The sequence below is a fragment of the Amphiprion ocellaris genome, chromosome 22 (genome assembly GCF_022539595.1).
Source record: "Amphiprion ocellaris isolate individual 3 ecotype Okinawa chromosome 22, ASM2253959v1, whole genome shotgun sequence".
Lineage (NCBI taxonomy): Eukaryota > Metazoa > Chordata > Actinopteri > Pomacentridae > Amphiprion > Amphiprion ocellaris.
The window spans coordinates 22,802,913-22,927,282 of record NC_072787.1 but is presented as its reverse complement, the minus strand read 5'-3'; the positions used below and the strand labels follow the sequence as shown (position 1 = coordinate 22,927,282).

Below are 124,370 nucleotides of genomic sequence, written 5' to 3'. Positions count from 1 at the left end.
TAGTCAGTTAAAATAGGACTAGAATAGAAAATTATTAATAAGCAAGAAGTAATACTGGCAATGATTCTAAAACTATATTACACATGATAGTGAAATATTGTATATGATATTTATGTAAAGCAATAAGGTTTTTTTATTTTCACCGGAGTCACTTGGTTTGGTGGCAGTATAAAATTAGGGCTGCAACTAACAATTACTTTCATTATGAATTAATCATTTGGCCAATAAAACATCAGAAAACTGTGAGAAATGGCCAACAGTTTCCAAAAAGATAATACAAATATTAAATTTGTTCTAGCGGAAGGGACCTGACAATGCAAATTCTTACACTTGATTTTTTTTTTTTTTTTTTTTTTTTTTTTAAAAAGAAATATTACTCAAGTCCTACTATCAATACAGAACCAGGTGGGTCCATAAAGAACCATTTGGAAAGAGTTCCTTCAAAAACATTTCCTTAAACAGTTCTTTAAAGAACCCCCAAAAAGCGTCACAAAAGACCATTAGCAAAAAGGTTCTTCAATGACATCACTGCAAAGAACCATCCTTGGTTCCAGTTAGCACCTTTATCTGTACAAAACAAATAACTGTCTAGCATCGGCTGTAAAACTGTAAGAATTAATCGATTATTTGTCAACTATTAGGCTAATCACCAAGAAAAAAGTTGTTAAAGTACATTTTTTAGAAAGAAAATGTCCAAATTCTGTGATTGCAGCTTCGTAAAGGTGAATATTTTCTGGTTTCTTTCCTCCTTAATGACAGTAAACTGAGTATTTTTGGGTTGTGGACAAAACAAGACATTGGTCATTTAAACAAAACAGCTAATTGACTGACACAATAATCAACAGATTAATCAACAATCCAATTAATCATTAGCTGCATCCCTAATCAATATTACATCAACTTTAATTGTCATTTCTTAAAGTCAGTTATTTTGACAGAAGTAATTGTATTTCCACAAACATTACAGAAATCATGAGCTGCTCCAACCGGAAGTTTTGCCAATCACATGAAGTCAAATTTTATGAATATGTGGTTGATAATTTACACACTTATCAGCAGTTTATAGCTAGCAGTAAATAACTTCACATCAGGTCAGAATCCACACCTGATACCTATTCAGACAAAGTGAAAGAGGCCACGATCCACTGAAACCTGAAGAACTTCATTCCTGACATGTTTGACTCTAAGTCATGCAGGAAGTTACTCACATTACAATGTTCAACCTTTGCTATTAAACAACGGAAGAATAACAAAAAGTGCTGACATTACCAAGAGGCTGAGCAAACAGGAATGTAACAATGAAACTAACAGTAAACACCAACATTTTAAGGTATTGATAAGTGTTACGACAATATGTGCCCTGAAGTATTTGATAAGTAGGTGGTTACCTGTCTGGTTGCTAAGTTACTCAGTGACATGACTGCACATCAAAGTGCTTAAAAGTGGTGGTCCTCTGAAAACTTTCTCATAGCTTCAATGAACAAGAATTTTACAAAAACTAAGCCAACAACATTTCAGGAGGAAAACCTGGAGGGTTTTTAAGTAGAGCTTGAATCAGTTTAGTTCTCGATGTGCCTTTGCTTCCTCACGTTACGGTGGGTTGAACTCTATCAGCTACAGAACACAGACTTTGATAAGATTCCACTCCCAGGAAAGAGCCAACTGATATGGCCTCCATGCAAGGAATATAACAAGGAAGTTCATTATAATCATGACTAAAGTGCAAATCTCACCCCACCTTCTGTGAGTCATAAAAATCATTTACCCAGCATTGTTTTCTCACCACACAACAGAGGTGAGTACACCAAAGAGCAATTTAAATGGCGTAATTGAACACTGAATGACCTCTCAACAAGTGTATAATTTTAAGATGAACAGTAACAACAAAAAAGCTGTAATCATTGACACAGAACTTAGAAAACCACCTACCAATTCCAGTCAGCTTAACTACATGAACATGGTTCTAAAATGAGCCTTAAACAGTAAAACTTTTTCAGTTTTAGGCCTATGGACTGTGTCTATCTGCATGTTTGCATCATAACTCCACATGGAAAAGAATTGATAGGGAACTATAGAATCTGTGAGACTTTACAAAGATGGAAAAGTATCCAGGAAGATTAGCTGCTGGTTAAAAATCACTGGAAACACAGTCGCAGTAATAATCCGGAGGTACAGAAGAAGCTGTGGTACCACTAATCAGAGCTGCAGTCGTCCTACTAAAATGACAGCACAGACGGTGAACTATTTTCACAGTCTAGCTCTAAAAAAACACAGACGTGCTTCAGACTTAGCACAAGAGTTATCAATGGAAGTTTCTGTGAAACTTCAACAGAGTGAAGAACAGTTTAAACCATCAAGCTTGATTCTTTTTAGCACTAAACAACAAGATGAAACTTTGCTAAAGAACATGAAACGAGTCGTGATGTAGGCACCTTTTTTGGTCAGATGAGACCAAAATAAAGTTGTTCAGCACAGATGAAGTCCAGTATGTTTACCTGATCAGGAATACCATGGTGAATGCACAGTCCTTACAGTGAAGCACGGAGGTGGGAGTGTGAGGGTAAGAAGCAGCATGATAGCAAAAGGCGTTGAGGAGATGACATTTATAGATGCACAATGAACATCTGTAGATAAACCAAAATACTGGCTGACAAATGGCCTTCAGCCTGCAGAAGATTGGCAGAAAAGAAATATTCCAGCATGATAACCATGTGAGAACTAAGTCAAAACTGTGACCTGGAAAAGTACATTGATTTCTTGTGGTATTATAAAGGAAGGTAGAGCAACACCACCACTCCAGCAAAGAGTGACTATAAAACAATCCACTCACTCCATATTTATGATCCTGCATGACGAAGAGGACTGACTGTGCTAATTTAAAAATCAATTATTTGAGTGTCAGTAATGAAAGGTGTTCTGATCTCTGTTGCATTGAGTTCCAAGTGTGGAACCTGTTGTAAGTATAGTAGATATATACTGATAGCTTTACCGATCAACGTGGAGCTAAAACACTTACTGTAAGGTGATGCAGTGTTGAATAATTCCTAAGTATCAAAGATGCAACCATGTTTGTCTACATTACTGCATCAAAAAACAATGTTCTTACAATTTCTTTATTTTTTAAAGCTCCAGTCCGTAAAGTCAACATTCAGCTGGCAGGAAACAACATCACCTGCAGCTCAGAGGGGATCTACCCTGAACCTAAGCTCACCTGGTCCACCACACCTCCATCCAACATGAACCCCGACAACACACCCACAGTCCAGCAGAATGAAATGCAGCTTTACAGCATCAGTAGTTCTCTGGTCCTCTCAGATAGTGATGCTGATGTGGTCTACAGCTGCACTGTCAGCACCTCAACGAACAGGAGGATAGCCACTCTGTCTAAAACAAGTACGTATTTTAAGATGACCTATACTACAGATTTTTTTCCCTATATTTTTGAAACACACAACAATGTCTGTAAAATTACAAAAACAAACTGTGAATATCAGTATCTGATGGAAAAAAAAACATTAATCTAACTGAAATCTCCATTTCTTTCAATAACTTTCTATATAAAGGGTAATTAAACAAATATTTACTTTTTATTTGATAGATGATGAATTCAAACCCAATTAAATATTGTGAAATTCAAGCGTAATACTGAGAAAATTAAAAATGTAGGCAGCTTTTTGGTTGCAAATTCGGGCCAGACTACCACAGTGATTGCATAGCCCCGACAGTGGAGCACAGAATTGGCAATGGGATGATATGGGGCTGCATGGGTATAAAAGGTTTCTTTCTCCCGTTTCAATACATGATCTGCATGACAGCGTACAGTAAGGAACATTTTTCTGTCTTACAGCAGACTCAGCAGTTAATATGCGGCAGCCAGTTAATAATTGTTGCAAATAATGTCAGTAAATTTGCCTATTCCATGTGACTGTGCCTCATAAACATTAAGGGGACACTTTTTACATTACATAAGATCTGTGTAATATTAGTCCCATGTGAGTTGTTTAATATTGTAACAAATTTCTAAAATTAGTTACCATTAGTGAGAATTAACAGAAAAATAAGGAACTTTATATTGATTTCTTTGTGAAATGAGAGATACCTGAACAAATGTGATTTCATCAGTGTATATCTATAACCAAGGACAATCTACTTAACATGAAATATCCTTCGGTAACATTAAAAAGCCAAGAAATTCACATGATCTCAATTAGAATTAAGGACAGAAAACTGATTTTAAATACAGAAAACGATGTCATGTAATTTTATAAAATGGTGACTTTCATTTATTTGACAGTTTGTTTTTGGTGCCAGAAATTGCAGGCACTATGAAACCTACAAAATCCTTTAATCATTATAGGAGACGATTTTCACATTTGTTTGAGTCTGGCAACAGGTCTGTATCAAAATATTCTTCATTTTCATATGTGCTTATAATTTCAGCATCTTCTAGTGGATCAAGCTCTGAAACAAAACTCACCTGCGGTACCTCAAAAACTCCTCAGATGGACCTCATCTGGAGATTCAACCACAGTCAGACTATCGTGGACTGGAAAAGGACTAGTAGCAGTTACACAGTCTCAGAGGGGTGGAGGCAGCAGGTGAAGGATGTCTCAGACTCAGGAGACATCACACTGAAGAACGTATCTTCAGATCAGGAGGGAATATACACCTGTGAACTCAGTGATGCTGAGGTGACATCAAGCACTATTCTTAAACTTAAAGAAGGTAAGATCAAGTCCAAGTTAGGAAAGTCTCTCTGAGTGGAAACTGCTAATATTTGGGTTTATATCACACTATTATAAGTGTTATTTCACACTTTTCAAAGTAGTTCTCAGTCAAGCGGCTGTCTAAGCTGCTGCAGAAAGTAAGTGAGTGGAGACTAGAGGCTTCTCTGTGTCCAGCTAGCATCTAGTATAGCCTGCATATAAGGCATTTAGAGAACATCTGGAAATAACAGGGTCGACCGATAAGCAGCAAGTAAGGTTTAGGTACAATTTTTTCTTCCACTCTGTTGTGCCTGTCATTTGTAGAGTCGAAACTCCACCAGAACTGATGCAACATATTTCACTGTAACAGTATTAGAGATTTTGGGACTTTCTTTTAATTCTGAAGGTTGTGTACCAATTTTGAACGAAAGTTTGGACAGGTTTTCAGTCGCAAATGCAGGTCATGACTACCACAGGGAATGCATAGTTCTGACAGTGAAGCACAGTTTAAGTAGAGTTGGGAGTGTGATGGAGCCAATATCGATATAAAATATCTAGTTGCAGTTTTCTTGCTCCTGTGTGAATAGATGATCTACACGACAGCATGTAGCAACATTTTGTTGTTTTTAAACAGACTCAACGGGTAACACGTGGCTGCTAGTTTTTGCCAGTTTGCCAGTCTTGAACTTCCCTCAGAATTAATAAAGTATCTATCTATCTATCTATCTATCTATCTATCTATCTATCTATCTATCTATCTATCTATCTATCTATCTATCGATCTATCGACTGTCACAGTGAATGCACAGTTCTGACAGTGAAGCAGAGAGTTGGTTTTGTGATGACATGAGTGTAAAAGGTTTTTTTCTCCTTTTTGAATAGATGACAGCATAGAGTGGGTAACATTTTGCTGTCTTTCAACAGTTAATATGTGGCAGCCAGTTGTTATTATTATGTGATATTCTCAAAGTCCTTTATTTTCATTATCAAACACACTGACTATGAAACAACCATAAGATCAATCGGCTCTCAGTAAAGGTAATGAGTTTGTTATTTGACAGAAATCTTGGCTTTTTCCTGTTATTTCCAACCATTTATTAAACAGAAATGTGTATTATCCTTGAGAAAATGGAACCACAATAGTCGCTTAAAATGAAAATGTGTGTTTTATCTCAATTTTTATAATTTTGCCACTGTTGATTTCTTATTAGGAATGCCACAAATTTCTGTTGCTGCTCTAGTCAGACTTCACGCTCCATAATCTCTACCAGCATCATAAATGTGTATGAAGCAAAAGCAGGCTGTAAAATGCAATATTACTCAGAAGTTTAATTCACTGACTCTTTTTCTGTTGCAGAGACAAAACCTCATGCCGTAGGCATTGTTGTAGGAGTGTTAGTGATGGCTGGAGTAATTGTGACTGCAGTTTCAATATTTGTGTTCTGCTGTAAACGACCCAAGGTAAAAATAACCAGATAACTGTAAAAATTACTATTTTTGCTTTATCGTGTGTTATGATGGTTGATTATTATAAATATGCTTCAATGTTTTAGTTTATATTCATTTAATTTTATTTGAACTACAATTTTTGGTCACCTGAGTGGAAATAAACCAATAAATCACAATTAATCCAGCACTTAAAGGCAGTCATAGTTCTCTAAAGATGTTGAAAACACTGAACTGACTACAAATTTTTCTTTGCCCCAACAGCATAAACATGTCCCCCAACAGGAGTCTGCGTGACCGTGTAGCAGGGACATAGAGTGATTCTACAAGATGCACTCTGAGGTAAACATATCTTATATCATGAGCACATCTGTTCAATTCAAATTTGTTTTGTGCGTGAGCAATGCTAAAATGTTAAAATTAATTAATTTACCAGCTAAAAATGCACAAGCAGTCCCTCAAGAGTCTACTGTGGGACCCATTTCATTTAGCATATGTATTAATGGCGCTTTGTGGCGTTAAAACCAGCCACAAGGTTTTCACCCAGCACAAAACTGTCACAACCAATGATAAGTGTTTATGTATTATATTTATTTTGTTTTATTATTATTATCTCAAACAAATGAACTTTTAAGTTTTGTATTGTTTCATGTATTCATTGTTCTGTGGTTGTTCTCTCCCATACCTGCACAGGGACAACAAAACAATAAAATATAGTAAAGAAGGGAAATCAGATATTTACGTAGAAATAGTATCAAATTTTATCATTGCGTTTGCAATCAATTTCCTTTCCTTGTGTGTTTTTATGTCCTCCCTTTTTGTGTTTTCCCTCGTTTTTTATTGTCTGCGCCTAAACTAAAACAAAGGTGATATTTGTTGTGACTTTAAAGTTTGTAAAGCAATGTGCATTTCAGACAATATTTGCACGTGTCTGTTTTGAGTGCTTTCAGGACTGAATAGTGTTTTCTTTTTGCAGAGTTGAAGACAATTTTCAAATATGAAAAAATAATGACAGCATTACAGCCCACAGCTCTGGTGACACCAAACATGAGGGCATGTTTACGCATAAACAGAACTGGAGACAAATGAACTGTTTCACTGGGAACTGAAGCATTAATGACACCAAACCTGAAAGTGTGACGATCAGCTGGACTTCAGCTGGATGGGACTGTGAGTAGAGAGGACCGTCGGTTCTGTGTATTGGAGCCATTTGACAGATATTCTTATCCAGACCGATTAATGAAGGACATGCACGCTTTGCACTCGACAGTGAAGTTCTGTGGCATATGAAGTGCAGAATGTGGTTCCTCCTCTACCTCATCTCCTTGGAGAAAATGATAAAGAACCATTTAGCAAAAAAACAGACAAAGTCATGCAACATGCATTACACAAAAAAATATTTTTCTATTGTCGTTTTACTGTTAAAAAACACACTATTTTGAATGGAAACACCTAAATGCGTGAAATTTTTGGTACAGATATTTAAGGTGCGTTAACGGATAAAACTCTATGATGCTGTTAATCCTTGAAATTTAAGGAGACCATGATTTTATGCACTACGGTGAAAATGAAGGTACTTTTGTTCTTTGCTGTCTTGAATTACAGTGTATATTTGTATGGAGTTTATATGTGATTTTGACTGTTATGTCTCTTTTAAAGAAGGCCTTGGTGTGTCTTATACCTCGTTTCCACATAGCTCTGTACACAGTTAGATAAACTTCATTCATTCCTATGAGAACCTCCTTTATTTACGCTTTTTTTACTGTCCAGAATTTAACTAATTTAAAAATTTGAACTTCAGCAGTGAATTTCGGAGAGAGACTCCACCAAAGGTCCTGGAGCTTGGAAATACTAGCTAGCTAACAGGCTAACAGGCTATTCAGCAGCTTTTCTATATTGACAGTAAGCTAGTTAACTTGTTTAACACATGCTAGCCGCGTAGTGATTAGTGGTTCATACGTCCTGATACTAAACATTTCACAGATCTGTTTCCCACCACTGGTCCTGGTTTTATGGCTGTAATATTTTATGCACATAATCAACGAAACTGGATGATAAAACTGATTAGTTTGTATTTTTAATGGCTGCAGTGAACCAACAAACACAAACAAAGCTGTGTGGAAACGAAGTGTTAAGTCTTGACTTTACTCCCTTGATACAAATTTCGAGTTGCAAGCAAACATCTACGGAGGGGGTCTGTACAAATTTTGTGGCTGTCAAAACTGCAAAGTGACACAAAAACTGACTTAAAAATGCTGCATTTGTTGAGATAACACTACTAGGGGTCCTGAAGGGAGCAAAGTGAAAGGTTCAGTTCCCCTTCTAATGGTACGGTAAAGCCAGAAAAATATTCTAAATACTGCATACACTTGCACTTTTTAAAATCAGACTAAAAACAGTTCTTTGCTTAGCTTCTCTGCTGGTCTCTGATCTAAGAGTACCATCATGTACTGAAGGCAACACAATCACTGATTTATTACCTGTCAAACCCTCCCTTTATGCTGTATTTTTGATCTACTGCATGAAAACTGAGCCATGCAATAAAACTGCACATGCTGGCAGTCTAAACATGAAACTACTGACACTCAGAAATACATCTTGCATTGTTTCACTGACCTGTTGCAACATCCAGCAGAAACATTAACAAAAAAAAAGAAACAATATTTGGAGCAGCTTAAGACTATACAGGCCCAGAACACTAATCTTTCTGTTAGATATATCTGTTATCTATACAGGGATTTTCTTCTTGCAGAATGAACCTTTACAAGGTGACTACAGGCACTTACCTGATAGAATTTGTGCTTTTTTTGTTATTTATGATCATTTGATGAACAAAAATGTCTGTTATGTTTGATTAGATTAAAAAACAAATTAACTGCTATTTTTATTCTCAGTTCTTTGCATTTTGGCAATGGTGAATTGTCTTTGGTGCTGTATAAATACCCAAAAATATATCAAATAATAAAACAAACGAACAAAAACACATGAATAAAATCATATTTATTAAAACTTGTTGATGTGTAGCCATAATTTGTACAACATATTTTGAATTTATTCACAAGGGTATGAAAAGGTTTTGTGTTTAAAAGGTTGACACAGTTCCTCAGAAGGAACAAACTTATCAGCAGCTGAAGCAGGAATGAAAGAATGTGGTCAGTGTTTACTTACAGTAAATATTTACATAAAAACTGTTAGAACGAGTCCAAAAGGCCATATTCAGGTTTGATATGATGGAAAAAAAAAAATAATATATTCCAGTATGTGGAAGTTGCTTTTAATATAACTTTTAAGCACTATAGATGTTTAGACTTCTATGGTGTAGATTTCAGGGAGGATGCAGGAGATATGTCCTCTAAATAAATAGACATTACCACTATGAGTTAACATGGAAAAGGCATGAATTAATGCAGAAAATTAAGTGCTTAGTGCTTAGACGAAACCTGCATCAATGCAAAAAAATCATCTGTATGAGTAAAATATACAGTAAATGACAGTCATTAATTGTTTTATACTTTTAAACTGTATTAAGTGCTTGGATAAAGTTGTCTAGCTAATACTGTTTCGTTCTGCTGTCTTAGTGCCATGTTGCTGGCAATATTCTGATGTCTTTGACTGGTTTTTACATAAAAAATATTGTTTCTATTTCACAGGAAAAACTATGAAATAATTGGTTAATTGGTTAAAGATATTTATCCGATTTGACTCTAATAGGAGGACATTTAAAAAGGCTATAAAGACTTTAAAGGACATTTTAATTACGAACTTTGGACTCCTCTGTTCTGTATACTGTAGATTTTCATTGCATAAGACAAATATTATTTCTATGTAGATTCTCAGTCATCCAGGTAGTGGTAATCGTAGGAGCTTCAGTAGAAATCAACTGGATTTCTCTTGTAGGTTCTTGAAGACATTTCTCATCCAAGAAGAGTGAGTGGTATGGTGATAAACTCTCTCCCCAGAAAGTTTGGCCATCATCAACTGAGTCACACCTGATTTGCTAGATTCATGGCTTTTGTTGTGTAAACTGGCAGCTCCACCAGCATGATCACTTGTTGTGTAACCACTTGGGTTTTGCAACATTTCACACCGTGAGGAATGTAAGTCCTGATCTGAATGGGTCATTCACGATAAAACTCTGAAACTCTCCATCAGTCAGTTAGGACTGAAGAAGCCTCTTGGATGAAGGTCTTCAAGAATGTACAAGAGACAAATGAACTGTCCGTTGATTTCAAATGAAGCTCAAAGCTCAATTGATATTCTACCTCTTTATATAAATAAAGAATATCTAGGCAAAAAAAGAAAGTGGGACCTTTGCATGAGACAGACCTGTTGTTTTTCTGAGCTTCTTGTTGTAGCACCATCCAGCTGTGGTTTCACTTCCAGTCAGGTGAGAACTTCGACCACTGCAGGTAAGAGCAAAAACAAACAGTATTTAGAGTTGAAGTCAGTCTTTTTGTCATTTTTGTGGAAAGATAAACGTGGCCACTGTGACAGCATTCACTGTTTTGTGAAATTTAGCTGTGACCTTGTATTTTGAAACCAGCTGTAGGCAGTGAGTGGTGGATCTGACTGACAAAACAGATCCAAACTACAACATACACCTGCTTTATGTTCTATCTAATGGTATGTGTGCACTAGATGCATTTTTCCCGCACGTAAACGTGGCGCATCTGAAAATCGCATGCATGGTGGGCGGTCACTAGCGGGCCTCAACATGGTCACATGATAGCGCTTGAGCTTCAACTGTCAGCTTGAAAAGTCCGGCAGATGCGTCAGACAAACATAGCAGCTTGGCCGCAAACTTTCTCTTTTATTTCAAAAACACTTCAGCGAAAAGTATTTCTGAAAGCATTCAAGGCGTGAAATAAGCTGTGCTGTAGCGAGTCACAGCTCATTTGCATTAAGTAGACTCGATTTCTACTTTATGCAAATTCGATGCGGTGTGCGGAGATCCGACGCATCGCGAAACTTTTGTCAAACCTATAATTAAAAATATGAAAGAACCTAATTCGTTTATGTAATGTTCATCCATTGTACCATAATTTAGTATTTTCCTTGTATCTGACTGCTACCTAACTGCTTTTACTTGCACTTATAGTAACTTGAATTTGATTAAAAATATTTTTTTCTTCTGTAACTTTATTTTATGTGTACAAAATTTGTCAGAGACATGAAGCAGCTGTGACAACATGCGTTTCCAGTTTCTGTCCTGCAGGGGCGCTCAAAGAGTTAAAGGGAGAAAAAGATCAGTGTTGTCAGTGTGTGGAACTGAAGGAAAATAAATTATAGAGCTCATATTCTCTGGAATGAACAAACACTGTGGATTAATTCTGTGTTTTTAATAGTCTTTTACAGCAGTGGAGGAATAACTGGTTTGTTGGATCAGAATTTGTTTGTTGATTTTCATTTATCAGCTGCAAGAAAAACAGGAGTTTTCATTTAGAGATCTGTCTTTTAAACATACATGAACTGTTTTATTTCTTCTTCAAAATCTACTGAAAGCCTCGGAGTTTAATATTATTTGAGATCTTTAAAAAAAAAATTCACGTCTTTCACCTTTAAAAATCTGATTTCTGCTGTTCTTCTGTGTTTCATAAAGATAACATCAACTGAGATGGTTCAGTCCCAAACTTCTGCACTTGGATTATAAAAAACTGTCTGAATTTGTGTTTTTCTCTGTGAACTTTAGATGTTGGTGAAAAGCCAGAAATCTCTCATCTGCTCTCAGATTTCAGTTTTTATCCTTTTTAGTGTCTCCAGTGCACGTTGTGATTTCAGAATGTATAAAACTGTACTAAACTTAATACTGATGCATTAACATGTACATCACTTTTATGCAGATGTGGAGCAACTTTTACCTCCTTCAAACAATGTTGGAAAGTCTGAAACTTATAAGCTTTACAGCACATTAAATGTCAGAAAGGATGCAGTCTGTTGATATAAAAGGAATTTAAAACACTAGTTTAAGCATGATTTCATGTCAGTGTCAGTTTATCACAAATAACCACAAAGATGTCACTTGATGTGGAGGTTAACATCATTTTTATAAAAAGTAGACACCACCTCCTCTGAAATCAGCAGACTTGAACTTCCGTTTTTTCAATTCATTCCACACGTGTTGTAGCACGACTGAGCTATTAGGTTTCCTCGCTACAGACTACAAAGAAATTCAGTTGTTACTGTCCAGATACAATACAATTACAATACAATCAAGAGTATCTATTTTCATGATTACCAGTATTAATACTGCATTATCAGACTTCATTTGATTTCACAATATTCTGAAGTCCTGCTTTATATCATATTTTCATGCTGACAAAACACAATGATTCTAAGAGTCCATGACCTCTACTATTTGTATTATCACTTCATTATTATAAATAAAAACATTCTTGGAAAAACTACTACAAGTTATTTCAGTTTGTGTCCCGCAGAGGACGCTGCAATTCCATCACTCATTTATTCAGTCAAACACTTCACTGTTGACTCTACGAACTTCATCAGCTTTTTTTTAAAGTGTTGACTTAGCTGGAAAAGTTCTGAAAAATTACCACAAAGAGACACAAAATGATCACAAAACCTCAAAATGGCCCACAAGTCAACCACAAAAAACACAAATCAACTGTAAAGAGACACAAAATGACAACGAAGTGACACAAAACAACTAGAATGGGACAACAAATGATCAAAACTAGATGCAAAACAAATGCAAGAGACACAAAACGCCTACAAAGAGGCATGGAGAGAACACAAACAGACACAAAATGACGGCTGGATTCTCTTCAATGTCCAAAACAAAATTCTCCTCAGGGAGACAGTCAAAGATAATCTCACCTAAATATTTTTACATTATCATCTTAAAGGCAGGACTTTAAAGTGCTGTTGGCATTCATTATGCCATTAGTCTGATTTAGAGTTTGAATGTCTCATTGTGTTTTAACTGGAATTTCAGAGACTTTGACACCATGAAATGATTAAAATTGAAATTAAGATCAATAACTATGAAAAGAAAAATACAGTTTAGCTTCTGTCAGTGTTTAAATTGTATTTGTGCATCTGGGAGGAACAGGTCTACTCAGCTGATTTCTATGCAGCAGTAAGCTGATCTGATGAACCTGAGAGTTCACGTAAAACGGACGTTGGACCCTGAACACAGATCACAGATGGTCTGTTCCCTATTTTAATATCAGTTTCTCTAACGTGCTGAACACACTGAAGGCTAAAGGAAATCCCCCCAACAGCACCCCCTGCTGCTGGCCTCTTCTTAAATCAGCAGCTCCTGAAGCTTTAACAACCACTTCGCTGTCAAACCAACATGACTGAACTCCTGTGTTTTTCTCTGTGAACTTTGAATGTTGGTGAAAAGCCAGAAATCCTTTATCTGCTGTCATTTTTTTTAAAGCTTTTTGATCCTCTCAAGTGCACTTTATGTAAAATATCAGATTTCAGAATGTGGAGGGTGAAGCAGAGGAAGAAGCCCAGCACCATAAATCCTGAACTCTACACACAGTCAGTTTTCATTTCAGGTCTGTTCTCGGTTGATGGTGATTTTTGTAATATTTAAACAGAACTGAAAGAATTTTAGGAAGATGGAGGATGATTCATTAGTCCGAACAAAAGATAAAAACTTTTTCTGTAATATGTGGAAGTGTCAGAGCAGGACTTCAGAGACGTCCCTCATGGATATCAAGGATTTTCAAAAAGATGAAAAAGTAAAACAGCATTTTCATTATGAGGAAATAATCACTATTTCATACTGGTCAAATAAAATCTTACTTTGAGATTAATTTTCAGAGCCTCACACTTCACAATATTATGTAAATACCTATTTATCGGCTAAACTAAATATAAAGACCCTACAACATTACCAATCCTGCAAAAGACCATATAATGCTGTCTAAATATACAATATATATAACATGACCAACTTAAATATTAAGGTTAAGGTTACAATAATCATAATAAAACTGCTTATGTAGCTGATTGTGGAGAGTTTCTCATTATTTTAGCAGTGTCAGACTTACGTAAGTCCCACTTCTTACCTTTCCAGCCGGATATGGTTTTATTCATTTATTTCAAGTGTATTTTAACCAGCGTTGACAAAAGAAGCTTTCACTGGTGATTCAGCAGCACAAGGTTTATCCTGAGTCCTCCTGGTTATAAACCTGCTGACTAACTAAGTTTACTGTGAGTTCAGTTAACTAACAGCTACAATGACTAAAACACATGTTGACTCTGTGTCCTAAAATTCAACGTTCAGCTCCACAAACAGCTGCACAGTCCAGTTCACTGAAAACACCTTAGCTAGCAGGATGCTAACCTAGCTAACGGAGCTAACGCTTATTTCCGGCCGTTAGCTAGCTAGCTCGTCATAAATCCTCCTCAATGAGTCCAGGTTGTCTCAGTCAAACTTTACTGAACCTTCCTGGAATAAAAAACCATCTTCCTCACCTCAGCCTCCTTAATTTCTCCTCCAAAAAGCGGCCCCATGTTCTAGTCCTCCTTCTTTTCCTCCCGCCGTCTCTCCGTAGAAGCTTCCAGACGCCGCCGTTAGCTGAGCTCAGTGCGCCTGCGCAGACGTCACGTTTCTCCACTGGGTTGCCAGATTTGACAACATTCTCTCAATTTTAATGTTAATTTAGGAGGCGGTTTTTGTCTGTCCACACATCTGAGCTTCACATCACTTTATGGCAAACACTAAATATTTCCAGTCTGTGAAACTTTTCCAAGAAACAAAGTCTAATTTTAACTTTGAAACTCTGTTCTCAGTTCAAGTCCTACATTCAAAACATGAGTTGAGCTCAAGTGCAGAAGGATGCCAGTGATTCAGAGTGCTGATGCAGAACGGATCCTGTCAGTTTCTCCTTCTGCTCTTATTGATTATTACAATGTAGGATGGACTTTAATGTTGGAGTTAATGGAGGTGGAGCTCATTTTAACTGCTCCTTAATAATGTTGGCTGCTTTTATTCACATTTTAGAAGCTGAAACACGTGAAAACCAACGAAAGCTGTTGAATAAATGCAGTAATCAGTTATCAGCTCCCAGTTTGGTTTCAGGAAGCAAATCCCATCTCTACTTTAAGATCAAACTTCAAACTTTCCTCTTTGATGAATCTCATAGTTGGAGCTGCTCAGGTGACCCTGAACATCTCAGTGATGCTGCTGAATGCTCAGACTGCTGGGCGACATGGTGCATTAAAGTACAAAAAAAAACCTCACAGGTGGGTTGAAGCAGCAGGAGACAGAAACAGGCTCGTCTTCCCAAGAAAACACACGAATGTGGAAGTAAAGAAATCCTCAGCAGCTGATTGGTTGTTGATCACAGGTGACTGAAGACCTGGAGGAAGGAGGGAGTCCTGCTGAAGGCTCAGACTGCTGGGAGATTTCCCATCATGCACTGAGCTCCTTGACTCTCTTCTGTCTCCCAAACATTTTACTGGCTGTCTTCATCATCATCAGTGTCTCTGACTGGAGGTTGAGGTTTTGTGAAAGCAGCTAAAACAAAGAAAGTCTGGTGATGTTGAACTTGTTCCTCAGAACAAACCTTTGATCACATTCAGCAGCACTCAGAGAGTAGAGAAACATGATGGAATTTGTGTGTTTTTCTCTCTGTGAACTTTGGATGTTGGTGAAAAGCCAGAAATGTTTCCAGTCTCCTTTTTTTTTAATGTGCACGTTATGCAGCAGGTAAATTATATCATCGCATCAAACTCACTGATGCATAATAATGTGAATATTACATTGATGCTGAAGTGAAGAAACTTTTTACTACTTTGATTTTAACCTTGACAGTACAGAAAATGTCAAAAAGTCTTAATAAAAAAGAAACATCAATCACTAAAGGTCTGATTGTCATTTTAGTGTCAGTTTCTCTGTTGACAAATAAAAAGAAGTCGGCTCAGATCTCATGTCACAGCAGATAACAAATCAGGATTATTAAAATAGACACCACCTCCTCTGAAGATTTCCCCTCCTCCTTCTGGAGCCTTGAACTTCCCGATGCATCCACTTCTCTCCCCACGTGCTGCAGGACGGCACCGGGCTGAAAAGATTCCTGCCTACCGAACACCTTGATGGCTGAAAGAACTTCAGTCTTTTCCATCCAGATCTGGTCTGCAGCATGAAAATGTGCAGAAATATGATCAAGATGAAGGTTTCTGTGTTTCTGGTGAAGTTTCTGTGGATTCTGACTGTTTGCACAGGAGGTGAGTGAAAACTGACAACATTATTAATTTAAAATTTGATCTACAGGACACAGTTTGTTTCGTGCTGACATGCAAACAAACAGAATTGATTGAATTAACTGATGTTTCCTTGCTACAGTCTCAGTTTTAAACAGTTGGTCTCATTAGCAGTTTGTCTGTTCGTGTCTGAACTCGTAGAAAGGGAGCAGTAGGGAACAGATTGGGGATGGTTCATTCATACAATATCAAAACCAGTTTCTAGAAGGTATGAATGTGGGAGTAATTTCTGGCAGAGAAAGTGTATTTATAAATTTACAGGTTATGAGACTGAACAGAGTAGTTGAGGACATACAGAGGTGGGACAGAAACAAATGGCAGAAATCAATCTGGGACAGTTTCTCCTCATAAAGAAAAACAAATGATGACATTAGATTATTATTTTAACAGGAATTAGGGCTGTTTGATTCCATTTCTGCTAACAGATCCTTAAATCCAACACAGTGGACCATGACAAGATGAATCTGACTATATTTTGTATGTTTCCTGCCGTCAACAAATCAAAGGAAAAACCAACATTTAGCAAATCACATAAAAACCCTGATCATGTTGATTTACATACTGGTTGCTATTTATCTTTACATTCAAGAGAACTTATTAAATGATAAAATAAGAGTAATACTGAAATTCTACTCATGTATATCTAACAAAGCATTACAAATATTCCACCAGTTAAACACTTATTGGTTACTGATTTTATTGTCTCTTGACAGCCTCAGGTCCCAGAAATATTTATGAATCTAAACTTCTTGAAGTTTCAGGAATCAGAAAATGGAGATTGAAAGACCTGAAAACATGAAACTCATGTTTACAGAATTGTTGGTTTTATTGTCTTGTCATTTTCATTTACTGTGTATTGTTTAGTTGTAATTATTATTTCTCAGTAACAGGCGGGACAAAAGCTGCACAACTCAATCTAAGTGTGTTTCTGATGCAGGTCTGAGTCTCTCACTAACATGGTCTTTACCTGATGTTGCAGATACTGAGGTGTCCTGCGTTTTTACGGAGAGATGCATCTTACCGTGCAGCTTCCAGATCGCTCCTCAAGTCGTCATCCACTGGACTCATTTGGAAGCAGGACTTGGTGTCCACTCGTACTACGACAACCAAGACCAGCTTCAAAATCAGCACCATATCTACAGAAACAGGACGTCACTGTTCAAGGCCCAGATCCCCAGAGGAAACGCCTCACTGCAGCTGACAGGAGTGAAGGTTCAGGATGAAGGCAGATATCAGTGCTTCATCAGCACCATCAATGGAAACAAGGATTCTTTTATCAATGTAAAAGTGGACGGTATGAGAACCATCAACTAACACAGCAAACACCTGAGTTCTTTGTAATTATTGTGTAACATACACCACCAGTCAAAAGTTTGGACACACCTTCTCATTCAAACACTTTTTTGTTTACAACATAATTCCATATGTATTCTTTTATCATTTTGATGTCTTCAGTATTAATCTACAATGCATAAAATAACGAAATAAAAACATTGAATGAGAAGGTGTGTCCAAACTTTTGACTGGTCGTGTATTTCCCAAAGAAAAGCATCAAATATATTGTTGAATGAACATCAAAGATCTTACTTTTTCCTCTTTTGCAGCTCCAGTCCATAAAATCAACATCCAGCAGGTAGAAAACAGGATCACCTGCAGCTCAGAGGGGATCTACCCTGAACCTGAGCTCACCTGGTCTACCACACCTCCATCCAACATGGACCCCCACAACACACCCACAGTCCAGCAGAATGAAATGCAGCTTTACAGCATCAGTAGTTCTCTGATCCTCTCACACAGTGATACTGATCTGGTCCACATCTGCACCGTCAGCACTCCAACAAACAGGAAGAGAGCTGCTTGGAGGAAACTCGGTGAGGAAAACATCTCAACAATCCACTCAGATATCATTTACTTTCTTCATTCTTGTGTTTTTGTCTTCTATCATTTCAGCTCCTATCAATGGATCAACAACTGAAACAATCATCAGCTGCGCTGCCTCAAACTTTTCCTCCTCAGACCTCGTTTGGAGATTCAACCACCTTCAGATGATCCTGAACCAGAGCAGGACTGATGGCAGATCCACAGTCTCAGAGGAGTGGAGGCAGCAGGTGAAGGATGTGTCAAAGTCAGGAGACATCACACTGCAGGACTTATCTTCAGAGCAGGAGGGAATCTACACCTGTGAACTCAGTAATGCTGAGGAGATGCTGATAACTGACACCTCTGTGAAGATAAGTGGAGGTAAAACAGCAAAAGTTACTCCGATTATCTGGAATATGTGTTTGACCTGCAAACATCAAAGGTCACAAAACTCCACCATGAAGCTTCCAGGGACAGAATGTTAACTGGATCTTCTTATATTTCAGGGAATTCAGTCAATGTTGGAGGAATCATAGGTGGAGTGATCGGAGCTGTTTTGGTTTTAACAGCAGCAGCAGTCGGTCTGTTACTGTACTATAAAAAGAAAAAAGGTAAGAATATGTTCTTCCTTCACTTTGGTATTGATTTGTTGTAAGTAGTTTGTTCTGATGATGATTTCTGGACTCTTAACACTTCTCAGGTCAACAAGAAAACGGCACAAGAAGATCAAGCGGTGCAGAAACCATGTAAGTAGATGTTTCGCATTAAACTTGTCTGCTGCTCTGTATGAACTACAGTATATGAGGCAACATGTTAAAGGAGAAAACCGCTGTCGTGAAGGTAGTTTTCTGGGATGTTTCAGTCTCATTTCCATCAGTTATGTCCAACAACATGGTTTGTTGTATCAGCTACGATGATGATCTCAGTTCAACATCCATGAAATGAAAATATTAAAGTCAGTGAAGTAAAGACAAAATAGAAAATCAGATGGAGGAATCATGGTTGATGTCAAGATTCATGTTGTTCTTCACACTGAAGAAGAAGAATTAAGGGAACTGTTTTGGTTGCTATCTTTATATGTTTGTGGTGTTAAATTTTATTTAATTCTATTTGCAGGTCTACTAACTTTGAAGACACCTGAACAACAGTTAAACGTCCATCAGATGAATTTCACTCCAGTTTGGAACTATGAGGTTTGTCTGTACTGATGTGAGCTTGAACAAATTCTGGAGAAGAACTATAAACAAAAGGGGTTCAAGAAAAATGAACCTTTGCACAAATAACCGAAGGACTAAATTTGAAGGGTTTGTGAGTTTGAACAGAAATATTGAAGCAGAGCTTTAAGACTGTGAATTGTATGTATGTTGCTGCCCTCTGGTGGCGCAATTGTGAAAAAAGATGTATATAATAAAAAACGATGTGAAACGACAGGTTATGGGCCCAGAGGTCGCTGGAAACAGGCTGCTAAACACGGATTTTGTGCGTCTAAAACAGTGTTGTGGGATTCACAATGGAAGATAAACTGTTTATTGACAAGCTGAGCGGACCTGAGAACTGGGCAACTTGGAAATTTATTTTATTTTATTTTATTTTTTTATTTTATTATCCCTTATTAATCCCACGAGGGGAAATTCTGATTTTCGCATGTCTCCCCAGTTGGGGGAGTCAGAGCGCAGGGTCAGCAACAGTACAGCACCCCTGGAGCAGGAAGGGTTAAGGGCCTTGCTCAAGGGCCCAACAGTGGCCACATCGGGGTTTGAACTTCTGATCAGTAGTCCAGACACTTAACCGTTGCGCCACCACTGCCCCCAGTTGGAACATCTACTGAAAGCAGAAGGACTGTGGGATATGGTACAAGAGACGGAACAGCTAGCTGCAGATGCTAATGCTAACACTCGAGCAGAGTTTGAAAGAAAGAAGGAAAAAGCATTTTCAGTGTTGGTGCTAAATGTGAGTACACCCCAGTTATACTTGATTACAAGCTGTTAGACCACCAAGGAAGCATGGGAGACATTAAAAGCGCAATTTGAAAGAGACACTGTTGCTAACAAGCTGTTTCTGAAAAAAAAGTACTTCCGATGTGAAATGAAAGAAGGAGAAAATCTTAATGATCATTTGAAAAGAATGAAAGAGCTTACTGATCAGCTAAGTGCAATAGGTTCTGTGATTAAGGAAGAGGACCAGATTGTCACTCTCCTAGGGAGCCTACCACCCAACTATGCAACAGTTGTTACAGCTTTGGAGACAAAAATGGACAACTTAACACTAAAGTTTGTCCAACAGGCACTGATAAATGAAGAACAAAAGCAAGAGCATGCTGACAAAGCACAGTGACCAGTGGTGCATCAGCCATGTCATCTCAGGTGTGTGGAAATGTTCAGGATAAGTCAAAAGCAGTGGGAGTAGATAGCCCCAGCTCATGGAGATGTTACAAATGTGGGAAGGAGGGACATATCAAGCGTGACTGTCCAAGCACAAAAAGAAAGTACAAAACCCTCAAAGCTAAAAGCATGATGTGTGAGGATGCAGAGGACTCATATGAGGGTGCCTTTGTTGTAAGTGAGTCAAGTAAAATTGAGCTACAACAAGGAGACTGGTTGATTGACTCCGGAGCATCAAAACACATGACATGGAACAAAGATGGACTTCAGCACTACCAGCAGTTTTCAGAGCCACAATCTGTAAAACTTGGTGACGGCAGAGTGGTTGAGGCTCTTAGACTGGGAAACATAAAACGGAAAATGTCATTCAGAGTTAGTGATGCAAAAAATGTCACTATGTATGATGTGTTGTATGTTCCCAAACTGTCTATGAATCTTTTCTCAGTGGGAGCTGCTGCCAAGAAAGGCAATACAGTGAAGTTTAAAAAATCTCGCTGTTACATATGAGGAAAGGATGGAACTCTTCATGGAAAGAGTCAACAGAGAGCATGAACAAGCTGAAAAACACTCTGAAGAAGCACTACAAGATGAAGAACATGGGTGAGCTGTCCTACATTCTGGGCATCTCAGTGATTCAAGACAAGGCAAGAAACCATGTTATACTTCATCAGAGACAGTACATTGAGAACATCTTGCAAAAGTATGGAATGGACAGTGCCAATCCTGTTTCAACCCCAGCTGACACAAACGTAAAGTTGAAAAAGAAACTTGAAGCCTGTATTGCACAAAGGAGACTCTCAAATGCTTGAGAAGAACATTTGCATATCAGCAGATTTTGAATGTTTCAGTCAGGAAAGAGGCCTCATTTAGCAAATTTCCAACCAGGTAAATGAAACATTTCTGTATCTGTTACTTTTAAAGCAAATAAGTGCTGCATGCAACATTATAGTACTTTAATAATGGAATAACTGCACTTTTTCACAGGTTTTCTTTGAGTTAATTGTTGATTGAGTTAATTTTTGATGAATCAATTAAAAGTGATATGACATGACTCCGAGGCGTTTGGTGTCCCTGGGGTGACACAATAAACACATTCGCTATTTATCTGTAATGTCAGGAATCTCCAGGTCAACAGGAGAGGCGTGTGTGTGGGTTGAATTTGCATCTGAAATGTATAACAACCTGCAGCTTGAGGCTCTTCATTTCACTACCTGGTCACAAAGCAGCTCAGTGTAACAGGTGAGAGTGACGAGGATCGCAGTGGTCGTGGACAGCTTCATTTAAAGCCCTACGAGGAAAAACCAGGTAGACTCCAACATGCAGACTTAAAACACACACACGCACGCACGCACGCACGCACGCACGCACGCACGCACGCACGCACGCACACACACACACACAAGGAGGCTGAAAACTCATTTTACTTTACTCTGATGCTGGGTCGGGTTCCATTCAGGGAGGAGTTTCGCGTCTCTCCGAGCCAATCAGGACGAGCGGAAACAGGTCAGGTAGATGAAGAGGACCTTAGAGGGAGCAGGCAGGGCAGAGCAGCCACCAAGCCAGCAGGTAAGAGAGCGCACACACACACACACACACACACACACACACACGTTCACACACACCTTTAACCCTGTGAGATCACACCTTGTGGTTATGCATCGGCGTGTAAATGTAGATATACCAGCATGACTACTTCTGTGTGCACGCTCGTGTGTGTGTGTGTGTGTGCGTGTGTGTGTGTGTATGTGTGTGTGTGTGTGTGTGTGTGTGTGTGTGTGTGTGTGTGAGTGTGAGCAGAAATAGGCCAGTGCCATTTTAGTCACTGAGATTAGTGTTTGATGAAGATGAGGCTAAAAATGACCGTACATGTCAGCAGAGACATCTGTTATTGTCATATAAGCGGACAGTTTAGTGTTTTATGCTTACATTTTTTAGTTTTTTGAATGAAGTTTGGTCTTGCAGGACATTTACTTGAACATGTTACAGCAATTATAGCTTAAAAACTTTAAAAACAAGCTGAAATCATGATAAACATTAATGAATATCACAGCAGACTAATGTGTTTTAATGGTTCAGCGCTAAAATGCTTCTTTTTTTTGAATGAAATTTGGTGATTCTATGAAGTTACTTCAGCCTTCCTTGAAATCAGGGCTACTATTTGTCTTTATAAACATTTCTGAGTATATTATAAGGAGTAAAATCTGTATTCGAGTAGCTAACACTTAAAAGCTATTTTATTTAAATGAACATTGGTTCTGCAGGGACAACATTGAGGTTTAAAGTGACCATATATGTCAGTGGAGACATCTGTTATTATCATATAAGTGGACAGTTTTGTGTTTTATTCTTAAATTTTTGATTTTTTTGAATGAACACTTGGCTGCGTAGCTCAACTTAATAGCTTAAAAACTTTAAAAACAAGTTGAAACCTGTGATACTACTTATCTTTATAAACATTTTTGAGTATATTTTAAGGAGAAACTTCTGTATTAGAGTAGCTAATGCTTAAATGCTCAGTTTTTTAAATGAACCCTGGTTCTGCAGGGACAACATGTACTTTAATTATAGGTTAACATTTAAAATAAAGGTGTTGGAATCAGGGATCATACTTGCCCTTATAAATGTTTAAGAACATAATTTAAGCAGACATTTTTATGTTTGACTATTTCGTGCTTAAATGGTCAAGTTTATAAAGTTTACTCTTTTCAGGACCATCTTTTACTTCACTGGAACATTTCATTGCTTTTTTAAGTTCACAAGGTCTAAACATTTGTGAATTTCATATAAGCAAACTGTGCTGTGTTTGAGCGCTCTGTACTTAAGTCCTGCATTTTTTAAATACAGTTTGGTCCTGCAGAGAGAAACGTCTTCACTCTTTAGAACATTTTACTGTAAATGCAGCTTAAAACTCTTACAATAATGTTCAAATCAAAGACTACACCTGTCTCTGTGAACATCATATATGCACAGAATTGTATTTTTCATGCTTAAAAGTTTCATTTTTGTGTGCTATTGGTTCTTGCAGGTCCATTTATTGAAGTCACTAAACACTTTGTTGCAACTGTAGCTAGAAAATCTTAGAAAGATCCAGGCTGAAATGTGTCATTTTAAACATTTGTGAACATCATTTGAACATTTCTTGCTTGAATGTTGCATTTTTTGACTAAAATTTAGTGAAAATATTTCACTCATTTGCATGAAAACCTTTACAAGAAGGGATACTTGTCACTATAAACACCTTTGAATACTATACAAGCAGACATTTGTGTTTTGTTTGAGTATTTTATGCTTAAATATTATACCTTTTGAGTGAAGTTTGGTCTTGGAGCTTAATGAATTCCCTTAATTACAGCGTTTCTAGAGCTCGCTGCTGCTGTTTAACGATGTTTTGGTCTGTGCGTCCACGTACGTGCGTGCATGTGGATAGAAAGCAGGTCCCTTCGGTGTATCACGCGTCTATTTATAGTGAGAACAAATCCCAGATATGAGAGGAATCCTTCCACCACTTATGAGGCGGCAGAGAGAGGAAGAGAGAGGGTGGAGAGAAGACGAAAAGAGAAAGGGAAAGAAAGAGATGGAGAGGAGAGGCGAAAAGTGTGTGAGGGATAGAAACAAGTGAGAGAAGTTGGTGTAGAAATCAACTATTAGACGATACAGTTCTGTGTGATCAGCTGGTAAGTTACATCATCTTTATGTTATGTTTGGATCATGTGCTGTGCTTTTAATAGTGGACTATTACTGTCATATTCATTCAGTGTTTTGGAGCTTTGAAAGGAATATTGTGGAAGTTTTCATGGACCAGTCAGAGGTTAGTTTTCCAGAAATTAAGCTGAAGTCATTATTTGGTTGTTATGCCAAAACATAAAAAATAAGTAAACTATTTTGTTCCATTGTGCAAATATATAATGTTATTCTGAAGTGATTTATTCTTAATTTCAACAAATACCAAAACCAACTTTTCTTTTTGTGCCTTTGGTGCTCTAAAGGTTTAACATAAGTTGTGTTTCTATAACATACTTTTATGCACATTTTAGTATATTCAGTCATATTTTGTCATTCAAGTATTTTGAAGTACAGAAAAACTTAATGGAAACAATTTTTCTTTAGGTTTTTACACTCCCCCAAATAGTTTTTTGTTGCTTTGTCCTCCCTCCTCCCCCCAAAAAGAGAGATAACGTGTACACTGAGAGATGGAAACTCACTTGACTGATCAGCTTTCTCAGCTTCTTTTATTATCTTTGCCTCAGAACAGCATGAAACATGAAAGAAAAATTACAGCTTTCCTGACTGAAAACTATTCCTAAAGAATTCCCTCCATTTTTGCCATGTAGATAGCCAAATTTTTGTGTTTTTTTTATCGGTTGGAAAGCGTTTTTTTTCCCCTGGATTCTCTTTAATACAGTTGTGTGTGATGTAGCTTCACTGCCACCTTCTGACAAACTGGGCAGCCTAGTTTATTCAATCCAACAGTTAGCAAACTCAATTAGCCTTTTTTAAAACAAAATGTCAGGAGTTTGCTACAATATGCTTGATAATTATATATAAACAGCTATATTTTACTTTATTTTCAAACATTGAATGAGAGTACTCTCATGTCTGCATCTTAAATGTGACACTAAAGCCAAGAGGCGAGGCCAAGGTAATTGCTGGTTTGGGACTTGACAAACAGCTAAGTTTGATAGTATTTGATTAACAAAGTGACAAAAGTTGTCTTTGTAGTCATTTGTATATGGAGCTGCAGCTGTTTGAACTGTTCCTGGAAGTACAGTAATAACATGCATGGAGACGTTATGATTCTGCAAGATAGCAAGCAGGACTAGTGAGCATTCAGAAATCTATGTATTTTCCTTTTATTTCTGGACTTTTTATAAGCTAAATTGTTTATTATGCTTAAATGAAAGAAATTCCAATTTACAATACTGGTCAAAGAATGTAGTTGGTACTTTAATTCTCGTTTTTTTAGGCTAAAAAACATTCCTTTACACATACTGATGCACTTTAAACTACAATTTATTTATTTAAATTACACAAATTGCACCTGCTTTTCTGTGAGACATTAGTGAACACGTACAGTAAAAGTGAAAGGGCTAGTCAGGCTCTGCAGTGTGGCGTCAGCAGGGCAGCTGCTGCTCATAGCCAACATAAATATCATCACGTTGTGTAAGCATGTGTGTGTGTGTTGTGTATTCTGGGGTCCGCGCTTTTGCACTCACGTCAAGGACAGCAGAGCTTTTACTGTGTGTTGTTGCCCAAACAGCACCCTGGAAACCGATGGGGATCTGCTCCTCTGCACCTCTGCGCTACTCGCAGATAAGATAAATAGGCCATGGAAACTTCTACGATTAGGAGCCACTTGGGCCACTGTTGATCTGTGAAATAGCTGAGGGGAGGGAGGAAGTAGAAAATAACCGAAAACGGCCCGAGAGAAATTGAGGAAGAGATGAGGTCTCCAAATTTTGCTTCTGTGAATGCAGTGTGCTCCTGTAAGACGCCTGTCTGCTGCAGCGAGGTGGAAATATCTGCATACATCCTGCCAGTTTTGAATAAATCGTTCTTTAAATTAGCTGCAAGGCTCCAGTGTGGCCATGCTGTTGAAACAAAAATAGTTTAGTTAAAAAGATACTGATGCACTTTTTCTAAGTTGGAATACACTACTGTTCAAAAGTTTGGAGTCACTTAGAAATGTCCTTATTTTTAGAAGAAAAGAAGTTTTTTTTTCAATGAAGATAACATTAAATTAATCAGAAATCCAGTCTAGACATTGTTAATGTGGTAAATGACTATTGTAGCTGGAAACAGCTGATTTTTAATGGAATATCTCCATAGAGGTACAGAGGAACATTTCCAGCAACCATCACTCCTGTGTTCTAATGCTACATTGTGTTAGTTAATGGTGTTGAAAGGCTCATTGATGATTAGAAAACCCTTATGCAGTTATGTTAGCACATGAATAAAAGTGTGAGTTTTCATGGAAAACATAAAACTTTATGAATGACTCCCCTCTCGATTCCTTTAGTGCCTTTGAGTAAGTGTGGCATTTGAGTAAAATGAGGTCAGTTAAATAATAAATTGATTTGTTGGGGTGTATGTTGTGGTGTGTTTGTTTCTTTGTTTGTTGGAGTGTTTGGTTTACGGTTGTGGTGCTGAGCAGTTCACCTGTGAACAAGAGTAGCAGGTGATGCAGTAGAAGGTGTGGTGGAAAGAAGCAGGGTGAACTAGTTAAGCAAACTGTGCAAATGCACTGTTAGTTTATTGGTGTAATGTTAGCAGAAACTTACCTCTACCTGTCCTCTTCCTCTGAAGGTGTCCGGGCAAAAGTATTCCCCAGGGGTTCCGATGCTTTTTATTAGTTCCAGGAGGAAGGTGCCATGTGGGAAGTAGTTAGAGGGGAGTTTGGGTTTTCAGTTATGTAAATAATTATTTAAAGTATTTAAGGGGGGTATTTATTAAATGAGGTTTAGGTTGGTTATACTTATTGAGTGATATTTGCAGTTGGTAATGGGTTTTATGATAATATTTATTATCTATTTATGTGGGTCTGTATTGGTATTTAAGTCAGTGGAGGAAGTTCCATGGTGGTTCTTTTTGTTTGGTTGGAGAAACATTTCTGGTGTATTGTCTGGCATTATAGTGTACAAATGACAATATAAAGAAAATACAGATTAAATCTCCTGGTTTCTTTATTGGTTGCCTCCACCACTTTGGTGAGTTGACACCATTAAACGTGGCACGGATTCATGACCCCCTGAGGATTAACCTTAACTGTAACTGTGGTGATCCAATGATTTTTCATCTGGCACCATTAGAAGTCATCAAAACACTGACTATATTAACCCTTTGATGCACAACATGGGTCAAGAGATAGCCATTTTCCATTGAATATGGGTCACTTTTGACCCAAGTTGTGCATCAAAGGGTTAAACTTATACAATCATATATATAAGATATGTGGGATGTTTAAATTCCTAAAGTTTGCACCGTCGGCTACAAAACTCCAAAGGGAAATCAAATATGTGCGAAATGAGAGACTAAGACCTCATAAAACTTGTGTTACTTCTGGTTGTATAGCAACTAAAAAGTATTTACATAGTGTTCCAGATGACAAACATTTTGAAAACAATCCTCAAGCTACTGGAAAAAAATGGTACTGTGACCAGCCAGTTGTATAATTCCTCTTTCTGTTGAATTTTATTTCATTTTTGTCTCATTTATTTTAGTTGTGTAGCTTCTACAGCCATTGCTGCCATAGCAAAAGAATTTCCCTCAGCCAGTTATTGAAGCTCAAGTATGTGGGATTGTAGAAACAGCGAGAGCAAACTGGATTTTACAGGTGTGCAACCAAAAAAGTGTCCTCCCTTCACAGCCACTCCTCCGACACACATGAGCGAGCAGCTGGGAGGACTAATCTGTGAGATAGAGCTCTGGTAGGGAGTGGAGCAGACAGCACGTCTCATTCACTGTAACCTATAACCTTCACCACACAAAACAAAACAGAACAGATAATTACAAACAGAAAACGGAACCACAGCATCATTTTTCACGCCCGTTGACTCCCGTAGCTGCCGCCAGTGTGGAGGAGCGACTCATGTGACCTTTTGCTTTATCAAAACTTGTTTTTGTGGTGGCTTTTTCTACTGCTATCTTTGTGTAGCAGTGCACAGTGTTGCAGGTTTAGGTGGCAATAAAACGTGGCTGCTCTTTGGGTGCTATGCTAGCTTTAGCTAACCATTCAGTCATCTCATGCAGACTCAGTGCAATGACTGGACTTTTTAAAGGTCTGAGGGCTTCGCAAAACAAGTTTTTTTTTATTTGTTTAAGTGCTGACACCATGTAAAGTGTGTCCTGGAATACTTTGCATATTTAAGCTCAAACATCCTTAAACATCATGCTGGAGTTTATCTCGGTTCTTCCCCTTCGTTCAGGATCAGACTCTGGTTCATTCACAACTATATATGGTCTGAAGACACGTCTGCACAGGAAGTCATATAACTTTTAGTTCTTTCTATCTCAGACATGTCAGATGGGAACAATGCCATGCTCCTGAGAAGGGTATCTTTACGACTTTAAATCTATTTCTGCTGTTTTACACATCGCCCAAGTTATGGAAGTGCTCAGAACCCAACACATAGTCACAGTTAAAGATATGAAATGAAGGAAAGTAGACTAAAACTATGACCTAAACCATGTGTAGAAATACAGATTGGGGATGTGGGCACTGATTTCAGGTTTGGCCTATTTTTTTTTTCTCTCTGTAATCTTACCAGATATTGTCTGTAATTTAAGAAAACGGGGGAAATATAGCAGAACAAAAAAAGAAAGAAAGAAAAAATTATTTTCCTTTAAAATACATATATTTTCTTTCAAAATTATTCAAATACAGTAAAAAAATAATAGTATCATGTTCTGATAAAAATGTTTTAAAAGAATTAATTACTATTTGTGAAAATGCAGGTTTTTGACACAGGCATCAGTCACATTTTCTGCCTCTATTTGTTTGTTTGTTTGTTACAGCTAACATGTCACATTAATATCATTTTTTCCTATGATTTTACTACTTATTATCTGTATTTTGACACAACAGGGAAAATCTGTGGAATTCTAGTTTTTTCTACCTTTTTTAATCCTTAATATACACAATATTTTTTTAAAACAAAACAGAAAATATCTTCAAAATGAGGATATTCATTGCCAATTTCAAAACAGTTAAAAAAAAAAAAAAAAAAGAAATTCTGCATTCAGATGTTGCAAAAGAATGAATTACTTTTGGTGAAAATACAGCTTTTTGATGTGGACGTTATTTCCAGTTTAAGCCAACATGTGAATCAATACCTATTTTTCTGTACTTTTAATTGTTAATATCTGTAATTTGACTAAACAGGTCAATTGTTTAAAAAAATAGTTAAAAGCTATAAAAATGTTTGTTTTTATACTATAGGATTTGAGTATATGATTCCATGAAATAACATATAACCATTAGTATAAAAATGAAGGTAACATCATTGCATTAATAATAATAGTCATGATTATACTGATTTAAACTGAGACCAATGTAATAAATAATCTACATAAATAATCTACAGTCAGTTCCTGTTGTTTCTGAGGTACACTAATAGAGGACGTCCTCTCTACAGAACACCTGTACCTCAATACAAAGGTGTCCCCAAAGGTGAAATCCAGGCAGTTTTATTTTGACAGTCTCTCTGTCTCCCTCTCATGAATGATTCAGAGAACAGTTCCTCTACCTGCTTCTCTCTGTAAAGAGTCGCTAAGCAACTGAAATGGTATCCCAGGCCTCCAAAAGCACAGGAAGCGAGTCCCAGTGCCCCCAACGTGCACACACACACACACACACACTCCCACAAACACACACAAGGACACACAGCTGAATGTGTGTGATCTGTGCTTCCTGCAGGTCAGCGGACTCACCGGGGGGATTATGTCCAAACCTTCGTCCAACGTTAAGGCCCTTCAGGTAAAACATTTTTCATCTGACGTGATCTGCAACTGTGTGTGCGCATGAAAACTTCCGGCAAGAATTCAGATGACGCTCGCTTCCACATCAAAGTCTTTATTCGGGAGTACAGAGTTCAGACTGTGCATATGCAGTATCAAGGCTTTATTAGTGCAGAGTTTCAGCGAGGCGAACATATGCAGAGCGGTCTGTTTGTGGCGATGGCTTTGTGTGTGCATGTCAGAGAAGGCTTCCTCCGTCATCCCTCTTCTCATTGTGCTCGTTTTCATGTCTAACCATGGGATAGGCATCAGGACAGTGCAGTACAAACATGAGGTTCGTAGTTCAGTCTCCAGCAGAGAGTCCATCGTTAGTTTATCACAAACGACAACAGCGGAACAGCTTCACATTATAAACACCTGAATCATAAAAACTCTCTTACATATAGAGTGCTTTGCACATTTCATGTCATAAATAACAACTCTTTTACTTATTTCAGCGTTAAACATCTTCAAAAGCATATCTTACATGTGATAGATATTTTTCAGACAGCTATTGCTTTACATTTAATCACCACAGTCTGAAAATCCAGAAACCATCCTTTTAGTTCAATATAACTCAACAGATTGAAAATTCAAAATTCACATGATGCCTCTTACAATGTCAGCGTGTTCTACTTGTATTGGGGCTTTTATTTTCTGATGACAGCACATTACAGTTTTTTACAGATTATCACAACTTTTTTACAGTATTTTTTAAGCAGGAAACTCTAATTTTACGCATCAAAGTGTTGGGAATACCAACGCATGTGTGGATAAAAGTCATATAAAGCTTCTTAGGGTTGCACAAGGTCACTTCAGTTGGATTTGCTTTAAAATGTAATATAATTTCTGTTGTGGCTAGCAGCTTGAGGCTACCATAGACTGTAAACATGGACGTAGCGACCATGACGTCACCCAGTGGTTTGCTGACTACCCTTCTGAACCCTTAAATTTGACATTTTGTCATCGCCATATTGATCTGTTGAAGCCCGAAATGATGAGCAAGGGTTGGATCTTACTCAAGGGCACAACATAATAGTGGCCTGTCAATCTGAAAGTAGCCCAGCCCTAGAACATTTTCAGCTTCATCATCTATTTTACTCTGAATGGGACCATAACTTACCAAACTGAACATCATCTTGTATTCAAGATGTCTTGAAACAAGCAACCGAAACCAAAAACACATGAGGAAAATGTTTACTGAGGTAACAAATGAAGGCTATTTTCTCATAGATTTCAATCAATTGGATTCCCTTTTTCAACCAGTGGAGTCGCCCCCTGCTGGCTGTTACAAAGAATGCAGGTTTAAGGCACTTCCATGTTGGTTTCGCTTTCCAGACCTGGAGGCTACGTCCATTTTTTATGTACAGTCTATGGTTGCTACTCACATAATGAATGAGCATAAGACGAGCTATAATAATCCCACAGGGGGACATTTGCATTATTACAGCAGCTGGTTGTAGATGAAAAAAAGATACGTATCAAGTATAGTTAAAAAGAAAGAATCTCCAAACAGAACTGGTGGATTGTGGGTAACGTAGGCAACAAGACAGGAATGAGAAGGGCGATATCTCGGGTTTTACAGCATCAAAACTGTCCATTGTGTGTCTGACAATAACAAATAAGTCGCTCTTTTACACCAACAAAAGCAGTTTTTTACAATGATCTCAGCAACAGTGTGACCATGAAAGCAGCAAAAACCAAAAAATTCCATCGACAATTCAATTTTCATCACTGTACTGATATAAATGGAAACCAGTGGCTGTCTGGAACCAAGAAAATCAATTTTTAAACCTGTAGTTAAGGGGTAAAACTTGCACAAACAGCAGCAAGGTCCTTTAATGAACAGCAGAATCAAACTTACTCCTGACTGTTAGAGACATTATGGATATTTTCTGCAAATGTCCACCACCAGAAACTTAAGTGTGAACATTTACGCCCAAGAGTAAAATCAAGTCTGTTTGATGTTTCTCACCCAGCTATGCAGATTTAAGGATTACACCTTGTTCAAAGATAGTCTGGGAGTGTTTCTTTATCCAACATATACCCTGTTGCCCCTAAAAGTCTAGGGTCTCCCTTTTTATCACAGTATTCCCTTCATGTTCACGTAATGCCTTCAGCAAGTTTAGTCAGCACAGGAGCTTAAGGGATTAGCTCACCTTCAAAAAAAAACGTTCAAAGAATTGATCGAAATGCAGCAGGTTACACTCTGTAGTTCAATATCAGCCTCCTCACAGAAACTACCTTTAAATGACTCCACAAACCAAGCCATGAAATTCCCCCTAATGCTTTATGTGATGAAGTTTGGGTCCAGTATTTACTTCTGTCGCACCTATTCTTCACTGCCAGTGCTTGGCTGCACAAATCCCCTAAAGCAGTCTAATCAGCTGTGGATGTTATTAGTGAGAAGATTAAAGATGATGAATAAGTAGATATTTCGAGCTTCAGTGCAGTTGTTTGGTTATAAACACCTGGAATGTGCTGCTTATGCTGTTTAATGAAGGTTTACGAGACTATAAATTGCATATATTTTACAGAGCAGCTGTGTTCTAGAAATTTGTCTCTTTAAGCATCAAGTCTGAAACATTTTCATTGAAGTATGTTCAATATTGTTGGGACTTTTTAACTCAATGTAACAATGGTGTGATGGATCAATCAACTCCAGCTACTTTAACAAGTCCAATTTTTATGGTTTAAAAATGGTGAAGCATTGAACTGTATGTGTAAAAACAAACACTGCTGCATTCAAAAATGGGTTTTAAAGCTAAATGGCTCGCAGCTAAAGGTCTTAGACTTCAGAAGTAGGGGTGTAATTAAACGACATTTCATTTATACAGCATCAATTCACAACACAAGTCATCTAAGGACACTTCACATTGGAGGGAAACCCAACAAATCCAATTATTCACTTTGAACAGAAGTTGGTATCAGTGGGAAGAAAAGATTCTCTTTTAGAAAAGAAACCTCCGGCAGAACCAGGCTCAGGGAGGGCAGCCATCTGCCTCAACCAGTTTGGGTTGGGATGGGACTATATATGCATTTAACCTGTTTGGTTCATGAAGTTTCGTTTTGTATAATATTGGGTTTCTGATCCACAAAGTTACTAGCATAAGTCCACTTTTGTCTATGTATTTGTCTTTCTGGAATAAGAATTGTGGAGCAGTCTTTCAGATATTACATACATGAAGGATTATTCTTTAAACCATTATCATAACAAGCATTTGCCTATTCTAAAGGTATTGGTACCTTTGAAAGTTAAATTGTCCAAAAGTGAGTGTACCCAAACTGTTACCAATACTCAACAATGGATTACCAACTAGGCAAAGCTGGAAAAAGCCATTTTTGCTTTATATTGTTTGGGTTGATATCATTTGATTAATCCCTAACTTAGTTTTGTAGCAGAACCTTGTGTCAAAATCTAGCTTTAAAAGCTTGTAGCTGCTTACAGTTAGTTTAACTGAAAAATCGACTGCTCAGGATACAAACTGGCAGAAAATGGCTATTATTCTGATATTTTTTGAATCTCCTTTGGCCATTGATCAAAAATATATTGAGTTTACCATGACAGAAAACTGGAAAACGATCGGTTACCATTGACTTGTTGGTGGACACTCTTTAATTAATAAAGCAGGCATTTTGGCTGCTGTGATTGGTAGTAAATGTCCTGCATAATGGGGGTCAACAGAGGCATTTTCTTTTCCAAATTAATCAGACAGTTGTTGGTTTCGTTTCCATTTTAACATCATCTGACTGTTTGTGCTAACAAATAGCAACAAAAGCCCTTCACTGTCACAGCTTTCCTTTAATAACGTGGAGGCTGACATGGAATTACAGCATGTGAGTTTTTGCTTCCTTCTAAATGGATTTTGAAGCATAATGGCTGAATTTTCAATCTGGGTTGAATTGTTTCTGTAATCTTTGGTTGCGCCGGGGGGAAGTGGGGGGGAATGTCAGAAGATGATTGCTGACGCTAAGCATAAAAACAGCAAACGATTCCAGCCAAAGCAACATTACAGCAATACGAACCTCCCCAAACATGCTGTGAAGGAGCCGATTTTTACCTCCCAGGAACTTCCCTTTTCCGACCTTAAAACCTTAATGTCTATAAAATATGCAACTCTTTCTTTGTAGAACAACATCCACTGACATCGGTGACACACAGCACACTCCCACTCTGTACAGCTGTACAATATGAGCTTATATACATTACAGTACAGTACAAAACAACACACATCAAATCCAAGTGACAGGACGCCAGGGCAGGCAGCAGTAGAACATCGAGTTAGCAGGCAGATCGCTGAGCTCTGCCGGCGTGTGAGAGTGTGTGTGTCCCAATTTTCATAAAGACATAAGTCCCTTTTAGGGACATGATACGAACCAGGAAATAGTGGTCACAACCAAAACAGGGGGTTTTGAGGAACAAGGACGAGCACACACACACTCACACACAAACAGGCCCAGACAGGTAACTTTATTTACTTAAGGGATGAAAGGCTCTCACTGGCTGTTCTTACTGTCCGTCAGGCTAATTTGAACATCCCGATGGGAGCTCTGCGTCCAGGGGCGGGACATCCTGTGAAGAGGAGAGAGGAGACGGTAGACACAGAAGAGGTGAGACATTTACACCCGTTGTTCACTTGACATGAAGATATCCGACAACATGGACTTTGCTTTTACAGCTGGTGTTAAAATGCGTCCATCTTATTCTCATTCTGCACATAGTTTGATCTCAGATTGAGACAGACATCAGTTATAACATCTAAATGTGTGGGATTGGTGTTTTTTTTCTTCATAGTCTGGTTACACTGATCATTATGCCAGTCTGACCACTTCCAAACATACCCTGACTGATCTGACATGTTTCCCTTATCCAAATGAGTCCAATCTGAATACATGTTGCACGCTAAGCCAGATGTAAATGTTGTGCAGTAGACAAACACTCTGGACTGTGAAAGCAAAACTCTATGTTTCGGTAACTAATAAAGACTTGCTTTGACAGACAGCGCAAGAGCAGGATGTCCAGGAGGCACCACAAAAACAATTAAAATAAAAGATAAAACAACAAGGCTACAGCTGCAAAAAGGCAAAACGCATTACGTCAATAATAATTACCAGTAAAATAATAACCTTAATAGTCATGTCATCGGTTGCATGGTTGGATTTAGCACCTTTCCCTTTTATCTAGCATGATGAATGTAACAAATGATATGTTGACTGATGCCGAATAAGATGATGGTGTTTATTTTTGAAATGTATTTTTCAGTTACAGAAAACAGGTTAAAGAGTTGGTAAATCTAGCTTTAGCTAAAGATAGCTGCAGCTAACTGGCTATGACTGGGCCTGCTTTTTATATGTGATGACAGTCCAGCAAACTTAACATGATATTTCATCTATATTGGTAAATTTCTATCACATAAAAATGTTTTATAATGGATAACAAATGAAAAACTGTGCATTTAAACCAATTCTTACAAAATATGACAACTGCATTTTATTTTTTTTATAGAAAAATAGTGTAAACTAGTATTAGCAGCTTGTAAGACTAAACAAACTGCTGAAAAAATACATTTTTCATGCATTAAAAGCAGAAATATTGCACACACATACAACATATAATACAATATTCATAGTATATTAAATGGTATGAGGCCAGAGCAACTTTCTGAAGTCTAACTTTAATCTGGACTCAAGAATAAACAAATAAATAATATGGTGATTCCCACTCATAGTTTCTGCTAGTGTTGGTATTATTTTCTCCTCAGGCTCATTCACCAGAGCAGCCCAGCGCTGCCGCCCAGACGCCGGAGGAGAAGAAAGCCTTGCCGGGTGCCGTGAAGCTACCTGGTCCTGCTGTTAACCTGTCAGAGCTGCAGAACGTCAAGAGTGAACTACGATGGGTCACCAAGGATTAACATGTAGGTTTCCCCACTGATCTATGTTTAAATGTAATAATAATGGTCATAACTAAAACCCAACATGAAGTAAAGTATTGAAGCAGCAACCTAAATAATACAATAAAGCATTTTTATTACTTCAAATAAGAAAATATTTCATTTTTTAAATCGTATTTGGATTAGTGGTGTCCAAAATAATCCCCATAGTGTCATTTCAGCTCATCTGAAGTGCTATTTTAATGAACAATACTGACATAGTTAGCATCTATACTAAAAAAGATGGATCTATCACATGTAGAATGACTTCCTGGGAACACAAACACTCTTCATTTCCTTGTGTTTAAATTGCATGTGATTAAGAAATTAACAGACCAGTGAAAAGTGATGGAAAATATTTGGTGGTCATCAATAAGTAGCTGATTAATAATGGATTCACCTCATAAAACATGATATGTTTCTCTTGTATGAGGTAATAGGAAAGTATGGCATCCTACAGATTGCAGATGTTTTACAGGGGTTGGTTTAAAATAATGTTTACCGCCAATTATCTTTATAGAATAAGAGAGAAGTCATAGATAATCAAGTATTTTTATCTGAAATATGAAGAGTTTTAGTTTTAAATGGGATTTATTTGGGGAAAAAGTGTCATATTGTAGTTTAAAAGCATATTTTAAAGTGTGCTACAGCATCAAAACCAGTATCTCTATTTGGGTGAAGCAAATTTTCTGTGGAAATATTTGACATTTCTTTTGATGGTTACCCAGCACAGACAAGTCCAGCTTCATGACATGTCAAAAAAAATGGAAATTGAAACTTTTGCAGGTAACATTTCACTGTTTAACCAAACAAAACATGAACACTGGTGTCACTATGTCTCTGTGATGCTGTGATAAACGCTGAAGAACAGGTCTGGTGTGCTTTCAGTGCAGCTCGTCTCCACTATAATGACTTGCAGTGGCCGCTGCTCGCCACAAGGAGTCAGTGTGGGCCGTTCAAGCCTTTGTTTTGGTCAAGCAGTGTGTGTGTTGAGGCCTGTGTGTGTGTGTGTGTGTGTGTGTGTGTGTGTGTGTGTGGGCTGGACAGGTTGAGTCAGGCGCTATATTTATACTTTACAGGAGTGTGTGTGTATGTTTTATGAAATGAGTGTGAGCACTGAGGGGCAGTCTGTTCTGTGACTTTCTCAGCAGGACACCGAAAAAACCCACAATATCCAAACACTGGTGCTGCTCTGCCCTGCCCAAAGCATGTGGGCGAGCTGCGTGGGAGACAAATGAGAGAGGGAAAAGAGATGGAAAAATAAAAGCTGGTTCACGTTTTAAGCTATAAACACTTTGCACTGGGAAAATTACTTGAAACAGCAGCAGCAGAAGCAGCAACCACCAACTGATTTCTGCATGTGAGCTCCATGTACAGTATTTATCTCATAACACGAGCCAGGAAAGAAGAGCTGCAAGACAAACACACAAAAAACTGCTCAGAAAATAGCTCAGAAAGCACAACAAACAAAGGATAAAGTTCTTTTTTTTAAAAGCAACATTTTGGTTAGACTTTTGGATGATGATTTTATCAAGTTGAACCTCAACAGATGCTACATCTTGTGCAGTATGAAGCCAAAAGTATGTGGACGGCAGAAAATTACATTTTTTATACTTGTTTTTTTTAAATCACTGTTACTTATGGTTGAATTTTTTTTTATTTATCTGCTATTTTTATTAGTTTATTCTTGTATTTTTTTGAATATCTTTTTAATTTTTATTTATTACTTTTATTTTATTAGTTCCTTTCTATTTATTTTTTTTTCTCACTTGCCAGTTGTTCATACATCTTTCATCTCTCTGAGGACCAAATTTTTTGAACTTGCACTTTTAACACTGTTTTTATTGTTTAATTCCTTTTTAAAATTGCCTTACTATTTTTATTTTATAAAACAAAATATATTAATATATAATATAAAATATATTTTTATATTTATTTTTATCATTAGATTTTTCGTATTTTCTTAATTTGTATTTATTATTTTATTTCATTACTTATTATTGTTTTCTTTCTTTGTGTCAACTGCTAGTCATTCACACCTTTTTTAAAACTCCTTTTTTATTTATTCACTATATTTATCATTTTAAAAAATGTGTTAATTATTTTTACTATTTTATTAATTTTTATTCATTGTTCTAGCTGAGAATTCATTTTTAAAACTTTTTTTATGACTCTTACTTATTGCTTAATTCATTGTATTATTTATTTGCTATTTTATTTTTTGACTATTTTTGGATTCTTATTTTATATTTTATCACTTTTTCCTCTTTTTTGTGACATGCCAAATGTTCTCACATCTCTCATCTTCAATGAGTACCTTTTAAAAAATATTGAACTGTTAACACTTGTATTTATTGTTTCATTACCTCTTAATTAATTTTTTAAACATTTTTTTGGACTAATTTCTTAATTTTTATTAATCATTTTCTTTTATTACTAATGAATTATTTCTTTCTTTTTGACACATTTGTCCGCTTCGGTCGTCAACCAGTTATTCCCTAAATTGATCCCCTGAGCAAGAGACCCATTGTTTTAGTTAATAAATACATCACATGACATTTGAAAATACCATTTGCACTGAAAAACTGCCTGAAGAAGACATAATTGGTTAAAAACGTTGCACAACAGTGTGTAAACTCTGCCAAGATTTATCTCTTTTGCTCCAGCATTTGCAAAAAAAAAAAACAAATCAAAAAATGATCTTTAATGCATGTACCTGTTTTTTCTTCTAGCATTCACCTGAAATGACACCCACCTGTGATTGCCAGCCATCTTATTTTATAACTGCAGGTGTTAATCTGCTGCAATAACAGCCTCAGGTTTCTGACAGACAATTTTACACCTGATTTTTGGACGCTTGCTGCTTCCTGATTAGCGAAGTTGGCCGCAGATGTTGGCCGATGAGATAAAGTCTGGCTTGCAGCTCGTGTTGTTGTTCATCTCTAAATGTGCTGGATGGGGTTGTGAACTTTAAGGTTTAACTTCACTGCAACAAAGGAGCAAAACTGCAGACAGGAACTGTGCAAAAGTATAAGAGCAAGGCTGTCTACATACCTTTGACCATTTGTTTTTTTACAGAAAGTTTTTCATTCAAAACGTGTATTTTTTTGGCAATTTTTTTTCAAATGAGACTGAGAATAAAATGATTTTCATGAAATATTTGGATTTTTAGCTCAGAAAAGGTGAATATCCAATGATTTTTTTCTGTTTTTACAGTTTCTGGCTAATAGAATGTGTAATTTTGGCAATTTTAAAAATAACATGCCTTGTTGGCTCTTTCAACTGTAGAGTTCCTGATTTTTGTTGTGTGAAAGTTGGTCACAGCTGAGTTACTTTTGGCTGCTTGTTGGTGTTGAGGAGCTCAGAATTTTTTCTTTTTTTGCAGAATTTGGTTTATTTTTGTCAAATTTTTAAAATTGAGACATGTGGAGGATCCCCTGTATACTTTATTTACTAGTGCAGGAAAACAAAGCTAGAATATAAGCTAAGAATCAGGTTGAATGTTTAGTGGATTCTTTGTTTTTTAATTCACGAGCACAATGATTTTATAAAGTCTATATTCCGGCTGCAGGCTAATCTAGCAACTTCAAACAGGAGTAGCACAAAATTTAGCACAATCCTGTGTTTCACCTGCTGCCAGTAACATTTGTTGAAATATCAGCCTCTTTTCTGCACCACTGATGCTTAACTTGAAGCTTAAGAAGCGTCTGCATGACACAAACTCGACCCTTTGAGGTGGAAATAAACAGAAAATGTGGCAAACGGCGAGCAAGATCGAGCCTCAGCGAGAAACAGAAATGGGAAAGAAGTCAAGAGAGAGATAAGTACAGACAGATGTCATATTTCTGCACGGTGTGAATAAACCTCCTCCATGTCGTCCAGACCGTCACAGTCCTGCTGTCTGTCAGGGGCCACGAGAAAATCCCTCACAGTGTCTTTATCTGGCTTCTTCTTTTTTTCCCCTCCAGGACGCTCCAGCCAGGCGGAGAGGAAGACAGATAATCTTCATAGACACAGACTTGCTCACTGCTGCTGAAGACTGGAGCAAAAAAGACCCAACCGACATGTTTGGAAACACTAACTGCCCTCTGAAGCTAAGCTCATATTAGCTCTCCTCCGATCAGTAATCTAACAATAAAATCGGCTAATCTTGCAATGCAAGCTGATGCTGTTTTGTCACAAAATTTGTACAGAGAGAATATTCTGACTCTTTTCTGCTCTACTCTAGTGATATGTGTTACAGTCACAGCATAATTTTCTTAGATTTTTAAGTCAATGCTTTGGGAGGACAACTGCTGACAATCAATGTAAATTAAAGGAATCCTCGTCTAACTCTGTGGTGACCAACTTGAAAGACACTTCAGCCATTCAGCACTGATTTAGACTGATGCTTTCTAATTAATGGTTCCTTTCTGAATGTTGTTCATAATAACTGCTGGGGTTTAAGATCAATTGTACTGCTTTTTTTTTGGGTGGGGGGAATGGCAATGTGTTTGTTGTTTACTGTTATGATTCCCAGAAAATGATTATCATCAGAAAAACACTGCAATAAATCAGGATGGTTGTAAAAATCACGGAATCTGAAGTCGTTTTTATTCGTAGCTGCACCGTTACAGTAAAGGTGAAAACTGGTGTCATACAGAGTTAAATATTATGGTCTGATGTGGTTATTTTCCTCGAATGTACTCAACATTTAGCCACGCTGCTAGCTTTAGGGAACCTGATATTGGTTGGTTGATCAGTCCACAACTTTGGTTCCAACATTTCGGACGTTCCTGCTAACTTCGATGAACCCCTGACTTTTCCTCTACTGCCAGAGTTTGATATTTATGGATTGGATTCATCATTGGTCTAAAGTTTGGTAAAGATATTTATAGTCCCCAGAGGATGATTCATAATGACTTTGCCGTCCTCTTGGTTTTCCTGTAGCGCAACCAGCAACCATACGGGAACATAAACATTTTGTACATACTATCATTGTTTCCAGATGATGAACCCTAATAAATTCTAGAACATGAGGTTGAAATTTTAGGTTTGTCACCAACACATGGTGGATTGTCATGGTCCTGAGAGGTCGAATCCGAATGACTTTTGTGATCTTAATTTTTCTTTTGGCACCTACATTAGATAAAAATTTGGGGATTTTAGTAAAATGTCTCAACAACTATTGAATGTATTGTCATGAAATTTGGTGCCGACTTTTATGATCCCCAGAGGTTGACTCATCATAACTTTTGAGATCCTCCGGCCTTCCCTCAAGTGCCACTAGCTAAACATTTTTGCTTCTCCAGTATGAAATCTGAACCAAAATTTTACGACTTTTATGATCTGATCCTAACAACTTTCCTTCTACCATGAGCATAAGGTTGTTTTTTTTTTTTTTGAGAAATACATCTCAGCCTCGATGGGATGGATTACCAAAACATTTCTGAAGATTCATGCTGTGTCACCAGAGGCTGAATCCAACTGACCATGTGACTTCTCATACAGTAAAATACTATATCATTCAGTTCCAGATACCTGTGACTAAATGTTTTGTGTCTGTAGAAACTCTGACCTGTAAGTTGTAATGTGTAAATGATAAACTGAGGCATAATGTTGTTGAAATTGAACTGGTTTTTCTGAAGAAATTTCAGGTTGTTCATGATGTTTTGTAAAAAGGTAATTCCTTAAATTTGAACATTTTCAGAATGTACCTTTTTGCACTAGAACAAAGGAAAAATTAGGAGTTGTGATTATTTATAGGTTATTATGCTCTGATTTAACTGGTCCGGCCCACTGGAGATCAAATTGGGCTGAATATTGCCCCTGAATTAAAATGAGTTTGACCCCCCCCCCGGGTTAGAGTTTTCATTTATCCCTTGAAACATCTGAAGGTAGAGATTCTCATGGTTCCTAGAGGATGAATAATAATGACTTTTTTCTCGGCCTCAAAAAAGGTTGAAATTATTTGGTTTGTCGTAAAGCCAGTGGATCACATTTGATAAAGACAGTCATGTCTCTTTCTGGTTGAACTGTGCATGTATATAACATTTTATTCATAATTACAGACTTGTCCTTGAAACTTCAGTTCATTCTGAAAAATGTTTCATCCAAAAGGGTTCTTCTGTTCAGAACTGAAGAAGCTAATTGGCTATAGAAAATAACAGCAAGTACAAGGGAAGCTCAGTTGTATTTTACTGAATGCTTCTAGGACAACCTTGACCTGGATGACTGAAAAGCTACATACATAATTCTATACTTGCAAAACTGGTGCTAATTAGCAAATGTTAGTGTGGTAACTTGCTACATTAAGATAGCAAACACGGTAAGAAATCAGCATGTCAACCATGTCACTGTGAGAACTCTAGCGCTGCATGCTGACGTTACATTTAGCATTAATCTTGTTTTCTTGTCCTCTTAAAGGGGAATATCATCTTGCCGGTACAGCTGACAGCTGTATCCTCCAACAAAGACGTCCCGAATAAGACGACATTATGTGACAGTAAAGATTTTAAGGGGACATGTTTAAAATGGATTATTTCCTGGCTGAGACTTCCAGTCTTTTCATGTGGGTGTCAGGAGACTGACAGTAAACAGAGCGTGACATTGATTTAAAAAAAAAAAAAAAAAAGTACTACATTCAGGCAAAATTAAATAACTTGAAACTCTGACAAAACCAAATTAAAAATTCCTGTTTACTATGATGGAAACTGTAGCTTGGAGGATTCTTTTCACATTATTCACAGCGCCTGAAGAGGAAAACATGAGCCCTGATATCTCCAGCTGTAATTACTCTTGTATTGTGTGCATATTTAATGGGTATTCTGGAGCTTTTTAGGCAGAAGTAAGTGGGATCTTTGTGCATGAAGTCACTCTGATCATGACCTAAACCTCCAAATGCATCTGTTTCAGAGAGGAATGCTGCATTAAGAGACCCACATACCTCCCATTACAGCTCGGATCCATCATCACATCACATGTCCTCTTACACACCGATAAAAACACACACTCACACGGCAGCTGTAGCTAAGTTTAGCCTCCATCAGGTCACTGTGGAATATTCAGCCGAGAGAGAAACACTGCTGGCGTTTTAACGACCATACGGGAGGATCTGACACCGAGTGGGAAAGATTAAAAAACACTTTTGCGGCTTCAAAAAGACGCGAGGGCCGTTTTTCTCTTTCGCGAGTAGCTTGAATTTTGAACCGGCGTAACCCTCCCGTGAAACAAACACACCCACACACGCCAAACACACACTGGTCTCTGAGTGCGAGCCAGCAATCTATTCAGAGACGATGATCAGAACTCGGAGCAAAATGTGCTCGGCAAGAAGAGCGCAATAAAGTGATGCTATTTGCATATCGATGTGTTTGTGCAGCGCGCAGACGGCGGCACGACACAGTAGCTCCGCATTAATCAGACTACTGTAAACACTTGTAGCCTGATACCGTTCCTTCCTTGTTCCCCCCTCTCCCATCATCCCCTCCTATCTATCGCTGCATAAAAATAATAGCATGACATCCACGTGTGTGAGCTCGCCGGTCATAAAAAGGTTAAATGCCTCCCCGGAAAGGCCACGGCTTAGTCTAACACCAAAAGCAACGCGCTACTCTTGACACTTGTAAAATCTTTGACGGCTTGGCAAAACTTCCTCGGGTTTTGATTCGCACCTCGTGCCGAACCCGCCGAGTTGTGTCTGTGTTTCTACTCCTGTCACCATGGCGACGAGGGCGCAGATAGGTGGCCGTTGCCCTGGAATCTTGGGTGCAGACTCTAGCAGCTGTATTTACCGATGAGTTCATCCGCCGGGATAGACACTAAAACCCTGCCAGGCTCTGCCCATGTGTGTGTGTGTGTGTGTGTGTGTGCGTGTGATCGGTGTGTTTATCCATGCATCTGCTCATTGGCGGTCGCATGTGTGTGTATGTCCGATGCATGCATTTGGATGATACTCCCTCCCGGACGAGGAGGAAAGGGCAGCGGACAAGCACAAAGCCAACAGAGCCGGGGTATCACAGGAGAGGAGACAGCAGGGCTTTGGGACGGACCACGTTTTCGGGTCGAAGGGGGGCAGGACGCAGGATTGGGGCAGTTATTAACCTCCCTATCATGGTGTCACATGCTCGCTGCTGCAGACAGAGCAGGACGAAAACACAGATGCAGAGAGCTCGACTAAGGACTCTTTTCCACTCTTTCTTTTCCTCCTTCTTGCACTAACATCTCATTCCCTTCATGTTCTCCGTGCAGCTTGTCAGCAACATCTTCTCTAACTTCACTCTGCTGCTTTCCCACTGCTTTTAAAGTTTCCTCACCGCTGCTTCCTGACAGAGATTTTCCCTTAACTTGCTACTCTCTTGCCTTCTCTCTAACAAGCTTCCTCTCCTCCCTTCCTTCCTCCTTTTCCTCTCTTCTTGCCTCCTCTCTTCTGGATGGATAACTACTCCCTCCTCTACAGTTCCTCTCACAGAACCGGACTTCTCTCTGGTTTCCAGCGCCTGCGCTCCGAGAGGAAGATGTGCGATGTCGTCCTGGAGGCCGGCGGCGTAGCCTTCCCGTGCCATCGTGCCCTTTTGGCGGGCTCCAGCGACTATTTTTGGGCCCTTTTCGGAGAGACTACCGCAGAGAGATTAGCGGGCTCCGTTAGCCTCCCGGCGCTAACGCCTGAGGGCTTAGACGCCATGCTGGACTTCCTGTATTCAGGCTGGCTCAGCGTTTCGCTCACCACGCTTCCTGCTGTCCTGGAAGCAGCCAGGTACCTGCAGGTGGAGACGGCGGTGTCAATATGCGAGCAGTTCATGACTGATGGTTTAAACGCTGGGAACTGCTGCGGCTATGCTAATCTGGCTGAGCGCCACGCGCTCTCCAACGCACTGGAGGCTGCCAATCAAACCATCGCCATGGAGATGGGGAGGTTGCTACGGGAGAACAGGGACGATCTCCTCGGGTTGAACATCCAATCACTGCTGGCGGTGCTGGACGCAGACGAGATACCTGGTGCCAAGGAGGTGGAGCTCATAAGGCTGGCTCTGGATTGGCTGGATGAGAACGGGCCCCTCCCACTACTAAAGTCAAACCTGCTGTTGAGTCGCCTCCGCTTCGGATTGGTCGCCCCCGCCGACCTCACAAATCTCAGCCACGCCCACAAAGCCATGACCACGCCTTTAATCAGGAGCCAGCTGACTCGAGCGTTGGAGTACCACAGGCTGGGTGCAGCTCAGCCAATCAGACAGAGCAGACAATCGACTCTCAGAGCGTCGCCCAATCGCGTGCTGCTCGTTGGGGGCGGGTCCAGCGCCGATTGGCCAGAACAGCACGTGTTGGCGTTTGATCCCAGAAGCAGGAAGTTTTCATCTCTGGGTTTCGTTCTCCCACTGCGACTGAGGAACCCCTGCGTGTGCTCAGTGGGAGGCTTCCTGTTCGTGATCGGAGGAGAAGAAGTCAAAGAGGGAGATGATGATGGGAAGAAGTCCGTCACCGTGGCAACATCCAACCAGATGTGGAGGTACGACCCTCGCTTCGACTGCTGGGAGCAGGTGGAGTCGATGCTGGAGAGGCGGGCGCAGTTCACCTGCTGCGTGGTGGAGGATGTAATTTATGCCGTCGGGGGTCGACACACACATCCGGACGCCGACACACACTCCTCCGTAGCTTCTGTCGAGTTTTATGACATGTCCACAGGAGCGTGGAGGAGGGGAGCGCCGCTGCCTCAACCCCTTTACGGCCATGCCTCCGCCGTGCTCCACAACAGCATCTACGTGTCAGGTGGTCTCCCGGGCAACCAGGGAAGCAGCATCCATGGCGGTTACCATGGCGAGAACAGGGAGAGCAGCAGAGAAGTCCTGTTGTGGGACCTCAGAGGCAAAGTCTGGGAAAAGAGAGCGTCCATGTCCATCGCCAGGTTCGGCCATCGCTTGGCAACCGCCCACGGCTACATCTACGCCCTGCTGGGGATGTACGAGCCTTTCTGTGACATCGAACGCTACGATTCAAAGTCGGACCACTGGACGCGACTTAAACCTCTTCTAACCGGATCCTTCGACTACGGGATGGTGTCCACGGCGTCCGGGAATCTTTTTGTGTTCGGGGGGAGGAGGTGGAGCGACGGACAGGAAGTGATCGTGAAGAGCGTGCTGGAGTACGATACTAAGAGAGATCGCTGGAGGGAGATCTGCCAGCTTCCCAGACCTCTCACCGGGACTGAGTGCACTCTGCTGCCTCTGCCAGACTGAAGGGCACGAAAATGTGAGAAAAGTATGAACAAGTGATGAGCTGGTGCCTGGAATAAGACCGTTTGATGTAGTAGGTGCTACATAGCCATGAATCAAACCCTCAGTTTTCCACGTTGCTCAACATTTAAGCTTAGGTGTCTAAAACATAGAAAGGAGGAAAGTTTTGTGGCCTGCTTTTATATATTTTTTAGCAGATCTGAAAGTGAATTCCATGGTGTAGAGGAGAAAAATAAGCTTAAAGACCACCGAATATGTCAAACAATCACTAGTGTGAGGCTGAATTACCCAATGGCCGAATCTAACAGTGTGCTAAGAAAAGCCATAAACAGGGAGCTAAGAGGAGCAATAAAAGAGATTTTTAAGAATAAATAGAAGAGGAGGTGAAGAGATTTAGTGGGAAGAAGGCAATTCAGGAAATGGAAGGAGTCAAAACAGGAGATAAGGCGATGAAGATGGAGGAGGACGTCATTGAAACAGCAAATCTAAGCTGAATATGTTTAAAAAGTTGCAGATAAAAGTTCCGGTGTGTGGACATTCCTGTTTATTCAGCAGCGGTGCATAAATTAAGTTTTCTAGATAGAGAAGTAGAAGCAAAGCAAGGACACCGAGTGGCCCTTTTTCCTGGTTTGTTGTCTTGTTTCACCCACTTCTTCTGCACTGACAGTCAACTGGAGGAAGCAGGTTGAAGCTGCAGAGTAGAAAAAGCTTCAGGGGGGAATCTTACGCATGATTGGTGAGTAATAGCTCAGTAACCTGCTGGAGTTCATTATTCATGCGCTGTTATCCATTTCCACTTCATCCTCAATACACACTGAGCTGTCCACACAAACATTAATTATTCAACATATTTCATAGTACATTATAAATTAATTGGACGCCTCAGTATCTCCTCTGGTAATTATTGTCAGTGAATACATATATGTGCATACAGAAATGTTTAGATGCATATTTATGTTGAAACATTATTGGAATTTAATGTGTTGTTTTTTTTTTTTTGGCAAAGTTGAACAATTGAACATTCCAATTGGTAAAACTATGAATTCAGATTTTTTTAAAAAACACATCATTCAGTATTAAGAACCAATAAAACAGAACTCCAAATGTGATTAGCTCTGCTGTGTCTGTTTGAATAACTTTTAAATAAGGCAGAATTTTATGTTAATTCTTAGCAAACAATACAAATATTTGCATATTATGTGATTTAAGCAATATAATGACAGTGGGGACTTATTTTTTTCCTTTACACCATGTTTTTTTAATTACACAGACATATTACTGTGCATATAAATATTCTATCTCATATTCTTAATAAAGGATATATTAAAAAAGGAAAACGTTGCGTTTTATTCATATATCAGCCACTGCAGACCAACAAAGCAAAAATGAGCAGGTTTGTAGAAACTGATTAAATCACTCAATATTTAGTTATTGTTTTACAAAATAACCTTTTTTTTTTTAAAATTAAAAGTAAAAGACACAAGCTTTAGTTCATTAAATTTTGGGAAGTAAATGTAACTAAGACTCCCATGGTGCGTTTTTGCCTGAAACTTCTAATCACTGAGTTTCAAATAGTGCAAGTAAAGGTGCTGAGGGATGTTATTTAAAACTTAATGACAGTTTGTATTGATTCACTTTTGAATTCTGAGTCGCTATTGATAGAATTCAGCAGCTGTGGTGCAGATCGGTAATTCGTTGTACTGTAATTTGAGCAGTGAACCGAGAGTGGAGTAGAGTTTCCAAAACAAAGGATCTGTTGACAGTGATGGAAAGTAACCAAGTACATTTATCCATCCATCCATCCATTATCTATACACCGCTTAATCCTCACTAGGGTCGCGGGGGGGGCTGGAGCCTATCCCAGCTGACTCGGGCGAAGGCAGGGGACACCCTAGACAGGTCACCAGTCTGTCGCAGGGCTACATATATAGACAAACAAACACTCACACATTCACACCTACGGGCAATTTAGAGTAATCAATTAACCTCAGCATATTTTTGGACTGTGGGAGGAAGCCGGAGTACCCGGAGAAAACCCACGCATGCACAGGGAGAACATGCAAACTCCATGCAGAAAGATCCCGGGAAAGCCGGGACGTGAACCAGGGACCTTCTTGCTGCAAGGCGAAAGTGCTAACCACTACGCCACTGTGCAGCCCCCAAGTACATTTAGTCAAGTACAATTTTTGCTTATTTTACTTTAGTATTTCCATTTTATGCTTTTCACTACATATTTTTAACTGCATTTATCTGACAGCGTTAACTATGGAACTACTTTTTCTATTTAGACAGGTTAGCATTTAGATTTTCAAGATTTTACACGTTAAAAAGTAAGATAATAAAATAAAACTGTACACTTCATATAAAAGATGGATGTGAGACAATGTGGAAGCGCTTTAAACCTGCATTCTTTATAAGAGCCAGCAGGGGGCCACTCCTTTGGCAGAAAAAAGGTCAAATTGTATAGAAATCTATGAGAAAACCGCCAGATTTTCACTTGATTTATTGGCTCAGGAATCGTTTTCCTGATGAGTTTATGGTCTCAGCTGCTAGTTTCATGACTTTTTGAATACAGCACGATGTTTATTTTGTAAATTATGGTCACATTTAAAGTAAAACAGACGATAAAGCAGCGTGTGTATTAGGGCGGGGCTACTTTGTGATTGACAAGTCACAAAGATAACAAATGCCAAAATCAAGGTAATCCACAAAGCGTCATGGTCACTGCCTCCGTTTTGTATAAACAGTTTCTGAATACAGCTCATGGGTAAAGATTACATCAATGGTTTCCGACAAACTTGAACCCACTAACCATCTCTGATGCCCTCAGATTTATCTGGTGACACTTTGGCACAACCCAACCCTCAGCTTGTAAACCACTAAAATTAACCACAGAGCTTCAAATTAATCATTTAAAACAGGTTCCATCTTTGCACAGTAAACTGCTGCTTACACTTTCATCAAATAATATCATCGGGGCGTTTACTGCAGAATGAGTACTTTTATTTTGTTGACACTTCTGTACTTTTACCTTTCAATGCAGAACATTTAGATGTAAAATAATATTTTAAAGGTGTGATACTGGTACTTTAACTGAAGAATTTTTTGTCTCCCTTGTTGACAGAAAGTTTAGCAGTTGTTAGCGGTTACCAAATCAAAAAAAAAAAAAAAAAAACACCACAAAAACACTTTCATCTAAATGACCAAAACTTTATTGATCCACCCTCGTCTTCCAACAGAACACGTAAATAAATACTGTATTTTTAACCATAATTTATAGGTTGAACAATAAACAATCTTTACTCGATATGACAGTCTGTCCAACAAAAAGAGAAAAAAAATAAAAAGATAGAATTAGAGAACATCATCCAAGACACTTAGTTTGCACTCTATAAATAGAGATCTACTGTATCTAAAGATTTCAAACACAAAAACAGAAAAGGAATACTGGTTTTATCTACAACAAAGACATGCTACTACAACCAACCACGGGCAGCAGCATAAAGAGCATTCAAACCGAGTGTATTGTGTGCTTATTGGTGCGTCACCGTGTGTGTTTGTGAGTACGATTGCTTTCATAGTTTTTAATGCGGTGTCTCTGAGTCTTTTGGCAGCAGCGAAATACAAATAACAAACTAATATATTTTCATTAGCTCCATAGTTCAGTTTCTATGCAAATAATTCTTCATATTCTCTACGTGACATGCAGAATGCAGAGAGCCAAACGGCCTCCGAGGAAAAATCCACCCTTGGAAACTTTTTCACCGTAATATAAAATATAATGAATCTGGGGGTGATTTTATGATCTAAGATTCCATTTTATGTGCTTTTTGGCTTTAATTAGATTTTTTTTTGTGCTTCTTGGAAAGCTTTACTTTAATAAACGTTCCACTTTTATACACTTGACCATCTCTCAGCTGTAATAGTGAAGATGAGGCTGTGCATTGAAGGCACTGGAAGCTAAGGAAAGAGATTCCACGTGGTTAAATATTATGCAGTCTGTTTGCAGAGCAGCTGCTTCCACCATCATCAATTACTTTGGCCACTGTGGAGATCTGAGCTGCAAACATAAAAATCAACCACTCTTAATATTTTCAATGCCCCTTGGCAAAGAAATGGCCCCATAAAGTGTCAATATCTTTTAAATTAAACTACCAAATGCACAGAATGACCATTTTGCAACAACTATGACTTCCACTCTTGGGTCTTCTTCATCCACTTGGCGTTTGTTTAGCCCACAGTTGCTTTGTAATTTTATTCCTTGCAGACTTTGCTGTAGTCTAAGGATGTTATTTAGACAAACTGAGTTTTGCTGCAACAGTACACTATATGTGCACTACAGTAAAACAATAAATTCTGCAACACATTCAATCTGCAAACAGTTTATGTACACTATCGTTCAAAAGTTTGGGGTCACCCAGACAATTTCATGTTTTCCATGAAAACTCACACTTTTATTCATGTGCTAACATAACTGCTACAAGGGTTTTCTAATCATCAATTAGCCTTTCAGCACCATTAGCTAACACAATGTAGCATTAGAAAACAGGAGTGATGGTTGCTGGAAATGTTCCTCTGTACCTCTATGGAGATATTCCATTAAAAATCAGCTGTTTCCAGCTAGAATAGTCATTTACCACATTAACAATGTATACACTGGACTTCTGATTAATGTTATCTTCATTGAAAAAAGCTGCTTTTCTTTCAAAAATACATTTCTAAGTGACTCCAAACGTTTGAATGGTATGTTACGCAGAACAGAAGGGCAAAAGCTTACTTGATCTTGTTTTTCAGATTGAATACAGACCGTGAAAGCAGGGCCTCACGATCCGTCTGACTTTTTGGGTTTTAAGCAGGAGGTGTCAGAAAAGTTACCCCAGGGATAACTGGCTTGGGGCGGCCAAGCGTTCATAGCGACGTCCCTTTTTGATCCTTCGATGTCGGCTCTTCCTATCATTGTGAAGCAGAATTCACCAAGCGTTGGATTGTTCAGCCGTTAATGGGGAACGTGAGACAGGTTAGTTTTACCCTACTGATGATGTCTCGTTGCAACAGTAATGCTGCTTTAGCAGCGCTGTGGCTAAAGTGTAAGTTTGATTGATTTTAAGAAGATGCTCTCAAGCTGGATACAAGCTGTAGGGGATGAACTAATCAGGGCCTCTCCTCATGCTGTACTTTTCTCAGTCTTATGCAGTCATTAGTATCTTGTACTGCTTTATGTTATACAGAAGCAGCTTAGGGGTAAATTCAGTAAAGCAGATCTATTCACTCGCGTTCTGTCACCAGTCCTCTCGATGAGTATGATCTATTCCTGCTGGTCTACTTTCTCCGTCACACTGTCAGAGTCATTTCATTCTCAATTTCACTACTCTCATTTGATGTTTCCATTCTCTAACCCTCTGTTCTTTAAATTCATTGTAAGTCTGTCACTCTGCCTTCCATACTGTTGATTGTACATCCATCCTTCTTCACATCTCCACCTCATCTTGGTTGTCCAAGTCTTCTCAGCCAGTTTCCATCAACAAACTGCTAAAATACCATGATTTAGCGTTCGTATTGTTACTAAATACCCAAATGATCTCTCCATATTGAAGTATCTTCTCGAATATTGCCCATTTAAGACCTCTTTTGGGTGAAAATCAAGCTTTTTACCTTGTTAACCTGTCCATGTGGTGCGTTTTTATATGCTAGAAGACATGTTGTAGGTCAAATAAGCAGTAATCTGACGACAGACTTCAACAGAATCATAAAACCAAACCTGAGATATTAACATTGCCAATTAGCAGGGTGGCACTTTCTTTGTTTCCGGTTTGAACATGTATTGCTAAATTATTTTGATATTATAACTAACCATTGTGTAGCGTGAAGTTGTTTAACAGTGTTTGAGCAAAGTCATCATTTTAAGGCAGAAAGGGATTATTTTAACGTGAAAAACTTCTAAATGTGTAACTTTGGTGCACAAAGATGGCTGTTTAGGGGTTAAATCAACAACCGGAGACTGACTTTTACCATAATTGTGTGATATTCATATGGGAAGTCTTCAACAGAGGTTTGGAAATCAAAGAGCAACACGTCTCCGAGGTGTTTTAGAGCTTGGCCGTCCCTGCAGGAATCACATATGTGACTTCTTAAATGCACTGTAAAACCGTGTTAAAGCATTTTAGGGTGGATTTTTCCTTTAAACAGGTCCTATCCAGGAGGAGTGTGCATGCTTCAGGTCCAGCCCAGCACAGTACGGAATTCTACCAAACCAGCACGAAGGAAGGAAAGTCTCTAAAACTAGATAGAAAGTGAGACTATTGAATTTTAAAAAAAGAACCCTTTGCTTATTGTTGTCTGCTGCAACACTCACTGTACAGTAAATATCATCATAGACGTCAAGTATAAGGCTTGATAGAATACAACGGGCGTCACTCAGTGGCTATTATGGGCTGTCTATGAGACACTGTGCAGTCAGTAGGAACATGGCACAACAAGCTGGATGAAGAAACTACTCTGTAATACCACTCTGATGATGAAAAGTCGTCCACAGCTTCTTTATATGGCGTTTCCATGGTGAGTATTTGAGATACAGAGCACAAAAGCTAACATGTAATACTAAGGAATCGGCGTATCGTCCGCCTCCGAGTCAGCTGGAGTGGCTCGACCAATCAGCTCGTAGATTTATGTGACGTGAGGGTCGTCCTCCGACTTTGTTACCCCGCTGAAACCCTACTCCGGCCTCGACGCAGTCCGTCACCATCCGCGCCGATGCTAATCTTTTTTATCTACGACTGCGACGCCGACGCATGGAAACGTCGGCTGCAGTTTTGTTCAACTCGATCCAGATTTTAAGAGCGTTTTTTGAAATTTTTTTCGCGTCAGACGTGCGTCTCGATGTAGGAGTGCGTGTGGGAGAGCGAAGGCGTGAGCGGCGGCGGCGGCCCGGGGTCGGATTCGGCCGGAGAGTTGGGCTCCTGATTGAACAGCTCCTGATAGGCTCTCTTCCACTCCTGGAACTCTGCCGACGACAGCTGGGGATTGGCCAGCAGCCTGTCAATCAGCGCGAGCTCCCCCTCCCTGTCCTATGGGGATGCAGAAACACAGGAGGGGCGGGTCACTTTTTGATCACGACTCCTTAAAACGCAGACAGACGGAAAGCAAGACACACACTGAGGAGGAAACACTAAGGTTTGGGGAGATTTGACAGTTGATCATTTTATTCGTTTAGAGATATGGACACGAAACATCTATTTGTGTGTTTTATTTTAATTTTTGCAAATATTCTATGCATTTAATTTCAGTATATGGACTTTTCTTCCATGTGTACACACGATTACTGTATATAAAGTATGTTATTTGTCACATAAAGTAATGTAATGTGTGCATATAATAATCACTTAATGTGTACTATTTGGCAACACCATTAAATTACTATGAAGTACATCATTTTTATTGCCAATATACAAAATATATTTTAACTCACTTCTAGGATTATTATTCATACCTATTAAAATATTTATACTATTGCAGCATATACCATTATATAAATACACTGCAAAACACAGTGTGAATTTAAGTCTTATGTAGCGTATTCAATGTAAATTTACTAATTTCTAGTTAATTTCAGCTTAAAAAGTCAAATCTGTGTTTTTCTAACGTGAGCCATTTTAACTGAAAATGAGTTGAATGAACGAAAATCTGAGAATTCATTCAACTCATTAATTAAGTTTTTAAGAAGCAAAACAAACATAAACAAGCATTTTTTTCATTTGAAGCCTGAGAAAACAGTTTGCAGTTTGTTTTTAACGCAGGCTGAATTCATCCTTCATCATAATTCCACTTTTTTTTGCATTTGAGTGTTAAATTCAGTCTCTGCCCTTATAGACTAATAATAATTCATGTCACCATCACTGGCAGTAGCTCATCTTTACTCTGACTCTGGTACAAAACAGCTGAGACTGTAGCGCCTCCACGTTAACATAAGAACAAACTCTTCAAACTGAAAAGAAGTCTGTCAGTAACAGCTGTCAATGCGACTAAACAGCTGATTCATCTTAATGTTTTAAGTTTGTTTAACTAATTTAATCAAGTCCAGTACACTTAACTGAGCCTTTTCTACAATTTCAAAACACATACGTTGATTTTAAACCAATTAATTCACCTAAACTGTTGCTATTTCTCATTTTTAAAGCAGAAAGGGATGATTTACTGTGCCAACTAAACTGCAGTTCCAGTATTATTGTCCTTACTGTAAACACACTAAGGTAGTATTACAAATGTACCCTTATTTAGCAGCTTGTAATGTATTTTTTGCTGATCTTACACACTAAAACAATAAAATACTATAAATGTACTCTTGTAGCATGACAAAATGTTCAACATTGTCTGGGATTACAAGTAAAAATGTCCTGCGTAAAAATACATAAGTATCAAAAGCATTAAAATACCCTTAAAGTACCAAATGTAAGAGTACTCATTGTGACGAATGACTCGTTTCATAATATAAACAGTATAATATTGTTGGATTGAGCTGCAGTAATGTAATCATTGTTAATCACACATCATAAAGTACTACTTAATTATATTTTAGATTTCTAATTTGTTTCTGACAAGTGGCTAAAATTGTCAGAAAATGCACTGAAAAATGCAATGTAAGTGTATAGTGTGTATTAAAATACCATAATATGGTGAAATCAAGTCAAGTACAAAATGTGCTAAAGAAGCCCCTATTTATAAAAACATGTTTCTAAAGTAGCAACAAATGGATCTTTTTGCATTTATTATCCCTTTTAAGTATACACTAGTGTTAATAACATATTCATGGGTTGCCAGGTTGTGAAAAATGTCCTTTTTCCTCCACAATGATGACTGTTTTGTCTTTTTAGCTTCTTAATCAGGAATTTAAACAATGAAACCATTTGTTCAGTTCCTTTCTTCAATGAGAGACATTGGTCGGCTAATTGCAGACGACTCTGGCTTCATGACTGATTACTTTATCGACGATGGCTAATTAGAAAGTGATTTCAAAGTTTTCTAGCTAAACCAAATGATTAAATGTTTGCCTGTGAGTTATCAAAAGCTAAATAAACCATTTAAAAACCAATTATCTGACAAATGTTTGCTGAACGCCAGGATATTTTCCTCTACTTAATTGCACTTTTCACAGAGCTGGGATGTTTGCAACAGCAGTTATTAGTTTATATTTACAGCAAATATATGAAGTGTTAGTTCACAATAAAGCCATAACTTTAATGAGTAAATACACATTTATAAAAGGAGCTACTTTCCTTATTTACAAGGGAAATAAATTGATGATTGGACATTTTGTACAACTAAAAATCAGTGAAAAGTACTGATTAGATTCTCCACAATTCAACCGTTCAATTGATTTATTGAAAAGTCTCTGGCTCCCACAATATTAGGTGTAGAGGTCTGAAATTTCAAACAGATGTGGTTGATAAGATGCAGAATATACACTGACATTTGCATGATTCTGGCATAAAGTGTTGCCTAATTACTGATGTTCAAATATGACTCATTGTACGTGACAAGGAAAAGTTTTTTGAGTCACGTTTGAGGTCATGTAGATTAGCTTGTATTTTAGCCACATGCTAATCAAGCACATTTTGAGAATCTACAAGAAGCTACCTTTCAAATGAAGTATCATACATGCATTTTGATCTTACAGTTCTACTATTATCAGCTTTTCTATCTTTGTGTGCCATATAGGTGAAAAATACATAAACATGGGAAAATAATATATAAAACAGGCCAAAAATAAAACTAAGTGACATTTTAATTACAAAATGTGTGAAATAACATTATTGCTGATACATTTTCTAACTTTATAAGCTCAGGCTGAACCAAATAAAAACATTAGGAGCTACTTTCCTTATTTACAAGGGAATTAAATTGAAAATTGGACATTTTGTACAACTAAAATCAGTGATGAGTTGGTCTTACAGTTCTACAATAATGAGCTTTTTCATTTTTGTGTGCCATATATGTGAAAAATGCATAAAAAGTGGAGAATGATACACAAAAAAGGCCAAAAAAATAAAACTAAGTGACATTTTAATTACAAAATGTGTTAAAATATACATTATTGCTGGTACATTGTCTAACCTTATAAGCTCAGACTGAACCAAATCCAAATATTAGGACACTGCACATCCAGAAAACAGATTTCAGCCCTTCACAAGTTCTAGTTGTGTTGACGCCAGATGGTGATATTATATCAACATGTATGAACCTCCTCTGTCATTATTTTCATCTGCTGCAACAGAGAAATTCTGCATGGCTGTCCAGAGACTGTAAGCATGTTGTTTTGGTCTAATTTTAAGACAAAAAAAAAGCATGACTTTGTTGTTTCCACAGCAACCACCTGAACGCACAAATCCAACCGGATCACGTGTAAAATATCAAGTTTCATCTAACCAGAGTCACTCGTGGTGTGTTAAAACTCCCCCCAAAGCTTGGTATGTTCCTTTCAGAGACGCCAGACAGGGAACAGACATGGAAGCTCCTCCACCCAACCAGCCAAAGACGAGAAAACGAAGCTACTGGAGCCACAAGCGACAAAACCCCTTCGCCCTCGCCAGCCACCCCCGCCCACGGAGGAAGCAACAAAGATACACAACTTCAGAGACACAACAACAACAGCGAAAAACAGCATCCCAGCCTGAGAACAAAACCACAGACGGCTGCTTGACATCTGTAAAAACCAAACCGAGGAGACAGACTGGGACAGATGACGGCACTGAGACCAACAACACAGACATTTTCCAGCATGTGTGGGGTCAGAAATCACCATAATGACTGTACATATCTTTTAATAAAATAATTAGGAGTGCCGTTTTATCCACTGTGAAGTGCATCCATGTGTGAATGTGATTATGGGAGGCCTGTGGAGCAGCAGTAATAACCTAATGATAAGGTTCATTCTTTTAGTGCAGCCGAGATAACAAAAAAAATGAAAACAAAAAAGGAATATTATCAGCTTTAAGAAGCAGCAAAATGACCCCATCCGAACTGCAAAAGTAAATCTCTCATTATTAAAAGAAACCTCACAGTTGAGGGTGTTTGTGAGCAAAGGGTGGGAAAAACAGGCAAAGTTTCTTGCAGACTCTGACCAGTCTGATAAGATGAGATACGGTGCTGCGTTTATTACAGTTTAATATAAAAAGGAAGCTGACCTTTCGCTAAGCCCCTCTCTCAATAGTGGCTGTTTCTATAAAAACAGTTTATTATTATTTGTTTGGATCCCCATTGGCTGCAACTCCTCTTCCAGGGACCATTTTAGCCGTTTACTGCTAATTATTTTTGGCTATAAAGATAACTGTGGCTGGTGGAATTTAGCATCTGCAACTAGTTAGCTAATGAGGTTAACATTAGCTCTGAGGGCTGGTTGAAAATTTTGACTCATTGTGGTTAATATGCATGATATCATGCTAAAATGTCCAAGGAAGTCTTTATCGGTAACAATAACATTTTAGCAATATAGAGCTAGCATAACGTATGTTTGATTAACACTGAACTGTTTTCAAATAGCGTATTTTCACATTTACCATTTCAAGAGTAAAACATCACAGGGTTTTTATAACAAAGATCCCAAAAAACCTTTTTTGACCATTGCAGCGATGTGTTAACATGGCCACGGTACAGGGAAGCTGTGCCTTTAAATGAAGGGAAAAAAAACAAAAATAAAACAGGCCAAAAATGTACATAAAAATCTAAAATGTGCATTTTTACAAAAAGTAATTTGCACTTTTACAACGTGTGACCTCAGAATTAGACTGTTTAATTGTATTTTAATGAGCTGAAATATCCTCATTTTTCAGATATTTGCTGTAACTTTCACAGTTTTTATCGTTATTGTAGCTTGGTGTCACTTCCATGTGTGGGTAAACATCTTGACAGACTTGTTGTGCCTAGTTGTGGTTCCTAAACTCTGATTGGACAGCCACAGTCTGAGGGAGGAGTTTAGCGAAGTCTTCAGGGTCATTCCAGAATTCCCACCCATCAAGTTTCACAAAGTACAGAATGCTAAAACATGCAGCTGTTGTGTAAATGTACTTGTCCTGAGACCAAATCTTAAAAAAAAAGTAGGAGAAAAGAATGTTTGAAAATATTTCAGTCTTTTTGCTGTTTTTTTTTGTCTCATTTGTCATTTTCAAACATTTTGTTGTTGCTTCTTTGTCTAATTTTTTGTCATTTTCAATCACTTGTTGTTTTTTTGTCAAATTTTTGATTGAAAATCACTAAAAATGAGACAAAACACAATGTTTTGTTTCATTTTTAGTGATTTTCAGTCTGTTTTTGTTGTTTTTGTCTCATTTTTGTAATTTTCAATCTTTTTTGTTGTTTTGTCTCGGTTTTTTTTTGGTTATTTTCAATTTCTTTCTGTGTAGCCAGAGCCACTCAAGCCTTTTAGAATTTATTACCTATCAGTGAGGAATATGTAGCAGAAAATTGTAAAAGAGAAGGTTTGTTTTTCAAAAATTTTGGAGCCCAAATGTCCTCCAATTCTGGAATGCCCCTTCAATGCTTTCACCAGCTTCCGTGTTAAGCGTGCACGTGTGGACGTCCTGCAACAGGCGAGTCTTTGTGTGAACCAACCTTCAGCGTGGACGTCAGGATGCGGAGGCGGTGCAGCCGTTCGTTGAGCTGAGGGTCCGCGGCCCGTCGGAGGAACGACTGCCTGAACTCGGACTGATCCTTGGCCTCCGAGCCCCGGCCCAGAGGACAGACCCCGCCCTGCTCGCATGCACGAAACAGGTCGCCCAGGGACGCACCTTCACTTCCACCTGCAGCACAAAGCACAGAACCCAGCGTTTAATTGAAACTCTTCCAATCAGGGATGAGTTATATCTCCACTCAGCCACTGGAGGACAGCAGCACACCTCGACAGCCTAATGACCGGCATTAGTGAGATTATTAATGATGATAAAATCTCTCTCCCATCAGCCTCGGGGACTTTCTTTCCACTCTGACAGCTCCACTTCATTATTCATTGTTCAAGCTATTCTCTTGCAAATCTTAAAAAAAAACCACCTGATGAGGAAAATCAGTCTTATTTACTATTTTAGTCCTTCCTTCTCGTACACCGGTGGCCTCACCTTGGCAACCGGAGCGCCGTGCTCTCATTAGCCTCATTAGATCAGTTTGTGACTGCAGAGTGTGTTGCTGGATACTGATTTAAATGGATATGTGTCTGCCTGAGAGCGCTTTTAAATCTAGCACATGTACTGACGTCAACCGGCGTCCTCACCTTAAAACAGTTCTTTTTTTTGCAGTCTCTGGTGGCTATAATTCAGCGTGAGACACATTCTTTCCTCTCTACAGCTGCAACACACTGACTTGTTCCAGCTTCTTTCATACAATTAATCTGCAAAATAAAATCTTTTATGTCCTCCTGTGCCACCGAGAAGGTCAGACAAGGCTTTTATTTTTGCCAGACTTGATTATTGCAGGATTCAGATGTCAGGCTTTTAAAACCTGTAACATCCACCCCCCTGTTTTTCACAAAAAAAAAAAAAGACTAAAAGCTTGGAAGAATTTTGTTTGTTTGACTCTTAGAGCGAAAACAGTGCAGCTCAGAGTGATTCAACACATACAAAGGTAGGAAATGACTGTTTGCTTTGCACAAAGATTCATAAAAAAGTAAGAAACTATTGTTGCTGTGGTGTTGGCATCTTACACTATTTGAATTGTGAGGCTCTGGATTGGGCTTTCAAACAATACAGGGTGTTCCTAAAGTCTGGACACTTAGGAAATCTCATTAACTATAATTTTTTGCCTCGACAGATTAAATATGGCTTTGTCGAAAGAAGAAAGAGTTGAACTGGTACTTCTCAGTTTTACCATCTTCGCCACCGTGGAAAATCCAAGTGGAATCCTCCTCGGATGACGTGCATTAAATTCATCTGCTATCTTTCCATATGTCCATCCTTCACGTCCACTGAGAAGTACCAGTTCAACTCTTTCTTCTTTCAACAAAGTCATATTTAATCTGTGGAGGCAAAAAAAATTATAGTTAATGAGATTTCCTATGTGTCCAGACTTTAGGGACACCCTGTATATATAATCAGGGCCAATTAAAATCCAACACAGAAGCAGAAGAGGGTAACAGGAATTTACAAACTATACTACATACTGCCTGCTCTAGTATAACTGCGCTGGCTGCCTTTGAATTTTTAAATAGATTTTTACTTTCATTTAGTGTACAACTCACAATAATAATGGATCTCAACATCTTTTCCACCTGAACTTGTTTTCTTGCCATTTTCTTATTACATTTTTTGATTAATAGCACACATAACACAATAGAGGACAAAACACTGCAGTAAATTACAGACCAAACGGGAACAAAACAAATCTGGGCACAACTAGAAGCAAATAAATCATCGATCCTCATAAATAAAGATTCAAAGGAGGCGACGCCAAAACAGGCTTCGTCTGACTTCCAGAGTTGGAGAACAGTCCTAGAAGCGCCAAAAAAAGCAGCCAGAGAAAGTCCAAATGATTGATTAAATACGTCTTTCTCCTTGTGAGCACAGCTGGAGAGATTCAGGTTTATACACCGATGAGCCACAACATTAAAACCATCAGACTTTGTCCCATCCAGACCTGGATTCTACAAGATCTCTTAAGGTGTCCTGTTCTATCAGGCACCAAGACTTTAGCAGCAAATCCTTAAAGCCCTGGAAGTTGTGAGGTGGTGTCTCCTTGGATCAGACTTGTTTGATTGCAATCTGGAGGTCAAGTCAACACCTTGAACTCTTTATCATGTTCCTCAACTCATTCCTTGGACTGCTTTTGGTAGGAACTAACCAGGAACACTCAAGAAGTCCTGTAGCTTTGGAGATGTTCTGACCCCGTTGTTTTGAAGTCACAGCTTGTCCAGGTCATCTAGATCCTCATGCTGCCCATTCAAACACATCAACTACAAGAACTCACTGTTCTCTAGTTGTCTAACCAATGTCATTAACTTCACCTGCCAGTGGTTTTAAAGCTGTGACTGATTCCTACATGGAGAAACATGAGAACAACCCCACACTAAACAGAGAAAAGCTCTCCCTTTCTTCAATTCTTATCTATTAGAGATCAACTTTAATATAATAACACCTGTGTGCCTAATTTTCCTTTAGCAATTAGATTATTAGCATCTGTCTGTGTTAAAATGAGATTATATAAAGAGGTAGAAGACAGTGAGACACCTGAAATCCACAAAAGAAAAGCAGCAAGTTCTTCAAGATGTTGGAAACAACCAACCTGCCAAACAGTTTGAAATAACCTCTTTTGTAAGATGTACAACATAATCCTTTCAACTGGATGGTGGTAATAAACACTGTGGATTATATAAAAGTGGATTTAATGGACAGTTTTTCATCGGTTACAGTGACAGAAGCTGGACATTTCCATTTTAAACCCATCATATTTAGCCGTCTCAACCATTTATTCACTAATTTGAGATGTTTCATTCATCCCAGATTTGTTGGTATTCAACAGCTTCAATTCTGAGATAACTAATTCCACAGTTTAGTGATTAATTTTACCTAATTATTGGAATTTTCTATTTCTTTTCACTTGACTCTTCTTCTCAAAGCTGGAGGGGATTATTTGTTATGGCTGATTTAGTATGAGGACACCACATCCTGAAACCAAATCATAACTTTATACTCTATAATCTTTCTAATTTCCTTCTTGCGATGGCAAAAGTAACCCTGAAAAACTGTTTTAAAGACAAATATTTAGATTTTTTCTCTCTATTTCACAAATAAATTGATAAATTACCAACATTAATGGCATTATTTTTTAATATAGTCGCGTTCAGTGCCCATAACTTCTGCACATCACTGTATATGTGGATATTTTTTTCCCTCCTGCCCTCATTTTGTTCTCCAGCCTGCTGACTGGATGAAGAGTGGCCGGATTAGCTGTAAGCTCTCCGTGTTCTCGTACGTGTTTCGCACAACATGACTAAACTCACCGTTGTGTGTTTGCTGTTCTTCTTTCGCAGGCGGCGTGAGGAGTGTGTGTAGGTTGCTGTCTCGTGGCAGTGTGAAGCTGCGGGGTTTCCCTCCCTGGGTTGCCATAGGAATCAGCCTCTGCATCGCCATGGGCAACGGGACATTCCTCTGAGCGGGAAGCGTGTAAACGGCTCCGGCCATCATCGACCCGCCCGGGCCAGGCTCAGCGAAGACAGCGTCCTCTGGAAGACAGAGTACAGAGAATATAAGCAACAAAAACACCTCTACAATACATTAAATTTAGGTTTATTTTACCGATATGGCATAAGAAAAGCCCTCTTACGCTATTGCTATTAGAATATATAGCAATATTTTGATTGAAGAAATCTCCCCTTTAGCTTTAACTTTATTGCCATGGAGAGAAAATATAAATTGCAGCTTTAGAAAACACTAAACACACATTGATATGACCACAAAACAGAATAAAATGCATAAAACATACATACATACAGCCTCCCATGAACATCAGTAACAGCATCACATGTTCTGCTATCATTACAATGAGGCGCTAAATAGGATTTATAAAGCAGAAGAGCATTTATCCAGTGATTAAATCAAAACAACAATCAATCAGTATAAGTGAGTGGGAGCCCTATTAAGATGTAACCAGAAGTTACAAAGAGAGTCGCAATCCCATTCGTTAAGTTGTAGGTAATATTCGATTTAAGTATAAACTCACGCTTTTGCTGAAAAAGCAAGATTAGTTACAAATAAATGGATGCTTTCGTGATGTTTTATGGTTAATCGGGGCATTACCAAGTGGTCCAGTCTGCAGGTAGTGCAGTCCAGCCTCGGTCAGCGGCGTCTCGATCAGGTCCTGCCAAGAACGTCTCTGAGAGGACGAAGAGCGACCAGGGGACCCTGTCTCACTGCTGCCCCCTGCAGGACTCGAGCGGTACTACAAGAAACAAGAAACGTGTTTTTTTCTCATTTTCTCACTGCAGCACATTAGTATTTAAATTATTTGACAAAAAGTTATATTTGACATGGTAATGGTGATTTTTTTTCCATCTTCTTATTTCCCAAGACAGAAAACTTTGCATAAACAAACTATTTGGGAAAGTTAATTTAAAGAAGCATGAATAAATAAAATTAAAAGCCCCATGAGAATGAAATACTCAGAATACCCAACAACATAAAAGTGTAAGTATTGAGACTTTTACCTATTCCAGAACTTTGGAATAAAATCCATAAAAATAATTAATACAATAATTAAAAATCAAGATTCCATTATATTGAGAGAAAATCTGATAATTTAGTCCAAAAGTGCCTCAAAAGCAGAACCTCAAGAAAACAGATTTATTCTCAGAGAAGTACAAATATGGAGGAACATCAGCTATATTTTAATATTTCTTGTAAATATCTCTCAATTTTAGCTTCATGTCAATCATGCCAAATTCTAACACCAATTTTTGCAACTGTGAACTGTTTTTGGCAATATTATTTGAAATTACACCATTTGTTCTTGAGACAGACTGTTTAATGACACATCTATCATCATCATCACTGACTATTTAGCTTTTAAAAATAGTCAGTACATCGGTCTAGATTGGTATTTTTCACCAAGAAATACACTAAATTCACACAATTCAAGGTGCAGGTTTGGACCTGGGGGCAGGTTTGGCTCCATTTTAAACACAAAGGATCAGATCCATCGAGTGAGAAGTAAATCAGCTGTCCATTTAATTTCCTCTGCTCATATGTTTCACTTTTGTTCAACTTATTCTGCTTCTCATCCCTTCTGTGCCGTCTTCACTCGGATTTTCAGCTGTGAATTAAAATCGATCCTTTTTTTAGTGAAATCCTGGAATAGTTTCACTTATAATTCAAGTGAACTGTTTGACTTGATTAATGGCAGTTTCCTCCTCTTCAGGACTTTAGAAGAAGTCAAAATAATCCTTAAAAAGTTTTTACAGTGCAGTGAAAATGATCCAACACTAATATCACTTTATTTCTCCAGTGGAATCACCTCCACCAATCACCTTTGACCATTGGTGGTCCAGTATCTGATGTGGAAGTCGTCCTGTTTGTTTTTAGTTGTTTCATTCATTCCTTTGTTATACAGTATCACAAACACGTTGTTTGCTTTTGGAATCAGTTGTCTTTGAATTCACGGTGTGATTCTAAGTCAGAAAAGAGAGGTAATGGAGGATGTAGCAGGTACATGAAACCAGTAGTCATCATATGTTTTTGAATAACCATCATAGTGCAGCTGCTTAAACCTTCTGGCCCCAAAATGTGCTGGGCTGAACTGCAGGCTTTGTGTACACGAAAAACAAAAACATATTTTTTTCTCTACTTCTAGCCAGGGCTGTGCTGTTTCCATAGAGGTGCAAGACTTTATATTGCAGTGAAAAATTATCGCACAGTGAGTACATACGTCACACAACTACAAAAGACCCAGAAGCTGCTTGGGTTTAGATGACTAATGTGCACTGATGCTGGTTTTAATAGTTTTTTCTGCATTGCGATGCAGTTTTGCTTCAACTTGCGTTTCTTCAGCTAGCTAGCTTCTTCTTTGTTTGCAGTTTGTGGTTATGCAAGAAGTAGCAAATTCACAAAAACAAGTTTAAGTACAAACGATGCTCACGGGATACAGTTAACAGATGTACACTACCGTTCAAAAGTTTGTGGTCACTCAGACAATTTCATGTTTTCCATGAAAACTCACACTTTTATTCATGTGCTAACATAACTGCACAAGGGTTTTCTAATCATCAATGAGCCTTTCAACACCATTAACTAACACAATGTAGCATTAGAACACAGGAGTGATGGTTGCTGGAAATGTTCCTCTGTATCCCTATGTAGATATTCCATTAAAAATCAGCTGTTTCCAGCTAGAATAGTCTTTTAACACATTAACAATGTCTCGACTGTATTTCTGATTAATTAAATGTTATCTTCACTGAAAAAACTGCTTTTCTTTCAAAAATAAGAACATTTCTAAGTGACCCCGAAGTTTTGAACAGTTGTGTAGATCTGATAAAGTTTTCTGTCGTGTTAACTCTAAATCTAAGATCTTTCATGGGTAGAAATAAGACTTTTCAAGGTTTGAGCTCATGTTGACATGCTCACACACCTCCACAGGATCACATCTGTAGGGCACGTCGCTGCTGTTGCTGCCCCCTGGTTTCCTCCCGCTGTGTGTGGTGCCTCCCCCTAGAGGACCGGGATGGTACTGCGGCTCGGCGGCCACCCCTGGAGGCTCACCGCACAGGAAATCCTCCTGGGAAGAACGAGACCTAGACGTCTCCGTGGAAGACAGTCGAGTGGTCCGGCCTTCCAAGTAGGCACTCATCTGATGGGGAGAAGAGTGGAAATGTGGCAGATGTCAATTTAATCGGCCGGTCTCGTTCAACGGTAATGACACACTTGAAAGAAGAGGGAGCCAGATGACTGCCAAGGAGGCAGTTTGGTGATTGAATAAGGGGGAGAGGGTAAGTAAGAGACAGGGAGACAAAGAAGAGCATCTGAGTGTTTACAGAAACACCAAAAACTCCTTGTAATTATCATTTTAGCAGCTTGTGTCTCTGCTGACCCTGATTATCCCGACTAACAAGGTGCTGTTGTTGTTTCAGTTTTTCATTTCATCCTAGAATTAAAAAATACGCCCCAAGACAAAGATAATGTAGAGCAACCAGTTCCAGGTTCAATTATAGCAACAATTATACCAAATGTATCCTCACCACTCCCTGTAGGCTTAATTTGCAATAAATTTAACTGTTAAAATGGACTGCGGAGGAGCACTGAGCGTGATTTTTGCCTCTAAGCGCAGCATGTATTTTATATGAGCGTGAATACAGTGTGGATGTGTACGTGACTCACTGATGGAGGCCGTGGGTAGGTATCATATGGAGGTGGGGGACTGTCCTGTTTGGGGCTGGAGGTGGCGTCATCCTCGTGTTCGCTCTCACTCCAGTAATCTGCTGGAAGCCCACACATATACTGTCAGAAACCCAAGATACCCATCCTTCCACCATCCATACATACAGCCATTAAAATATATGTTAATCTATTACACTGCCATCAACTACAACTACTGTTAGACTCCACAACAGGCCTTTAACAGAGATAACTTAGCTTGAATTGCATCCTAATGGCTAAATAATTAAATTATCTTTTGAAATACATGACAAAAGTCACAATAATTCTATAAATGCAAAGAATTATATCAAAACTTTCACACTATCAGCATATCATATATGCTAATAGTGTGAAAGTTTTGAAATTAACACTAAATGGCCAAAAACATTATTTATTTTCATTAAATAATCAATCAGAAGACAGCCATTTCATTTTCCAAACAAAGCAAGAAGATTCTTTGGTCTGATGATACCAAAATTTAGCTTTTTAGCCACCAGATTAGTTGCTGTGCTTGGTGGGGAAAGCATGGTGGTGGCAGCATCATAACATGGGGATGCTTCTTGGTATTGGGGAATATTGGAGGGCAACCTGATGTAATCTGCAGGAGAAGTACGACTTGGGTGAAGATTTGTTTTCCGGCATGACAGCGACCCGAAGCACACAACAAAAAGTTACACAGAAATGATTTCAAGATAACAAGGTTTATGTCCTGGAGAGGCCGAGCAAGAGCCCAAACGTCAATCCGATTTAGACTTTGTGGCTGGATTTGAAGGGCTGTCCACTCACTGTTGTATAACCTGACAGAGCTTGAGCAGTTTAACAGAAAACAACGGGCCAAACACTGTCGCACTGTCTGTAATTATGTATGATTGCGGTCAAAGGTGCATCTGCTAAATATTGACTTGAAAGGGGTGAAGACTTATGCAATCACCTATTTTACCTTTCATATTTGTAATTAATTCACATAAAGGAGTCTGTTTTTGTAAATTACTGTCAAAAAAGCCAAAAAAAATCCCATATTTATCTAATCACTTATATATCTGAATCATCCACTCATCCATCCATCCAACTATGTATCCATCCATCTATTAATCCCTTCAACACTGCAAAAACTGTATAAACCATATTAATGCCACAGAATGTAGAAAACAAGGCTGGATCACAAATTTAGCAAATCTGAAACACCTCGGGAGCCCTAAGCCTCAGGTTTACTCCATATCATTTAGGCTTACAAAGTTTGATTTATTGCCAGTTTAAGGAAAATTTAAGCACAATATAAACTATATTAGGTCCTCTACCTTCCATCTTGTAGAACAGCTCAACATTTATCTGTTTAAAGTACTTAACATATAGAAAACCTTGGGCAAGGCAGTATTAATCCATCTCAGAAGCACTGTAAGGCTACAACCAACAACTGATGCTAAAAACAAATTATTAGCTGAAACCCAAATGTGCATGCTGTATTGTCTTTTCTCACAGTCAGAAATCCTGAGTTTACTATGATTCTAGTTGGTGTCTGGGTTGTGTAATGGGGGGTCTTTCGAGGCACCATCGCCAATATCTTTCATGCTGGAAAACCAATCTAAGTTGAACAGGAACAGGACTATCAGTGTGTTTGGTGACTAAAAGGCACCATCAGGCAGCAGCCATCTGCTGAACTGCCCTTCAGCAAGTGACTGAATGAACCCTCACCCTGCTCCTGGCGTATCCTCTCCCGCTCTGCATAGCCCACGGCGGCCATGTTGAGACGACTCAGCCACCTAACAGAAGGAAGGAACACCGGCGTTTACTGTAATATATACACAAGCTGGTAATTAAATGTGAAAGAGAAAGAGCCATAAAGTGTAACAGCTGGTTTGGGGCCCGACAGACCACATTACACCACAAAAAACTTCAAATTAACATGTTTTGGGAGTTTTTTTTGGACAAATTTGACACCCAATACGGAAACAGGTGTAGAAGCTGAGCCCTTTTTGATGATACAACAGAGTTAATGCACTAAATAAGAAAAAATATCATGCTTTATGTGTCATTTGAGCTACACAAGATACAGTATATCACAAGAAGAACCAAAAATTAACCACATAATGCTGCTGGAAGAAAAAGCAGAGAATCACATCACTGATTGAAAGATGATTTATCCTCTAGGAACCATGAAGGTAAGGGAAACTATTTTATAATAAATTTCAATTCAAAATAACCAATAGTTACTGAAATATTTCACTAAAATTAAATAAATGTTAATCTCATGGTAGTATAAGAGGAAAAAGTTAGGGGGAATCACCAAGATCTATCCCCTGGGAACCTTGAATGTTTGTGTTAAGTTTCACAATAGCTCTACAAATACTTGCTGAGATACAGCATATTACTTACAAAATACAAATCAGAATCACCAAATTACATGTGATTTGTCCTCTGGAAACCATGAATAGTCATTGTGTTTTAAAATAAATCCGATGTTGTATAGGTAACGCTTAGTCTACCGTGGTCACCAGTTTAGCATGCTAGCATGGTATTTTTGGCTAATTAGCGCTAGAAAATAAAGTCCAACTAAAGAAAAGTCAGGGAATCATCAATTAAATTCAGATTTGTCCTCTGGGAACCTTGAATGTTTGTCTTACTTTGTTAACGAAAAGTCACTCAAAGACAAAAAATGGACAGTGTGTTGTTCTACTCAATAACAATATTTCTGATTGGGGTCAAGTTATGCAACAAACTTTTTTTTCTAATTTGGGGCGGGTAGTGCTACATCTTAAGGGCTGTCAATTCACATAGAAATCTGTAGATTTGACAGCTGAAAATCCAAGAACTCCATAAAAAAGTAATTTGTCATCAGTTCAAACTCATTTTTATAATCAATTCTCCAAAAATGAAGATAACTTGTGATATATCGAACTGACAGACTGGATGTTCACAAACACAATATCAAGGTGAAAATGAAAAATATAAATTATATACGAGACTGAAATGGTGAGAAAGAGGACTGGGGATGTAATTGTTAAGGTAAATTACATAATTACATAACAATTGCTCTATTCCAAAGGCATGAAAGGTAACAAAAGTTCACTTTGGAAAAAAAAGGTAAATATTAAGTCAGATATTGTCTGTCTGTCCTTAAACGGAACTTGAAATGATCTCTATTAGATGTTCTAACAAAATCTCTCAGGTCAAAACTGGAATCTCTATGGGAATATCTTACAAATTGTTTCTGATTGCATATTACTTTTCTAAATAAAAACAGTCCCTTTTTAAATCATCGAAATAAAAACATATTTGGTTTGTTTCATGGCGGACAAACAGGAAGTTCGACTTCTAGCAGCCAGCTGAGATGTTGCCCGGCTGCATAACCTTCATCCATGTTCGCCTCACGCTGCTTTACCTGTTCATGTCATCCACTCCATCTGCTGCAAAGTAGAAACTCTTGACCTTGGGGTGGCAGGCTTTGAAAGCACTAGAGAGACAGAGGGAGATATTTTTTGCAGCCACACATTCACACATTGGTGAGCATGTGAACTGCACACGACGTAAGCACACATAAATATGCAACAGACCTGCTTCCATCGAGCACTTACTATTTCTTGCGACACTCGCTGGCACGGTCAATCTTGAACTCTGGAAGACTGACAAAACCCTCCGCTTTCTCATCCTGAACAGATGGAGAGAAGAAAGACATCAAGAATAACCAGGAAAGGGCTGAAGGAAAGCATTAAAGGAATAATACAGTTTTACTCAGTGTGGCTATTGGGGTTTGTCTCCTCTTAGCTGTCACGACTTTTATTATTCATTACTAACCCTTTCTGCTGTGGTCATATATCTGGGTCAACAAGCACTTCACTTTGTTTATATGTGAAGATGTACATAGATGTAGTGTGTTTTTGTGTTGACTTGAAGACAACAATGCTAGTTTCTGTGATTTTAGCCATTGTGATGCTTTAAACTAAGTCAGATGTATAGCAAGTAAATCTACCAAAGGAGGTTAGCATGTTAGCATCAAAAAACTAAAGATGACGCCGAAGAAATTCTGCTGTCAAGTTCTGCATGTTTGTCACAAACTAAAGAATTAGGCAAATTCTGAAGTAATGATGGCTTTTAATTCTACTTCCTGCTGGGACCGTGAACAGCAATTTTACGACAATTTGAACAATAGTTGAGATATTTCACTGATATCACAAATGTTAATCCCACGGTGGTGTAAGAAGAAATGTCATGAAATCACAAATTTAAGTAAGATTTATCCTCTGGGAACCGTGAATGTTCATGCTAAAGTTCACAGCAATTCCACCAATAGTTACTGAGATACAATAGTATCACTAAAAAACACAAATGTTAATCCTGTGGTGGTGCTGGAGGGAAAGTCAGAGGATTCCCAAATTGAATAAGATTTATCCTCTGGGAACCATGACTGTTAGTATAAAATGTGGGGATGTTATTTTTAAATACATTTCATGACAAAATGACCAATAATTGTGGACACATTTCACCAAAAATCCCTCATTTTAACATGGCCGTGGTATGAGACAAAAAGGCACTGATTCAAGTAAAATTTAGGAACCATGAATGTTCATAGTGAGTTTCACAGCAATTTCACCAATAAGTGGTGAGATACTGTAGCATCACTAAAAAAAAAACAAAAAAAACCCATAAATGATAATCTCATGGTGGTGTGAGAAGAAAAGTCAGGGCATTTAATTAAGATTTGTCCTCTGGAAACCCTGAATATGTGAACAATTTTTAACGACTCCACCAATAGATTCCTAAAAATCACAAACTTTATTCTCATGCTGGTAGTTGAGAGGAAGTCACAGAATCACCAATTTAACTATGATTTATCCTCTGGAAAGCATGAATGTTGCTGCTAAATTTCAGTCTGAACCAACTCAACAACAGGTTCTTGAAGGTTCACAAAGTTCACAAAGTCAAATTTAAACAAACGTGAGCTGAAATCAGGCTGAAATCCTTCCACCTCACGTACTGTAAAAGGGAAACTTCTTTTGTTTTTGTCACACAGCGGCAACAGAGTAATTTCGAAACCTTGCGTTAAGCTACAGCAAGCTCAGGTTTGAACAAATTTCATCACTGCCTCTTAGTTTTCAGACTCCTTCCTCTTTAACACATGCTGCAATATCTGACAAACCCTGAGAAACTGAGGAACTGTGACTTTCCGCTGCCAGAGATTCCTGCTGCAGACGTACCTCCTCGTTGATGTACCAGTACAGGCAGTTGTCCTTCAGAACGAACCAGTACTTCTTCCATTTCTGAGAGAAGTAACCCTTGGCGTCCCTCTTTCTCCAAAGCCAGCCCTCGCAGTCTCCTCGGCCCAGAGCCTTGCAGGAAACACGCCTCCGACTCAGGGAGGCCAAAGCTCGTCCTGGAAGAACACGGAGGAAACATGAGGGCGGAAAGAAACAACAGAATTCGCCAAAACTTGGAGGAAAACGTGTCACTCAAAGGGTAGAGCATAGTACTAATACTGCCTCTAAAGTGCTCACTCTTTCATGGCAGTGTGAATAAAAGCTTTCACCAAATGCCACATGCTAATGTAGCAGTAATTCTTGGCGAGAGTTTGCTCTGTGGATTTGAGCGTTTGACAGAATGCCGCGGCACTGCAGTAAGATAAGAGGTGTTTAATAAAAAGTGCATTTTTCTCCTGGCATAAAGAGCCCGGTAACGTTTTGCACGGCGGGCACTTTGTTAAAGATCACCAGGGTAAACTTGGCTCCCAGTCGAGGGCCGCCGAGAAACTTTTATTGCTCTGTATGAAAAGTCTTTTAACGAGGACAGAGATTCAAGATTCCATTTCCCTCCATGGTGCTGCATCTCTGAAGGAAACAGAGCTGGATGACTAAAAAAAAAAATGTAAAAAAGCTCAAATGTGCAATATGAAAAGGCTGTGAGATCATTAATAAGTTATATACCCTGATAAAGAGGACACTATAGATCCTCAGAAAGCACAAAAGTGCTCCAGAATTGTGATTATTCTCATTTTTCCATGCAGCACCTCCAGGCTATAAACCAATACCATCACCAGTTTGGTGTATTCAGTTTAGAAAATGAAGATCTCTCTTGCGCCCGGGCTGAAAAAGTAACTAATATTTCATTACGTGCTTCGATAGGGGCGGTCACACGAAGCGTTGGTTAATCAGCGTTATCGCCTTCATTTAGAAACTTTGCTTTAATTGCTGTAAACAAACAAAGCCGCGGACAGAGACGGTGCAGATGGAGCTAAAGCTTTCAGAACTTCTCACACTGGCAGATGGTGAGACGAGTCAAAGGCCTGTGGAAAAAACACTAAATATCACTTCCAGCATGTTTGGTCAAAGAGGCGAAGAAACTGATAGCAGGGAGTAAAATCATCCAAAAAAAAAGGAGAAGAATCATTGGAACTGTGCTCATTTATTAGAAGAAAGAACTGAGCTAAAACAAAGCGTCATCTCTACAGCAGTATAAGGAGTCTAGTGGTGTAGCGCACTCATGGAAATATGTAAAATAAGCACAGAATGTTAAAATGCAAATTCACAGCTCTCTGCACAGACTGTAAGAGCGTGAAATGACTACACGGTGGAAAAAGAACCTCATAAGCAAATCTAGCATAACCTTTTAGTCCGTGTTATCGTAGAATAACGGTTCAAAAACAGAATGTTAGCTTAAAAAAAGATCAAAAACATGATGAGGATACACTAATACTGAGGAGAGCTCAAATGAATGGACAACTAATCATTAATTATATTATGACTAAAAGACACAAATGTTAATCCCATGGTGGTGCTGGAGGGAAAGTCAGAGGATCCCCAATTTAATAAGATTCATCCTCTGGGAACTATGACTGTTTGTACTAAATGCGGGGGTGTTATTTTTATATAAATTTCATCACAAAATCACCAATAATTGTGGTAACATTTCACCAAAAATCCAAAATTTTAATATGGCGACAGAAAGGCACTGATTCCAGTAAGATTTATCCTCTAGGAACCATGAATGTTCATGGTAAGTTTCACAGCAATTCCACCAATAAGTGGTGAGATACTGTAGCATCACAATAAAACACAAGGATAATCTCCTGGTGGTGTGAGAAAAAAAGTCAGGGCATTTAATTAAGATTCATCCTCTGGAAACCCTGAATATCTGCACAGTTTTTTTAACCACAATAGCACTAATAGATTTCAAGATACCATCTCTTAAACTATACATGTTCCATTTAAAAAAAAATCACCATAAATTAACTGTTTGCCCTAAACTAATTCTATAAAATACAAATAATTTTCCACTCCTTTACACGACCATAAAGTTACTCAAGACTCAGTTGCGATCAACAGTCACATGACAAAAATTCTGAGACTTTTCAGCTGCACTAGGCTGAGCTGCAGGCAGTGCGTACACAGACGAGTATGGAAACCCATTAAAAATGTGACTGGTAAAATATCTACAATAGCTATATTTTTTTCCCGGTATTAGTAACATATATGGCTACCTGGAAATATGTCCTATGTGTTTTTTTTTTGCATAATAAATAATCCAATTCATTCCATTTTCTCTTTGTAGAAAACTACACGTGACAAATTGGCATTTTCCCAAGACTTGTGTTGTTACTACAAAATGCATAACACATTTGGAACTTGAAAACATCCAATCAACGCCTTTTAAAGATTACATATAAAACAAGGTGTCTAACGAATTCAGCCACCGAAAGTCAAAGAACGAAATACGATACAAGTTTAGGAATATCCTCATTCAAAAACATCAATTTCAACAGAGGAGTTTTCTTTTTACAATCTTGTGTTAACAAGGCAGAAAACATCTGCAACCCAGTGGGTGTGAGGTGGGGATCACTAACATTTGCTCAAAGCATCTTTAGAAATTATTTAGTGGGAAAAAAGTAAGCTACAAATGTTTGTTAAAAAGGAAAACTTTTCCAGGACAATATGTCTAGGTGTGTGCATGTAAATTCTAAACAGGTTTTTATCAAGAATAACAAAACAAAAAATACATAATATAGCAGAGCTCGGAAGAGTACACCTGGCTCATGATTTATAGCATTTTAACTTTGTCATACTAAACACCAGACATTTCTGAGTTATCTCTACTTCTAACCGTGTTATTTCTGTTTCCATAGAGGTGCAGGACTTAATATTGGAGTGAAAAATGAGCCCACAGTGAGCTAAAATGTGACAGGAGCAAAGAAACACCCAGAAATCTAGTCAGGTTCAGAAGTGACTCTGTAAAGTTAACCCGTTATTGCCTCCATGCTCTACTGTGGCAAACAGGTCCTTATTGCCTTCATAATTAAACCAAATTATTTCCCCAAGCAGATCATTAGCAAACTGCAGAGGCATAAAATAAAGTGCTACTAAGATAACTGGTTCATCTGAAGCTGCAGCTGCTCCCAGTTCTCTCCAGCATCCATTAGCTCCAGTAAATGACTGAGTGACCACAACTGGAAACATCTGGCCATGAACAGGTGGCTTCACTGCTTACCTTTATTCTTCTTCCTGCTCTTGGACTGCAGAGATGAGGACGACTGCTGGTATGTCTGAGAGAGAGAAAGAGAGGAAGAGGCTGTCAGGATGAATCAGTGGCCTTTTGTTTGCCGCAATGAATCCTGGGATATAAAAGATGACAGATCTTGGGGAGAGCAGATGAGGCCACAAAAGGACGGGGGAAAGTCTCTCCTCCCTCATTATCTCTTCCTCACATGTGTGGACAGGAAGCTGGCGGAGGACACTAGCAGCTTTCACACCTCTAAACTTAGAAAGGGAGGGTTCAGGTGGGGCGCCAGGACACTCAGGTAATGAAAAGAAGTGTGAAAATAGAACAGGGGGACCTCGGGGATTAAACAGAAACTGCACTAAGCAAAATATGAAGGGCAAACATCTAAAACAGGGGTGTTAAACATGCGGCCCGCGGGCCAAAACCGGCCTGCCAGAGGGTCCAATCCGGCCCGCTGGATAACTTTGTAAAGTGTAAAAATTACAAAGGAGACATTAACTGCAATTTGTAAATTTGTAAAACTATAAATTGAAAATAATTTCTAGACCATGACAAGTTGTTTTGATCATAAAGTAAAATATTATCTTGCTCATTGTTCTTTTGTCATTTTGTGTCTCATTTTTGTAATATTTTGCCTCGTTTTTTGTAGTTTTGTTTTTCCTTTGTGTCTCGCTGGAGTTTTTTGTCTTATTTTTGACATTTTGTGTTTTGCTTTATTCATTGTTTTGTGTATCATTTTTGTCGTTTTCTTTCATACTTTTGTCATTTTTTGTCTCATTTGTTCACTTTTTGTCTAATTGTTGGCTGGAATAAATCTGATTTGCATCATCAGTGTTGTCTTTTTTAGGCAACAACAACAAGAAGATCAAGATTGGATAGATTTGGTGTTGCTAAAATTTTGAGAAAATCTACACTACCGTTCAAAAGTTTGGGGTCATCCAGGCAATTTTATGCTTTCCATGAAAACTCACACATATCTGCACAAGGGTTTTCTAATCATCAATGAGCCTTTCAACACCATTAGCTAACACAATGTAGCATTAGAACACAGGAGTGATGGTTGCTGGAAATGTTCCTCTGTACCCCTATGGAGATATTCCATTAAAAATCAGCTGTTTCCAGCTACAATAGTCATTTACCACATTAACTATGTCTAGACTGCAAGTCTGATTAATTTAATGTTATCTTTATTGGAAAAAAAAAGTTTTTCTTTCAAAATTAACGACATTTCTAAGTGACCCCAAACTTTTAAACGGCAGTGTATAAATATGACACATAAAATGATATAACTTGATATAACTGGAAACACAAGAAGTGATCTTTTATGTGCTAAGTGAACAGTTTCAGATGACATTAGCTCCATAACTAAGGATATTGTTTGGATTGATTGGGTGATTGGACTTTTATCTGCGACAGACATCTGAGGTAATGCTTGGAAATTCCAAGTCACAGTGACTCTAAGAAGATCACATTTTGCTGAAAAATCAGTGTGAAATCAGCGAGTGTGCAGCTTTCTACGCTTCATGCCACCTCTGATCAGCACTTTTAAGATGTGACCTCTCTGGACAGGTCAGATGGGGCGACACAACCAGCTCTGATGTCACGATATTACACGTCAGACCCTGGAGCTCGGCCAGTCGCGGCCCAACGCTCGGCAGGACGGATGACATGGTCCCGCCCACCCCCACTGACACGCCATCTGCCATCGCAGCACCCGTGCGCACTGTAAACACACACCGAGGCCCGGGCATGCGGGTGCACACATGCAAACGCTTTTAATTTCCACAGAGATGCTGTCAAGACGTATAAGGTCACCGCCGGCCAAACGGACTCGCCTGGACCGGAGAGCGGCGAGCTCAGACGGACAGCCAGGGTGGACAGATGTCATGGAAGTGACGGGGTAATAACCAGTCAGCATTTGCTCAGCTCACACTCCGCTGCAGCACTGTGGAAGCCTAAACGTTTTCCTCTCTCCCAAATCCCTAATCTCTGACTGTTAGATCAGTATCTAAACGAATTAGAAAGAGGCGGCACCTCAGGGGAAGTCGAGGGAGTTTCATAACCTGATTCTCCTGTCGGGTTTTTGATCTGCAGCATGCAGCTGTATCATGCAATCTTCAAGTCGGGAACTGCAACCTGAGCTGGGATCAGTTGATTTTTTCTGTTTGCAACACTTCAAACGGTCCTTTTCTGTCAATTCTGGTGGCATGTTTGATGGTAACAGCTCATTGTTGCGTTTTTTCTGCTCTCAGAGCCTCTGTCAGTCATAATCGTTCTTTCTCCAAGTGTTTGTATGAAAGCATTACTCGGACAGTTTGGCTCTTTTGCCAAGACGAGTAGATCGATGGCGCATTTGTGGGTTTAATACAGTGGTGGAAAAAAGTTGTCAGACAACCTTAAAATTTATCACGAAATATTTGAGGAAAAATCTTTTTTTGCGTTTCAAAAGGTGTGGCTACGTTAGACAGACTCAAACAAATACGTATCCACATTAGCAGGAAGAAGATAAAGCTGGAAATTGGACTCATCTGACCACAGAATCTTTTTTCAATCTTTGCTGTCCAGTTCTTGTGTGTTTGGGCCCAATGATGCCGAGAAAACCTCTGTCTCTCACTGATCAGGGGCTTCTTGACAGCCTTGTAGGACCTAAAGCCATGATCTAGAAGTCGGCCACTGGACACCAGTTTGCTTTGACCACTGCTATCAAAGCTCCTGTGATGCTTTTCCTGCACATGCAGATCAGGATGTAGTCATCTCTTGCTGAAGAAACCCTTGAACGCCCAGATCTTGGTTTGTCTTCCAAGCTGTTGGTTTGTCTGTATTTCTGCAGAGTATCCAACTGCTGAAGGACTGCATCTGCACTTCCTGGCTATGTGGCGCCAGCTGTACTCTTCCTGGTTGAAAATCTGTATCTTCAGGTGTGTTTCCTGCGTTAGCTTCCTTGTTTTAGCCATTTTTTTCTCTGAGGAACTTTCGCATGTGCTGCCTTTATATAGACATGAAGCACTGCAACAAATATTGGATCACTGGTACCAAAATGAGCCAATACTCAAAATTTCTTCTGTATTTTAATGAAACCAATCAATTTTAAGTTTTTAATGGCTTTTTTTTAGGATTTCTTTAGTATTTTGGCTGTGACTGTCCTAAAAGAAATTGTACATGAAGACCTAAGAGTGATTCTTAACCCTTGTGTTGTCCTGCAGGTCAAATTGACCCGTTTCACAGTTTGAAAACGTGATTAAAAAAAATTGTTTTCTCAGTGAAACTTCTGATGTCCACATTTTCAACATTTTTGAAAATTTTTTGGTAGGAAAAAAGTTTCATGAGAACATTCACAAAAAAAAAAATCAACCAATTTTGGTTGATTTTTTTGTGAATGTTTTTAATGAAAATATTAGAAGTTTTGCTGGTATTTTTAGATATTTTTAGGATTTTTTTAAAAAAGATTTTTACTCATTTTTTGAAAATATTCAAAAGAATTTTCTTGCAAAATTTGGGGGATTTTTTTTTCTGTAAAACTTTTAACGGAAACTTTCAAGGAATTATTGGAATTTTTTTTCCTGACGGTTTTGCGAATTTTCAGAAATTTGGGGAATTTTTTGCTGAATTTTTGGATTTTTTTCAGGCAGGGCAACAATGTTTTTTTGGTGGCCATAAATGAGGACAACAGGAGGGTTAATGCAATATTTCACAAATGCATGGGGTGTCCAACTTTTTTCCACCACTGTATGTAACTGGAGCGATCGCCCTTGGTTCGGTGACATTTGACAGCTCCTACATGGATGATTTGTGGCTTGTATTCCACCATAACACCTCCACCCTCGATATCATGGGTCACTCTTGTCACATCAGGGTGCAGGTTTGATGCACATGACCCAACAAGTGCTGCAGTCAGTGTACATATAGCATATATTAACCCTTAGACCCCAAATCTAGACCTTTTGTCACATCTGACAGCAGCTCTATTCTTTTATTCCAGTTTTTCATGTCAATCAGTCCATTCCCAATAACTTCACATCACTGTTTTCCGTTTTAGTTGCTCCTTTAAAAACATACCAATTTACTGACCCCAATTCCATCCGATTCCATGTTTGCTGTTGCTCCTAATTAAAAGTATCACAAACCATCTGAGGCACAGTTGATGTTTATGTTCGATTAAACAAGATGAATAGCGGGTAATGCATATGATTGACGTGCAGCCGGAGTGTGGGAAAAAGCACAAAGGAGGAGGAGGTTTGTGCGAGGAGAGAGATTTAAGGAGCTCCAAGACGAGTTTGGATGTAATAAATCTGGATTACATCACTGGTGTTGCTTTTTAGGCTCCAGCAGCAGCAAGCAGATCAAGATTGGCCACATTTAGTGTTGCTAAGATTTGGAGAAATTACATAAATATAACAGAATTACTTGCTATTACTGGAAAGGCAATGATTAATGGATGGTAAATGATCTTTAAGCTACTTATACAGTTCATACTTAGTATTAAATCAATATAACTTTTGTTGGACACAATTAAAGAGTAATTTTATGATTGTTAAAGCAGCAAATGCTGGTATTAGAGACATGCTAACACTAGTCACTAAAGTCAAGATTATCAAGCAGAATCACTAGAATTTATGCTCAGAGGATCATATATCATGTACAGTGATGGGAAATGCATAATTTAATATACACTTGGAGCTTTTCTAATGAGATTGTAATTAGTCAGGTTGCATGCAGTTCCCAGCGCTATCATAACACGCTATATGTCCAATGTTGTCCAAAAATACAACAGGTGGAATTGTTTCTGATCTTCTTATTAAGCTAAGCTAGCAGTCTCCTTGTCAAGTAACATACAAGTATGAGAAAGGCATTAATTCTCTCTAACTTTTTGCAAATTTATTAAAACAAACTATTTTTTTGCAGTTGAAGAGAAATTTACAGCCAAAACATGGACTGAAAGACCAAGCTGCTGGGGAAATTTGAGGGATTTGACAATCGATTCGAGGGCTCTGTCATTAAAGAAAATGTATACATTTTCAGACATGACATGACTAGACATTTACTACAGTTTAAAACAGTGTTATTTTGACGTTATATACATATAAATTGAAAATAGTGACCCAAACAAACAGAAAGACTAACTTCCTTACATGGTACATGGAGGCGGGGTCTCTGGGAGGTGAATCCCTCTGATTTGTTTGCATCACGTAGTGGGAGGGGCTTTGGCTGTGGTGGCTCCGCCTCTTGGCCCGTTTGGCCGTGTCATTGGCCCGTTTGCCCGGTCGAGCCGTGTGGGAGGAGTAATCGTCAGAACTGGTCCGTTCGTCTCCACCTGACAGTCCAACGTAACGCATCAGCGACGCCTCTGCAAAACAAAAACCACAGAAAACCTTTTATCTACTGATTAAACAATCGCCACTGATCTCCTCTTTGTACCGTTTTCTGTCGTCATCAGCGCTGCAGGTAGCGAGGTTTTCTGGGTTAATTAGAGACTAAATTTAAAAAAAACTCAGCCCCAAAAGGTCACATCACTCAGACTGAACACAATATTTGGGCGGCAGCAGATTTTGACCTTTAATCAGACAATCATTGCTGCTTTAATCAGTTATTGTAAAAACATCTGAACACAGTGTGAAAACTTCACATGCTGATTTTGTTGCCCTTTTGTTTGAGCACCACTAATAGGTTTATTAGGGCATCAGTGGCAAAACGTGCGTCACATGTGATCACCAGAACAACAACATATTATGTTTGTCGTGTGAAGATTTTCTATCTTTGCTCTTTTGGTTGAATTCAAGCAACTAAAAATAAAGTTTAGGAAAAAGATCACAGTCATTGTTGTTTACAAAGTCAGCACGTTCTGTACAGTGAGGGCAAATAGAGACAAATTCCCTGCAGGAAGCATCCAGTGACTCAAAGACATTTATTCCATTTATCCTGAAGCTGCACGACTTCACATCCCTACAGATACCACGTGGAGTTTTTGTGTTTTTGTGTCTTCTAGAAAGCAATGTACCAATAAAGGCAGTAAAGAAGAAGACAGAAAGATGCCACAACTAAATTAATCATACAAACGCAGCACAATGATTGTATTTTCAGGAAAACGATAGTACATTCCAAATCCAGCATCAAAAATATAGCTTTAGCTTATGTATGTCCTTTAGTTGACAAGTTAATGGGCTCCTGTTATTCAAGCTACACAACACATTGTGCATCTGAGTGTGAAAACAAAGAGATAAGTAACTATTTTTGTGCCGTACATCAGCGTTCCCCAACCCCTGGGCTGTGGACTGGTACCGGTCTGCACAGAAAGAACGAACAACTTACATTATTTTCATTTAATTAATTATCTGAGTCTGAACGATGTTTTATTTTGAAAAATGACTGGATTCTCTCCGGTACATCCATCTATGACTCACTCTTGACCCATGTTAACCCTCCTGTTGTCCTCATTTACAGGCACTAAAAAATATTGCTTTCTTGTCTGAAAAAAAATCCAAAAATTCTGCAAAAAAATTCCTCAAATTTCTGAAAATTTGCAAAACCTTCAGGAAGAAAATTCCAATAATTCCTTAAAAGTTTCTCTTAAAAGTTTTATTTTTAAAAAATTCACCAAATTTGACAAGGAACATGTCTTTTGTCACACAGTGTTGCTTTTCAGAAAGAACCCGGGTTGTTTCAGGTGATGGGATAATCAATACTGTACTTTAAAGTTGAACAGAGTCTAGTTTTTTGGTTTCTATCAACACTAGACCTCTAGTTTTTCCAGTATTCTTTAAGGACTGATGTATTCCCTCAGACCGCAGCGCTGTTTTCTGCACAGCTGTGTTTGTCTAATAGTCGTTTCCACCATTTTTCTTTCTTTTGTTCTTCTTCTTCTTTAAACTTCATCCCACCTCTTCACCAGGGAGGAAACTCAGGTCCTCTCTACCTCGTTTTCTTTCTCCCCATCGGTTCCCACCCTCATGTCCTCCCCTGGTTGCTAGGCAGCGGCCAGAGGAAAGCGAGACACCGAGAAGAGCTGCTGTCAGCGTCGCCATGGCAACTGTGTGAGTGATTCAGGTGGAGGTCAGGGAGAATAGTCTTTATTTTCCTGTTTCTGCCTCCTCTCATCCCTCCTTTCCTCCATCCTCCTCTCTTCTATTCTCCCTCCCTTCACGGCTGCCTTTCATTTTCTCTCCGCCTTTGTTGCCCACTGTCTACCTGTTTTTTTTCTTTTCCCTTCCCTCCTTCCCATCTCATCCCTTCTTATTCGGTACCTCTATGATGCTAATCACAGGGAGAATTAGCGAGCGGGATGGAGGCGCATTGATCTGGAAACGCTCGTCTCTTTATAATTCAAAGAGACGGGGGGAACGTTTAGCAAATATCTAACGGGCTCTTCAGGAGACACATCTGCACTCCACAAGCCGGCGCTCACCTCTGCGGCTTTCTCGGTTGAGCTTGGCTGGATCCTCGTAGTCGCCCACCCAGTTGCACTCCACCGGCATGGAGATGGGCCTCAGCCTGCCTGCAAGTGCACACAATTACAAAACTTAATATTAGCGCCGCAGATGGCAAACTTATGCCGTGCATCCAAAAAGGTTCGAGCTGTGGTGCGGATCGCAGAGTTTCCGAAGAAATATGTCGAGCTCCTTTGAGTATTTCCCATCATGTACATTTAACCCTCCTGTTGTCCTCATTTACGGGCACCAAAATATATTGTTTCCTTGTCTGAAAAAAAGCCAAAAATTTAGCAAAAAAGTTCCCCAAATTTACGAAAATTTGCAAAACCTCAGGAAGAAAATTACAATAATTCCTTAAAAGTTTCCCTTGAAAATTTTATTTAAAAAAAAATCGCCCAAATTTGGCAAGAAAATTCTTGTAAATATTTTCAAAAAATTAGTAAAAATCTTCCCAAAGAAATCCTACAAATATCTAAAATGATTACATATATATCAGTAAAACTACGAATATTTTCCTTAAGAACATTCACAAAAAAGACTTTTTCAAAGACTTCAAAGACTTCTCAAAAATGTTGAAAATATGGACATCAGAAGTTTCACTGTGAAAATATTTTTTTCCCCCACATTTTCAAACTTTAAAACGGGTCAATTTTGACACGAGGGTTAAAGCAGGATTCTTGGATGTATTTCGCCTGCTCCATCACCTTTAACCTTAACACACCTCTAAAAACACCTTTAAAAACACCTTAACTGGTGTTTTTAAGGGACTCGACCTCACAGAACAAGACTGGACTCACACACCGACACTCAGTCGTCATAACAACGAACCGTATGTAGGCGTGGTGCAGTACACAGGCTCCTCCTCTTCTCGCCGGCGAGACTCTTGATCCAGGAAGGAGTTCGGTGACTCAGAGCGCTTAGCAACGCTGACGCCACCATGGTTACGAGATGCCTCATCCCCAGACAAGGCTCCTGTCTCATCTCTATGGCAACAACAGAGGCAGATTTTTTTTTTCCTCCTTCCTTACCAGTAAACAAATGTACATCAAAGTCAGGGCTTATCTCAGCTGCAGTTTTAGACTGAAGGAGCTACCTGGGTGTGTAGGGCTCAGTGGGTGGAGGGGGGATGTAGAGGTCCTGGAGGGCCGAGTTCTTGGTGGGAGTTCCTGAAGGGGTGGCCGAACTGCTGCCTGGGCTTCTGGTTGGCTGCAGAAAGTGAACACAGTTAGGATTATCCATTTTTGTTTCATTTATTTTTATTTTCAGGTCTCTTGTATTTTGAATACTTTTCATGGAGCTTATTTTTGCAGCTTTAGGCAAAAGTTCAACATCTGGAGATGCTAACTGAGATCCATGTGGAGTTACTCACAGTTACAGCAAATTAGGAACTCAAGATAAAACTTTAGTTGAAATAACTTCTGTGTTCCACTAGTTACAAGTCATTGTATGGCTTCCTACAAGGGATGGACCGATCACTGGCCTGACACTACGCTGTGGCCGATATTTGGCATTTTTCCGATTATCGGTAGCCCATATTGTTATTTTTGTTGCCCAATTATTGATTGATTAAATGTGTTATTTCAGGTCTGATGCAGCCTCATTTCTCTGTGGTCTCTGAAGTCAACAAGAAACACAAGCCGTTGCCACAAACCAGGAAGTTAGCTTCTCTCACAGTGGCGAAGGCTACACTAACGGCTAGCGGTTAAGTTAGAAGGCAGCCACAGATGAACCTGAAAGAGACATCTGGACCTGAGTGGGCTATAAAAGCCATAGAACAGTGAAAAATTAAGAAAATAGAGAAGAATAGCACACGTAACTGCAGGAGACAAACTGATCAATCTCAGTTGATCCCTCATAAACAGAGGAGAACGTCCTCATTCAATCACTAATAATTCTATTTAACATATTCAGTTACAGTCACTCTTATTAATAAAGAAGAAATAACAGGTTTTCTGCTGTCACATGCTGTTAAAACTTTACATTTAATGTATATTGGCTCCAAATATCTGATATCTGCCTTTCTTGATTACCAATAATCAGCATCTGTATCAGTGTTTTAAAAAAAATCCATATTGGTTGATCCCTACTTCCTACTTTCATCCTCTGCTGTTTTATTATACTAACAACTGGTTAGGCCAACAGGTGGTGTTGCTTTGATTAATAAACAAGCCTAGAAGTATCCATTTATTACTGTTATTTGTATTACTAACACTGTTTCACCAAACTAGCAGAAAAACAGGAGTGGTCAGATGATCAAACAAGTTCTAAAACGGTTAAACTAACATATTTAGACAAAAACTAAGGCAAAATATAAAATTATGTCCCAAATTGTGCACAATTGAATAGAACATTATATCATAGTTTCCAGACTGAATTTCTGGCTAAACTTTGACTTATCGCACTTATTACCACTATTTGTGTTACTTTTAGCCTCTGAATTAGCATCGACAAGTTGAAATTGTTCTCACATTTAATTTGGCCACTGAATGTCACACACGGTTACTTCAAGGAGCGTCAGAAATCTGTCAATTCTGTCTGTTTTTAGAAAAAATGGCATAATCTTGGCGATTTCTTTAGGAGGACGTGCCTTTCGCTACATTGACCACTCAGAGCTTCACTGTAGAGTTAAGAATCAACATTTTCCAACAAAGCTACGTAACTACAGCCATGTAAACATCAACAGAATTTGGCACCAAGATGGACGCAGCACTAAATTTGCTGTGCTAGAAGACACCGTTTCTTTAGTGGTTGGGGATGAGCTCATATAAGCTTCCATGCCGACTGAAAAAGGCATTGGACGAAGGCATTTGGCGCTCGCTGGTTTGGACAAAATAAAACAAACTCCCAACACTAAATCCACTAATGAAAAAACAATGGGAGCCCAGTCCAACTATCAGGGTTGGTTCCTTTTTCTAACCTCCAAGTAAACTGTGCTCAGCAGTCGCTCACAGTGTAGCAACAATGGAAAAGATAATCCAGAAATAAGAGCCAAGTTGTGATAAACTGCCACTTTTCCTTTGTGTTTCCCCCTTCGACTGTGTAGATAATCAGTGATAATTAGGGAGATAAATTTCATACTCGCCGGCGCTCTGGGAATGTGGGCGGAGGGTGGCATTGGTTTTCTCTTCCCATTCTTTCCAGTGCGTTTCAGCTGGCAAAAACAAAACCACGCAAAGCCACAGCTCCCTGACCTAATTATACGCTTCGGCCGTACGGGAGAGAGAGGGAATGCTGTGGGGAATTATGTGGGCCAACGCAGTGCCTTAATAAAGTCTATAAAAGGTAGAGGCGGTCCCACCTGCAGAGCCAGGGGTTTCCAGCGCATGTTCTTCAGCAGCGCAGGGGCGGAGCTGAGCGTGCTCTGTGGACGCTTCTTCAGGGTCAGGGACACGACGCCTTTATCGGCCCTCAGCGAGCCGACCAGGTTACGTAACTGCCAGCCCACCTGTGGGACGAGAGAGGACGGCTAGTCTGAGAATAAAGCAGCCTCCAGGAAAATATCAAGACAAAACAGCCTGATTTATACTCGACTAAGTAGCATTAACATGCAGCCTGAAGTTTGAATTCTGTCCACGTCGTGATTGGATCTCGCTTGTTGAGCCTTCTGTGCGAGGCAAGTGGGTGTGGAGGTGGTGAGTCTATCTATAGAGCTTTTGTATGACATAACCTGCCCTCAATTTGAAAACAAATGCATATTATGTATTGGTTTTACATTTTTACCTACTATTTGCAGAAAAAGTCAGCCAACACTCTGTCTCTGAACGAAAACATATTGTAAACAAAAATAAAAACCGCTGCAGGGATGTGATATTTATCATCCTGAGGCCTTGTCTTATTTGCATTTATGGGGCTGACCTGAGATCTGATCACAATGCAAGAGGAGGTGCAGAGGAGGTTGGAGGATCTGATTACACTAATTGCAATGCTTGCTGCATCCATATGCACCTTGTAAATGAAGGGCACAGTCTGCAATACAGATATAAACTGGGGGCCACCCAACCACAACAACACAGAACTGGAACTAGCTTTAAGGATTAAAAAACAACAAATGGGGTTCACAAAGATGCATAATAAAGTTTAATAACACTAAATAACAATGAATCTATGAACCTTTTCTGATAATAAACCTTGTTTTTTGCCCAAAAAGTCAAATTCTCACTCTTATTTTAGCTCTGTTTTTGGTCTCCACCATCTCCTGAGACAAGTATCTGTTGCTATAAAGGCTACATGCTAACCTATGTTTACAAGTCATCAGCTAACCTTGTCTGGCTCCTGTTTGCCACCCAACAAGTAGTGTATTATTAGTTTATCAGAGCAGAAACCAGCTGCATGTCGCAACCAAAAACAACCTAAACAAAAATGGTAAAGCTGAGGGAAAAGAAAAACAACTGGCTAAAAGGCGCTAAAACGCTCCGTAGAGCTGATTATGAGATAATTATTTGTGGATTTATCATTACATATTACCTCTTTTATGCTACACATTTTCATTCGATCCACCGGCATTAAAAATACATTAATTACAGCAGCTTTAAAGGTTTGTTTATGTCTGTAAATCCACAAAAACAGGCATATTTCTATTATGATCAAGTGGGAAACGTACAAGCAGTTGTCTTCTCTTTGTGAATACAAATGATCAAAAGAGATGGAGTGGCCCTAAATCCTTAACAGAATAACACGACGAAAAAAACACTAGAATAAACACAGAAAAATATATTTAGAACATAAGAGCACACACTGAGACATTCAGAAACCCACCACTGTCTGATGATTGACTTGAATGACTTCATCTCCTGCATGGATCTTCTTACAGCGGTCAGCCGGAGACTACAGAGAAACAGAAGACGGAGACAGAGGGAGAAGGAAAACAGACGACTATGAATTGATCTGAACTTATTGATCCCTGCATGCCACAGCGAGCAAGTTTCACAACAAAGTGTGCTTAAATGGGCTTCGATATAGCAGGGAGGGAAAGCCTTGCAGACTCATCCGTACGGAATCTGATATGCCGTTATGGATACAAAAGTCAGATTTGCAGATATTGTGAGCATGAATTGGATTTCTGCACCCCTGGGTGTGGTGGGAAATCCGCCGATAAAGCAAAGTGCTTGCTGCAGCTCTGTAGGTGAATGTGTGAAAAATGGGATTTTGAGCCTCTCACCCCTTCAGTAGTTCCTGTGATCACATGGAGGCCATCGTAGGTCGACTTTATGTACATTCCCTGATAGACAGAAGGACAGAAAATACAGTATAATTGCTTAAAAGGCAGCCAGAACCAATAAAAAGCATGGATATACATACTTATTCAAGGGTTTTCACTTCTTTGTACAAAATAGCAGCTCTTGCAGAGCATGGTGGGGAGTTTTGGGTCTTTGTCCGACTTAAAAACAAAAAATGGTCCCATCAAAATTCAAATATCCACTAGTCTAATATCCTTTTGTTTCTCTGAAGTAGTTTCTTTGCAGCAGTTCCACAATGAATCTCTAATTCACACAGTCTTCTCCCAACAGTTGATGTTAAAATGTGTCTGCTTCTTAAACTCTCAGAACTCTTGGTTTTCGTTTCCTGGGGCGCTCCTCATGAGAGCCACTGTCATCACAGCGTTTGATGGTTTTTGCAACTGAACTTGAAGAAAATTTAAAAGTTCTTGAAATTTTCTGAACTGGCTGACCTTCAAGTCTTAAAAGTTATGACAGACTGTTGTTCCTCTTCTCTTAGCTCAATGGTTTTTGCCATAATGCGGATTAATACAGTAGTCGAAAAGGGCTATTTACTGTGTGTATCAACACTACCATAGAAACGGGACTAAAATGCAATACTGAATACTGCATTTTGACTGTGTGTTTGCCAAGTTTTGGTTCAGTTCCAACTAAAATCAAATTTATTTTGTTATTAGTGAATTATAAATTGCACATTTACTGCTGTTGTTCAAGTAAGACTTTTGTGTGAAAGAAAATCTTTGATGCATTCGTTCAAATAATTAATATAGTGAGCGATTTGTATTTTTTTTCCATCAAAGTCAACTAGATGCAGAAAACGGCTAACAGCCCAGTATTTTACACAGGATGTGCACTACCGGTCAACAGTTTGGACACACCTTCTCATTTAATGGTTCTTCAGCATGGTCCTACCACAACATCCTGCAGCGACATGCCATTCCATCCGGTTTGCATTTCATTGGACCATCATTTATTTCCAACAGGACAATGACCCCAAACGCACCTCCAGGCTGTGGAAGGACTATCTGACCAAGAAGGAGATGATGGAGATGACCTGGCCTCCACAGTCACCTGACCTAAACCCAGTCCAGATGGTTTAGGATGAGATGGACCACAGAGTGAAGGCAAAAGGACCAACAAGTGCTCAGCATCTCTGGAACTCCTTCAAGACTGTTGGAAAACCATTTCAGGTTCTACCTCATGAAGCTCATCAAGAGAATGGCAAGAGTGTTCAAAGCAAAGTGAAGAATCTAAAATATAAAACATGTTTTGACTTATTTCACACTTTTTTGTTTACTACATAATTCCATATGTGTTCATTCATAGTTTTGATGCCTTCAGTGAGAATCTACAATGTAAATAGTCATGAAAATAAAGAAAACCATTAAATGAGAAGGTGTGTCCAAATTTTTGACTGGTAGTTTATGTTAGTTAGTGATATTTAAAAGCATATATTGGTGTTTATTGTAGGCCACAGTGCTTGCTTTTTTTTAATCTATCTGGACTCACACATTAAACTGTAAAATTCACACATACAGACCAACAAAAGTGTGGAAAGCAGGCTTTAGCAAACCCAGTAGGACGAACAGAGTCATTACCAGGCCTTCGGAGGGTTTGATGTTGGTGAGGTGGACCAGCTCGAGGTGGGCCGACTGAGAAACCAGCGGGTCCGATGACACACAAACAATGTGCTCACACACCTCCGACAGAGTCTTACACTGTGGAGAAGGAGAGGAAGGAACGTGGACGGCAAACAGGGCTTTTATTGAGAGAACAAAGGACTAAATTAGACTGTATTTCTAAGAAACCTCTTTGGCTCCTGCTGCAAAGGCTGCAACTACTTTTTCTCTTTGGCTTCACTGAAACAAAACAAACATTTGAGTGTTTCATGCTGCAGATTTCCCTCCGAATTCTGAACAGTATTAACACAAATTCAGGTGTTTGATTCCTCGTGACGTTTGCGTTATTGAGATTTCAAAAGCGTTTTCTCTAGCTAGTTTTATTTGGGTAAAAACTGGTTAACACAATGGGTACCAGCTGGGTTTACTGCAGGAGCCAAAATCTCTTTGTTCTTTTATTTTCTTGCTTCAACGGATGAATAAATTCTAAAAAAAAACAAAACAAAAAAACAACAAAACACTTCATTTGCCCGAGTACATTAAATCCCCATGGTGCATTCAGGGACGTTTGATTTCGAGTCAGATTGAAGCTTAACTTTTGGGTCAGTTTACGTAAGATAGTTTTGCTTTTATTTTTCAGTAAATTAACTATTTCCAGCCAAACATAATGGAGGTGAATTTTAATTTCAGTGCCCACAGCAGTGAAAAATTACAAATTTACGAGTGACATTTTTTCTTGGCAGACAAAATAAGACTCCATTCAACACACGGTCAGCAGTTTCAGGGATCATTTGCCTGGTAGAAAGTAGTTGGAATAAAAAGCGCTGATTGTGTTGTTGGATCATCCACAGCTGAGGCTCCACAACTTTTTCAAGAACATTTAAAAGACACAAAAAGCATCCCGCTGCACTGACGGTGAACTTTTGCTCCAGAAGCATCTGACCTGTAAAAAGTGCATCCGTCTCGTACTTTATGTGTCATTTTTGCTGTTTATCAGAAGCCTCTCTGGCGTCAGAGCGCTCTTGTTTCTTGATTACCCTCGAATGAATCAGACTAAAGAGGCTTCTTCACAGCAGACATGTCGATTTGTCAGAACAAGGGAAGCCCGGGTGAAACTAATGGCACTAACGATGGCTCTGTTCCAGCAATTAGCGGCGCGATTCGTTACACCTGCGTTTGACAAATCAAAACGTCTGCTGTGAAAAAGGTCAATTAAAGTTTAACCGCCAACCGAGTTTGGAAGCCACTGACAAACGGAAACTCGGGCGTTTTTCTGGAAGAACATTTTATTTATGCTGTCAGCCCCACAGAGTAAATTTAATTCATTTTTACTGTACACAGCAAAACATTAAACAAGAATGTGGTGGAATTAACTCATATTTTTTGTTAAGTTAATTGAATTACATAAGTTTTCTGAGTTCATTGTAATATATCTAGTTTTTATTTTCACATAATTTAAGAACTTACAAACATTGGCTTGAACTGATCTGTACTACTGTTCAAAAGTTTGGGGTCAACCAGACAGTTTCATGTTTTACATGAAAACTCACACTTTTATCCATGTTCTAACATAACTGCACAAGCGTTTTCTAATCAGGAATTAGTCTTTCACCACCATTAGTTAACACAATGTAGCATTAGAACACAGGAGTGATGGTTGCTGGAAATGTTCCTCTGTACCCCTATGGAGATATTCCATTAAAAATCAGCTGTTTCCAACTAGAATAGTCATTTACCACATTAACAATGTCTACACTGGATTTATGATTCATTTGATGTTATCTTCATTGAAAAAGATGCTTTTCTTTCAAAAATATAGACATTTCTAAGTGACCCCAAACTTTTGAATGGTCGTGTATATGTTCCTCAAATAAAAGAAAGTTGAGCTACTTTTGTGTTTTTGTTGGATTAGATGTTTTTGAAATGTCTGATTGTCAAAGCAGCAAATGCCAGTGTTAAAGACATGCTAGCATGGTTACACTAGCCGCTAAAGTCAAGGCTATCGAGCTGAATCACTAGAATTTACATTCAGAGGATCATAGATCATAGGTACAGTGATGGGAAATGCATAATTTAATATACACTAGGAGTTTCCCTCTGCTTCCAGTCTTTATGCTAAGCTAAGCTAATCACCTCTGGCCTGCAGCTGTGCTGTTGACCCTCTTGGCAAAAAGTAAGAGAAAAGAATCTCCAAGCTTTTCCTTTAAAACATTCCTGGAAGCAGCAGTGAAACGCTGTGTAGTAGCGGAGTATTTTATCAGCAGGGAATGTGGGGGGGGGGGGGGGGGGGGGGGGGAAACAAAACAACAAACAACAGGATGCTTCACATCAACACAGAGCAAATCATGGACAGCTGGCTGAGAAAGCAGAACTCACCACATGAAGGATTTTGTTCTCCGTCTCAAACACCGTACAGTCCTGGGGGAACGAGAGAAATTTAATGTAGCGCGAGCAGAACATCCTGTCTTGCAAACACTCAGCATCTCACGCCGCTACAGTACCTCTGTACACTGTCTGGGCCTCACATTACAGAATCAGAACCACCTGCACCCCCTCGCTGATAGAAAATAAAATAATAATAACAACACGCCCACACAAACAGACACATTTATCTTTTATTTATTTATACACACATCAGTCACACATAAAGGCAGACTGTAAAGGACGTAAATAGCAAACAGGATGGAGGATGCAGAGTCTGCTGCATCACACCCACACACACTCGCTGGCTCTTAGGGGGATATGGCAACCCACAGCAGCTCCCCTCTGCCTCGCACTTCAAGTGGAGGAGAATAAGAGCTATCAGCCTTCAAAACACACACACACACACACAATTCCACACACCTGCTGTACAATGGTGGTGAGCTCCAGGCAGAGCTGAATGACATTATTTCGGGTTACTGAGTAGTCTGCCACTGCAGCAAAGGGAGACCTGGGAGGAACAGATAACACAGCAGTATGTCTTATAATGTTTCTGCCGCATTAGATGATGTGCACAGGAGATGGACAGGAGCATCATTACAAAGGAGGGGAGGGTGACACGCCACAAAACACTGGGTTTACAGACACTCACAAGCCCTTTAATCGGTGAAAGAGGTGAATCTAGGCAGAGGAGTTTGAGAACTCACTTGTAAATGAAACTGTCAGCTTGGATGTGCACTGGAAATCCACTCAAACTGCACATAGCATGGCCAGAAATACAGCTAAGTAGGACTAGCAGTGCAAAAATAACACTTGTTTGGCTCCTTAAACACCCAAAAAATAATAAAACTGGAATGTAATAATTCCCCAGAGCACATTATGATGCATTAAGACAACTTTTTGTGTTCGAAAACCGTCTAATATCCAAAAATATTCTGTTTAATCCAATGCACAATTGGTATTCCTCACTTTAGAGAAGCTAGAAAAATCTAATTATTGGCATTTTTGCTTAAAAAATGACACAATTGATAATATTTTGCCTTTATTTCCTTTTTAATTGACTAATCGATTAATATTTTCACTTCTAAGTGAAAGAAAATTGTGTTTCTTATGTGTTTTTGCTGGAATATTTCTACTAGTTTGGGGAGACAGCTTATAAGATTTCTTACGATGATAGAAAAAATACATTTTTTTAGAGTTTTTGTGGGAGAAAATTATGTTAATGTTGGTTTTTTGTTACAAGCTTGCAAATAACTTGAGAAAACAGCTATAATATTTCATACGATAATTTTTAAAAAAAATTGTGTTTTTGTGGGAGAAAATTAGGTTAATGATGTGTTTTTGCTTAAGTAATTAAAATAATTTGGGAAAATAGCTATAATATTTCTTACAGTGATACAAAAAAATACAATTTTTTGTGTTTTTGTGGTAGAAAATGATGTTAATGATGTGTTTTTTGCTGTAAGATTACAAATAACTTGAGATGACAGCTATAATATTTCTTATGATGATATAATAAATAGTATTTTTAGTGCTTTTATCCACTGGAATAAACACAAATAAAAGAAAATTTAATCAACAGCTCCATTGTGAAGTTTGAGAACTGGTGTACAGGGCTCCAACTCATGATTTTTTTTCCATTTCTTTCATTTTCTTAAAGATTAATTTATTGTTTATTCAATTAAACATCAGAAATGGTGAAAAATCCTCGTCACATTTTAGCGTTGTCACGGTTACAGGTTGCCATCTGTCACTGAGCGGTTGCCAAACGTCAATAAGGCGGCTCTCATATCCCCCGAAGCCCTTTTGGTTAAGCTTCTGTCTGTGTCTATTTGTTACTGAATGAAACGGAATCTACGCCAACTCCGTCTTGTCGCTGGCAGCCGAGGTGTTCAGTGCGAGTTGTGGCTTGTTAGTAACTGGTACAGCTGGAAGGCTTAGTGGTAATTAAATCCTCCAGACTGAAAAATAAATCCTTTTCACCAGCACTGGCAGCAGAAAAAGCAGCTAAAATTTGCAAATATTCTCCGCTCGATTAACCGATCGGCGTTGAGTTTCCTGCGAGTCGACGAACACCGGCGGCATTTCACTTTGGAGCTGCTACTTATGGAAACCCATCATCCAGCTGGATGCTGCCTCAGACTGCAGATCTGTCCCATTACCCACATTTATGGACTTGAACACTTCATGTGGAGTCTGGTTGTAAAAATGGCAACACACAGCACATTTAACCTCTATTTTGAAATCATATCCTCAGCTATTTCCCCACAGATTACTGATCCACACCAGTCCAGCTGCTGGGGATAGCGTTCCAGATGTTAGGAACAACATTAATCTACAGACAGGGAGAAGTTTTTTTCATGAACATGAGGTTTGTTGTTCAAGACAGAACATCTAGAGATGGTTAAAATCTGCTGTTACTGGACCTGGCCTAAGAAGGTACTTTGAAGTCACGTTTGGATCGTTGCACACCTCCAAATTTTTGGAATCTGGGATGTACAGCGAGTCTACTGCACATGCGAATTAGACGAAGCGTGAGATTGTAATCAGATCTACAAACGTCTCTACGATCCACCAATGTGGGACTGTACAGTCAGATTCCCAGATGATACAGAACTCTCTGTAAATTACCACTCCTATTGCTATTCCAGCAGTATTACTATAAAGGGGGTCCTAACTTACATCGGAGTTCCATTCCTATGGCCCGACGTGAGTCGATTTTCGCCGTAAGTCAGAACTCCATCAGAACAGTCTGACTTACGCTTGGGAGCCATAATGAAGGGCAAAAAGTTAGTGAATGTAGCACAATCGAAGGTGGTGTACAACTGGTCAATGTAAACAAAGCCGTCTTATAGCGCCACGTTACGACCGCTCCGCTCGCCAACTAGCTCCATGTAACCAATTCCAACGAAACGCTGTACGTCATAAACCAAGCACCCGCCCGTATCCAGTTCTGATGTTACGACCCCACCCCCACCCCCCCCCCGAATAAATTCAGGTACACAGTTCCATAAGAAGGAGGCGGTAGAGGCTACGTTACACATGACTGTAATAGGAAAAGTAGCAGAAGAAGCAAAACCAGCTGTTTGTCCACTGCCAAAAAGCTAGGAAGAAGAAACAAGCTAAATTTTGTTTATGTGAGACAAGTTGTAGTTACTTTTTTGATGGTCAGTATCGACTATGTTTCGTGACAAAGATAATGAAGGATTGAAAAAAACGCTGATCCAGCGTGCGAGTTAAATGTTCACTACCTCAGAAGATATTTGAAAATGTGTTTTCCATCATCAGTAAGCACATTAACTCTTCAAAAACCATGTCATTTTTGAGATTCCACTCTTTCCATCGACTTTTTCTTCACATAAATGTATGTTATGGAACCACGAGACATGAAGGTAGGATGTTGAGGGTTTAATATGTTGACATAGATTGTGGCGTTGCATGTGAAGCATCATATGTTGGGGAGGAGTTGAGGGGAAGGATCCAAGGGACTGAAGGGGGGAAAAGGGAAAAACCAGATGAACAGAATTCAAACAGCGTGAATCAGTAGAGATGGGCTTCAGGCAGTCATTTCTGGGTTTTAGAATTTTACGGATGCTGCCAGAGGAATCGCTCTCCATAAAAGTATAATTCATATCTGTGCTTGTTGCTAAACTCAGCGAGACTCACAGAAATCCTAATTTATGCCGACTAATTAACCACTAGAGTTAATGAAAATAACTGAGCAACACTTCTTCTGCAAAAGCACAACAACATGAGTTGGTCAGATGTTTAACTCAAGACTGAACACAGATTTGAGGGGTAATTATTTGAATTTATGATGTTGGGAGGTCAGAAATCCAAACTATTCCAGGTAAGTTCAGGGGACTGAACCGTAATGTTGTTCTTCTTTAGAGGAAAGAGGCCACAGCTCTGTGGAAGAAGCTGCATTAGTGAACCAGGTAAATAGGCCAGTGCAGCTCTGAGTGCACCAATTTACACGCCTCACACCGACTACTTGTCATTTCTATATAGGTTTTAAAAAGCAAACAAAACAAAAAACCCCGCAGTTTAAAACTGAATGTTCCTCTTAAAAAACTGCGTTTCCACTCCAACTGAAATAAATTGTGTGAACGAGGTTATTAAAGCACTTTGGATTTATTATGCCGTCCTGGCCCTGGCATCGTCGGTTCCCAGCATCTGTGTTCTCTGTCAGAGTTTCCACTGAAGTGCACACAAGTTTGTTTTCATAAAACCTGTTTTCCTGCGAGAAGAGGGTCTTTAAAGCCTTTTCTTTTGTGCAAACACAATGTTTATAAATGAAGCCCTGGGCGTAGCGGAGCATAATAGACTATTCAGGTGTGAACAAGGTGCTAAAGATAAGGAACACGCTGCAGCTAATGGGCCGCTAATGACTCCACAGTCGCACAAAAGGGACAGAAGCAACACACTGGTGCGGACATACAATGGGGAAAGCTAATGCATTTGTTCACGGCAGACATTACGATTGCAAATACAACGGAGCGGTGGAACGAGCGAGGGAAGGATGACATGTTCTAAAGACCCAGATTAGAATCCGGCCACAGCCTCTAGTGGGTGATTTATCTGTGGTGTGTGTGATTTGGGTCATCAGTATTGAGGCTGAGTGCTATATATACATGCAGGACCTAAGGCGACACAGACTGCTTGCTAACCACCAGGCTCCAGCCCTCAGACAACACTTCTTTTTTCTTTCCCAGACAACGCAACGATGTTGGCGAACTTTAAAAGCCAAAAAATCAGCCGTAACTCAGTCAGATCCAGATGCACAGTCACAATTTTGAAATGACACAAGGACCAAGTGATTAGATTTTGCCAGTGATGCGGCTTATAGTCTGGATCCACGGATTTGCTAAAGATTTCTGTATCATTGTGAGATAGTGGCACAGCGTCACTGTAACCATGACAACATGTGAATGCTACGTCGGCTGCCTGCTGACGATCACATGACTGCGATCCTGCTACAAATCAACCACTGTGGACTTATCGGGACTTACTGGAAATGATACAACAGCTGAGCAGCCTTGGTGGAGAACTGCACTCTCTAAATGCTTTTCTTGTTTATTGTTTAGGATGCTTAGAAACTGAATAAAATGTCAGATTTTGGGATTTGATCCTTGACCCCAAGAAGATTGGTCTGATTTTTAATAATTAGATTACACCATAAAAATGTGTGAACCAATGTGTCAACTAACTTCCATTGGACATTGACTTTTTTTTAGTTAAAAAGTTAAAACTGAGTAAATCTGTTGATCTAAGTCATAAATTTTCACCCATTTAATTTACTGGTTCCGCTCAGTTACACCAAATCCATTCAGATGACCCTAATAAGCTGCTTTATTTAACAAATTCACAAATAAAATGCAATTTGTACCAATTTAACATGTAGTAAAGCTCGAATGAAGCCACCAGCTACTTATTATTCTCTGTGTGATGCATTTACTGTGTGCTGCAGAGGCTCGTGACTAATGTGGTTTGCACTTAAATGCCCCCGTTTGTCCGTCCACATACTAATGACTGCTGGTAAAACGTTGCTGCTAGGATTAAATACACAAAAGCCCAAGTTTATCCCCAAAATGTCACCACATGGCTGTTTGTTTGCACAAAAAAAATCCTTAAGTCTGCTACATTTTCAAGTTTTCTTCAATCTCACAACAATCCAGTGATAGGCGTCCATACATTATAAACAGAACCACCTCATAACTAACTCTACATGCTTTTATTGGTGCTAATTTTGCTTAAATCTGAACAATTACAAGCTGAAAAGGCTGCAACATGGGATTCTTTCACTACCAACCCGGCAGTAACCCCCATATTTTAAAGTCTGCTCAGTCACTACGCTGGTTTAAAAACAGAAATACTAAAACACTCTCACTCCTACTGCATTTCGAAGCCATCAGCGAAATATATCACAGATAAACTGCGGTCTCTGTGACCGTGTTATTAATTCATAGCTAGGTGCTTTCAAATGTGCATATAAAGAGGAAATGAGGAGTTCAAAGAAACAGAAACGAGAATTTCAGCCCATAAATTCGGCCAAAAAAAAGAAGAAAACGACATCCCGGGAGAGAAATGTAAACACGTATATGGAGACATCAGTGCATCTGAGGCTGGGGAAAGATGGTATTTTATACATGAAAAGATTGCAAAATGTCCTTTCAAGTCATTTGGAGAGAAAACTAGAAGACACTGGGCTGCACTATCCCTCTCTCCCTGATGATCTGCAATCAGAGTGAGATGAAAGTTCAGTTTCAACATGCTTTATGCTAATTTGGCTCCGCTGAACACCTTTTAAGAGAGAGAGATCCTGCGGGTGCTAATTCAAGACGACTTCTAGCCCTATATGCTGACACTTCCCATGTTGTTAGGGTCCCTTAATGACTTTGGTGGAAAAATATCATGTTTTAATCATTTCATTGTTATTCCCTGGCTGCAGGAATCCAGATTTCACCAAAATAAAAGCTCTGATGGGGTCACATGCATGTTAAAATCAGCAGTGGACCCTCTCATAGCAGGAATATGCACTTTTCCCTACATTTTTTGGATAATATTCTGGATTTTGATTAAAAAAAACATCTTGTTTTACTCTCATATTTCTTCTTCCTTGGCTGCAGGAACCAGGAATTCTTCAAAATATAAGCTCTGGTGGGATCACATGCATATTAAATTAAGCAGTGGACCCTCACAGAGCTGGAATATGCCCTTTTTCCTATTTTTTGGATAACATGCTGGATTTGGATGAAAAAACATCTTGTTTTGCTTGCTTATTTCTTATTCCCTGGCTGCAGGAATCCAGATTTCACCAAAATAAAAGCTCTGGTTGAATTAAATGCATGTTCAATTTAGCAGTGAACCCTCATGAAGCTGGAACATGCTCTTTTTCCTACTTTTTTTTGGATAATATGCTGGACTTTGATGATAAAACACCTTGTTTTACTCATTTATTTCTTATTCTTTGGCTGCATGGGTCAAGATTTCATCAATATAAAAGCTCTGATTGTATCACATACATGTTAAATTTAGCAGTGGACCCTCACAGAGATGGTATATACTGTTTATCCCACATATTTTTTGGATATTATGCTGGATTTGGGTGAAAAAACATCATGTTTAATTTGATTATTTCTTATTCCCTGGCTGTAGGAATCAAGATTTCATCAAAATAAAAGCTGTGGTGGAATCACATGCATCTTAAATTCAGCAGTGGAACCCCTCATAGCTGGAATTTGCTCTTTTTTTCTACTTTTTTTTGGTGTAATATGCTGGATTTGGGTGATAAAACATCCTGATTTAATTGCTTATTTCTTATTCCTTGGCTTCTGGAATGTGGATTTCACCAAAATAAAAGCTGTTATTGAATCACAGGCATGTTCAATTTAGCAGTGGACCCTCTCATAGCTGGAATATGCTCTTTTTCCTACGTTTTGTTTTGGATCATTTGCTGGATTTGGGTGAAAAAGCATGTTGTTTTATTTGCTTATTTTTAATCCCTGGCTACTGGAATGAGAATTTCATCAAAACAAAAGCTCTGGTGGGATCACATGCATGTTGAATTTAGCAGTGGACCCGCTCATAGCTAGAATATGCTCTTTTCCGCACTATTTTTTGGTATAATATGCTGGATTTTTGACAACACCGTCTGAGGATGGAGGAACAGAGTGCTCTGCTGAGTCTATCCCTTTCTCAATGTCGCTTTGCCATTTACAGTTGTATCATGGTGCGTGGGCGGCCGTGTGTGCGCTTACATAAGTGTGTGTCAGTGCGTAGCGTTGTGGGAGTGTGTTTTTCCCTGCGTTTGTGTGTGTGTTTGCGTTCGTCTAGATGGCCCGTGGACAGGTGTGGGTGCCTGGCATTTCAAGAACCGATGTCAAAGACCTTTAGTTCTGCATCTGACGTGTGTGAAGGAGATCGTGTCGAGTCATGAATAAATGAAGCGACAGAGAGGAGAAGTGAGCGAGCAGAGAAACACGGCGAGGGAGAGCTCAGACATTATTCCTTTGGAAAAAAAAACATTTCACAAAAGATGTCAACATCTGCAGGAGCTTGTGCTCGTGCAGATTGGAGCTTTAGATGTACAGAGAAACAGAGATAAGATTTAAAACCCTTATTTACACATCAGGCATCACATACATTCATTTTTGATTAGTTGATGACTTGTTTAGTCACTAAAATATGTAAAAAAATGAAATTTTCTGTGCATTTCCAATCCAAAACCTAAAGATTTTGAGTTTTTACCATGGAAATCTTAAACATTAGCATGGATTTATATATTTTTTTCCAGTAAACATGATTGAAACATGTAATCGAGTCATAAGCTGTTACTGATTCATAGAAATCAGTTGCTAGGCCAATTATTTCAGCTGTAATATTAATGTTTTATGGATATTTGTGTCATTTATGATGCTATGTGCTGGTTGACAGACCAAAATATTGCACATCAGGCATCACATACATTCATTTTTGATTATTTGATGACTTGTTTAGCCACTAAAATATGGAAACATTTTAAATTCTCCATGCATTTTCAATTCAAAACCCAAAGTTTTGGAATTTGCGCCACAGAAATCTTAAATACTAACATGGATTTATGTCTTTTTTCCAGTAAACATGATTTAAACATGTTATCAAGAGTCATAAACTGTTGTGGAATTCTAAAAATCAGTTCTTAGAGTAATTATTTCAGCTGTAATATTAATGTTTTATGGATATATGTGTCATTTATGATGCTATGTGCTGTTTTGCCTCCTGCACCAGCTGTAGTCATGCAAAATTCAGCAGGATTCACACGTCTCGCTGCTTTCTGTGTCATTTTCAGGTAAAGTTTTTCTCCACAAACATGAGAATTTTCCATGCTTTGGATAATAATCTTTTCCATGTTTTTGCTTTGGGATGGTCGCTGGTCAGCCACAAACAAGACTTTCATCTGTGTTTGCAAAGCTCTGGTGTCTGGAGGCTCAGCTAATCTGTGTTTTATTGTATTGCATCTCCTGGCTGTTATTACCTTTAGATGGTATTAGTGCAGATACAGACAGGAAATGAGCAGGAGAAAGAGAGAAAGTATCAAAATAACATGCAAACATAGGTCCGGATGGCCAAGAGTCAAACTGTGGACTTAACCTTGAAGCTGCAGAGCATGCCTTTTCTTTATTCGCCAATATACGACTAACTGATGTCACCTTTTCAACATGCAGGCCTCAGCTGCGACTCCTCAGCCCCTGGATGCTGTTTACGGCTCTGCATTAGGATTTATTACAGGTGATGTTATAATACTCTTCTCTGAGAGCTGGAAGCTGAGGTCAGATGATGCTGCCTCCATGAAAGACACTGAGTTTTATTTATTTATGAGGCTCTGACTGGCTTTTCACCTCTTTGCATAACTTTGATTTAATGGCTTTTAATGTGGATTCTTACCAAAAGTGCTCAGAAGGTTGGATTAAGCTACAGGTTCTGACTGTTTTCAACAAACTTCTGACATCCAGTTTTACTTGCTATGGACTTGGAATAAAATGGAAAACAGTGTTAACCCTTGTGTTGTCCTGTGGGTCAAAACTGACCCGTCTTAAAGTTTGAAAATGTGGGAAAAAAATCTGTTTCCACAGTGAAACTTCTGATGTCCACATTTTCAACATTTTTGGGAAAACTTTGAATATTTTTTGGTGGAAAAAAAAGAAATGCTAAAAATGTTTCTTAAGAACATTTACAAAAAAAAATCAACCAAAATCCAGCGAATTTCGCTGGATTTTGGTTGATTTTTTGTGAATGTTCTTAAAGAAAATATCAGAAGTTTTACTGATAAATATGGAATCACTTTAGATATTTTTAGGATTTTTTGGAAGATTTTTACTAATTTTTTGAAAATATTTACAAGAATTTTCTTGCCAAATTTGGGGGATTGTTTTTTTTTTTACTTTTAAGGGAAACTTTTAAGGAATTATTGGAATTTTCTTCCTGAAGGTTTTGCAAATTTTCAGAAATTTGGGGAATTTTTTTTGCAGAATTTTTGGATTTTTTTCAGACAAGGAAACAATATTTTTTGGTGCCCATAAATGAAGACAACAGGAGGGTTAAGACATGAAGTAATAAAGGTTTAACTTCATCTTATTTTACTTTCAGCTGCTCTTGATTTAGTTTTGTCTTAACTCTCTGAACCCCAAAACCTGCTAATGGGTTCGAAAAGCAAGTTATTTTTTTAAAAATGTGGTACAAAACAGAAAATAAATTGTACTAATCATGTGTGACATGTGCTTAAGTTGGGATAATTAATCAAATCTAAGCTGATATAATAAAAATCGCTTTATTCTACATTTCATTTTTTAAAAATTACCAAAAATTAACCATCAGCAGCAACCAGAATCTATAAAAAAAAAAAATTCTGTATTTTCGGGTGCAACTGTGAAGTCATTAGTGGCTGAGCAGCGAACAACAGTCAGGTTAAAAAAATCCAGGTACTATTCGGCTGAACTGCAGGCAGTGTTTACGCAGATTTACAGTGCTGTGAAAAAGTATTTGCCTCCTTCTTGAATTCTTATTTTTTGAATATTTCCCCCACTTAAATGTTTAAGTCCATCAAAATGATTTAAATACTAGACAAAGATAACCCAAGTAAGTATTATTTTTACCGATCTGCCTTTTTAGTATTTTTATTCTTCTCTGTGAATTTCACCTCTGGTTTTTAAATACTATATATACATTGTGCTTTTGCTTGGCTGTATTTTAAATGAAGCCTAAATGTAGGTTGGTGTTTAAATAAAGGTTGATTTGGCTGCCCTCACTTTAGATGCTGAATAAAGATGAATTTATTGATTAATTGACTTAAAAAATGAAGAACGGAAACTCTTTGATTGTTACTGGAAGTTCATAAGCAGCCGTTTAGTTTAGCTTTGCTAAATAAAACGATTGGCAACAAGAAATAACATCTAGCCGGACTGTGTCACCTAATTTTATCAGGATCAAAGGCAAAAAACACATTTAATATTTACTGCAATTAGCAAAATGAATGAATAAAATAGATTCATTGCACTAAAGCATAAAGTAATACCAATTAAAACCACAATTGTTGTCCAGCATCTGATTTAAGAGAACTGTAACTGATAGAAAAGTCCTAATTATGTCTAGGAAAGTGAGAAATATACAACTGTGCACAAGTTTTAGCCACTTTATAGCTTATCTGTCACATCATGAAGAAAAATCAGCCACAAAATGGAAAAAGCAGCACGATGGAGTCAGTGTGGGTTTACATGAAGAGACAGAAGACACACAAAATAAACATCCTGCCAAGTGTACCGAGGAGAACTGTTGCTGCTTCAAAGGCAAAATATTGATTTGATTTTGTTTTTGAAAGCATCCACACTTTTTCTGACTTCGCCAAAGTCTCAAAGTAATTCATATTTTTAGCTCCCATGTGACCAATTCTACAGTCGTCCGGCGACACAAACATTCAGTCTGAAGGTAAATAATAAAACCTGTCTCTCAATCTAAAAGCTGCATTGCCTCACATTCAGATAAACACACCGGGTCTGTGCGTGAGTTACATTTAGCCGGTTAAGAGAAGGTATCACCTGTCCAGCCAGGCCAGCAGGCTCTTGGCGGCGGTGATGAGGTCGACCACGGAGGTCAGCAGATCATTGGGGAGCCGCCGTGAGCTCCTGCTCTCCGATTGGCTGCTGCGACGGCGGCCGGAAATGAAGTTCTGCAGGTTCTTGGCCGAAGCGCCGAGTTTGTGAGCCAGAGTCCTGACGCTCTCCGTCTCCAGTCCTGAGTTCTGCATGAAAACACAGAAAGAAACACAGACTAGCTGCAGACAGAAGCACAAATGCATCAGTTTAAAAAGTCTGATGGTTTACATTCTTTAAAAAAAGCACCATTTTCGTTTTAATCGTCTTTTTTACTTGTACTTATGGTGAATGATATAATAGATGCTACTAACGTTATTGATTTGAATGATTCACAGTGACTAAAATGGTTGCTAAAATTAGCCTCTTGCTTGAAAGATGCAGAGATGCAGTAGTGTGTGGGTGAGGATGATGAATACGATGACATTTATCAATTTTCCCAGAGTTTCTTTTGTTTTTTGGGCTATTTGTCAGGATTTTCTGAACAAAATGTAACCAGTTTGCTTTCTTTTTTCTGCTGATTTATGCACTTTTAAATTTGCAATATTTGAGGGATGCAGAAATCTTCAGTCAGATTTATTAGCTAGATTTCATGTACATGGAGAGCAAACAACACATACAATAAAGTAGAAACAAGACTCCGCCAAGGCTGCTCAGCTGTTGTATCATTTCCAAGGGATGAAATCTTACAAAAATTTGTGGCAGAAATCACGGCAAAATAGAATGTGGCCATTTAATATTGATTTACCCACAAACGAAATGATTTTGTGTTGAGCACAGGCGTGTGTCATGCATGTGTGCCGGATTGCGTGACCTAAATATGTAGCAGGCGGCGGGAATTGATGGGACTCAGAAACACCCCCACAATTTAATCAGTTGTTCCTTGTATCATTTCTGATAAGTCTGCAGTGATGGATTTGTAGTAGGATCACAATCATGTGATCATCAGCAGGCAGCTGATGTAGTGTTCACTTGTTGTCATGGTTACAGTGATGCTGTGCTGCTATCTGGCAATGACACAGAAATCTTTAATGAATCCATGGATCTAGACTATAAGCCGCATCACTGTAAAAATCTAATCACTAGGTCCTTGTGTCATTTCTGACCTTCCCTGAAAAATTCATCCAAATCCGCTATTGTTTTTGAGTAATGTTGCTAACAGACAGGCAGGCAGACAGATGGACAGACAAACCAACACCAGTAACAACCAACTAGTAACAAATGAATAGCACATAGATTAAGAGGATTAATTTACTTTTTCATTTTTCTGCTATTTAAGGATGTATTTTTGTTTATTTTTTTCATGTGATCAGATGATTGTCGTGAGCCTGTTTTACCTCCCTATGACTGCAATCTCAGCTTTTATGCGCTAAATAAATTTTTTTTTTAACAAGACATAGTGGCATAAACTGATATGTCGACTGAACAGATGGTTTCATTCTGCAATATTTTTGTGTAAAAATAGGAAGCAGAAGGCAAGAGAAGAAATGTGGTTTTCCTGGTGCTGAGGAACTTTAAATTTGAATAATTCTAGATGAATTCTTGACATAAAAACTGCTGTTATTTATCATTTTTCTGCTATTTAAAGTCAGTGGATAGAAGGGTGATGGAGAGGATGCTACGTGGGGACAGACAGTCGGAAGGCAACCAAGCATCTGCCTTTTGAAGAAAAATTCCTCGATTTCCACCTGCTGCGTGATGTTTTTCTAAGCCAAACCGCTGTTAAAAATAACTGCAGATTTAACGAGAAGCAGCTCTGCTGGAGAAGCTGCTCGCTTGTTAGAAAAGTCACCTATATGTCGTATTTGGAGGGGATGGAGAGCATCTTTCTCTGAAGAATGTTCTCACCTTCAGCTCAAACCAGAAAAGTTGTTATTTTCACTTTTCAGGCGTAGCTTCTCCAGTTCTTGTGTCTCTATGTGTTGCTTGAGTCTCATATATTGACTCTGCCAAGGAACGGTGGAGTTATGTGACGATCTGTGTACGGTTGTCTGTCAGTTAATCTGTCTGTGCACATTACTCAAAAACGGACTAACAGATTTGGATGAAATTTTCAGGGAAGGTCAGAAATATCAGAAGGACCAAGTGATTAGATTTTGGCAGTGATGCAGCTTATAGTCTGGATCCACGGATTTGTTAAAGATTTCTGTATCATTGTGAGATAGCGGCATGGTGTCACTGTAACTATGACAACAAGTGAACGCTACATCAGCTGTCTGCTGATGATCATATGATTGTGATGCTACTACAAATCCATCACTGCAGACTTATCAGAAATGATGCAAGGAATAATTGATTAAATTGTGGAGGTGTTTCTGAGTCCCATCAATTCCTGCCGCCCGCTACATATTTAGGTCATGTGATTCGGCATCCGTACATAATGTACACATGCATAACACACACCTGTGCTCAGCGCAAGGTCATTTTGTTTGTGGGTATCAATAACCAGAGGTGGGTAGAGTAGCCAAAAACTGTACTCAAGTAAGAGTAACGTTATTTCAAAAATAATATCACACGTTTTTTTTAGAAATGATGTGAGTAGACAGACAAAAATGTAAAATAATGTGCAAGTTCTGGTATTTCCAAATAATAAAATAAATAGCAAAAATAAACATCTTTACAAAATGACAAGTGAAGGCACAAGAAACACAAATTTCCAAATCTCAGGTTTTCACAACATAAAGCTTCCAAAACAAATACAAGTAGTAAGGTAACGTCTTTATGTTTGAACAGTGCAAACTACTTCCAGTGACAAGATATACTCATAGAATGTATGGATAGACTGTATGGATATACTGCATGCTGCACAACCCTCCTCCCCACCTGTATCACGCAGACCTACCAGCCTGACGTCACGCTTCACGTCGCCCACGTTAGTAAACAGAAGACAAAAGCTTAAGATATCCATGCTAATGCTATGCTAATGTTGTCGGACTCCAAAGCAAGATCAAACTTCTCAAAAATACCCCGTTTTTTTCATTCCCTGTCTGCTACATGTGTAGAGTTTGTGCCGCTATGCCGCTACAGTTCGTATGTGGTCATGTGATCGCAAGGCGACGTCTGGTGAAACGGAGTCACGTGATTATTGTTGCTTCGTCTGATTGGTGAAACACAGTCATGTGGTAGATCCACTGGGGGCATCTCTCCGGAAAAACAAAGCATATCTAATGTGGTAAATAAAAAGTAACGAGTCGAGTGTAGCCCAGTGTAACGGAGTAAGAGTAACGTTTCTTCTTCCCAATTATACTCAGTTTAAAGTAAAAAGTATGGCAGTAAAACTACTCTCAAGTACATTTTTTTTCAAAAAGTTACTCAAGTAAATGTAACGGAGTAGAAGTAACTCGTTACTACCCACCTCTGTCAATAACTAATAAAAAAATGCTGCATTTCTACAAAAAATGCTGCATTTCTGACAATGCCATATCGGGGAATGAGCAACCTTGGCAGAGTACTGCACTCTCTGAGTGGTTTTCTTGTTGTATTTGTAAAACCATTCTGCCCAAACTTCCTTCATATCTTTGCAAATTCATCTCCAGCAGCTCATCTTCCAATCATAATATTCAATCAGAAGACAGAAAAGAGAGATTTCTGCTAAAGATGTTTGGAACAGGAGGGAAATTACATTCAAGAACTCCAAAAAACATATGCTAAATTATTCTTTCACTGATTGTCTTGCACATTTCCAAATTTTCCCAGTTATTGATTCAAGTGTTTTTCTTGAAACTTTCAAATACTGTTAGCTGGCTTTCAGTATTGTTTAACTGGCATGCCTGATGCTGATGCTGCCATTCTGGTTATATGTCGCTTTAAAACGAGGCTGCCAACCTAAATATTGATGAGCAACCTGATTAGATAAAGTTTAAATATAATAAAGTTTTTCAACCCTCTGCTATTCTCAGTCTACAACTGTGGCTGTTTGTTTTTCCCTTGTGGCAGCAACCATTGGGGCGATGCAAGGATTTGATGCAGGCCACTAAAACTTGACTTTCTCCAATTTGTTTCACTGTGCATCCAAGCGGAGCGACATACATTAAAGCTGCAGCGGTAAAGAAGCCTAATGAGAGTCCTGCACTCCACTCAAACCACGAGACACAAACTCACCAGAGCGCAGAGCAAGTCGACGGCCTCCAGAATGAGCTCCTGGTGTCCGATGCGAGAAACTCCCAGCTCCTCGAGCTCGGCGTGGCTAATCCTCAGCAGCCGCTCGCCACACACACCTCCACGCTCAAACACACACACATACTGCTGCAAGCAGTCGTCCAGACCTGCAACACACACACACACACGATAAGGTTACACACAATCAACACACTGGATTTGTAAATAAAGTGTAAATAAATAAAGTTGTTATTTTCAGTAGAGCCCGAAATATTATGACAATTTTATCATCTCTGCTATACCTGAAACAGTCCCAGAGTACAAGTATCCTGGAATTTGGATGACTGAGAAGGTGACCTTTAAATATCACGTGTTCAAACTGCTGACTAAGTGACACCAAAAATCGGTTTCTTGTACAGGAATAAATCATGTTTCTCATTGCTTTGTAGAAAAACACATTTTCTATCAGTGTTGGATAATGGTGACATTTTATACATACATGCATCAGCTGTGACTCTGAGCCTGTTTAGCATTTATTACTAGTGATGGTTATCATTCTAGCTGTATGTTGTGTTTATTTACAGGACTCCAACTTGTTCTTTAACCCTCTAACATTACTTCATTGCTGTCTTTAGTCACTGTGCACCTACAACCTGGAACAATCTACAGCGTGACACATTTTTAACCTTCGGGCACTTTAGGTTTCTAATTTCATCTTATTTTAATTCCAGCTGTTCTTTTCTTTAAAATAGATCAATTAGTTTTCATGTTTTAAATGCGATAGTATGCTTTTAATTTTGCTTTTTTATTGTCATCGTTATCCAAGTTTCTTATTTATATGCTGTATTTTCTTACCCGGCTACATTGTAAATGAGGCCTGAAGACCTCAGTGTATTCTGAGTTGAAATTAAGGTTGAATAAATTCTAGTGTTATCATTTAGCTCCCAGCTGCTGCCTCACAGAGCTGCTGTAGAGTCTGAATCCTGTCAAACTGTATGTTTTATTATTTCTTTTTACCATTTTTTTGCTTGTTTGAATCATCGTACTATTTCTTCTTCTTCCTCCTCCTGTACCGCTGTGCTGTTATATATATATATATATATATATATATATATATATATATATATATATATATATATATATATAGTAATTATGAGAGTGCACATTAGGTAGTCAGAAATTATGGGTCCTGGTAGCTGGATGCAAACTCTCCATCCAACTCCGCCATCACTCTTCATGAGCGGTCCACAGCTCAGACGCTCTTTAACACGTTCGTTCCCCCTTATCAATAACTGCACACATCCCTACTTGAAATTATAGGTTTCAGGCTGCACTCCAGAGCTGCTCATCAGCTTTCTGTGCCACGCTTTCATCGGCAGCTTCCCTCTTTCAAAGTCTGCCTGTGGGGAGGACGGATTCCTTTCAGTCCACACAGAAAAACGCAAGACAGTTTTATACCGCTGCTTGTTCCAGGTTGTTTCCGATAATACAGCAGCTGCTGTGTCGTGTTTTTCGAGACGTCTCGTCTTGCTTGCAGTTTTGTACATTTGGGCCCTTTCAAAACCAGAACAGAGTAAGTGTGACATACAGCTTATTTTAAGAGACACCTGAGGGCTACAGGAGTCGGTTTGTAAATGTGCTACTTTGAGAGGAGTTTTGAGAAACGAGAGAACGGAGAAAAAAAGGGAATAAAACCAAACAAAATCTACAAGATGTGGTGCATGTTAGGGTTTTAGTTCCTGAAGTGAAAGTTATACTTTACAAAAAACTGTTAATGTTAAATTAATCCATTGGACAAAGTGTCAAGTTTGGATCACAGTAGTTTTTGTCAAAGTTACACTTGTGCTGCATCCTGGACAGATTTAAAAAGTCTGTTTCCATTACTTCCTAGGACATAAGGCTGTCTCAAATGTGAATATACCGTTACCAAATGGCAGCAAAATGGGATTTAACTTTGGAAAAGAACGTTGTATTGATGTAAGAACATTCTTGCATTGCTTGTCTGTTCTTCATCCGCTATCCCCACCTCCTCATCCTCACTCTCACCCCAACCAGTCGAGGCAGACGGCTGCCTTCCCTGAGCCTGGTTCTGTCCAAGTGTTTTGTTTTATTTTCTCCCTGTTAAAAGTTTTTGTTTGTTTGTTTTGGTTCCTTCCCACCATCGCCGACTGTTTGCTCATCGGGAATCCAAAGGGAACTTGGGTTCTCTGTTTAAAAGTCATAAGGTCTTCACTGTTCTATGTTAACTGCTATGAGATGGCATATGTTGTGAAATAAAACTGAACATTGTTATGGGAAATATAACACGATTTGGGTTTGGAAATGTTAGAGACAGATTATGACTAGTTTTTACATCAAAGCTGATTGATAATTGAAGGACTCCTTTGATACACATAAATTTGAAAGTGTGAAATCATCCAATATAGACGTTATTTCTAAGGATCCTTGGCTGTCAAGCTGCATCTAAGAACATCCTGATTGTCTTTGTAGTCGTGATGCCTTCAGCTGTACAGTGGGGATAATGGTGCTCACTTTCAACCGTCCTTTCTTTTAAGTAGTACATGGTGTTGCACTCATTTAAGGTTCTAAAATGTAACAGAAGCAGACGTCTTCTGAAGCTGTTCGACGACCTAACAAGCACTTTGTTTGAAGTGTACCGAGGACTTTAATCAAGAAGAAACTCAGCAAGTTTTAAGAGTCTGCAGCACAGAAAGGATTTCAAATCAGTGGATACTTGGGATTAGAGCTGCAACTACTTTGACAATCAGTTAATCAGTTTTTTTCATCGCATTTTACACCAAGTATGTGTTGTTTGTGGCAGCTCAATGAATTCTACGGTGCAGAAACAAGATATATTGTAGAAAAAAGAACCGCTTTCACATCTTAACCCTCCTCTGCACCTTCCTATGCACCTGCCGCAGCAGATAAAGAGGCCTTACAAGAAGTTTTACTACATTTCGTGCAGCAAAGCGGCCTCGAGTCAGCTCTATTTATGGCTTAACGTCCAGCTAAGAGTCTCTAAAGGAGCTAAAACAAACGCTGCACCTGAAACGGGAGTCGAGAGGCTGCAACAGAAGAAGCAATAGATGGGCAATCAGGCAGCGGTCCAGAAAGACTTCACTCTCTGCTGTATTGTGTAACGTCTGTGTTGTGAGCATATATATGTGTGGGACGGTCTCTCTAGATGTGCTGTTGCGTGAGTGTGACAGTGGGCGGGTGTGTGTGCGTTGCTGGAGTGCGTGTGCATATGTGTGTGAGTGTGTGTTTGTCTGGCCAGAGTTGGTTTGCTGAGTCAAAGGAAAGCAGATCAAGACAGAGCTGCTCGGCTGCAGCCTCTGGCTCCCAAAACAATGAATGTATCCAGCTTCTAACCTCTTAACAAACAGCCAGCTGGAAAACACACACACATACACACACCTCTGAGGAACGAGCATTGATTTCCCCCGCTTCAAGTCCCCGCTTTATAATACACTCATCTATCATAACCACAGTAACAAAGATGGGGGGGAAGAAAAGCTGGGATGGGAAGAGAGCGGAGGAAGAGAGAAAAAAAAGCAAAGAGTAAAAGGAAAAAAACCCCTCATAAGCCAGCTGTTAAATTGCATGCAAACTATTTCACACGACGAGCATTTGTCAGCTCCTGCACCCTTCCTCCTCAGCCGCTAAATCTGAAGTCTAAATGAAGCGTTCAGTCCCAGAGTGCCATGCATCGAGCTGGGAGAAAAAAAATCACCTGAAGCCTAAAATCCATCAACGTTCAAGAACCTGGATAATTCTGAAGCCAAAAATGTAAATAAATGCAGGTTGTGCAGCCTTCAAAAGAAAAGGCGGCAATCGGTTCACGAAGATAAGGTGACGTCTTTTCAGCTTTATCTCATTTTGGAAGGAAACTCGACAAATTGATTTCCCTATCTGGACCTCCAAACACTTGAAGTCGATGAGCGATATCTCGGCTCACGGCCTCCACTGACAGGAATGAAAGGACTCAATAAGAATAAAGACATCAAACTGCTTTTGGTTGATTTTTTTTTTGTAAATGTTCTTAAGAAACATTTTTAACATTTTTTTTCCACCAAAAAATGTTCAAAGATTTCCCAAAAATGTTGAAAATGTGGACATCAGAAGTTTCACTGTGAAATTATATATTTTTTTCACATTTTCAAACTTTATAACGGGTCAATTTTGACCCACAGGACGACACGAGGGTTAAAAAAGTGGATAAATGTAGAGTATATAGAGTTAGCCTTGATAAAATGTGATCATGGAAATGCAAAACAGAAAATAACAGCAGTTATTAGGACTCCTGCTGAAACCAGCTGCAAAATTTAAATGCAAAATACATGTTAATAGACAATTAATATGCTATTAATGCATTCACTTCTATTTGGCACTGCTATTCTGAATGATTGCTTGCCTTTTTAGGCTTTGAGTAAAGTCTCTTACTTCCAATGAAAGGGAAATTTTTGATGCTAATTAAAAACGCCTCATATTTTCACATTGTGCTTATTGCTATTTTTACTCAAGTAAGTCATCTGAGCACTTTTTCAGGCACTGGCGTTCTAATGAGTGCTAATAGCGGCTGATTTCCTAATAGACGTGAAGCTGATTAAAACAATGTTGGCTCTCGCAGGCGAAGTGTTACTACCGCTGCAAGATGCACAGAAGCAGAAGGGGAGAGCTACACTGTGTGGCAAAAGTTCACTGATAATCAGCGTCGCTTATCACTGGCAGTGAGGGAGAGCGTGAATGCCCTGAATACTGATGAGTCAAATTGTAAGTGGCATCAGCGAGCGCACACACGCCCACGCATGTATGAAACACAAAGCAGCGGCGCCACACAGTTAATACACATACAGTATAATGGATGCTGTATGGACGCATTCAACATCTGCAGGCAGATAAACCCCCACAACCAGCTCATCTCCTGCAGTGGATCAATAATTTAAACTGTTTATCCACTCCTTTGAGCTTATTTATTACCTTTACCTAAACAATTACCTTTAGCTTTGACTCGTATATTATTTTAATGCTAATTAGCTAAAACAGTAATGCTACTTTAAGCTAACCATTTATTTATCTACTTTTCTGTAACAATTTTAACTGTTTAGCCAGTACTTATAGCTTTGCCCTTTATGTCATTATTTTAATTAGTTAATTAGTTAAAACAGTTGATAAACATTACCACTACTTTAAGCTAACCATTTACTTATCTACTTTTCTGAAAAAAAATGTAACTGTTCAGCCAGTACTTTTAGCTTTTGCCCTTTCAGTCATTATTTTAATGCTAATTAGCATTAAAACATTAACATTTTTTGGTGAAAAAAAAATGTTAAAAATCTTTCTTTAGAACATTTACAAAAAAAAAAATCATCCAAAATCCAGCAAATTGCGCTGGATTTTGGATGATTTTTATGTGAATGTTCTTAAAGAAAATACCAGAAGTTTTACTGATATATATGTAATCACTTTAGATATTTTTAGGATTTTTTTTGGAAGATTTTTAATCATTTTTTGAAAATATTTACAAGAATTTTCTTGCCAAATTTAGGAGATTTTTAAAAAATAAAACTTTCAAGGGAAACTTTAAGGAATTATTGGAATTTTCTTCCTGAAGGTTTTGCAAATTTTCAGAAATTTGGGGATTTTGTTTGCTGAATTTTTGGATTTTTTTTCTAAACAAGGAAACAATATTTTTTGGTGAATGAAGACAACAGGAGGGTTAACATTTTTTTCACTTTCAGTTGAGCATTTCAACCATTAGCCAGGACTTTCAGTTAATCATTTTAACAGTTTATTCATCATTTTAAACCATTTAAATCATTTATACATTACCTTTAACTAGCTACTTCAGAAGCCAATTCATTTTTTGGACAGACTAGTTTAACTACATCCAGTGCTTTGGCTGTTTCAACTTTTTATCCATTTACTTTTCCCTTCTGATGCAACTGTTCATCCATTTGGTCTGCATGTAGTAATTTTTTTTTTAGCTTTTTCAGCTATGGTTTATTTAGCAGTTTACTAATGCCATTCACTTTAAGTTTTATTATTTATTTTTGTTTGCTGGTTTACAGGTGTGACAGCTGCCTCTATTTTATTTTAATTGCTTTTTTTCTGTTTTTCAAATTAGCTGAAGCACTCCACAATGCAACCGCTGTTTTGGGAAGCACCATTTCACTGCAGTAAAGACGTTAAAATGTTCCCGCCCAAGTTTTTTTTTTTTTTTTTGCTATAAATTGACAGCCAGAAGCTCCGTGTTTATGTCTGTGTGGGTTTGTTGTATAATGGTGTGTATCTGTACAGTCATGTGCTCATTTCTCTGTATGAACAGCGTACATGTGTGAGAGAGAGCGGGATCATGCGTGTGCTTGTGTTTGACTGGTACAAAAAGTGTGATTCATAGCTGACTCACACACTTAACTCCCACAGAGGCACACTTTTCACAAGAGCAGGCGAGCCAAACTCCCACAAACACCCTCTTTCTCTCTGTCACACACACACATCTAATAAAACTAGATTTTGCACTGACTTCTGGGATGCTGGAGAGTCCTGTTAAAGAGCCGGCCCTCCCAGTCGGGTTATGTGTCATCTGTTCCGAGCGCTCTGAAGCGTCGGTAGCAATAAAAGTTAGACGAGCGCTCGCTCCGTCCTTGGGATTTGTAAATGCAGGGATGTTAGAAGCCGGCGGCTGTTAGAAGTGAGTTTATGACCGGAAAGTTGCCAGTTTGAATCCCAATGATTCCTCTGGGAAAATGTTGCATGGGTAAAATAAACCAGGAAAACTATCCCTCCAATAATAACATTTTTTTTGTGCCTTTGACGTGAATTTTCCTTTAAGCTCCTGAGTGTAAATGTTGGTGTTTACGATAAACGTTGCTCTCTTGACTTGTCTGGTTGAATACCACTTGAGAACAGCAGGACCTCCTCATCACATTAGTCTTGTGTCAATATAATTAGCAAAGCAAATTATACAAACACAAAAAGCATAGATCTGAGGCATTAAAAATGGAAGGAGGCAACTGAACACAACTTTGCTTCGGGCAATGCAAAAGCAAAGAAACAAGTATTGCTTTGGAAATTTGCATTAGTCAATAAACAGAACATCAATCTGTGTAAAGCTGCTCTACAGTATAACTAGAGGTCTGTAAATTTATGTTCCCATCTCGTATTTACAACTGGAAAAGTTTAGACGGACACCATACACACACACACAAAAAAAAAAATGTAATGGGACAAACTTGTAAATTTTGCCATTACTTTTAAAGGTAAAATATATTAGTTTGCAATACAATATAGGCCAACTAAAATGAAGCTAGTTCATGGTTTAACCCTCGTGTCGTCCTGCGGGTCAAAATTGACCCGTTTTAAAGTTTGAAAATGTGGAAAAAAATACATTCTTACAGTGAAACTTCTGATGTCCACATTTTCAACATTTTTGCTAAATCTTTGAACATTTTTTGGTGGAAAAAAAAGAAATGTTAAAAATGTTTCTTAAGAACATTCACAAAAAAAATCAACCAAAATCCAGCGAATTTCGCTGGATTTTGGCTTTAGCTAAACTATTTAAGTTTCAAACATTATTTTTGATGGGCTGCCTTGACATAATAATGTTGTTACTTGGATAAACTTAACAGTGTCTGTAATTTAAACTTAAAAATCTGTGTTAGTTGATTTATAGCGGAATTAAAGGTGAGGTAATTTAATTAAATTGGCTTGGTAAGTTGGTCAAGATTTTACTTACCACTTCTGGACAATTTTAGATGGTTAAGACTGGTAATTAAACATAACTTTTACTGTACAGGAAAAGCTAATTCCCCTAATGACATCATTTCCTGAGAAGTTCCCATAACTAAAAAAGAGGGATGATTTGAGAGTGTATGCATCAAGTTAAATATTCCTAACAATAGTTCTTCACAATCACTGATACTTTGGGAGGTTGACAAAGGTTTTCTGGACCGACAACCATCAATTTGCCAGTTCCTCATCTATATTTTGCAGTGCAGCTGTTTAATGAACCACTGGTTGAAATGTTAGAGTTGTCGATTAATGGTAAAGTGCATCTGTACCAAAGTAATTGACAGTAAAATTGCACAGATTTGTAGCCATTAAGGCCTTTCTAATTGTTATATTTAATGATCTGGACTTAAATAGTGCTTTTCTACCTTAGTGGTACTCAAAGTGCTTCACAATGTTCTCCCAGTCACTCACCAATGACTGCAGAGGACCAGCTATTGAACCATCAAACCTGAGCTACAGCCACTCATATTTAGCTCCAGTTCAGCTTGTTCATATGAGAAGACAATCATTTAATGAAACATTACTTGCTGAGCTTTATCACTGCCTCAGGTGCCCCAAACCAGAGCCGAGTCGTGCTTTAGTGGCTTTTACAGACCTGCTCTGGCCTCAAAAATGATGATTTCCCCAAATACCGTGTTTGCTCAGCGGGCGCAAACGAACCAATAAACACAGTTTTCTGATGCAAGTTGAATCCTCACCTTAAGTCTACAAAGATCAAGCTGCACAGAAGAGACATCCTGTGATCCCAAAGGCTGTGACTATCACTCTGGCTGCTTTTTCTTTTTTTTTCCCCTCTCTCTCTCTCTCTCTCTCGTGGCAAGTGGTGTCATCAGATGTGCTCGCATGCTGTCACGCCAATTTCACTGCTGATTTTCAAGTCTGCCAATCAAATTCATGCAAGGGAAATGAGGTGAAACTCTGCCCCGCGCTCTGTGTGAACAGATGATAACAGAACACGACGTGGGGCAAAAAAAAAAAAGAAAGAAAACCCTCCCGTCGATGTGCAGTAAGTTGTCGAATTGCGATTGAAGTGCACCACTCCCATCATTTTAGCATCGTTGGGGCCATTGCTGTGCTGCAACAAGGCCCAGACCTTTTGGCCCACAAACGCCTCTGGCATGTGTGATCCGTACATGTTATTGTAGACACGCACACAAACACAGCATATCATGTTTCCCTCAGTCGCCACAGAAGCACCAGAGAGACCCAGCGTGAACCGAATACCACGCCGAGGCGCGCCACTTGTGTGTGTGTGTGTGTGTGTGTGTTGGTGCAAATGTCCGAGGACTCGGGTGGAGCCTTCTGTTCAGAGCGGGTGTGTGTGTCTGTCAGCTGTTGTGCACAGACGGTCTGAGACGAACAACTCACCATCCACCCTCCCACACACACACACATGCACACACACAAACACATGCCATATGCACATGACCAGCCCATAACCCACCCAGCAGCAACGAGCCTCCGACAAACCGACACAGTGCATCATGTAAATAAACCCTTATCGCCATTTTTCATTTTAGCGACTCAACAGACTCCCTGACCCGCTTTTTATGCGTTAAACAGACACGTTGAATAGCAATTACTGATAATATTAGTTATCATTACTCATTTCTCGCAGCTTATGCGGAGGGTGGGCTGACGAAACATGGCGCGAATGATGCATCCTGGCATTAAAGCGGGAGAAAAATTTGTCACAGATCGACTTGAAGAGGCTGTTAAAGATCAAAAGGTCAAGTTGGAAGAACAAAATTCTAACTTTAAAATGCATTTACTGCTAAAAACAACCAGCCAGAATTTGCAGAACTATTTTTTTATTCATTATCTTCCATCATGATCCACATATAATTTCAAAAACGACACAATCGGATTTTCTTTTGATATTCAAAAAGAAGCGTGGCATCCATGTAAAACTGCAATTTCTTGCCATATCTGACAGTAGCTGGCTTAACACATTCTACAAATTAGTGACAAAAAAGCAGAAATATGTGAAGATGCGATTACACCAGTTACAGATGGAATGAAAACTGATGCTTCGGTACCACGTCGATGCCAAAATGCTGAAAATGTTGTTTTTCTGTGGTGCCAAAATTAAAATACTGGATGAGAACACCATGTGGAATGGCAGCGGCAAGTGCAGGTGCAGCAACAGGTACACAGAGACGTGTGAAAAATTACCCAACAAAACAGACACCAAGAAAAGTACATGGGGATATTTTAAGTCAAATGATCATTCAATTTAATAACACCTCAAACTGATCCAGACATCCGGATCTGTACACAGAATTCTGGCTGAGAGAGTTTCACTTCTTAATGAAATGTAATTACTGGCTAACGTTAGCTTGTTAATGTAGAAATAGCTTAGAAAGTGAGCTGGATGCTGCTTAAAGTGGTAAAAAGCTACTGTCATTTGTGTTCAGCCTGTCGAAATATAAAACTGTGAGTGCATGCCGTAGCACTGGGCATCAGCGAATTATCAGATCTAATATAACGCCTTTTTAAAAATATTATCATCATTAAATAAACAAAAACACTATAATAGAATTGGGTAGTCAATTCAAAGTCTTGAGCAAAGTCCCGCCCACAGCACTGATTGGTTACCTGCCACAAGTAATAGCCTATCAACACTGAAGAATCTTTTTTAATTAAATATATGTAAATCATAAATAAAGGCATTTTAACAAAGTTTTGTGTTGGAGTTTGTGCTATTCCAAATACTGACATCAAGATTTTAATTCCTACCGCAAATCGGCCCCAAATATTGATTATCGGCCTGATTGATTACTAATAATCGGTATATGCATGCATGCAAAAAGTACGTTGGTCCACCACTAGCTAGAACACTGTATGTTCAGCAGGTTTTAATCATTTCAAACTCAATCATTTGATTAATTTGTTCTTCTGGTATTGAATGTTGTGTGAAGTATCATGGGAATTTAGTGGTATTGGCACCAATGACCAAATTTCTGGCATGGTAACATCCTTATCTCAAACAGAATCACCTAATTGATAAAAATACACTTTCAGTATCCCATCCTGCTGATATGAATATTTTATCTGAAGGAAATTCAATCCACTCCTTCAAAGAATAATCTTTAAACTCTTCACACTTCAAAAAAAATAAAAATAAAAACCATCCAAATTCAGCCAGAAAAAGCTCCACAGCTGTGAGGCCAAAATGAACATCCTCATCTGTGGCTAACAATGAGTCTTATCACCACCACCAGAGGCACAGTGAGAGCAGAAAAAACCTCCAAATTAGCATCTTTAATCAGACTTTAATCAGAAGCTAAACAGTAAATCAGAGTGAGTAACAGCCTCGCAAACAATGAGTCAGTGACAGTGATGTTATTGAACCCGTTCTAAAAATTCTCAACAGTAAGTCTGTCAAATTTAATGCGACGCAAATTAATCCCAATGATGCTGCTTCCATTTTAGCGATAGTCGGACCAAGATAGAGACCTGAAAGAGTTAAGAAAATTCTTCTAATCAACTGCCCATCACTTATTAGAAACTTATATTGTAGTGAAATTCTGAGCTTTGTGAACTTGTCATCTGCTGTGACCACTGGCCTCCATCATCAGAGCAGCAAACTGCAGAGTTTTTACAGTCTCCTTTACTGTCTCACACTAAAAATAGAGGTTTTGGGTGGAGTGTGAGTTTAATGATAACATCCATAATTTGGTTTTATAACCCAATAACACCCACCAGCTCCATAAATCTCCCCGAGACTCAACTGTGAACCGCATTAAGTCTTAAAATATTGATAGGCGCCATATGATAGTGGAATGGTACCCAACTTATACAGTGTACTTGGACGGGCATATTTATAAAGTCCTGAATGACCTTCACATTTTTAGTTTCTTTTTTTGCCAAACTGAACATATATCACGTTCTAAATGGAACTTAAAGAATTGGCATCGAAGCTAACAGTTGGCGGTTAATTTTAATGAAATTAGTTGAGATAATAAACATGATTAATGGGTTGAGTTTTAGTGCGGCAGGTCTCCTTTAGGCAGGTGGTTTTGGGGAAGCCTGGGTGATGTCGGTGCATACAGAATGCTTCCGAGTATGCTTTATAATCATTAAATGAAAAGATGTATAAATTACATTTGGTGCAAAAACAGAGGTTGTTTCAGAGGGACTGACTGTGCAACTTAATGTTTATCTTTCATGTTTGGAGGATTTCATGTCTGCGTGGAACATGAATGAAATGTAAAACACGCAAAACTACGTCATCACACAGTGTGGAATCTGGAAAGCACAGTGTAACCAGTTTTTTGTGTGTGTAAAAGAGTTTTAGAATGTTCACAAAGGCCCCTGGGTACAGACCTAATCAGCCTGGCTGCTGAATTATGCATGACAATAATCTCTAGACCGATCACTGGAATGTATCAGCAGCACTCTTGTAAGCAAAACTCAATTACATTTTAGGGTAAATACTCACGCTTAGGTTTTTTTTCGTACATGTGTTTAATTGATGTTTTCTTCTCATTGTGATGCTCCTTATTTACTAATCCCTAACAGCTCTGGAGATGGCAGAAATTTACAGATTTAGGGCCACTAAGAGTCTGAAAAGACGTGTTTAGAGCTCAGAGCTGCTTTGTTAAGGCTTGATTATTTTGCTTGTGTGTGTGGCGCATTGCAACAACTCTGTGTGGGTTTCCACGGTGAGCCTAAAGTTCACATTTGTTGAACTTTAACCGGAGCTGTGCTAAAAAGTGTGGATGCATCGTGCTTTAATAGACAAACAACTAATTAACCTCACATTAAAGGTTTACACTAACAAATTACCCTTAAACTTGGAAATTCAGCCTCTTGGCAAAACACCCACATGCAGATGCAGCTACCAAGTGTGTTACAAAAACACTGCACGGGTCTCTGAAACATAGTAATCTACTGCTACAAACTTTCCGAACAAAGCGAGAGTAGTGAATACTGTGCCAACCAACACATAACATGCAGTGCAAGATCACAGGCTGCAGGTTACATAATGCTGGACTATAATCCACCATTTCGTCCCACTGCACAAAAGTGAATCCAAAATTTCTCGGAAACTGGCATTGCTGATGTAATTTGCAACCAGTTTGTTCCGGAATGACAATAATGATGCCGCCACCTTGCCGGACCAAATACAGCTGGCATTGAACTTAGCCTAGTTGCTGCAGTTTTTACTTTTGTGGACGCTCACTGTACATTTGATCATTTCCTAGATGAAATTTTTTAGTTGTAGCTAGCTGTCTAGCAGCTTAACACTTATATCTGTCTGTCAAATATCTCTTAGTTCACTGAAAAAGCTGCAAACATCTGAGGATCCTTCAGAATATTATTTAGTACATATCACTATTGTCATTTAAAAATCAGCTTGAGAAACACTTCAGGACCACTGCACCTGTTTATAGCCTTTTTTTAAACCTTTCCTAGTCTTTGTGTATTTTGTTTTTGTAATACTGTCTGATTTACTGCATATGTAACCTGTTTTTGTTGTTCATCTTGTTTTATGCTGCCTCTTGACCAGGTCATTATCGCAAATGAGAACTAGTTCTCAACTAACTTACCTGGTGAAATAAAGGTTAAAAAAAATACATAAATGACTGCAGAACGACTCATTTAGAGTGCTAAAGTAGATGAACAATCATACAGTTAGTGTGTCCACAAGCGTTTTGCTTTTTGTTCTTTCCAGCCTATGTTTAAGTGTTTGGAATGAGAGTGCTGCATACTCACAGGTGCGGAGTGTCTATTCTACACCAAATGCATCACACTTGGTGTTTTTTTTCTGGTTGCTGAGAGTTGAAAAATGTTCAGCTTTGGTTAAAACGCCAGTCACTGTCATTTTTTACCCACCTGTCCAATTACAGTGGAACAACAGCTGGATAAAGACAACACCAACTAACCGTCTCAGTTTACTTTTACAAGTACTGAAAGACGGCTAAGCAACAATGGAGGAGATGTTAATATCGCTCTCTGAGCATCCATGTAACACTCCAGGATTACCACTGTAATAAAATGAAAAGCAATGCTTGAGGGAACATTTTGTTCACCATACCAGGTAAGCAGCAGTCAGCTGAGTCAGCCAGCTGATTGGTACTTGCAGCAAATTACTTCTGCAGATATACCGCGTCATAGCAACCATAAGTGTCTAAAGCACTCCCAGTTGGGAGATTTCTGAGGAGCTTCTGGGGTTTTCAGCTGGCACAAAGCCTCAAGGAAAGGAACAGTCCTTTCATTTTCTTATGTACAGTTCCTGAACAGATGTCCACAGGTGTCTCAACAGCTACTATAGTTAGAGCAGCGGTCAGTCATATCACATTCACCCTTTCTCTAGCATCAAATAAGTTAAAATAAGCATTAATTAATAAACCAGAGTGGATATCTGCAATGTTACAGCGGAAAAAGGGATAGTGTAAAAATGTAGTGATATGAGTAGAAAAATAACCAAGAAATACACTTCAGTCCTGTTGATACAGTACAGTCTTTCATAATTCCATGGAAATTCAGATTTTGCGCAGATTTCTCCAAATATTGAAAATAATAACATTGCAAAGGGTTTTTTATATGCAGAAAAACATTGATAAGGCACAGATCATGTGTGAGTAGAAAAATACTGATATCAGTAAAGTAATATGAGGTCCTCTGGCCTATGTTGAAACCAGCCACAAGGGAGCAGTAGAAATATTTTGACATCACTTCTGAGGAGCTGTCATGCTGTTATCTCTTTATTCGTACAGTCTATGTGCAAAAACAACCACTAAAACTAAACCAATCACCAACAATAACACACAAAACAAACAAAATAAGACTCATAAGATCATCAGTACTGAAATTAAACTGGATTACTCAACGAAAAAATACAAGAGCTGCTTTATTGCAAAATACAAACCTTTGGCAAAGTTTGAAAGTTGAGGAGGTTGTTGTTTTCCATAGTAAAGGGGATTCGGAAAATGGTAACACTCAGATAGTGGAATGAGTGGAGAAATGTGTGGATTATACCAACAGTCTACAACTGGTGAGTCAGACCAAGTGCAAAACAACCATAAAATGATGCAAATTGTCCAAAAACAGGCATAAAATGAAACCAGAATGTGGCTGCCAAAGAGTTGATGCCAAGAAACTAGCACAACATAGTCTTGCATTCTCTACCACTGACAGTGCTGTGCAGAATGGTCTGACTGCACCTCATTATCATTCTACTAAACCAATCAGAGCTGTTGGGGAGCATAAAAAACAGGATGCACCAACAATGTTCCCTCCAAATACTCATGGGGAATTGTTTTGGTGGAACATTTGGATGTGATAAAAATGGTAACAAGCAAATAGTGTAAAAGGAGGAGAAAGCCGTATGAACAGTGCAGTCAAAAGCAGGCTAATACCTGCAGTCTACATCTGGTGAGTCAGACTCTGTGCAAAACAACCACAAAGAGACGCAAATCCTCAATGCTGAAACACAAAACAAACAAACTAAGGCTAACTGACTGCGGTGTGATGTAAAAGAACCACAAAGAGATGCAAATTATCCATAAAGTGACACAAAATGACCACAAAATTTAGCTGCTACAGAGTTAATGCAAAACAAGTACAGTTAGTGTTGCCATAACTAGCCATTCAAGGGCACCGACACTGTGCTGTGCAGAATGATCTGACTGCACCTCACATCATCCTGTCATGTCATGTTTGTATTTCTTGAAAGCAATCACAGTTATCTTGGACGGTGTTAAGAACAGGATTCACCAATGGGGTTCACTCCTAATAGTGATGGAGGAATTGTATTGGTGGAACATTCACAACTCACAGTCTACATTCAGGAAGTCAGACTACATGCAAAACAACCAGAAACAGATGCAACAAGGCACAAAATGACCACAGAATGTAAGTGACCAAAGAGTTGATGCAAAACAAGTAGTACAAGGCAGTCTTGCATGAACAGACCATTCACTAGTGCTGACACTGTGCTGTGTAGAATGGTCTGATTGAACTACAAGTGGAAGGGGAGGAGAAAACTACATGAGATGAAGTCAATGGCAACCTTACACCCAAAATCTACATCTGGTGAGTCAGTCTATGTGCAAAACAACTACAAACACTGTGTAGAATAGTCTGACTGCACTTTACCCTCATTCTCTGGCATGTTTGTTTTTAGTTTAACCAATCACAGTCATTTTCGGCAGTGTTAGGAACAGGATGCATCAACAGCGGCCACTCAAAGTAGTGATGTTGGAATTGTCTCGGTGGAACATTTCCATACCTGCAGTCTACATTCGGGGAGTCAGACTATGTGCAAAACAACCACAAACAGATGCAACGAGACATCAAATCCCCACAGGATGTAGCTGTCAAAGAGTTGAGGCAACACAACTAGTACAAAGACACAAAATTAACTCAGAAGAAAAAACACCAGAAGAACCACCCACCCTGCACCCTGTGAGTCCGGTCCCCTCATTCAAAAGTTTCTTAACCCGCCCCTGCTGTCAGCTGTGAAGTTTGGCTGGTTCTCCTGCTGTCAATCACACATTACATCATCACCCACTGATCATCAGGTGCAAGGATGATGCAGGGACAGACACGCACGCACGCACGCACACACACACAAACCTCCCACGCAAGATGATCTTATCAGCCTCTTGTCTCACCTGCATTATTGATTAGACATGATCAGAGTGTGTGTGTGTGTTTATGAGCCTCCAGGTGTGTAATTAATGAGTCCGTGCATGTGCGTGTGTGTGTGTGTGTGTGTGTGTGTGTGTGTGTGTGTGTGTGTGTGTGTGTGTGTGTGTGTGTGTAGGTGTGTGTGTGCGTGCGTGCGTGCCTTACCTTTCATCCAGTCCACCACCTGGCTCGTGCTCCATTTGCTCACCGGCTCCATCACCAGCGCCATCGAGGAAACTTTGCGCCGACTCTCCGTTGCGCGCAGGCAGCGTCGTCAACCCCCAGGACAGAGCGGTGTCAGGCGGGCACAGCTCACCTCAGCCGCCCCTCCCCTTCCCCGGACCCTCCCGCCCTCCTCCCCTCCCCTCCTTCCCTCCGCAGCCAGGTGACTCCTTGTTTATTTTTTTATTTTATTTTTTCTTTTAGATTTCTCTGCCACACTCTCCCGGTCCGGTGCTGCTCCTCGTCTCGGCCCGGTGTCGCGTCCCGTTAACGCAGCGGAGCCCTCGGTGCGGGACAGCCCGGGCGTGTGCGCAGCGGAATCCGGTACATTCCCCCGCTGGAGCCGGTCTGACATGTGTCGCCTCTCTCTCTCTCTCTCCCCCTTTTCTTTCTCTTCCCTCCCTTCCTTCCCAGTGCGCCAGTCCGGTCCTGCGCTCCCGGTATGTGTGTGATAGAGAAGAGTGTGTGTAGGTGTGTGTGTGTGTGCGCGCAGCCGCTCCGTTACCGACAGCAGCAGTGTAGGATAGATAAGTCACACCGGACTCAACACCCGGCAGCATCTCTCTCTCTCTCTTTCTCTGACACACACACACACACACTCCAGATATGATTAATGTGTGCACGCGCCCTGTGGGTGGCAGTGCGCGCCCACGTGAGTGTATTTCCCTCTGGAGCGATAG

The 124,370-nt window shown here is 39.0% G+C and overlaps 4 protein-coding genes across 5 annotated transcripts in view; 3 read left to right on the top strand and 1 right to left on the bottom strand.

Annotated features, from left to right (window-relative positions):
- LOC111584116 (uncharacterized) overlaps nt 1–19,684 on the top strand; it is a 22,870-nt gene extending 3,186 nt beyond the window's left edge. Inside the window, exons 3-13 of the mRNA XM_055007345.1 lie at nt 3,127–3,393; nt 4,441–4,725; nt 6,064–6,167; nt 6,417–6,445; nt 10,508–10,539; nt 17,374–17,688; nt 17,999–18,265; nt 18,345–18,635; nt 18,761–18,865; nt 18,955–19,000; nt 19,371–19,684. Of these exons, the coding sequence (XP_054863320.1) occupies nt 3,127–3,393; nt 4,441–4,725; nt 6,064–6,167; nt 6,417–6,445; nt 10,508–10,539; nt 17,374–17,688; nt 17,999–18,265; nt 18,345–18,635; nt 18,761–18,865; nt 18,955–19,000; nt 19,371–19,395 (1,766 nt within the window). The 3' untranslated portion in view covers nt 19,396–19,684. The remainder of the gene's footprint in view (nt 1–3,126; nt 3,394–4,440; nt 4,726–6,063; nt 6,168–6,416; nt 6,446–10,507; nt 10,540–17,373; nt 17,689–17,998; nt 18,266–18,344; nt 18,636–18,760; nt 18,866–18,954; nt 19,001–19,370) is intronic.
- A 4,468-nt stretch (nt 19,685–24,152) lies between these two features.
- Nucleotides 24,153–40,631, top strand: smpx (small muscle protein X-linked). The gene is made up of 5 exons (XM_023293375.3): nt 24,153–24,309; nt 30,048–30,107; nt 34,652–34,738; nt 35,890–36,042; nt 40,026–40,631. The coding sequence occupies exons 2-4, from the start codon at nt 30,072–30,074 to the stop codon at nt 36,037–36,039; spliced, it is 273 nt and encodes a 90-aa protein (XP_023149143.1). The 5' UTR covers nt 24,153–24,309; nt 30,048–30,071; the 3' UTR covers nt 36,040–36,042; nt 40,026–40,631.
- A 3,276-nt stretch (nt 40,632–43,907) lies between these two features.
- On the top strand, nt 43,908–47,374 carry LOC111584114 (kelch-like protein 34). The gene has a single exon (XM_023293372.3). It carries the CDS (start codon nt 44,469–44,471, stop codon nt 46,266–46,268), a length of 1,800 nt encoding a protein of 599 aa, XP_023149140.2. The 5' UTR covers nt 43,908–44,468; the 3' UTR covers nt 46,269–47,374.
- A 3,858-nt stretch (nt 47,375–51,232) lies between these two features.
- On the bottom strand, nt 51,233–123,790 carry cnksr2a (connector enhancer of kinase suppressor of Ras 2a). Of its 2 annotated transcripts, none has more exons than XM_023293373.3 (24): nt 123,634–123,790; nt 107,038–107,201; nt 102,883–103,085; nt 91,733–91,820; nt 91,265–91,306; nt 88,868–88,987; nt 87,212–87,271; nt 86,809–86,877; nt 85,352–85,498; nt 83,147–83,259; nt 82,882–83,036; nt 82,029–82,118; nt 79,759–79,973; nt 74,618–74,672; nt 71,338–71,513; nt 69,718–69,791; nt 69,525–69,596; nt 67,838–67,905; nt 66,107–66,207; nt 65,361–65,579; nt 63,035–63,176; nt 62,239–62,460; nt 58,866–59,053; nt 51,233–53,329 (listed from the first exon to the last, which is right to left on the bottom strand). In XM_023293373.3, the coding sequence occupies exons 1-24, from the start codon at nt 123,695–123,697 to the stop codon at nt 53,126–53,128; spliced, it is 3,051 nt and encodes a 1,016-aa protein (XP_023149141.2). In that variant the 5' UTR covers nt 123,698–123,790; the 3' UTR covers nt 51,233–53,125. The 2 variants fall into 2 exon arrangements, with proteins under 2 accessions (XP_023149141.2, XP_023149142.2); XM_023293374.3 differs by having other exon boundaries at nt 66,107–66,204.
- Nucleotides 123,791–124,370: the final 580 nt, after the last annotated feature.

Excerpts from the sequence above, each read along its gene's own strand:
- LOC111584114 (XM_023293372.3), top strand. The coding sequence starts at position 44,469 with ATGGATAACTACTCCCTCCTCTACAGTTCCTCTCACAGAACCGGACTT.
- cnksr2a (XM_023293373.3), bottom strand. The coding sequence starts at position 123,697 with ATGGCGCTGGTGATGGAGCCGGTGAGCAAATGGAGCACGAGCCAGGTG. Across the intron at positions 79,974-82,028 it reads CAACCGAGAAAGCCGCAGAG|AGGCGTCGCTGATGCGTTAC; the intron begins GTGAGCGCCGGC and ends TTTGTTTTGCAG. Across the intron at positions 71,514-74,617 it reads GAGCAGGAAGAAGAATAAAG|GACGAGCTTTGGCCTCCCTG; the intron begins GTAAGCAGTGAA and ends GTGTTCTTCCAG.
- smpx (XM_023293375.3), top strand. The coding sequence starts at position 30,072 with ATGTCCAAACCTTCGTCCAACGTTAAGGCCCTTCAG. Across the intron at positions 30,108-34,651 it reads CCAACGTTAAGGCCCTTCAG|GCTAATTTGAACATCCCGAT; the intron begins GTAAAACATTTT and ends ACTGTCCGTCAG. Across the intron at positions 34,739-35,889 it reads AGACGGTAGACACAGAAGAG|GCTCATTCACCAGAGCAGCC; the intron begins GTGAGACATTTA and ends TTTTCTCCTCAG.